Source organism: Streptopelia decaocto (assembly GCF_964273445.1).
Source record: "Streptopelia decaocto genome assembly, chromosome: 18".
Taxonomy (NCBI): Eukaryota; Metazoa; Chordata; class Aves; order Columbiformes; family Columbidae; genus Streptopelia; species Streptopelia decaocto.
In genome coordinates, this window is record NC_138673.1 from 9,385,186 (window position 1) to 9,487,798 (window position 102,613).

General features: G+C 42.1%; 2 protein-coding genes across 11 annotated transcripts; one reads left to right on the plus strand and one right to left on the minus strand.

Annotated features, from left to right (window-relative positions):
- The first annotated feature begins 14,687 nt into the window (after positions 1–14,687).
- USP32 (ubiquitin specific peptidase 32) lies at positions 14,688–72,268 on the plus strand. 10 transcript variants are annotated; one of them, XM_082068256.1, is made up of 35 exons: positions 14,688–14,811; positions 15,365–15,479; positions 34,408–34,535; positions 35,595–35,700; positions 36,290–36,408; positions 39,426–39,585; positions 44,337–44,468; positions 45,927–46,034; positions 46,808–46,923; positions 47,302–47,364; positions 48,218–48,301; positions 50,566–50,627; positions 50,749–50,851; positions 51,569–51,761; positions 52,776–52,951; positions 53,082–53,222; positions 55,121–55,280; positions 57,408–57,562; positions 58,251–58,332; positions 58,584–58,658; positions 59,775–59,913; positions 60,199–60,304; positions 61,050–61,223; positions 61,517–61,691; positions 61,969–62,120; positions 62,753–62,864; positions 63,366–63,577; positions 64,980–65,164; positions 65,742–65,828; positions 66,432–66,552; positions 67,181–67,372; positions 67,827–68,115; positions 68,555–68,988; positions 69,321–69,413; positions 69,933–72,268. In XM_082068256.1, the coding sequence occupies exons 2-35, from the start codon at positions 15,419–15,421 to the stop codon at positions 70,104–70,106; spliced, it is 4,869 nt and encodes a 1,622-aa protein (XP_081924382.1). In that variant the 5' UTR covers positions 14,688–14,811; positions 15,365–15,418; the 3' UTR covers positions 70,107–72,268. The 10 variants fall into 10 exon arrangements, with proteins under 10 accessions (XP_081924382.1, XP_081924380.1, XP_081924385.1 ...); XM_082068254.1 differs by lacking the exon at positions 14,688–14,811 and adding an exon at positions 15,080–15,110; XM_082068259.1 differs by lacking the exon at positions 14,688–14,811 and adding an exon at positions 15,080–15,110 and having other exon boundaries at positions 55,121–55,238.
- A 10,597-nt stretch (positions 72,269–82,865) lies between these two features.
- CA4 (carbonic anhydrase 4) lies at positions 82,866–100,785 on the minus strand. Its single transcript, XM_082068202.1, has 8 exons — positions 100,673–100,785; positions 89,801–89,854; positions 89,298–89,468; positions 86,621–86,778; positions 86,295–86,387; positions 85,968–86,031; positions 85,695–85,858; positions 82,866–84,658 (listed from the first exon to the last, which is right to left on the minus strand). Exons 1-8 carry the CDS (start codon positions 100,728–100,730, stop codon positions 84,470–84,472), a joined length of 951 nt encoding a protein of 316 aa, XP_081924328.1. The 5' UTR covers positions 100,731–100,785; the 3' UTR covers positions 82,866–84,469.
- Between the last annotated feature and the right edge of the window lie 1,828 nt (positions 100,786–102,613).

Here is a 102,613-nt window from a genome sequence, read left to right on the forward strand (position 1 = left end):
CTTCAGTTTCTTTTTTCTGAGTCCTGGAGTTTTTTCTGAAGGACAGCATAATTGCTATATAAAAAAAAAATTAAAAAAGCCACTTTTAAAGATATTTATATGAGCAAGCAGCACACATTGACTCATGCTTGGGCAATAACTCTTGCTTAACCATGGTCCTGTCGGGTGGCAGCAGCAATGAGCTGAGAAATGACTGTACCGGCTGCACAAATCCTCACCCTCTGACGTGTTGGCTCCTCACGCTTGAGCTCCGAGGCTCCATCCCACCCAGCAGCGGGTCCCTCCGCCCTCCGCAAAGCCACGTTGTTTTCTGTGCGTTCTCAGTTTCCACGAGTGCACGTCCAACCCAGCTATTTGTGCAGCACAGCCTACCCAAGCACCTACACTCTGTGTTAAAGCCCGAGCCTTTCTTGGTGTACTAGCCACAGGACTGTTGGTTTTCAGGCGCTTCGGGGAGATGGTCAGTGGCCGAGGGTGCTGTTTGGTGGCTGCGTTTGAACCCGGGCTCAAGGGTGTGTGGTGGGACGGGTGCTGTGGACAGGCACACGCTGCCACTGGATGTCACTGTCGCTTTGCGGCACCCTGTGCGCCGGGAGGGTGCTGGGGGTGGCGATGGGTCCCACACTGAACATCCCGAGGTGGTGGGACGGCGCCAGGGAGTGGATGGGCAGCAGCTGCCTGACTGCGCGTCCTTCCAGGCCACCCCAGGGAAGAGCGGTTTTTGTGTTGCCAGTGATCACGCTGTTTCAGTTTTGTGTCTTTTTCTTTTTTTAAATAAACTTCTGGAGTCTCAGCCCAGAAGACTTTATCCCTTTACTCTCTCAGACAGGCGTGGGGCTGGTTCCTGCAGCGTTCAGCAGCGTGCAGGAGCCAGCAGATTGCCAAGGAAAGTGATGCTGTGGTTTAGCTCTAAGCTGAGAAGTGGGTCTGATCTGGCATTTTCAGTAAGTCCAAAACCAGAGTTGGGACTAGTGTTTCAATTCAAATCTGGTGGTTTTTCTAATAATAATTTTTAAAAATCCAAATGTGAGGAAAGGGGACATAGATCCCTGATTTTAAGATGACTGGCGAGCAAGACTAGTGGATGGCTGCTCGTTAGCCTCCCTGCTTTAACAAAACTCAAAAAATAATCAAATTACCATGCTGACAACCTCTGTCACTCACTAATTACATATTGATTCTGTATTTTTACGCTCACTCATCTAAATAACAAGACGCTTCCAAATAATCTATTTCTGTTGCACGGAGTGTGCCGGTCCCCCCCGGATCCACAGCCTGTTGTTTATGCTTTAGCAGGGAGCCAACTGCTGTTCCCTTCCCACAAAGGGCAAAGATGCTTATTTTTCTCCCACTTGTCTTGCATAACAAAAGGCATTTGTCAACCGTTACATAATGGCAGAATTTGTCGCTTCTTCTGGCGGCTTTTTTGGAGGCGGCCGCATCGCCAGCGCGGGGCGGCCGGGCCCTCGCTGCCTGCAGGCTGGTGCGTCCCGACTGCGCACGGCGCAGCGTGACTAATGCTCGTCACCCACCGTTCCTGTGCGTTTGGGCTTTTTTGGTAGATTTTTTTTTTTTTTAGGGTGGTTGGTTTGTTTTGCTGGTTTTGTTGGGGTTTTTTGTTGTCTTTTTTTAATTCTCTCCTTGGAGAGGACGATGTGGAATTTTGTGCTTTGGTTGTGGGTTTTATTTAGGGGAGAAAACCAATGGGAGGGTTTGGGGGATTGTTTGCTTTGTAGTGCTTGTTTTGAGGTGGCGCAGGGAGCTGCCCGCAGGCTGGTGCCCCGTGGGAGCAGCGGGGCTTGTCCTGGGCCCCTGAGAAGGGCCGTGCTGGAAACGGAGCTGGATTCACCCTCGCAGTGCTCAAGAACACCCATCACCTGCCTCTGGGGCTGCCAGTTGCTTGTTTTGTTTGTTTAATATCTCCCAATTAATCTCAGGTGTCTCACGCTAGGAGGAATTTGTGTTAGGGTTTTTCTTTGCAATAAGTCTGATTTCTTTGTTGTTGGAATACTTTTTTTCTAAATAAATGGGTTTGCTTCCCTGTAAACTGAAAACAAAACCCATGTTTGCCCCCTTCTTTTCTAACTGGAAAGGAGAGAACTGTTTACCTGTGGCTTCAAATTTATTTATGGCCTTGTCACTGTCAGCTCTCAGATGACCACAGCTCTCCTTTTAACGTGAAGCAAAGAGTACTCACTGAGATCTTGCCTGCCACTGCTTTCTAATTTATTTGAAACAATTTCCTAGTTTACTCCTGGGGTTTTTTTGTGATATGGGTTGTATTTTTTTCAGGTAGATCTATTTTTAATTTCTTTTTAACAAACTTATTAAAGTATGTGTTTCTTGTGGACCTTTGAACTTCCTGGTGTACTGAGCCTTTGCTCAGGAGATATGGTTGACTGTGTGTTTAAATGGGTCAGCCCTTTGGAGCTGGTGTTCTTAGGACACTTACGATTTCCTTCTGTTGTACAGCTGGTGCTTTGGCAAGCACAGTCTTTACCTGATCTAGTTGCTTGTTTCAAAGCTGAACTCTCATCAAATAGAACTATGAACCAGATTTGGTCTGTAAAGCATGACTGGAAACGTGGGGTCAGCAAACAGCTCCAAAATTGCAAACCGTGGTGCTGGGGACACCAGCTCAGCTTCCCAGAGCTTGCCAGGGAAAGTGCTGGTGGCTGTGGTGGCTCAGCGCCTGCATTATGTAGGAACTGACAATACCTGCAGGATTTGTGGCCTTTTGATAGAGACTTCTCAGTGGCAGGATTCTCCTTTGACATGGGTTAACCCATGTAAGCTGCACGGTATAGTTATTCCTTTAAAGCCAGTGCGGCAGGAACACCTTGTGGGGTATTAACTTCCCTGTTTGCTTACCAGAAACTTGTCCATTTGGTTGTTCTTGATGTACTTATACAGCTTCTGCAGCCGCTTTGCATCCATCTCTGAGAAGAGGGAGACAAACCGCCAGAACATCCTTGGGAAAAGAAAGACACGTGGATTGTGCATGTAAGTACAAACTTCATCCTCTTCTTCGTTCTGCTCCCTAGTTCTGGCTTGGTGAGTGTAACCACTGACATACCCTTTGCACAGCTTTTGTCTTCCCCAAAGCTTATACATTTTGGAAGAAATGCTTTTCCCTGAGCTTGGATTATCTGTTAGCTCAGGGGGCCCACGTAGGACTCCCTTTACTTGCAAAGGGGTGTTGCTGATAGCACATTGAAATTGCCCTTGCTCTGGACAGGACTAGTGCCACACAGCCCCTGCTAAAATTACCTGCAAAATCTGTGAGCATCCAGCAGTTAGAGCAAGCTATACAAATCTCCCCAAGATACCTAACCTGATCTCCAGTGCCTGCAAATGTGGGACGTGTCTAAATGCCCATTGGGAGCAGTGGGGCAGGAGCCCAGCGTGCTGGGGCATCACTGGTGCTGGGTGGGAGGAACCCTTACTTGTGCCAGTGCTTGACTTCCGCGGCTCTGCAGTACCGCTGGAGAAACAGATCGATGCGGCCCCCAATTATGGCCAAACTTCCCTTCAAGTACTTCAGTTTTTTCTCTCTGGGGAGGCGCTGGGGCAAATGCAGTTTCCGAAGTGACTTCTTAAAGGGTCTGAAAAGCTCCTTGCACTGTAAAGAAAAAAAAAAAAGTTAGTGTAAGTATTCAGCACTTTAAATCCGGGTCTCAGGAATTCCTCTTCATTAAATAAACTGATCAAATGGCTGGCTGGGAAAGCTGTGAAGGAGCATTATGGTTTGAGTGTCTCTGTGTGGACACAGGGGAGCTGACATGGCTCTTCAGCATGTTCCAAGGCTGGTGACACACCGGGTAAAGCACGTCAAAAGTGACAGGAAGAGGGAATTGAGAGAATGGTTGCTTTGGAGTTCGGTGGGGTTTTGTTTTGGTTTGGTTTGTTTTAATTTTTTTGTCGTTGTTTTAAAGTGCGATGTCCACATGTCTGGAAAACAGTGGTGAGGTAAAAACTTTCAAGCATGGAAGAAAACTACAGAACAAAGTGTCTTGTCCTGCTTTTTTTGCTCCCGCTGCCAAACTCCTGGGTTTTATTTGCTCCCTCTCCCTTGAGAACCTGAGATGCCACTGACTCTTTTTCACTGCTAAATTCTATTCAGTATCTCACAATTTTAAAGGTGTCCTGGTCCAGGCCGTCTGCGCAGCAGATGAGTGGCTTCTGGCGTGGTGGAGCGCTCTCACTGCCCGTTACAGACGCTGCCTCCCTCGCTGCGCCAGCCGGGTCCTCTGTGCTCTGCAAATTGCCAAAGCCATGGGTTAGTCTTTCAGTTCATGCAAAACTTGCATCCTCTCTTTAAAAAACTGCCACGGATTAACCCTGTCCTAAGGCTCAGAAGCATTTCTCGTCCTGCCAAATCGTTTCAGATTGGGTTTTTAGAGGTGCTTAATGAAGCTAGGTATTCAATTCTAATTAAAAGACTATAAGAATTAGGTGACTACTTGAAGTGCCTTTTGGAAACCCTGCCTCTAATAAATTACAAGGTAAACAGTGGCCACTCATTCCTAATGGCATTAATCAAACAGGGGCTGGCAGTCACTTGTTAAGTGGAAATGTGTGGTTACAATGGGCTCGTTGTAATGCCATGCTGCTCCATCTGCAGCTTTTATGATAGTAAAGGTACCAGGGCTGGCCTACTGCAAAGCCAGATGGAAAACAAAACAAAATCATCTCCCTCGTCCAGGGAGGGGGATATTTTCTCTTGGAAAGGGCAGTGACTGTTTTCCCTGTGTCAACATTTGTGTAGGTAACTCCTCCACTTATCTTTCAGAAAGCAACACTTACATAACTTAAACACAAGCTTATGTTGCCTTTTAAAACTGAAGTGTGTAGGAAGAGATGTCCTTTCCTCTCTGACATGCTCTCCTCTCCTGGAGGATTACTCCTCTGTGAATTTGAACCCAAGTCATATTTCGGAGACAAAACTGAAGCCGGACTCCGCTTTACATTCTCTATGTGCTGCTCACCTGGCCGTGCACGCCGTCCCCGCTGCCATCCATTGCCTTGGCACCATCCATTTAGTCCCCAAAGCCAGTCTCCTCAATGGGGCACAGACCCCCTCCCTTCCTCACTCACGCCAGGTAGGAAGGGAAAACTGCCACGGAGCTGCGTTTGGACCAAAATGTGCCGGGGTGACCAAGGTGACCGGGCTGCCCGGACACCGGTTCTGAGTTCTGCCGGCCATGGAGACCACTGGGGTCCTCCAGCCCCACAACTCTGCAGCCCTCTAGGGCAGAGTCACTTCTCCTGGTCGGTTTTACCATCACTTAGTGGTCCTAAAGAAATAGACAGAAAACCCTGGAACTTCCTCTTGCTGGTAGTGGTCAGGATGTTCAATTCTACCAATGGCTCCTGTGGGCAAAGGGAAGGAAAGGTCCTTCACTTTGTTTGTACCTGTGGGAGTTTGGTGGAATCTTTGGGGCTCTTGGTTGGCACTGGGTTTGCACCTGCAGCAAGTCCAGCAACTCTGACTGCACCAGTTTGGATTATTTTGGCCTCTGAAGGTGGTACAAAGTGCAGCTCTGAGTCACACATGTGTCTGTGTGTGCTGTGTTGCTATCTGCGAGTGTGGGTGCGACTCCTGGCTTGAGCAATCACCATTTTCCTCCGTGGCTTGTGCACCATCAAGTGTGCTGGCCCCAGGCAGGAGCCAGAGAACCTGGCTCACATGGGGCCAGGGATGATCTCCATAACAGGGACAGTCCCATTTGATGGGGAGCAGAGGTGCGACCAGGAAAAGAGACCTTGGGCCGCACCCTTGGTGTTTTTCAGGGAGCTGGTTGGAGTTGAAACCTCAATTCCCATCACAGTGTAATGGAAATTCAAGGTTGCCTTCTTCACAGGTGGTAGTGAAAGCCAAATGCAGTGAGATCTCGCTCTCCTGGGTAACATCTCTTTTAGAGCTCTCCTTTTTAGAAAGAATAAATTGTCCTTGCCAGGAAGAAGTCTGGAAAGGCTTGGAGTTAAAGGGACTTTGTTTCAGTAATTTACTTCAAGGCAAAATGCTTTCGCAGAGAAAAATGTGTCGGGCTCATGTCATGCCCTGACCAGTCAGACAAGTGCAATTGTTTTGTCCCTTGGACAATTAGTGCAATTGCTGCAGCTGTGACTCAGCTGTGCTCCTGTGCCAGGTCGCTGCTGGCACCGGGAGGCCTCTCGAGGGCCGTACAAAGGCCGCTCTCTCTGAGGTCCCCCGGGCACGGCTGTGCACAGACCACCACTGCTCTTGGCACAAGTTTGGATGGTTTTGGTCAGGTGTTTCTCTGCAGACAGCAAAGCTGAGCACCCACCAAGCCAAAATGCCTGGTGCAGGTAGCATCCTTGGGAAAGCACCTATTGATGAGTCTTAAAACAGAAGCATGTTCTTATGTTCAGGCTGTCTTAGGGAAGTTGGGCCTTTATCTGTGATCGAATTCAGTAATGACAAAAATCCATTAAGACAATCCCTCCCCTTAAGATGTTTGCAGCATTTTCCCTCCTGCATCTGTTTTCTGCCTCATGTCTGAAATTTGACTGTCAGCTCTGTGACTCAGGAGCCTTGCACAGGCTGGTGCTGAGCAGATGCAATTTCCTTCTAATGCTTTGCAGTTCGCTTTGCTTTGACCATCTGCGGTACATTATGGCTTGTTTAGCCTATACTAGGATTTTACAGTATGTTATGTATTACTTAACACAAGATGAACTATGCTGAGTGAAGCAGTGGTGATAGCATGGATAATAATACCTGTGCTGCTTCAGCCTGATTGTCGTGAGGACTACGTTAGAGGTGGTTTGGTTGAAGGGAATGTTGAAAACGCAGCTCGTTTCCCAGTGCCTGTTACCAGCTGCCCTCTTGCTGTGTTTTCTGCCTGTAATCGTGACATCCGTCCCTGGTGTGGCAGCCTCCAGAGGCTTAAACAGAGAAGTTACCAGTGTATGCTCTGACCTCTCCAGTCAGGGTATTGAAGGGTAGTGTGTTCTTGGCTAACAGAAGCACAGAGAAATAAAGAGAGTTCAGCACAAGCTTTCGCACGCGTTGGCAGCTAGATTAAAAGCCATTTAGGAGCTCTAGGGACATAGCCAGTTGTTAGCATAGGCATAACCCATATTTGCATGGCCGTATCTGTGTCCTTGTGAGATTACAGCTTCCTCGGAGCATGTGACTGCAGCATGGAGCGGCTCTCCTGGTTTATCATGTGTACACTTCAGTGTTTTGGAGGATGGAGAAGGCCTTGAGTTCCCCTTGAAAATCCCAATCTTTGTTCTTCTCCCTTTTTGTGTACGCTGCACTCGGAGTTCAGCAACAGTCATAAATATACAAGCAGGAGTTATTGATGGACTTCCCTGGCCTGCATTCTTCTGAGGTTCTCATTGTATTTAGGAGTTGTCCATTAACCTGGTTTGCAGTGGAGCAGTGATCTTAGTAGTCTTCTCTGGCATTACTTCGTAAGGTAGCGGAGCAGACTAGACAGCTGAGGCTGCAAAATGCCCTTTTTCACTGTTGAGCTGTATAATAACACTTAAAGCTGTGCTCTGACTACTGAAGCTGCAAGCATTCCCTTTTTTATTTTTTCGGGAGCACTGAGTCAGATCGCGGTTCATCTTGCTCATCATGTGGCTCTTGTGGATGAATCCACTCCTGCCAGATCAGGCATGAGACGTGCCTTTGAGTCCTCAGAAGACTGTGGTTGTATCGCTTCCTTCTGCCCCTTTGGAAGATAACATTACTTTCTACTTTGAAGCCTATCATGTCAGAAGATGGCATAACCCAGACCACATATTATGTAAATCTATCAGATTATATTACCTACTTAAGGGCAGGAATCCATTGAAACAACATTCTAATTGGATGGGGAAAAGTCAGGAGTACAAACAGATTATGCATCTCATATTTCTCCCCGTGAAGGAAAGGGAGCTTGAGTGCCAGTCAAACACGCTGTACTGTAACAGTGCACCTTAGGGAAAGCTTTTCCTTTTCCCTTGACAGCTATTTTGTGGATATTAATTTCTACTATTTGAGTTGTCTTTTAGTCTTCCAGGAGCTGTGCAAGTACAAACATTAACCAACTTCTCTAGTACAGCAGCTCTTCCAGTACAAGAGTAGGCATGTAGCCAAAAAGGAAACAGTTGTGAAGATGCTCTGCTTATGCTGCTGTTTGTTATTTGCTGGTTTAGGCAGATTTAGCATGAAAGACACGTCCGATGTGATGAGTCAGGTTGCATATAATATATGCAGGCATCTGATGCAATATTTATTTACTGGTAGGTCACAGGGAAGGAGAGCTGATAAAGACAGGTATTTTACATTGTACTTAAACCAACAGCATCTACATGTGGTTAGTTAAACATAAAGACCGAACGGCGTTGCCAGATGTATTGCAATGTAATACTAAATAGGAATGGTAATGAGGAATGTTTTTCAGTAACTTGTTCCTACCAGGAGAGTGGTGAACGCTTCATTTGGTAGAGTGATTAATGATACTGAGCACAACTGCTCAGACTGTAGGGGCGGAGGCTTTGCTAATTGGATTTGGAAATTCCTTTCCTGGTGCTTAAGGAAGATGAAAACTTTCACAGCCAACTGGAAACCCATCTTCTCCCTGCAGTTGGATGCCAATAAATACAGCTTAAGTTAATAAATCTTGTACCAAAGGAAGAGATCTGAAAGAGAATTTGGACCTAGTTATTGTTTTGATGTGGCATTATTAGAGGCAACCTCATATACCAGAGGAGTCCCTCTTTGCTAAGTGTTGGGAGTTGCTCATTTAATCACTTGTTTGAACTAATGTGGTAAAGAACACAAATACAATTTGTGAGCTGTGGTGTGTAGAAGCCACAAATACATCTGCATCAATTCCATGCAATTAATCTCTTACAAAATCAGATGTGATCCAAGTATTCCCATACTGAATGACCCAGCTAGCCAAACCTTCCATGATGCTCGAAGCTCCTCGTGACCAGTCTTCTGTGCTGGACACCTCGTTGTCAATAGGTGGATCCTGAGGTGTTTTGACATTATTGTACACTTCAACAGTTTTGTAGGTGTTTGTCTTTTATATTTTCAGCCAGCTGTTAGTGGCTTATTAATGATGTTTTCTAATGTCATATATTTAATCTGCTCAAAGTCCTCAGGAACTGAAACAGCATTATCAGCTTCCTCCATACTTTACAACTTGCAGCCTGGGAGAAACAAGAGAGTTAAGGGCTATCCTTCTTATTGTGCTTCAGAATTTTGCATGCTTTTATGTCAACTGAAATAGGCTGGGAGGGCAAAGTGCCAGCCCCCTTGCTCACAGCGCTGTGCCAGGGAGACGTAGCGAGGAGCTCGCGGGTCTCTTTCTGTTTGTGCCTTGGGCGTGCTGTGAGCCCTCCGCAGCACACAGCTGCTCTCCCAGGAGAGGTTTTTTCCTCTCGTTGCAATGGAGAGCAATAAAATCATTAAAAAATCATAAAATAATAAAAAAATGGAAAGGAATAAAAAGGGATTTTCCTCTCTTTGCGACGGAGAGAAATAAAATAATAAAATAAATCATAAAATAATAAAAACTGAAGAAGAATAAAAAAGGATTTTCCTCTCTTCGCAACACAGAAACAAAATGTCAGGCCACCAGAAGGGGTTCTCCTGTCCTGCTTTTTATTCCCAGCCTTGAGGCTTTTCTCTGAACAGCTCAATGGGGACAAATTTCTGCTGTGTTGTATCTGTGTACATGAACAAGATGGAAAATAACAACTGGTCGGAGCGATTGGGGCTCAAGCCAGGAGACTGTTTGCATCAGGTCTCTCCCCTCTCTGAGTCATGGCAGCCTCCATTCCAAAGCCTCCCTTTATGGCAGGGGCTCTCAAATCTGTATCTGCTCTCGGATTTTGATATCTGCCTCTAGTGGTCTTGTTCTTTGCACGGGAGTGTCAGCACGGCTGCGCTTCCCAGGGCGCTCGGTGCGGCTGGGCTGGCTGCCCGCTGGCACGCGGCGCGCAGAGGCTTCGGGGCGCGTGATGCGTGCCAGGGTTGCAAGAGGTAACGAAGGTCAGGCTGCTGGTAGCATTCACGTCTCATCCCTCTTGTCACCAATGCCCTTTTCATGCATATCCCACCTTGTGTTTCCTGCCTTTCTTCTAGTCCTCTATGTGACCCTGTATGCAAGAAGGGCGGCTGATGCTTGGAGTATTTTTAAATTTCCACTTAACACTTAACTTCGTTTCATGGATTTTTCCAGAGGAAGTCAGGTTTGGGGGTATTTTTATTTTGGTTTTACTTAACAAAAAATAAAAAGGCAAGGAAATTCCCCTCCAGCCTACAGAATGTAGCTATCAAGACAAGTGGTTTATTTTCTTAAAGCATTGAACACCCTGTTATGCTTTAAAATAATAAAACCAAAAAAGGGCAGCCTTCTTTATGTGGTGGGTTTCGGTCTCTTGTATTGATAGTGCAGTGGGGTAGCGGTAGTGAAACGTGGGCTCTGCTGAGATAGGAAGGAAAAAAAAAACCCAGTGCCTGCCATTTAGTTCCTGCAATGTTCTGATTCCCTCCTACCAGCCTGAAAATGCTAAACATGATCCTTTGTCTGGCATATGGGGATTTGGCGAATTGTTGCTAATTAAGGCAGTTGTGCTATCTAGCTTAACTGGCTTAAATAATATATTAAGTGCTTTTATGATCTTCCACAACACGCTGGAACGCAAAGAGGTGCATTTTATGCTGTTTATATTTATGGCAGGCGGAACTTATATAACCTTAATCTGCAGAGAAAAAAATTGGTTTTGATGATTTATTGCTAGTGTAATTCACAGCCAGGGCTGTAGATAAGATCTGCCGTGCAGATGTGGGGCACACACCTCTGTTGGAGAAGGTGGAGTTCAAGCGCAGGGAAAGAGGGTGTGGGTGGCTACAGGGAACGGTGGGGCTGAACAACTCGGGATGCCAGGCAAGGATCTGGGGCAGCACTGGCCAAAGCACTGCGGAGTTTTCGTGGCGCTGATGGCGAAGGCAAAAAGTGCGGGATCTGGAAGGGGAAGGGAAGTCATGATGTAACTTATTTAGGGAATGCATCTATTATTTTAATTAAAACTTACTATGAAATTAGGACCAGGTTACTAAGCATCATGTTTAGATGCGGGAGTATTTGAAGGTCTAGATTAGTGTTTCTCCAGAAAAAAAAGACGAAAGGCATTATGTCCTGCTCACAAATCCTTTTTGACACCCCCCCCCCTTTATTTTTTTAACAGTAATTGTGTTAACCATCTGATTCCATTGAAATTCCAGTGTCTCTTGCCTCTAAGTCTAAATTTTCCTGTTATCTGCTATTGTACTTAATGTTTAAACAAAATGTGAGAAGATCATGCTGTGAATGCCTTGTTGCTGGATCTAGTGTGATAAATAATTATGGAGTGACTGAGCAATGCTAGCCAGAGGTTCAAAGAACCTGGTAAGACACATGTTGGGGGTGGGGGGGCCTAAAACACAAAGGGAATTAGTGATAATAGTGAGAAGATTGGCACATTCTGACCTATAATTTGGTTTAGTTTGACATAGTGGTCTGTAAAATTGCAAGGACTGTTAGAATGTGCTAGTAATTTAGCAGTATTTAACCTATTTGGAAATAAAGCATTGTGCGGGCTCTATAGCTTAGGAAAGGAAAATAGTTTTTTGTCTGGTTTTGCTTGTGAGTAGCTTGAAATAGGGAGGTGAGAAACTTGTGTCGAATTTTGAAGTATAATTTTGCAATTAAAAGACTGAGGAGAAAGTGTGATCTGAAGACCTTCGGTTTCCTAGCTGTGACATAAAATTAACAGCTATCTTCATTCTCATTCTGTTTTAATATTCCTGCAGAGAAGCAAGCAAAAAGAACTCCCTGGGCTGGCTTCAGTGAAATGGAGGAACTGTTACTTAGACAATCACAGGGTATGGGCTGGGAAAGGAGTGATTTTTGTTGGTATTAGCTAGCTAATGTTTGCACAATGCTTTGGATGTTATAAAGTGATATGTATCTAATGCTAAAAATTGAGAGGTGCTCTCTGGGAGACAGGAAACACCGTTTAAAGGTATTTTCTGATTAGCTACGTGGAAAATTTCAAGGTCATACATGCAGCAGCTTGCAGGGATGCACAGCTGGTACCTCATCACTAAAACCAGCAGAATCTCAACTGGAATGCTGTTAGTTAACTGTGTGGGTAAAAATAGAAGGATAAAATGAAACTACCTGAAAGTGGAAGAAAGAGCCAGGAAGTGATAAGAGAAAGAAAAACGAGAGGAGAAACTCTTGCCCATCATCATGGTGTCCAAGTGCTTTATAACAACTTCAAATTGCTCCCTCCCTTGAATGTACCAATTTCCTTTTTCAAGCTGCAACAATTTAGTGACCTTCAGCTACTCTGAACTTCTATTGCTAAGAATCTGCTGAAGAGTCTACTCAATATTCCAGGCCTAATTTTTATTACTGTAGCTGAAAGGAGCTGCCAGGCCAAAAGCCCTTATAGGAGTAGCTGGGCTTCTAACCAAAGGGAGACAGTGCCAAAGGCTTGTATGGATCATTTAACAGTATGTTTTATGTAATAAAACCACATGCAAATACTTAATATAGTAGGAAAAATTTTGGTTAACCTCCAATGTTTTACCTTGGTGCATGGGTGCAGTCAATCCACAAAAATGACAAGGTGTAACGTTGAAGCAGCTATTTGTCCAGCGGCGATATGTCACGTTTGGTTTTGAGAGTCCACCATAAGACATCAACCACTGCTGCGTGTTCAGCTGCAATGACAACTAAACAATCTGGTCATCTGCATCCTGTTGTGGCTTAGCACTGTGTTTGGGGAGCGAGGTGTGATGTGTTGGTTTGAGCAGATGGCCAGCCATCCGACTCTGTTGCCTTCTTGGCTTGATTAGCAGCTCTTCGTTGACTCGGGGCAGATTACAGGCAGGGAACCAACTCAGTGCACTTCGTAAAGAACTTTAATATCCTTAATCACTATCATTAGACCATAAAGGTCTGTCATTGTGACTTTTTTTTTTTTTTTACCCCATCTGTAGAGAGTCTGGAGTGTCTTTGGCTCAAACAAGGGGGTGTAACTTTTGGATTATGATCAATGGTGGTGTGTGTGTACATATTTGTATATGCAGCTGCCCAGAGTTCTTTCACTACCTGTGCTGGGAAAGCACTGGGCTGAGACATCAGTCTGCTGGCAAGGTCATGCAGGCTGACAGGTTTCTGTTTGGTGGTGTCCTTTGTTCAGTGTTGGAATCATGCAAAACCTTAATTAGCAGATAAGATGCTTTGACTTCCTTTTCCAAGATCTGAAACAGAATTAACTAAAGTGCAAGGACGTGCCAAATGACATGATGGTACCGGATCCATGGTTTTGTTTTACTCTGCTGTCCTGCTGTTTTGAGATGTGCTTTCTGTTGTATCAGCTGCTGGCAAAACGTTCATGAAGTTGTTACATGTTTTATGCTTTGGTATTGCTTTTTCTATACACAACAATCAAACAGCTAAGACGTTGGAGGCCCTGTGTGCAGCAGCTGTTTTGCTGAGAAGAAAGCAGCTCTTTCTTTGAAAGGGAAAGTTGCCCCGTTGTGCCACAGTGGTGAGCCGCTGCCTGCTGGGCGCTGGGTTTGCTCTTGCGCTCTGGGGCGACGCGAGCATCCTCTTTCTACAGTGCAATTTGGACTTTTCTGGAATGGGGTAAACATTAGTCACTTCTTGCAAAGCCACTCCTTTCTTTTGATCTTCTGTTATTAATTATTTGCACTTCCTCTTGTCACAACATCTTTTTTTTTTTTTTTTGCTGCTGAGGATAGAACCGCAGCCATTCCAACGACACAGTGGTTTGCTGTCTACAAGAGAGTACAAAATTGCTTTTATCAAACATATTTCTTTTCCCATTGTTTCCTGATGACAGATACTACTCTTAATTTACACAGCGACAACATTTTGAAAGGGGAGATCTATGTTCCCATCAGTTTTTGTTACGCTGATAAATCGTAGCATGTCTCACTTTCTGAATGACATGCTTATGGATTTAGGTCTGCCTTTTTTTTTGGTGACAGTTTTTCAGTGCCAGCAGCAGACTTGCCAAATCTCATCTGTTCCTTCAGCGTTCAGTCCAACAGGCTGATTAATTCTATCACACTTTTCCCTGTGTAAAGCATAATCAAACAGGTTGACAGAAAATTGGGAAGGATGTGATATTTATAAAAATTTCTAATTTGTTACACTTTGTGACTTTCATTAGTTGTGGCACCTTTTTTCTTCTGGGTTGGAGAAACGTCAGCAAAGGCTGCCAGGGGGGGAAAAAAAAGGTTTTTTTTACTGTTCTTTGTGGGCCTCAAGTGTGAGGGAAGGGAAACTTCACTTAAGAGAAGATCAAGACTGGAAGGTGCCTTGTGATGTTTTCTTCTGTGTGTTTCACAGGCAACTGCAGTAAAAGTGGGGGATCAATTACCCACAAATCTTAAAATAGTTACGAGTGTGGGTGACGTCCCTCATTTTCTTTGGTTGTGTAGATAATGCTATTAATAACATGATCTGAAATTACGCATTAAGTAGTAATACGAGCAGCAGCTCTGAGTGGCTATAAACCTGTCATGAACGCTCTGAATGAAAACACCAAGAGGGAAGTGGCTCAGCGAAAGAATGGATCAATTATCTTATAAAGGGGTGGCAAAATTAAGAAGAGGTAGCCCACAGCCCAAATAAGGCCTGTGGGGTGCTTCCAGTTCTCTCGCTGTCTGTTCCTGTGGAGAAGGGGTAACTGCTGCCCAAACCCCTCTTCCTGTTTGAGCTACAACCTGATCCACAGGTGTGGTGTTTGCCACAGGTGGGTGTGGAGCACAGGGCTCCTGGCACTGCTGCCTGTCACCGCCAGGCTGGGCTGTCACTGGAGCTCAGCCCTTTGGGGCAGAGGGACACGCTGTTCTCTCCTGTCTCCCCACGCTGCTCCTATGGCACCGGCTCACCAGGAAAGAGGAAGGTGTGAAGTGTCTGTGCTGCCGGGAAGGGGCAGGGGCCGGTTGTCAGGCCAGGGGTGAAGGGCCTGCCCTCATACTGAAAATAAGGGGGAAAAATACAAATCCTCTCACTCTGAGAGTCCCTCGGCTATATCACACTGCAACCCTGGTGAGTGCTGCATTCATTAACACATCCCTTCAACAAGGGGATGATTACTGGGTTTGCAGAAATCCTGCTTGAGTATTCGTGGTTAAAAAATAAACACAAAATTTATTAAAAATAGGGTGTGCATTCCTAAGAACGTGAAGACTTCATTTTCTTATCTGATGCTGCTAGTTACAATGAGCTTATTAAAAGCCTATTCTGTATGTATTATATGTTTTCTTCTCTTTTTTTTTTTTCTCTTTTTGTTTTAAATTCAGCTTTGATCCTAAAAGCCGCGACCTTTACCCCTGCAATGCTCTGCTACAAAGTTCATGCTGGCAATGGTGTGGGAGTGCTGCTTATATGGTAACAATGTGACACAGGAGGGTCCTGGTAAGAATCCCTTTGTGGTTTTGTTTTGTAACGTTTTGTTTTGGTTTTTTACCTCTAGTTCGAAGAAGTCTGTAGCAAAATGTCATCCTCTGACTACAATTCTAAACTGCTTGTTTCCTAGAAAATGTAGGATGTGATAACAGTTGCAATTTGCATATGTAGTTCTGTTGTTCTTCATGGAAACCTTTTACATTTTCCCCTCTCCCTCACTCTGATAACATCAAAATTAGATTGGCAGATAATGATTCGAGGTATTTTTTTTTCATTTATCAGTTCATTAGAATTAGAAAGATATGAAATAGTTTAGCTCTGAACGCTGCGGCTTGGTATCTCTCCCACCTTCTGCTCTTCTCAAATATTTGAGCTGAGCTCTGCTGCCCTCCGCTCCGGACTGTCTGCGAAGCAGCGAGGGGAAGAGGTGTCTGCTGTTTGTACAGTGCGTGTCGAATCCTCACTGGTGGCAATAAATGCAAATTACAGATGATAATCAGCTCTCAGAGTCCTTCACCAAGTTTCCCTCCAGCCTGGGCGGTGAAGATAGTTCTGTTAGCTGTGTCTGTGGTGGAGATTTGGGATCTACGTTTCAAAAACACATGAATGTCTTCAAAAGAATAAATCCTAGTGCAGTGAGTAGGATTCATCTGACCAGAATCCATTAAATGCAATCACAAATTCTACTCTTATATTTCTGCTCTGCAATCATTTGAGAAAATGAAGTTTTCTACATGCTTCTAGTGTGGGACTGTAGTTTTATTCGGGTTAATGGATTGGTTTGTTTGTTTTTAATAATAATTTAATTTTTTGGGGGCATTAAATGCCTTGGATGGACCTCCCCTCCCTGTCTTCAGTTAGTTAGATTTGCATATATAGCACTTTTCTACTAGAAGAGAGGAGCTCAGTTCATCTAATACAAGTCTAAATTCACTATATCTTAATTTGATTTACCTTTGACATAACATTTAAATAGTAGCAACATCTATAAACTTCTGCTCCCCAATAAGGCTTCATTAAAAACTCACTGCCAGATCTAATCCATGGTTAGCACACAAAGTCTTATCTCTAGGTTGCTGCTTCAATGCCTTTGAGAACATGCTTAATTTAATCTGAACAAAGACACTGCCATCGTTAGCCTCCACTCTGATTTTCCAATCTAGAATATCTTTGTTATTAAATTTGGTGCAAGCCATGGAGCATACAATGCATCAAGTAAATTATTTTAAAGGACTCTTCAAACAAAATTCTACTGCTTGTTAGACATCATTTATATCTCTGGGACATGAAAGAGATGTCAATTTAGTTTGGATTTTTAAAAATGTCATACAAAAATGCAGTATCATTCTAAACAGCTAGCTGTGAAAAGGAGCAAGCTTTAAGGTATTACATATATTTAACCATTTTTGGAAGGAGCATTTTTAAAAATGGGAGTTGTTAACCATCATCATTAACCATCATGAGGAAGGATCTCCTCACTAGATGTTTCTGCTTCCTCATTTGCATCAAACACCAATCAGCTGTTTGTGACTCTACTCTTAAGCTGGGATGGTGGCAGGACCTGACTTGTAATTATAGTTTTTAGGCATTGTTTTTTATGATTTAGCAAGGAAACCAGTTGTCATTACAACCCCTATACCACTGAATAATCTCTGCTGCCTGAGAACAGGGTTTGTTTATGCTACAAGTAGAGATTCTGTCAAGACATAACAGATAAAAATGGAATAGATTTTCAAAGTGTTGGTGAGGCCTTAGCTGAAAATGGAATAACGGCCTGGTTATCCATACTCGAGAAAGTGTTCTGGAACTGGCATAGAGGGATTCTGCTCAGAATTGGTGGAATAATTTGCTTCTTTAGAGTGGGGTATGTGGAAGAGCTTAATTTGTTGAGGTTTTTTTGAAAGCTGAAAAGAAACAGAGGGGTTTCTATAAAATACAGATAGGGATGCTGGTAATTCTTCCATGTTGCAACATGGAATGGAGTAGATGCAGGACAGCAGTTATAAACTGTGGTGGCTGCAATTGCATGAGAGGTTCCTTCACTCCTCTATGTGTAGGTGAAACAGGCCTGGGAGTCTAATGTCAGCTCTGTGGTGAGTCTTGTTATTGGAGTTTTGTTCTTGCTGTTTAATAATATAACTTACTGAAAGTAAGAGACTTAAGGGAGGTGAGTCAAGGATAAACAGACATGGAAAAATTGGTGTGAAAACTAGAAGAAATCAGTGTATAGCAGTCTTACAACACCATCAGCGTTGCTTCCTGCTCTAATTGCTTTTTGTAACTGCTCTGCTAGTTTGGGTCTTGCTGTATCCCAGTGCAGCTTGTTCCAAGCAAAATGGGACTCTCTGTTGTTATCTTTGTAATTCAGAGGAGCAACCAAAACATTTAAAGATTATTACTAGACATAAAGTCACACAGGAATTACCCCAATGAAGTCAGGAATTAAACACGTCTCCTCAGCTGCGAGTTAATACTTCTAAAAAGCGATCCACCGCAAATGGAGCATGCCACAAGGAATGCCATTGTTAGGGGTTGGAACACTTCATTTAATCACAAGGTAAACTGACTTCTCCAGCTGTTTGTTACTGTCAACTTATCTTTTGATCGACATGTTGCTATGTTTGTTGAATTCCTTCAAATATTTTAAAGAGTTTATATTGTATCTAAATTGAAAGCTGTTTGAGTGAGAGACTATATCAAGAGGAGATATGTAAAGGTAGCATGGGAACAAGGGGATATAAGGGAGCTTATCTTCAAAAAGTAAGTATGTAACAAGTGGCTGGTGGGTGAAGTATAGTTCAAACAATTTCGTTTATGTTCTTTTTAAAAAGCACTTAAGATGCCCCTCATCCCCACAGCCTATATTCCAGAGGTAAAAGGTCCTTTGTGGCAATTTTATGCTTGAGTGTAATAGTTATTCTCTTAGATTCATGACAAAGAATATAAGCAATTCAGATGATGGCAGAAAAAAAAACTGTAAGGAGGCTTCACAAAGCTTCATTCTTTTGTAGTGTCTCTGCACTTGAGTAGTGTTAGATGAGGAGAAATCTGTCCTTCAAGCTGCTTCTCTGTAAGCAGCATTCCTAGCTTTACATATTGGAGATGAAATTTGTTTGGAATGTTTGCTATAAAAATACCTACGGGTGAACTTACATCAGTGAGCAAGGAACTTCGGCTTGACCTTTCTCCAGCTCTGATGTGGTAAGATCATTCAGCATGGAAACTGTAACTGAGGGAGTGACTTGCAGCTGGTGTTTTCACAGGCTTTGTCTCTGTACAGGAACAATCCTTGGAACGAGCTGCCCTTGGAAATCAATGTTTTCTTTCAGACTCCTTATTTTCTGCTTGGGAGTGACCCGGGGTATGTTACCAGCCTTCATGTTGTAACAAAAGATGTTTTGGAAATCCTCCCATTCTGTATGAGTATTGGAGCGAATACCAAAAGCAAACATGCCGAGGAACAGTGAAGGGCAGACGTATTTTTGATCCTTTTACAATTCACCCTATGTCTTTCTTCCAGACAAAGCCATTTTAATGGAACGGGAGCTTCCTCCTGTCCCCCATGCCTGCAGTGCTTCTCCTGGGAGGCGTTTCTGAGGAGCCGCGGGCCCTGGAGGTATGAGGGGCTCAAGGGCTGAGCACAGGGTGCTCAGGGAGCACTTCCATAGGGGCAAGAGGCCTTTTTGCCCGGGGAACCGTCGAAGCGTGTCCTCGGTGGATGCGTGTGCACACTTGGAAAGCGTTGAGTGTCGTGAGTGCCGGATTTTGAAGCGTGTGGGCAGGTGGGAGGGAGCTCTTCCTCACAGGCCGTTCCTCCCTGTAGCCGGGCAAGGCCTCGCATCTTTCGAGCCCCAGTGCCCCTCGCTATCCCGGGAGAAAGGCGCCGGTGCTCGGTGTCGGTGTCAGACCCGCTCCCGCCAGCCGCCCCTTCCCCGGCAGCGCCTGAGGGGCGGGAGCGGCCGCGCGCCGGCGCTTTTGGCGGGCCGCCAGGGGGAGGCGGGGCGGGGCCGCGTCATGTGACGCGAGGCGGGAGGGTGGAGACTCCGGCGCGCGCCGTCCGTTAGGAGGCGCCAAGGGCGGTGGCGCCGGCTCGTAACCGCCCCGCCCCCGTCATGTGACGCGGCGGGCGGGTTCCCTCACGTGACCGCCATGGAGGCGGTGGCGGGGACGCTGAGCGGCCGCCTCCTCCCCCCGGCCGGCCCGGCCCGCCCCGCCTCCCCCCGCCCGCGCCCTGTGCTCCGGAGTCGCTAGCGGCGCAGCCCGGGCTCCGCGGCGCCGAGCCGGCCGGCGGGGGAGGCCATGGACTGAGGGGCATCATGGGCGCCAAGGAGTCCCGCATCGGCTTCCTCAGCTACGACGAGGCCCTGCGACGGGGTGAGAGGGGGGGTTGCGGCGGGGGCGGGTGGTGGCGGCGGGCGGGGGGGCCGCGCTCTGCCCCTGTCAGCGTGCGGCGCGGCGAGGCGGCGTCTGGCGGCTCCTCGCACCACCATGACAGACCCCGGCGCGGAGGCACTTGCGCCGTTCGTCTCCCTCAGGCTCCTTCCCCGCCCCCTTCCCCCCCCCCCCTTATTTATTTATTTATCTCCCCTATTTAATAATGGAGCCTGGGCAGCAGCCGCGGGGAGGATCTCCTCTCGCTGGTCTCCTCCCCGCCTTGGCAGCGGCCGCCGGTGGCCCTCAGTGGTGCCGGCCGGCCGGCAGCGCGGCGGGAAGGGCGGGGGAAGGGGCACCCGGCGGGCGCTGCCGCCACCGGAGCCGCCGCTGCCACCGGAGCCGCCGCTGCCCCGCAGCCCCGGCCGAGCCGTTGCCCGGGGCTTTGCCGGCTCTCCTGGCAGCCGATGTGACAGTCCTGGCCGCGCTGCTCCTGTCCCCGCGCTGTCACATCCCCCGGCTCCTCATGTTTACTTGCTGCTGGCCCTGACGGGGAGCACGCATCTGCGGCTCCAGCTTGAAAGATGGATGTAGCTTGCGTGGTTTATTATATATGTCGCTGGTTTAGTCCGTTTCTAGATTCCTTCTGGAGAATTTAAAGAGGAACTAGCGAAGGGAAAACATAAACAAGCTAAGCGCTGAATGCTTGCAGCTGCAGGGCTCCAAGGAGACGGGTGAGCTGCACCCTGCCAGCTACCTTGCTCTAGAACTGATATCCAAGTCCAAGGACAAAGAGGCACAGTAATTTTCAGCAGTAAATGGTTTGCAGGGAGGGTAGTTTTCCTGATTGTTGGTCTGTTGTGGATTCGTGTGATGTAGGACAGACTGTTAAAGCAGTTCACCTGTTTGATATTTAAAGCATTGATAACATTCAGAAGCTCAAAGCAATACACGGCTGCTCTGTTTCTGCTTACATCTGAGAAGCATGTAATGATTGATAAGGGAAAACTGGGAAGAAATATTGAGCGTTAATTGAAGGAGGAACAAATTAACATGAAATTGTATTTTTATTAAATATTTTTTAATTTTTTTTTAATGGTAGAGCCTCTCAGGAATGCCATGTCAGATAAGAAATGGAGCAACGTACTGTCAAGCAGAAGAACCAAACATGTGATTCAAACTCACTTTCGTTAAAAATTTTAAACATAACTGCCTTGAAGAATTTCACTTCTAGTGAAAGTAGAGAAAGTCTTTGAAAGCAACGGTGTTTATTGTTTTAGAAGAGCTGGATCCATACGTGTAACTTGGTAGAGGTGTGAAGTTGCATATAACAGGAAGTATTTAAAATAAGCTCTTTGGTGTAAAATACATTCATCTGGTCAAGATGTATATTCCAAAGTTCATAAATAAGAAGAAACAGATGTTTTGAATTCTGATGTTAGATTCAAACTCATATACAGCTTCAAAATCCAAGAAGTTGATCTGGATGTTTCATAATTTAAAGTTTACTTGACATAAAAATAACAATGATTTTTTAAAAAGTTACTTAAAATTGTTTCTTGCACAGCAAATGTAATATTTTTCTTATTCTATTTGTATGAGGCATTCAATACTGTTTTTCTGTAGGAGAACAGAAAGGTTGTTTTAGGCTTTCTAATATAAATGGATGTTTTGCTAAATAACTACACTGCTTACTTAACCAGTGAAGGATTGTATGTATAAAACAGGCTAGTTATCAAAACATTATTTGTTAGGCCATTCTTACTTGCAGGGAACCATGCTGGTACTCGTGGCATTTCTGTGAACACAAGCAGCGATAATGGATAAACATAAACATTAAAAAAAAAAGCTAAATATATTTATGTCTAGTTAGAGCTGCCTTCTCTAACATTGTGTCATTAGATGCTGAGAAGGTTTTATATTAGGTGATACTGTACATATTCCTCAACTGTGGATTCTTCATATGTAATCAATAGTGGTTATCTGTACTTGTAGAAGTAGTAATCATTCAGAATGTCGTGATCATATTTTTGAAACACTAGTTTTAATTTCAGTTGTTCAGAATATCTAGAAAAATGCAGTGGGCGCTGCTGGTTCTGTAGGCTTCAGAAAAGAAGGGTGACTTTCGAGTTGGGAATGGCTGCAATTTTATTTATTGCAGTTCCATTTTGGGAGTAACCAAAGGTTGGGAAGGTGAGGATAGTTTTTGTGGTTAAGCACTCACAGTATAAATAACTGTAGCTAAAATGTAACTTCTATTCAAGGAGGTGAAAATGCGAGAGCAGTCTTGTGTTAATGGCCTTTTTCACCCAAGAGCATGAGCCAGAAGTGCAATTTTTTAGTGTTTTTTCCCTGCTGGTTGGCACAGCCAGCTGACTGCGCTGGGGATGACGTGGCCCTGTGAACGGGCATGTTGAAATTGTCTGTGTCCACCAGAGCAGGCCACGCTGAGTCTTGTTGATCTCCCTTTTTCCCTCATGCCCTGTAAAACCTGTGTCTGGTTGTGTAGTTTGGGGCTGAAAAGTACGGGATGCTATTTTAGATGTCTCTTATCTCGTTACGAAGATTGCCAAATTATAGCCATCTTATTTATAGTAGCCAGGGGTGCTACTTTGCCTGTTGCCGTGGAGCAGGTTTGGTTCTGAACTTGTGGTGTGAGCTCTCTGTGACCCTGTACTCCTCCTTCTGAGGATGCTGCTTTGAGAGGAGGTGAAATTCATCGGCAGGTCCTTATGGATGAAGTAAAAGAAGCGCTTTATTCCAAACTGGGTATATGATGTCGGTTATTTTGTAAAACTAAGTTTGTGATGGCATAAACTAGCAATGTGGATCTTAAATTCATTGTTTTTTTTCTTACCTTAAGCTCCAAGAGCCTCCTGTACTGTCAGTCTGTCCATCCCGCTGCCTGGCTGCTCTTTCTAAGCGCTGCCCAGGGTTAGGCCTTGCCGTATGCCAAGGCTCTAGAGCCTGCTTTATCTTGTTCTGCTGGCAGCCTTGACACTGACTCCTTAGAGGGCTGTCTTTGGGCCAATAAAACTTCATAAAAGGAGGAACTTTCTATTACTGTTGTATTAGCTCCAGCACAGTAGCTCCTGTGCTATGCTGTGTTGTGTGTAGAATATTTTAATAAGGATTCCCCAGGAAAGAGGTGGCTACGTGGTATTGACAGCCAATTTATTTAGATCCCTAAGGACTGTATTTTCCAGTGATTGTTCATGTGTTCTGCTTAAGTAACTTTTAGAATATAATCACAGACTGAGCATAAATTTATTAAGGTACTTGAAAATGACGAGATTATAGAACCTACAGTCAAAGTTTCTATGAATGCTACTTAGAGCAGGTCATGCTAACTCAGACCATTTTCACCTTATGTGTGCTAAATATTTAGTCAGGTAGCCACTTAAACGAAAGAGGTGTCAGTGAATAATGGATCTGTCCAATTTGTGTGATAGAGGAAGGCGGATTTTTGTCTCTGCTTAAAGCACAGTGAATTTTTGTTACGTGTTTGCTGGGATGGCGGAAGGGGGAACTGCCACAGCATCAGTGTGACCAGCGAGTGTACTGTTTGGAGAAATGAGGGCTGCCGATAGATCCATTTCATTGTGGGTTGTTTTGTGCACAATGATATCTGAGAAAAAGAGGAACAACAAAAATAGTGTATTTTTTTTTAAAAAATGTGCCTGCGATTAAAACACCAGCTAATAATGAGGCAAAACCTGCAGGTGTATCAATTTCACAGGATTTGCCTCTGGAGAGGTCCTGAAATAGTAGTTTTTGAAGACAGTTTTCTGTATATCTCAAAGATGCTACAAATTACAGAACAACAAGCCTGTCAAAGCAATGAAAACCCATTTTAATCCACTAAAAGGTTAGTTAGTATGCTTCCCAGCAAAGACTAATGTGGTGTGATGGACAGGGGATAAATCTTGCTAATGACCTTTTGTGTCTTGATTGAATTTGAAAAATAGCTACATTTGTTTTATTTAAATCAAGGCATATATATTTGATGTCTGATCATTAACATCCTCAAGCGTACAGATGTAATAAATCTGACAAACGGATGATGGAAAACCTGTGCAAATATGCAATCATCTATTTGAGGTTGTCTTGGTCTCTACCTGGTGACAAAATCCATGGGCTCAGCCCTTGAGCCCATACCAGACTACTCTTTATTATGCCAGAATATGAAATTAACTTTTTAAATCCCAGATGCATTTTTAGGAAAAATGATCAGGGAGCCATTTTACTGGTTTATTCTCCTCTTTCTGTATCCCACAAAGGCAGTTGCTCTGCTTTTTTTTCCTCTCATATCTGAGAAACAGTGCTTGAACAACACCATAGGTAGGTGAACGTTCTTCAGTATATGTTGTTTTCTAGAAGTATAAACCCATGCCCTTCTGTTTAAGAAGCTTTGATTTTTGAGACGCATGTGATGAAAATACTTAGATCTCTCTCAGCCTTCCTTTTCTTTTTTTAGCTATCAGAATGAATAGAATCCACTGTTGAGACAGTCTAGATCATACAGCGAGACTTGTTCTGTCAGCCAGTATGTGATGGCTGTAGGGCTCTGCCATATGATGAAAGCAGGTATGAATGCATAGCTTCATACTTCCTGTTTATAGATCCGTAGAGCTGCAAGGAGCCACTCAAACTCACCGAGCAGTAATTATTTCACAACTTTGGCATTCGGTTCTGATGCTTGTTTTGGGAGGATACCTTGGTAGTCTCTGCTGAATGTGTACTGCAATTCACTAGTGGCTTGGGGAATTCTACTACAGCTTCCACAAACTGATGAAAAGAGGCTGCTGATAGAAGAGAGGTTGTTAGCTGTAATTTTTCATGTGCTAAGTTGCAGTGACCACTTTCTCTTCTTGTACTTCAGGTTCCAAGTTTAGAGAAGTGTACTCAGTGGTTTTCAGCCTCTTCTTATAACTGCCCAAGTTATTTCCTATTGGAAATGAGGAACATTTGTATAGTGAACTTGTCAACTAACAGTAAGTTTCCTTTCCTGAGATGCCTTTTGTGGTCTTTCGAAGTTCCTTACAAAATACCAGTTGAAAACGTACAAATTAGAGGAAAACGTTGCCTTCTGCTTAACGCTGTGGTTCTGAGGGAGCTGATCGCATACCTTTTAGTGGATTTTTACTAATTCTTAGATGGTTCCCAAGTCCAAGCATGGCAGTAACTTGGTAAGTAGGTGTTCAGATGTTGGACGTGTTGGTTGTGCTCATGGATGTAAGTGTTAAAAGAGGATTTAAGAATGCAGGCATTTCAGAAACAAGAAACAGTTGAACATCTTAAAGCAAAAAGCCCTCAAAACCTTGAAATATGACTCAGTAAATGTTGGGGGGCCTTCTGGTTTCTCACTTCAGCAGGTGAATTGTGTCTCTAAATAACAGTACTCTCATAATATTAGGTGCATTTTTATCCTGTTGTTGTGTTCCTAGAGACTTAAATCACAGTGGTCAGGAAAGCTGCCAAATGAGTGTAAATAGATAATATCATTCCAGCCTTGTTATATTTCATCAAATTTTTCCCTGCCCAACTCTCCAGCCTGTCCAGGTCTCTGGATGGCAGCACAGCTTCCAGTGTCAGCCACTCCTCCCAGCTTGGTGTCATCAGCCAGCTTGCTGATAGTACACTCTATTTCCTCGTCCAAATCATTGATGAATATATTGAATAATACAGGCCCCAGCACTGCCCCCTGAGGCTCTGCACTAGATCCAGGCCTCAACTGGACTGTGCCCCATTGACCACGACTCTCTGGCTTCTTCCCTTCAGCCAGTTCGCAGTCACCTCACTACCCGCTCATCCAGACCACACTCCCTCAGTTTAGCTGTGAGGATGCTGTGGGAGACTGTGTCAAATGCCTTACTCAAGTGAACATGGCTTGTTCTTGTATTTTAATCAATAAAATCAGTTATTTGCATGGTCAATTCTTTCTAATCAGGTTCTAGTTTTCACTCTGGTAACAGCAGGCCTTTTTTTTTTTTTTTTTTTTGTTTAATATACATGCCCAGAGAAAGTTGTTGAACTTTCATCCTTAGAGGTTTCCAAGACCTGCCTGGACAAAGGGCTCTGCAGGCTGGTTTGAGTGCCATGTTGACCCAGTTCCAAGCACAAGGCTGAACTAGGTGACCTCCTGAGATACTTTCCAACCTGATAGTTCCTGTGAAATATTTCTGTTTGTCTTGAATTTTGTAAAGCCTTGTTTTTGTGAAATATAATATCAGAGTTCTAAATCTACCTGACAGTGTCCTACAGAGAAATTAAAATAAGACAAAAATAGAAACTAGGAAGCTTTTCAAAAGGATATGAAGCATCTCTAATGAAATATGAAAGAAAAGAAAAAAAGAAGGGGCTCCTTGAGTCCTGTTGTACTTGACCTGTAACAGTAGCAGGCTTTCTGGCTGCTGGCACTATGGGAGAAATGAGTAAAATAACTCTTACCCCCTTCCTTCTGCTCAAAGGGACGCCAGCCTCCTGTCCCATTGCATCAAATAAGTACGGTATTCATTTCTTTAGTACTCAAAAAAATGAAATCACATTCAAAAAACTGGGCCTGCGAAGGGATGACAAGATTTGTGAGACTAAAAAAGAGCATTAGCAAGTAATGTGATTAGGTGAGGCCTGATATGTCTATTTAATTCTAGAAATTAAGATTATTGCATAACTGCTGCTTTGTGATAGGACTGATTATGATTTTTCTGTGTTTGAAAAAGCCTGATGTTACTACTGTCTGTCATTTTTAAAATGACAGACTATCTTCTGAAAATTGAGTATATTTTTGGTCAGATTGTGAATACATACAGTAGTTCTAAACAATTCAGTATGTGTGGAGTGCCAGGTAGGTCTAATGAGTTGTGTGTCCTGGAGCTCTTATCCCTGGCATCTGTATGGCTTAGCTACTAATTATTTTTACAATAATCCCGACCTCTTTTGGTCCAAGAAGACATTCCAAATACAAATATTGTTCATAATAGAACTCATGATGTCCTAGTGTAAGTTACTGTACAGGAAAGTTCTGGAGGTTAATTTTAAATAAGACTTTCAATTTTAAAAGCAAGTTATTTCTTAATTTGTTCTATTGCTTGGAGTGATTGCTTTTTCTTTAAGTTATACTTAGTCTGAATGACTGTGAATGCCCATGTGATATTTGCAGTATTGAAGAACTACAAAAAGCAACTTTAACATTTAATTTTCCTATGAAAAGGTCATTTACATAATGACGCAATGAAGCCTTTGGGCAAAGATGAATGTAGAAGAAAAATCCATTAAGGTAGATTTTGCTTAAGAGTTTGAAAGGGCCTAATTCACAAAACTTTGAATACTATATTATTTCTAGCGCTTACTAGAATAAAAAGTACCCTGCTAGCCTAAAGAGTGGCAAAATCCTAATGCACATTCTCTTTTATGATTTCTTCAGGGACATTTTACTTTTGTTAGTGATGACTGTGTCTATATAGCCTTGGCGTTTTCAGCTTAGCTGTGTAATAATGCTTAGCAGAAGTGTGTTTGTGGGGTTTTTTTGGTGAGCTTGTGTTTACAGCTGAGCAGGGTTGACATCCTTCTTATAGGTGGGATCATGTTTGGAATGAGCGCATCTCTTTTAACTGCTGTTTTATTAAGCTGGTGTAAAAGCACTTCTGGACTTCTGACTCTTGATGAGTATAAGCTGGGTTCAGGTCTTGGTTTGAAACACAATGTGTCTGCGTCTTGTTTTTGTAGTGGTTCACCAAACCTCTTTAAAAACTGATGCGAGTTATAATCAATCACAGCATTTTTTCTGTGGGGACCGTTAAGTCATTCATTATAATGACAATGAAAAAAAGTCCTTCATTATCATGAGTGTAATAGTGACATGTGGCTGAGTTCTAGGAGATAGAGATGTGTGTTTCTTGGCTAAATAATCTAATAGTTTAAGAAAATTACTTTAAAAAATACGCTAACATTTGCAACAAGGCCTTTATTTGGTTTTGAGGCAAAATAGGAAATGCCTGAGAGAGGCTTGGATGAACGATAAAGCTGTTTGTAATGACCAGGGTTTCTTTCCCATTATATACATAAAATGGCGAAAGCACTGAAATAGTTACTTGAATCATCCCGTGCACTGAAGTGATTAGCTGTCACAGGTAGGGTGACCTGGCATATCAAGTGACATGCCGTGATCTCTCGGGTGTTTAAATCCTCCTCTCCCTTCTCCTTTTAGCCCATCACAACACGTAACAGCCTCTCCTCTACTCTTGCATGGAGATGTGCTGCTGGGGCTGCCAACATCGTGCTTACCACGGGGTGTACTGGGAGCAAAATCAGGAGCCCTTTTCTGGAGCAGTATTCATAAGGTGCACAGGTGGATGAGCTTACCAGTGCGCTAATGTGGAATGCACCGCAAACCGTCCCGAGGTTCTGCGACAAGGATGCTGTTCGAGCTCACTGGACAATCCTTTGAAGCTCTTTTGCTTAGTTTGAAGTCTCAGTTGGACCCAGAAGTTATGAGAGGCAATGTCAGCAGGCCAAAACAAGAGATAATTGCATTCTGCATAAAAATGTATTCTTCATCCTTTAAAACTAAAACCCATTACAAGCCCTTTTGAATTTTTCCTCATTAGCTGTGTTTTTTATTCACATTGTGTCTATCTTTTTGTTAGCTGATCTTTCAGTTGTCACCTACTCATACAATTTAATTCCATGTAAAGTATTTAATATAGAATGTATACTTACATTCCTTTTGTGTTTTGAATTGATATTCCTTATCTTAATTTGTAGTGATAATGGAAATGCTCAGGTTTTGTCCTCTGGCAGACCTTTGGCAGTGAGTCGTGAACTGAAATACTTTAACAGGTATATGCTACTGTCTCAGTGGAACTCCACAAATGATCATAAGACTCATTAAGTTGGATTTTTTGACACCTGTTTGAAATGATCAATTTTATGCATTAGTTTGGAATGTTGTTCTTTTAAAATTCTGAAACCCTGAAGGAAAAAATAGTGGAAGAAACTCAGAAGTCAGAGCAGAACAGGAAGTGCCCAATTTAATGAGTCCGGGATGCGGAGAAAAAGAACTGAAAGTATCGGGATAGTAATTATGAGAACTTCAGTTTTGCAGATTAGATTTGTTCTAAAAATGAACTTGAATATGGCATCATGAGTCTATTCTGGGCTGAAGAAGCACTTCCTTTCAATCCATGTTTCTGGTTGGTAGGTGTTACCAGAAACTAAATCTTATTCTGCACTGGAAATTTCCTAGTCTTTTCTAGATGGCTTTTACCACGTTTTCCCAGCAATGTGTTGCAGTTAAACCCTAGATTTTAGTTTACAAATTGGAAAAGTGGATTTGCACTCCCCATCGCTGAGGCAGCGTTACCTTAAGAAAAGTCAGCAGCAGCACTTGGCGCAGTCAGAACAGCATGCGCTGTATTCTGGGGAGGGTGGTTACCAGGGTTCTTATCAGTGGAAAAGTCATATAAGAACTTTTTGGTCTTTATTTTCCAATCTTGGACCTAACCACATGATTTTTCTTTTCCCAGACTGTATTTTTTAAATTAAAGAACAATGCACAGTATAGCTGCAAGATGGCTTATGCTCTGTGTTTAAAACCATGTAAACCGTGCACCTCTGCCCTGACCCGGCTGGGCCGCCGAGTGTCTTCTCCAGGGTCCCCAAGAACCGATTCGGAGCATCCAGTGCAGGAACAGCACCTTCTATTGGAAGAAGCTGTAAATGGTCTGACAGGGGCCTGTGACCACAAAGGTGACACCCTGTGATTAATGAGGGCTAGAAATGGCTTTATTGAGTCACTGGGGATGAGTTTACCAGTTCTTGAATTGATAGCAGTAATTACTTCTGTCCCTAATATTGCAGTTTATTGCACTTAAATTCATGGCCGTATGTATGGTAAATGTTACTTTAATTCTTAGGTTCCTGAATTTTCAGTTTCTTCCAGGTTTCTTTGGTAGCTCATAGGTTTGGACTGGTAAGCGTATAAAACCAAGCTCCTTTAATTCCTGAGGATGGAAGATACAGCCAATAACACTGAAGTGCTCAGATGGTGGGAGGATTATTTCCCTGTTGGGGCTATTATGTGGCAGTTCCTGTCCACACTGGGCTTGTGGGGAGGGTTGTCACAGAACCTGTGTTGATGGGCTTTGCTTGGAGCAAACATAATGCAAATAGCGATGTGACAGTGTGCGCCCCGGTGGAGAGACTTTACAGATGGATGAAACAGGCTAATAATGCTTAATGGCATTCTTTTTGAGAGTGGTAACTGCGAGAAGTAAGCTCTTTGAAGATTAAAAGCATCACATAAATGGTAAGTATTCATGTTACAGAAAATTGGCAAATCCTATTGTAATAACTAAATCTTCTTCCGCTCTGCACACACAAGATGTTAAACCTTTGATATGTATTATGGTTGGGTCTAATAGAACCAAGAACAGCTTTATCCCCAGGATGAGCCACTGCTACCAAAAAAAACCCCACAAAGAGTAGGTAGGGGGGAAAAAAATGGATGGAATAATTTGATTTTTAATTTTTTTTTAAACCAGAACTGTGTTGCTGTTATCCTTCCATTCCTTTTATTGGTAAATGTCATGTTAACACTGTTAAGTCTTTAGCGAGATGCACTGTGTCGTTTGAATGGTGCCATTTTTGAGACTATGTTTATGAAAGGTTCCTTAAGAGCGGATTAATTTGTCCATTAGGGGAGGCAGGATTTTTTTATTGTGTTTTAGTGGATCCCTTTTTGGCAGGGATGGCTGGCTGTGGAGCTTGTCTTTTTAGCCATAGCTGGTTCATTTATCTCATTTTGCAGTTTATTCTTCCTATTTGGGATTGTGCCCAAACGTGCTTTACATTCACTTGCACGTTTTACCTCTTTGGAACTTTTTAGCCTTGCTTTGGTTCTTGACAACTTCATAGCTGCAGCCATTAAGTCACAATAAAGACTAATGGAAAAAGTAATAAAATTTCCATGTATAACTAGGATGAAGGTTCCTGGGGGAAATATTGAGCAAGTGATTACAGGCAAGATAATTGTCTGGTTAGAGAATTATATGCCCTGTGAGTTTGATATTGAACCTGTAAAATTATCGCTTAAATATCAAAATATTAGAATTATTAAAACCCAGGCTGGAAGTCAGGAAGAGCCGGAGGTAGGTGAGTTTTGCTTGCTTTCTGCAGGATGATCGAGTTGTCTGTTTTATTAAAATTCAGGCTTGGTTATTTTTAGTAGAGAGTAAATGCAGTGTTATGCTGATGGTTGCAAATTATTGCTTACTTGGTATACTTGAGATCTGCAGGGCTGCGTTGGCTTTGTTTTAATTATTTTTTGAAGTGACATTGGGAATTCAGATTTTTGGACGCGGATTTGTAGAGTACTGCGGGCATTTTGATGCCTAGAGTTCAGGGAAACAGTATCAGCCCTTACTAGATACATTGTAAGATGCTTTAGTCAGATGAGATCAAAGTTTCTTGACCCTTCACCTTAACTGAACTTTTTATCGTCTGTTTTTTTCTTCCTGTTTACGCAGTAATTAGTTTCCTGTTTTGATTTTCACCATTGTCGATACATTGTGGTCTTCTGTCTTGATTTGGCGCTATTTTTTTTCTCCTGGTCACCCGTAAACTAGAATAAATAATTTCTGTTGATATAGCCAAATGAAATGTTTTAGGCTTCTGAGACCTAAAGATTTTATCAGGTTTTTGGTGCTGTTACTGCTGCTCATACTAATGGAAGTGGTGATTTGCACGTTGCTTTTGTGATTCTGCTGTGAACAGAGGTTACCAAATCACTGATGTGTTTTCAGCAGGCTTTACTTTAATTAGATGAAAGAAAACAAACACACGTGCTGTTTGTGTCAAGTTAGTTACAGATGATGTTAATTGGCTCCCAGTTTGTAGCAGCCGTGGCAGATTAACTCCTCCTACCCTCAGTGAAACTATTGGGATTCTGTCCTTGGCACTGATTAAAGCAGCTCCTCAGTAGTAGTTTATTGTACTTTTACAGAGTATCTTAGATCATTTATCAAACATCTGCCTGATGCAGAGTAGAATTTACATTCATTTTAGTGCTGAGACATTTAAGACGTGAAGATTTAAGTGTCTCTTGCCTGAATGTCTTGGGCAGTATTAAATTTCAAATGCTATACCTTTATTCTTTGCTACAGCAGATGAGTGTGTGCTTTTGAAAGCTGCGTTTTGCATCTCACTCTGTATCACCACAGCGTTTTACATGATTGTGCTTGGGTTTTGAAGCGCAGGGGAAGAAGCATTGGAAAGGAAGGTATTTTTTGTGGCTGGTCCAACTTTCCTAATAAATATTAAATAGGAATTTAAAGTGCGTTTATTGTGCTCACTCTCATTGCACATGTCACAGGCAAGGTACATAGTAATTATGTCATATAAGCTGTAATAAATCCATTAAGCCTGACTGACCACTTGTTTTAACCTTCAGAAGAAATGGTTTTTTCTTACAGTGCGTAACGTTGACGTGTGAACAGTTCCATCTTACGGAGCTGTGCTTGCTTGTGAATTTTGGTGCATCTGTAAATCTTTGAGCTTCCTGGCGAGATGGCTGGAGTGCAGCCCCACGCTGGGAGATGGGGAGATAAGCTGCTCGGTTCTTGCTTTTAGGTGCACATCAGTGGCTGGTGCCAAGCAGAGCCTGTGCTGCGTGCCAGTTCTGTTCTTGACTGCAGGAGTGTTCCTAGTGTTGTGTCTTTTGAAAAAATAAAGGTAGATTTTAACTACTTTCTTACAGCCTTTCTTGTCTGCAAAACTGGCCAGAGCTCTGCTGTAAGGATGATTTCCGCCAGCATAGTTTAGTTACACACAACTTAAGGTACATCTAAGGATGTGCTTCACTGTTACACAATGGGTAAGCAAAAAGAACAACATCTGCTGCCTCAAGAGAAATTGTGCTGCATACATTATTTATGTATACTGTTTGGACCACAGTTTTTATACAAAACAGGCTTTAGATTTGAGAGTGGGTGATTGAGCTTCAGGTAGAGTTTTGTTCTAAGAGGAAAACTCCAGGATGACTTGGTGATAAATATGTGGAGTGAAAGCGGTGGAAAGAGGGTGGTTTCTAGCACGGGATTGTTTGGAAGGCATTACACAAATCATTACCTGGACAGATGTGAGGCGAAAAAAAATATTAGGAGTCATAAATCCATATAAACAACATTAAGTTTAAGTAACACTATTAAACTAAAAATATCCTCGGCAGTTGAATGAGCTGAAGGTTTGTTACAATTACTGTAAGTTGTGGTGACGTTTTTAGCTGAGGTTGCATGGTTTCATTTAAACTTTATTAAACAAACTGGAGCTCAAATATTCCCTGGAGAGCTGGAAGCAGCACTAATCTTCTGTTAAACTGTCGTTAACTCCACTGGAAACCATCCAGCCAAGGTAACGTAGAGGAGGTTTGTATTAGTGAAAGTTGCCTAGGAAGAATGACATAGTCTGTGACTTTTTAATGAATGAATGAGTTGAAATGTAGAAGGTTTGGAGACAGTACTGGATTAAACTCAAAGTGTTCGGTTTTCTTTTGGCTGACAAAAAGCTTGACAAGCTTTTAGCCATGCCATTGTTGTTTCTGTCTGGCTTGTTATATCAAGGAAAGGAAAACGCTTTACTATAAATGCAGTGAAGTAGGTACCATGTACGGCAGCATTTCTTCTGGCCTCGAGATGGTCAGTCGCTCTTTCTACACCACACGGTAACCTGCATTGGTCCGGGTCACGGTGTGTTCTCTGATTTCTGACAAAGGACTTGGTTTGTTCAGTGAGATGCTTCACTTCTACACTTTGTTAGAAAGTTGCTGTGTGCTTGTAAAACCCAAACGCAGGGACTGCTTTTCAGGAAGCTCTTGTGCAAGTACGAACGGGACGTCATCGAACTGTTCATGCTTACAGATTGTGAACAAGTTTGAACAGGTTTTAGCTGACAATCAGATTCTGACTGTGCAAGAAGATCTTAGGTGAAGAGTTACATTTATTCCAAAGTTTAACAGTATTATTTCCATTAAATTTATGCTTCATTGTACTGTCTTATCAGCGTGTAAGTGGTGGTATTTTTTTTATATGGAACAATAGACTGGTTGCTAGATGAAGCTACCTGAAGCATGCTGCTGGAACTGCTCTTGATAATAGTCACCACTGTTGGCTACAGATTGTTTCTCTGGCTTATATGCAATATAAAATTGATCATAAAGCAAGCTTATTTGCCTTTTGTGTGACAATAATGGTGCTTAATTTAGAACAAATTATAATACGCTATTGTAGTCAGAGAAAACTTAGGCAGTGAACTGTTGTAATAATTGATGTTAACTTTAGGTCTACCTCACGTCTCTCTTTTTGGGAAGATTAGGTTATTAGATCTCATTTGCTAGTAGTCAGGTTTTCCCACTATGGAGGTGAAATCATGCATTTAATTTCTCTCTATCTTTTCATTGTAAAGGTAAAATATAAGGTGTATAGGATTTGGAGGGTCCTTAAGCCATTACATTTCTGCGACCTTTTTGCTGACCGACTATATGTTTTTCCTCTCTACTTTCTCAACACAGTTACAGACATAGAGCTAAAGCGACTGAAAGATGCTTTCAAGAGAACTTGTGGACTCTCGTATTATATGACTCAACAGTGCTTCATCAGGGAAGTTCTTGGCGATGGAGTTCCTCCAAAAGTTGCTGAGGTAACCCAGGAACTTGCTATTTTTCTGGGCAGGCATACGCAGTTGATAACATACATCTGTAGATGTGCACACCCAAATATGCCTGCACAGATCTACGAGGTAGTTTAATTTCTTTCCCTTTTTCGTACAATACCACAATGTACGTTGAACCCATTACCCCTTGTCCTACCATTGGTTGTCACCGAGAAGAGCCTGGCTCCATCCTCCTGACACTCACCCTTTAGATATCTGTAAACATGAATGAGGTCACCCCTCAGTCTCCTCTTGTCCAGCTCCAGAGCCCCAGCTCCCTCAGCCTTTCCTCACACGGGAGATGCTCCACTCCCTTCAGCATCTTTGTTGCCCTGCGCTGGACCCTCTCCAGCAGTTCCCTGTCCTGCTGGAACTGAGGGGCCACAACTGGACACAATATTCCAGGTGTGGTCTCCCCAGGGCAGAGTAGAGCGGAAGGAGAACCTCTCTGACCTACTGACCACCCCCTTCTAACCCACCCCAGGTACCACTGGCCTTCCTGCACCTCTTCTAGTCGGCTCCTCCGCCCTTTGCATCAGAAAGTTATCTAAAAAAAAATCCATCCTTCACACATGCATGTTTAAAAAATTATTTTCTTTCATAATGTGGCCCCTGTCTTGAGAGAGAAATTAAAATATTGTTAGCAGAGAAGAAAAAGATTAGCCAGACCTTCCCAATGATGTCTTGCTCCATGTCAGTTCTAATCACAGCTTCTATTTCTGGGATCTTCTGTGTTATTGACCTTGCAAGCAGCGTACATGTCTATGTCTTCCAGTTTTGTTTAGATAATGTGAGTAGGGAAGTGTGCATTGCAAAAGGTTTAACACTGTGGTAGATTTACTTTTTTTTCTAAGCTTAACATCACAGAAAAAAAGAACAAAGAAAAGATTATTACTTGCTTCTGTAATATAGTTAACAGTTCAGTTTTTATGTGAGTATTCAAGTGCTTAACAGGAAAAATTGCAATGTATTGTCTCAGTATAAGTTGTTGCTTTTAGTTCTGACAACTCTGTTCTCCGTGTTAACTTGTCTGTTTTATTCTTCTAGGTTATCTACTGTTCATTTGGAGGAATATCCAAAGGGCTGCACTTCAATAACTTGATAGTCGGATTAGTTCTGCTTACAAGAGGCAAAGAGGAAGAGAAAGCAAAATGTAAGTAATGGAACTTACAACATTAACAAAACAGTGGATAGTGAGTGTAAAATACACTTACATAGACCAAACATAAACTGTGTTAGATACTAAGTCCCTGTTTTTATACATAACCAGGGCATACGATTGTCAATATAGTAGGGTTTTTAGAAATGTTTAGCTGTATATTTTGAAATTCAGTGCATTTTAGTTTTCTATACTCAACCAAAATGAGATATTTGATAAGTCATGAATGTAAATGTTAGGATCCTACAGAAAGACTGTTATTCACTGTATGTGGGCAGAGGAAGGAGGATGGCATTGATATTTTTCAAAACAAGTGAAAGCATCTGCCTACTGACTTCTGTTGTTTTGTCTTCATTGTTAATCTGACTTGATAATATTGATTTTCCTTTTGATTAGTGGACAATGGTAAACTAAAAAGGAGACACTTCTTGACCTTAACCTTGTTGAGCTGCAGTGAAATGGAATCAATCTAAGTTTGTAGTGCTTTGGTTGCACAGCTTTTGGCATTCTCAGCCAGTTGTAAGCCTAATATTTGAAGAATGTAACTACCGTAGTTGCTTAAACATAATCTTTACTTCTTCAGACATCTTCAGTCTCTTTTCTAATGAATCTGGGAGTTATGTTGTCCGTGAAGAGATGGAGAAGATGCTGCATGTGGTTGACGGGAAGGTCCCAGAGTCACTCAAGAAATGTTTCTCCGAGGTATTTCCTACAGCTTTTATCCTATTGCTTTTACAAAAAAGTGAAAAATTACATTGGGTAGTTTGTTTTTCTCTGAGATGTGTTTGCTTGTGCATGTCTGGGAACAAATTGACCTTGTTTAAATTGGGTAAAAGCTCGTCGTTTTTTATGTTGTAATATTACAAGTAATTTGTATTGATGCAAATAGCAGCTTGGTATATAAGTGTGGGCATTCTCCGTGCTGCTTTACCTTCTGTGCTAGTTTGATGGATACCGTTCCCCAAGGATAATCATGTTGTCAAGTGAATTTAAATACTAATACTGTTAGTGGAGTTTTATTAATTAGCGCAGACATTTTATTGCAATTGGGGAAGAAATCTAGAACACAGATCTGAGAGGGGAGAGAAAATCTGCATCCCGGATTTAGAAATGCCTGCCAGCACTGGTTGCTTAAAAAATACTAGTTTTATAGCATTACTTTTGTCTCTCTGTGCCTGCCAGGACCTACAACATATATTTATACTTTAGGCTGTTTGAGAGATGCAATCTTTATGAAGCTTGCTGAAGTCCTTCTCTAAACCAGGGTGTCGTTACTTTTAAATATTCACAGGTATTTGTTTGGCACTGGGGATCCTGAAGAACTGTCAAGTTTTTGTGCTTTGTTTGCTTCATTCGGTATCAGAGGACTACAAATCAGCAAAATCTAGTCATTGTTATACATTCCACTGAAACACTGATCGACTAGAAGCTTCATTTGTGGATATTAGATTACTTAATTACCTTAAATTTTATTGTATTCTATTGAAGATGACTTTGATTATGGGCACTGGCTGAGGCAGACGCCTCTAATCTGGCAGGGGTATCATCTTGGCTCTGTGGGCAGTGATTACATTCTTCATTCTTGGCTGGAACCATAAATCATATGTATACTGCAGGCTGGTTTCTGGAGCTGACCCACTTCAGTATTTCCTATTTATAATTTCCCGTCAATATGGCGAGATGAATTATACCCTAAGAGTTAATTGCACGCTGTCCAAGAAATCCAGAAATACTTTATGAAGACTTGCAGGAAGAGAAGTATCAATCTGGCCTCATACCATTTTCCTGCTCAAGAAAATGCTGTATATTGATTTTTCTTTTAAAATGAAAATAGTGTAATAACCCACTTAGCAAAATTTACTGGGCTGTTAATCATAGCCGGTCATGGCTGGAGAGTGAGAAAGTTTAATGTTTCTGCTGCCGTACAGCGGATGAGTTTGTGCTCTCAAGAGTGATGTTTATAGGTACTTCTCAGCAGTTCCCTGTTTAACCACGCAGGTCTCCTGGCTCCCTTCCTTGACTTCCTACGTGTCGGGATGCTCTGATCTTGTGCCCGGTAGAAACAGTCCCTGAACACTAACCAACTCTCTTGGGCCCCTTTACCTTCATGCAGCCTTGCCCACGGGATTTCCCCCAGCAATTGCCTGAAAAGGCCAAAGGCCAAGGAAGTTAAAATCCCCCACCACAACCAGGGCCTGTGACTGTGAGGCTGCTCTCAGCTCTCTGTAGAGGCCTCATCAACTTCCTCACCCTGATCTGGTGGCCTAGAATAGACACCCACAATAGTATCACGCTTGCCATGCTGCCCCTTAACTTTCACCCATAGACTCAACTCGCTCCTCAGCCGTGCCTGGACAATACTCAATACATTGTAGTTGCTCTCTCACATAAAGAGCAACTCCACCAGCACGCCTGGCTGGCCTGTCTTTCCTGAAAAGGACACAGCCATCCATGCCCACATTCCAGCCGTGTGTGCTGTCCCACCTTGTCTCTGTAATTGCCACCAGATCATAATCTCCTGCCCTAACACAGGTTTCTAACTCCTCCTGCTTATTCCCCACGCTGCACGCATTGGTGTGCAGGCATTTCAGAGAGCGAGCTCAGCACTCCGATTTCACCCCAGGGCTATGGGGGTCCTCCCAGCCTTCACGAACTCTAGAGTGATGCCCCACTGATGCAAGCCCAGATACAACCCCATCCCCCTTTGAGTGTAGTTAAAGCTCTCCAAATGAGCCCTGCTAATTCCTGGCCCAGCATCCTTTTGTCCCTGCAAGATAAACCTTTCCCACGTATCACTGTTTGGACGGGTGTCTTGTAAAACCAGCCATTACCAAAGAACCCAAAGCCCTGCCTGTAGCACCAGTCCTGGAGCCAATTGTTTACAGACTGAGATTTTCTATTCCATCCCATATCATCACCCAAAACTGGAAGGAGGGAAGAGAAAATCACTTGAGCCCCAGACTCTTTTACCATCTGTCCCAAGGCCTTGAAATCTTTCTTCATTCCCCTCGGACTGCGGGATGCAGCTTCCTCCCCATCTGTCTGGAAGATCAGCAGTGGGTAGGAGTCAGTTGGGCGCACCAGGTTGGGGAGCGTCCTGGTGATGTCCCTGATCCGGGCTCCAGGTAGACTGTACACTTCCCTACAATGGGGGTCAGCTCTGCAGATCGGGCCCTCCGTCCCTCTCAGAAGGGAATTGCCTACTACAGTTACCCTTCTTTCTTTCTTATTTGAGGTGGTCTTGAGGCATGGGGTCAACTGCCTCTTTCTATGTGACCTCGAAAGTGGGCCTTGCACCACAGCCTCACCTACCTCCTCTTCAAGAATGTCGATGATTTTATAGCACCTGTCATTTGGCACATAAGAGCTTTTATCTATCATAATAAATTTAAGTTCATAAAACCACTGTTATTTCGAGTTCTAAGCAACCATTTTTCTTCTGATGCCCTTAACCTGAGATTCAGAGTAAATGACTTTCCAAAGGCCACATTGAGTAGGTGGCTGAAATGCAGAGAGCGCTGAGGAGTCTGATTTCCCTCCCAGTGCTGTATTTCAGAAAGAAATGGAAAAACAGACATGGCTCCCAAGAAAAAAAAGTTATTTTAGTACTTATTTTTACAGATAGTCCCAATTCTTGTTCATGCAGCTGGATGGTTCCTGTTTACTGGTACTGAGAAAGCAGAGAAAAACAGTTTATATTTTCTTTTTTGTTCTTATAGGGTGAAAAGGTAAACTATGAGAAGTTCAGGGTTTGGCTCTTGCACAACAAAGATGCTTTCACGTTTTCCCGCTGGCTGCTGTCTGGAGGTGTGTATGTGACACTGACCGACGACAGCGATACCCCCACCTTCTACCAAACCCTGGCTGGAGTCACACACTGTGAGTAAAGCTGTCAAATGAAAAGGAACTTGTGAAACTTGCCAGTGCAATTATGAGTTTCTCGACTGGGTCGCAGCGTCGCCCACTCCCGACTGAACCTTCAGACCCTCCTGCCAAGCCTTAGCTCCTCTCGCAGTGTGCTTCCCATCAAACGTCTTGAATAATATGTCAGAGACATGAAAAATAGCGGTGATAAAAATAGTGAAAGTTATTAACATTGATTTAGAAACAGACAGCGAACATTTTATTGCAAAGCATCAGTGACTCCATTTAAATTTGCTTAATGAACCAAGGTAGCAGGGAAAAAGGGAACTCTGATTTTTCATTTGTAAATAAGATTTTTTTTAAACGCAGATGGCTTTAATTATATTTCTCAAAACATAATTAGAAATGAAATTTTGAAGTTCCAGAAAGTCGCACACACTTGCTGCTTTTAATCAAATTTTGTTCCATTTCACTTAAATCATAAATATGAATCATTTCATCTGAAAGCTACCAAAATAACTTAAGTTCCTCTTGGACCTTTGTTCCTAAAAACCAGTTTCAGGAATACAGGTCTGTCCTACACCTGAGTACTGACCAACTAGCAGTAGTTGGGATTTTCTCAGGTGTTGAACAGCACTGTAGTGGAGCATGTAAATTATCCTAAATACTCCCCCAAATCACTATACATCCTTAATAATTATGAATTAAACATTTAATCTTCTCTGGTACTCTAGGTCCAAGTGGGCTTATATACTCAGGTTTTCAGTCCTTTTCTGTGGGGAGAATAGTCCCATTTGTCAGAGGAGTTCCTGGGTTCAAACTGACAGACCACGTAATTTGTGCTGCTTTGTTATCTGGTTCCTTGTTAAATAGCATCCTAATTCTGCTTTGAATTGAAGAGGCTCTCTTCTGTTGCCTGAAAAATGCATCAAAATGCTCCTTTTTCTGACAGCTCTTATGTACTGAGATGCAGTAAGACAGTATGTAATCAGTATGATGATTACATTTTAGAACACACAGTTTTTGCTAATTTAACATAATCAATGAGAGAAGCCCTGGACAACCAGACAGCATGGTTGAAGTGGAAGAGTTTTTGAAACATGATACAACTCAAACTCAGTGGGGTGGAAATAACCTGTCAGAGATGGATTTATAAACCTGTAGGGCTTTATGGTCAGATGAGGATGTGAGTATGTAAAAGGAAAGTGAAATGAAGAGATCCCGTAACTTCACTCACACTAGAAGGCTGTCCGGATGTTAAACGCACGTTCTGTACCTTCCCACTTCAGCTGTGGTACCGCTCTTGAAACATCACCTCTTAGCGATGTATGGAAGGCCGCTAGAAGACACTTCTGAAGATTTTGGATTTATTAAATGTGCCTTTCGGAGCACATTTCATTCTGTGCTCTTTTTCTGCCAAGTGCCTGAACACTTGTGCTTTGAGAGCAACCGTGGTGTCTAATAACTCTTCTGTATGGGTTCCCATCTTTAAGGCACTGATAATCTATATTCTGCTTGGTAAACACCTGGGTAATTGTGTCGGACACACACAAAGGTCTTGGTTGAAGTTACAATATTCCCTTCTCTGTGTGTCTGCTTTTTAATTAGGGAAAAAAAGAAAAAGATGAAAGATTACAGCAGACTAGGCCAATAAGAAGCAGCCTCAGTGTCACTTAATCTGCATCTTGCCACTTCGTTATCCTCTTAGCTCCCAGGCTATTTTATGTCTTGCAACGCAGCCTCTGTGCCCACGTCCCAGAGTCTTCTGCGTGTTGATTCGAAAGCATCCAAAAAGCGTATTTAGTCAGAAATGCCGTTTGGTGTTCGGTCGTTGGGTCTCTGGTTCTGACTCGGCCGCGATGAAGAGCTCTGTGTGCCGCTGGGGACGGGGCTGGCGTGCAGGATGTCATGGTAAACAGCAGAACGAGCCGAGTTCCAGGTAAAATGTTTGGAATATGGTATGCTTCTACTGCTGCGAACCAGACAGGATTGTACCAATAGGTGGGTAAAAATTACATCTCTAAAATATATTGAAATACATAGTTAATTCTGGTGTTGTAAAGAATTTAGTAGATAGTGCCTGAAATGAAAACACTGTTTTTTTTTTTTTCTAAGAAGAAAATTCATGGCTTGCTCCCTATGTAATATTTAAGAAGGGTGTGCATTTCATGAAAATAGCATTAAAATGAAGGATGCTTTTTTTGTAGTGTTTATCACTGCCATGCAGCCTGATGGTCAATCACAGTATGGCAGCTGGTTTAAAATTAACTCATTTTTAGTAGATTTATGGTTTCTCAGTTGCGTATTTTTGCTGAACGTGTTTGTTTACCTGTTCTTCCTTCACTAGATGAAGACTGTGGCTTAAGTGTGCTTGACATTATCAGTCTAATTCTCAGAGAACTGGACTATGAAACATGACTCATAATTATTTGTATCTGAAAGGTTTTCATATTTGTAATGGACAAGTGATGAGGGAGACATAAAATAGCAGATGGTAGTAAACTGGTAGTATATGCTTAAATTTCACAGGTGCGTAATATCTCCATGTGACCTTGAATAATCGTTTGATATATTTAATTGTCAAAATGAACATGTACTTGGCCTAGAAAGCCGGTCCGTTTTGATGGTTTGGACTCTATTGTATACAGTCATCTGAAGTTATTTGAAATTTGAACTACAGAATGAAAGCCCAGTTCTCAGTTCCTGTCATGATCTGAACAGGCATTAGTAGTAAAGTTTTAAGGTAAAATACTTTGTCCATATAAAACCTCTTTAGAAGATGGCGTTTTCATAAATGTTACTATATATTTGGATAATAAGTACAGTCTGCTTTTATCAAGCTTGATTTAAACTTCATCAACAAATATTGTTGTGTGTATATATCATAAATTGCAAGTTTCCTTTTAGTTTACATTTACTGAGGAATAGATGGTGCACTACATATACCGAGGTTGATTTACGAGATTCACAGACTGTTAGGGATTGGAAGGGACCTCGATGGGATTGGATGACCTCATGGTCACCCTGCTGTCCCCAGGACCCCCAGGTCCCTTTCCCTTACGCTGCTCTCTAATAGGTCATTCCCCAACTTACACTGGAACCTGGGGTTGTTCCTACCCAGATACAAGACTCTACACTCGCCCTTGTTATATTTCATTAATACGTGCAGAACAATCACTCTGGAGAAATCAAATGACGTAACAGTTGGCTTTTCAGCTGCAGGGTTAAACTTTCACGTGTGCTGTAATCCCATAAGTCTTTCTCTGTTTTATGTAAGTGAAACTATTGCAGTGGGCTACAATTCCTTGTTATTGTGAATAGAAAACAGCCTTTTGTCACATTTTGTCACTGTTACCAGTGTAGCACTTATACCAATACTTATGAGCTATTCTTTTGAAGATTATTTGAAAATCCTTTGGTTTTTAAATGACCACGTAATTGCAACCACTGCTTGGCAGAAAGGCACATAAGTTGCTTTCTGATAACCCGTCTTTTCTGAGATTAACGTAAATGCTTTGCCATCTTAGTGCTGTACAAACTACCTGTGAAGTACAATTTAAAAAGCACAGTACGACTGGCTTCTGCTGGAGATATTTGAGAATGTTTTATTTTGCCAGAGAACATTTCCATTCTTAATTACTGAAGATAAATAACGCACCTGCCAGTAAGAGCAGGTTTCTGCAGATCTGCTCCTCACGAAGCCAATGGGAGCTTCCTTCCGCGTTTAGAATATTCTCAGTGTTGCGTCAGTTCAAGAATGAAGCGCAACTGGCACATTTGTTGTTCTTCCTAGTCACAAGGGTAGATTACAAGGAAACAAAGTGATTTACATGCTCATGCTCAGGAGAGTTTGCATAATGCTTTTGTATTTGCTAATCAGAACAATAATGTATATGTGCGATTCTTGTAAATGTCAGTACAAACATGCCCCTTATGTGCAGTTGTTTAGGTGCTATAATGCTACTGGGATTCTCTTCCTGTACTTAAGGTGCTGTCTCATAAAGTGGCTTTTACCTTTCATTCGTTATTTTACTTTTTGTTTATTTCTGTTCTTGGAACTCCCCGAGTGCACTTTGATTTCCTGCAGAATGCTGGTACTTCAGTCCCATGTTGTGTCCCACAGGACGCGTTTTCACTCTTTCTTTGCTAGTTAGACTGTCTAAAAATGTTTTGCAGGAAGATGCAAACCCCTCTCACTCCTCTAACTACTTCAAATATTAATATGTCGTAATTTTTTTTCCAAACTTTCTCCTTATGAGGGTATCATATAGTTTGTGGTGCACTGCGTGATGTGTCTGCTGGGTAGTTACAAGTAGTAAATGCTTATTGTAGGTTACTTAAGTTACTATTCTGATTGAATTACTACTCCTGACGACAGAAGTAGGAAAACAAATAAATAGCATTTCAGTTTGACATGTAACTTTTTTTGGGTCTCTGCTGTTCTTAAGACTTATAGGATTATTATTGTTTCTGTAGACTAAACCAGGCCAAATAGCTCAAGTTAAACCTATTAGAAAGCTGGCGTGGATTTAAAGGCTCAGAACCATCTGGGAATGGGATCACACTTAGTGGTTCTTAATATAGACAGCTTTGTCATTACATATCTATTTGAGAACCAATTAATTTGCACTGACCTAAAGCACTGTTGTGGCACACTTGCATATGTAAAAAGGTTAAAAGCATTGTGGGAGAAGTTCATTTCTGTGTTTTCTAAACGCTTGTTGATGACGTGTTATTGAACTCCTTTCATTTTGTTGATTATACAGTGGAAGAATCCGACATCATCGATCTCGAAAAACGATACTGGCTGCTAAAAGCTCAATCAAGAACTGGACGTTTTGATTTGGAAACATTTGCCCCCTTAGTTTCCCCTCCCATCCACCCGTCTCTGAGTGAAGGTACGGAGCGTTTGGCACCTGCGCGAGGAGCTGGCGGTGGCGTTCGGTACCCGATGGCCACTGACACCCACATTGCAGAGGTTTAAAAGTGGGCCTGGTTTAAAATGTCTTTTAAGCTTTAGTTACAGAGATTCATTCCATTCGTTTGGAATGTTCAAAAATGAGAAAAGATGCCTGATAAGTCTCTATTTGCTGGGGAATCGGGGATGATGAAGGAAGCGATGCTTCTGTGTCTCGCATTCTTAGTAGTTGTCAGGAAATACGACAAACGTTCTGTATAATTTGACTTGTCGTTGCTTAAAATTTTTAACTGTGTTTCTTAAGATTCTGTAATGACAAAATATACTGATATCCCTGAACAAGATAACATAGGAGACCATTTTTTAAATGACATATGTGAGTTTGATCTGTTAAATGACCATTCAGCATGCAATCAGAACGTTTGTCATGCAGTCAATGGAACTGTCTTCCCTTACAGTGTAAGTTAAGGCAGATTTTCTTCAGAAGGCTTGGTCAGGAGATTTATTTGTTGCAATACAGATGCATTAATAACCAAACTGGTCAAGTTGAAGCCACTCTGGTAGTAACTGGAGGTTGCAATTGTCTAACTGCCCTTTGCTGCACAACATAAGGACATTAAGTAACATTCGATTTACATGCTAGTTTTTGTCTGCAGTCCTGGAGTGACAGTTTTTTGTCACCAGAGGCTCAACTTTACTGACAAGTAAGTAGAAGATGGGAAATTTATCTGCAGTGGGTGCAGGCTGTTAGGACACCAGAACTTGTGTTCGATTCAATAGGGATGTATCCCCACATCCTTTTGCTCATAAATGTGTTTTGTCTACTTAGTGATATAAATCTACTGTTGTGGGGAAACTCAAATGGTTTCTGGCCATTCTGTATGTCTTCTGTGGGCAGCGCAACTGAGTCACCGTCACAAAAAAGAATTTATGGGGTAAAAAAAAGTTACATGTGCTGAATGAAGAGAACTCTTAAATCTTCCGAAGGCTGGTAACTAAAACTCCTGACTCACTGAAGGCCAAATTTGCAGTGGTACTCAATGATTTTCATAGGAGTTTCTATCAGGTGCTTTGGAAAAGCCAAATTATTTGGCATCTGAGTTACCTTTATGAGTTTGGTCCTTTAGCTTTTGTGAAATTGCTTGTCCTGACCACACTGGTTTACACTCTATAAATCAGTCATAACGAGGAAGGTTAGAATCCTTGTTTCCCTCCCCACTCTGCCCCTGCCTTTGCCGACCCGAACACCAGCGAGCTATTTCACCTTTAAAATTATCTTAGTAGTGCTTAACAGTCTTTATTGCACTTAGTAAGAATTAGTGATAAGTGTTTGTACTTTTCCTTGCAAGGGTGAACCGTTACCCTTCCTGTCATGCTAAGTGTGATTGTCAGCTGTTCCAGCAGATGCTGTAACAGGAGATGCTTTTGTGGTTTGCAGGTTTGTTTAATGCTTTTGATGAAAACCGAGACAATCACATAGATTTTAAAGAAATTTCCTGTGGGCTCTCAGCATGTTGCCGGGGACCCCTGGCAGAAAGACAGAAGTGTAAGTATGCGAAATGTTAACTCTTCATTTTAGAGAAGTTTTTCAGTTTGAGCAATGAAGTTTAGTTGTTTCCACATTTTGGAAATTGTTTCCACTGAACAAGTGTGTGTCTGTGAAAGGCAACAGACTTCAAAAGTTAAGAAACTAAAGGAATTTTAAATATCTAGGCTGCCTTTTATACAGGATGATTAAACGTAATTCTGTATATTTTATAACTGATCCACAGCTTCGTATACATTATCAACCTGTTCGGAAAAAAATACATTTCAGAATTTATATCACAGCGTTCTGCGTTATGATGCAGAAGCATGTATCAATATAGAAAGTGCAAGCACTTATCTATTCATTATATATAATATAAAACAAATGTCCTATTTGATTGTCTTGTGGTAAATAGCATGTTCTGCCTTGTTTTACTGTCCAGTTTGCAGCTGGTTCCCTGCAAGGTTCTTATGTTTCAAATACCTCTGTTCCGTACTTTTCCAAAGCCATATTGCTGCAACTCAGGAGCTCTCGTTCACTGGAAATTTCCGGATGCACATATGTTCCCTGCTATGTCACATCAGAAAACACAGCACAGAATTGCAGGAATCTACATTTCAGTTTATTAAACACAGCTGCTCCGTTTCCTCACTACCACACATGCATCCTGCCTCATCAAAACTGTCAGCACTAAATCATCTTCCTGTGACTCTGCAGACTTACATTCTACAAGAAAAAAAAAGAGTTGTCGAGTAGTTTTAACACAGAAAAGTAATTTCCTTTTCTCTCAGTTTGCTTCAAGGTTTTTGACATCGACCGGGATGGTGTGTTGTCTCGCACCGAACTTAAAGAAATGGTGGTTGCACTTTTAGAGGTCTGGAAAGATAACCGTACTGATAAAATACCTGTAAGTTGTAGTTGGTTCTTTATGAATTTGCTCCTGTTTCTTAAAGTCATACTTCAAAAGTAGGAGTCTGAATGTTGGTTGAACGTGGTGTGTGTGCAACACAAGCTTCCTCAAACTGCCATAGCGGAGCAGTATTGATGTAACTTACCTTGCGTAACCGAGACTTCCCTTAACCAAAGCGCAATGGCCGACTCTGGTGTCTGCTGTTGCATATAAAGAAACCTCAGGTACAAAAGCGCAACTGTCTGGAAGGACTCGGGTGCGAATTACGCAGAGGTATCAGCAGCATTGCTGTAGTTACATTTGTATTCTGAACACATGCTGCTCCAGCGAGTGCTATGAGAATTTAACTGTTTTCTAATCCTTTTGTTTGTTAAGGAATTGGACATGGATTTGTCGGAAATTGTGGACGATATTTTGAATATGCATGATACCACAAAGGTAGGAATTTCATGTTCTTTCCTTGTCATTTTTATACCCTAGTATCTTCACTTGATTTATGAGAAAGTAAAATCTTGTGCTTTTATTAAAGCAGAGATGTGTCAATAATAGAATCTCTTTCAAGAAATGTCAGTTTTTCCATTAAAATTTTCCACATTGTTCTGTGAGAGAAAGAATCACAGAATCACAGCATGTTAAGGAGTGGAAGGGACCTCAGAAGGTCATCCAGTCCAATCCCCCTGCCGGAGCAGGGATGCAAGACTCTGCACTCCAACTGGAACACAGGAGGTTCCACTTAAATTTGACAAGAAACTTCTTCTCAGTGAGGGTGACAGACACTGGCCCAGGCTGCCCAGGGGGGTTGTGGAGTCTCCTTCTCTGCAGACATTCCAACCCGCCTGGACACCTTCCTGTGTAACCTCATCTGGGTGTTCCTGCTACATGGGGGGATTGCACTGGATGAGCTTTCCAGGTCCCTTCCAGTCCCTGACATTCTGTGATTCTGTGTGATTCTGTTTTGTGTGGTTGCCCTGACCAGTCAAATTCTGCTTCTGCTGCTTTCATGGTTTGAAAAAGTCCAACTATGCAGTTGAGCATGAATCCGAAATCTGAATGATGGAGAGCACGAGCAAATGTCACCTGCTCTGCATAGTCGTCCTCTGTCCTCAAAGCTTTTTGCTTCTTCAGGTTGCATATGTTATGCTAAAACCAGATTTTTCTTCTTTCATTGGATCAATTTTTATTATCAGAGCGGTAGGTGCTAATTTTTGTCGAGCTACTGGCTTTATCATTTTAACAGAAATAGGTTAATGGTTTATGTTTTCCTTCCCCTTGCCTTCTCCCTTTGACTCAGCTGGGACACCTCACTCTGGAGGACTACCAGATATGGAGCGTGAAGAGCGCACTTGCCAACGAGTTTTTAAATCTACTTTTTCAGGTATGTTTAGAGGAAATTTAAACTTGAAAATTATGGTAATTAACTCCTGAGCTTTTTGCATGGCCGGGAAGTGCAGCATCAGCATTTGTGTCACCATGCCTACAGTTTTGGCTCTTGCAGTAAATTACATGGTTTTGCAATTCCACATTACCTTGACAGAATGATGCTGTATTTGATTATGTTCATATAGTGTTTGGGCATGCCTAAAGCCTTATTTGTTAAAGTGAACATAGTGTACTGTTTATAAAATGAAAAGGAATTTCGAGTGTATCAGCAGTTATATTTTCCATTAGAAAAAGACTGTGTTCTTAAACAGTTGTTCTTGCAAATCTTTGCCAAGAAAGGGACACCAGAAATAAGAAAAGGTATTTCTAACTCTTTACTACCACTTTCCCTTTACATTTTCTATTAAGGCCGTCTAAGGAACCTTTCATGGCTTTCTTAGTGGAGCAGCCCTTGAAAGCTGGGATATCATATCACTATTGTGTTGCAGAAGCTGAGGATTAAGTGTGTACTGAATTTGGTTTTAATTGAGCTTGAACTGGATTTTTATAAATCCTTAAACCAGTTATATTTTAGCTGTGTCTCACTTCGTGCAGAAAATAACCCCTGAAGAGTATTTGCCTTCACTGCAGTTTGTTCCTTACCCATTTTCTGTAGAGGCTGATACTTTGAATTTAAATAATAATCATCCTAATGGAGCCTTGAAGATTTGCCCTAAATTAGTATTCAACTCCAGCCCTGTATACCAGTCTCAGTTCTTCCAGGGAGGGCTGGGGAGAACCCCTGGGATCCATTCTCATCTTACCAGTGAAGCTTCATCAGTTACAGGGTCAGGTTGTAGCAGAAAAATGTTTCATCAGAAAGAAGCTGTGTAGTTTTTTTTAAAAAAGAAATTGTTATGAGAGCATACTGAATACCAAATTTCTTTTTTCTTTCTGCTAGATGTTTAATTTTATTTCCTTTGATAACTTTCTCAAACGAAGCCCCCACGTCCCGTGCTGTGCAGGACAGTCTGCCTGTGATTTGTCTGGACGTTGGTTTGAACTGTCGTGAGCTTGTGTGTCTCCTGTGCAGACAGAAAAGCTGAGCGGTCCGAGCGGGGCACCTTGGAATGCTTGGCAAGAAATTGGTTTGTTTGCAGTGGCATTAGTTTGTATGAAGAACCTGATATTAGGACAGTGTTACATGAGTTTTGAAAGAAACACCGGAGCCAGCTGTGTTATGCGTGCTAGAAAATCTGTTGCTTCCCAGCAGCTAATGGCTTTTGTTTTATTCAGAATATGAAATGGTCTCTCACACTGTAATATAAATTTAAATAAGATATCTCGCCAGTCATTAGAAATCTCCAGCTGAGATGCAAATTGATAGCCTCAAAAGAGACGTAAGGAAAAGCCTGTAGATCATGTTAGGAGTAGCAGCCAATTTGAGACGCGTGTGGGTGAGGAGGCGGCTGAGCCTCCTCCTACCATGGGAGGGGGTCTGATCCCGGCTTAGCAAACCCTGCCCTGGGATGGACCAGCCGGACACAGGACACCGCGCTGCGGCCACGGCCAGCTGGTTGTGTTGGGAGGAGTAGAACAGGAGCCCTCTGGGACTGCTGCCTTGTACTCGGGATAAACCCCACCCAATCGAGTAGCTGTCTGGGGAGTGGTGCCTTTTTCTTCTCTATTTCTTTCAAAATGAAAAAAAAGAGGAAAAAAAAAAAAAAGCATCAGACATTCAGAGAACGTTCTGCAATTTCGAGAGCGTTTTCGGTGGTGACTGGTTGGTTGGACTGCTCTGAATTTCATGTGCTCGTTTTCCTTTCAGTCCTTTATGTAACCACTTCTCCCTGTTTTTCCCCTTTCCTTTTTTTTTTTTTTTAAACCGTTAGCTTCCACCCGCTTGCCTTCTCCCAATTCCTCATTCCCTCTCTCCAGTACCTATAGACATGTTAATGTATATCTGATCCATGTCATTACTGTGATCTTTCATAGCATGTCCTCCAGATGTGCAAATAATGAAAAATCATTTTCTGTTGACCTTAATTTGCCTTGGAGCATTTGACAGTCTTGGTATCTTTGTCTTAACAGTGGAAACAGGTTGCGAACCTCATAGCTCAAAATACTTATTTTTTAGTGATTGCTTCCATTTTAGGTAATCTTTGCTATGTAATTAAGAAGAATTTTCTCATGAGTCCCACTACAATTGTTCTCTTCTTTCATTTACCTAACGCTTGTTTCATAGTGGTGTAGTTAATAAGAATAACTTTCTTTTTCCAGGTATGTCATATAGTTTTGGGGCTACGACCAGCCACCCCAGAAGAGGAAGGACAGATTATTAGGTGCGTGTTTTGCTCCAAATCTTAAGTGGGCTTCAGAATCACCTTTTTGGTATTTTCAAAAGAAGGACTGTGATTTCTCCGTTTCAACTGATGCTTCGTGCTGTTCATTCTTCACATGCAGGGGCTGGTTAGAAAGAGAAAGCAGGTACGGCCTTCAGCCGGGGCACAACTGGTTTCTTATTGCGATGCCATGGTGGCACCAGTGGAAAGAATATGTCAAATATGTAAGTAGATTAATAATTTATATTGAATAAGTGATTTATTTGTATTTGTGAATGTATTGAAGAGAAAAGAGTGGGGAGCAAATGACTACATAGCCAATAATGCTTGAAATTAAGCGTCTTCTGTCTCTTAGTGGAAAATAATTGTTGTGCTGAATCACTGTTACATGATGAGCTTTCCGCTATAATTTTGTTAAACTATCAGCTCCTTCTGGACTTTTTCATCATTCCTGTGTGCCAAAATACTTTTTTGAATAAAAACATGCTCTCACAGTAGTATTCCACTTAAGTATATCGATCCATTTGATGATAAAGCTACCTGTTTTGGCTTTAACTTTGCTTGGGCCACAAATAAACACTGTGCCTTTTCTGCACAAAGAAAGGAGGGAATTGATATAATGTGATTTATAGGGAATGATGAGAAGTAGTCCAGTCCAGGCTGATCAAAGGAGTCCTACTAAAACCTTGTAGTTACAGGGTGCCCTTTAATACCCTTAAACTAAAATATTCAGGTAAAAGCAGCGCTATGAATTTTACAAAATAAGGCATATTTAATAAAATTAAATTTAAGAAAATGTATGTGAGTTGGTTTTTTTTTAAAGCTCATTGTCACATGCAAAAGTGGTCACACAGCTGTGAATCTTGATGATTGGTTGGGCTGCTGCTAAGAGTCTTTGATATTGGCTATAATTAACTTTTCTACTTGCCTACCAATTTTAGGATGCAGACCCTGTTGTGATAGAGCCTTCATCTGTCTTGAGTGGAGGTAAGAACTCGCTCGTAGCTGCCGCAGCCAATACTTCAGAACAGGGAGAAGACAAAATGGGAGGTCTTAATTACTTCAGTGCAACAGAAGAAAAGTGTTCAGATAATATTTCTACTGCATCAGAAGCCTCAGAGTCTACTAGCAGCAGTAAGCATAACATCTTATTTCCTTGGAGGTTTAACGTAGAACAGGTTTTGAGAAAACTTAGACACTGCATGGATTCCTCCAGGCAAAAAGATAACACGGTTTAGATTGCAGAAGTGGCCTACGTGTGGACGTCAGTGAATTACTGGGGTTTCTTAGTCTGTGGTGGGTAAACAAGAAAGAGTCTTGTTTAAATAGCAATTCATCTTTTATGCTATGATTAGTTTTCAGAATTTTTTCCACACCGTTTTTGTCCTATCACTTATTTTCTGAGTGTGTTTTCCGCCCCCCTTCACAATGAGCGGTTTCTAGCTCACACCTAGTTGGTATTGTACTGTGTCTTGCAATGGGGTGACCTCAGATAATACAAAGAGGGAAGAAGCAGAATAAAAATAGGACAAATGTACTTACAGTTTTACAGGGCATGTGATTTAATTGAGTTTGTGCAGATTCTAGGAGACTATGGAAGAAGATATTTTAGTGATGATTTTCAGTCAGTTCTTGTGAGAATTTGTGATGATGTGTTTTTTCTTATAAGACAGCTGAGTGTTGCATCTGGCATTTTAAATCTGTACCTTAAAACTGTAAGTTCAATATAAAGTAGATAAATTACGGTGGTCGTTCTTTGGGGTGGGGGTTGGGGAATAGCGGAAGGCCAGGAAGGGAGACAAGTTGTATGTAGGATTTTCGAGAGTTTGATATTTGAACATCCAGACAGCAAGCAAACGTTTGCTCACGCAAACCTAGTTAGGATGGTTTAAACCAGTATTTGTCTAAGTATCTGCTTTGGTATTTGGATCTCATATATCCACTTCTTTATCTTTTCTGGGAGATCTGGTATATTTGTCTCTCTGTAGTTTGGTAGAGTTGCATGTTTTCCTGAGGTGTGAAGTACAGCAAATTTCTTCAACAACGATTTTTAAAAACAACAACAAATACAACAGTTTAACTGATTTATTTCTGTTACAGACTCATGAACTGAAATAGAGATTTATTTTTTCCTTGTATTCTTTTCAGATACTCTGTACCCTGGCACACCAGGGACTGATGTGTGTTTTGCTAAGCAGCATAATACTTCGGACAATAATAACCAGTGTTTCCTTGGAACCAATGGGAGTAATTTGCTACAACTTAATCCTCAGAAACCGGGAGCTATTGATAACCAACCCCTCGTAACACAAGAACCAGTGAAGGTAAATGCATCTCAGTCATGCGAATACAGGAAAAGTATCTTTTAGCATATTTTAATCACAGCTTTGAATCTGTTGGGTTTTTTCAGCTAGTGGCCTAATTCTGAATTGACAAATCCCGTTTTGTTTCAAGGCTGCATCGTTAACAATGGAGGGCGGAAGATTAAAGCGATCTCCACAGCTCGTTGAAGGAAAGGACTACGTAATGGTACCAGAACCCGTCTGGAGAGCACTTTACCATTGGTACGGAGCGAATCTGTCCCTGCCCAGGCCGGTACGTTGTGATTATAGACACTGTTGTCTTGCTGTAACCACTGAGAATAATAAGAACAACCTCATGTGTTCCCTCCTACCCGGGTCCGTTCCTAAGGCGGCATTTTCCCAGCTCGCTCTTCGAGACTTTTCATGTAGGCCGTTGGTTTTGGATGAAGCGGGAGATGACCATAGAAGATTTACCTTCTGCAGCCAACAGAAGTTTTGTTAAAAGAGGAAAAAAAACCCTTGAAGAATTGAAATTCACTTTCTGTAACTAACACTAGTATTTTCTATATTAAAGCTGTAATGTCTTTAATTAAAATAATTTTGAGCACAATGCAGAATGTATTGCAGGATATAACTTTCACATGTGAAAGTGCTATAAATTAAATTGAATTGACTAAGTGGACTAATAATTAGCCTGTGTTATCCCAACGAGATTTTTTTTTTGTTGCAGTTAAAGCAGCAACAGTATTTCTGAAAGAGAAGCGGTAATTATATAGCAATAGTCATTGTTAAATCATATAATTTACTCACAATTTATTGAGCTATCTCTCTTTCTCTGTGTAATACTGCAAAACGATTAACAGGTCATAATGATTTGGAGCTGGAGCTGGCATGCCTTGAATTATTAATGTTGAATTTATAAAAAAGTAGGCTGAGCTTAGAAGCAAGAAATATTGAAGTAATTTGCTCTGTTCACTTAGACGCTTTGGAAACTTCCTTTAATTTCTGTTGGGTGTATTTATTCTATATAGTGGTTGGTTTACTCTATGTTGGGTGTTCTGCTATAGGAGCTACACTTAAAAAAGGTACTGAGGGGATTGGGTTTTTTTATGGTAGCAATAGAGATTCGGTGGTTGGTGTCACAAATATTCAGTGTCACAAATGAAAGAGAATTAGTGGTATGATTTTTGATGATTTGGTCTGTTAGCCACAGAACTGACGATTATTTTACAGTGAAAAATCACTGGCTTCTGTTCCCCTCCTCCCACACATTCTCCATGGAAACAAACACCTTTCATGATCCAGAAAAGGCCACATCTCTTTATGCACAGCACAAACTCATGTGCTTGAGATCTTTGCCACGGGGCCATTAGGAAAGAGACTTCTATCCAGAATGAGTTTGAGTATCCTGTCTGCAAAGGAAATATAACATATATATCAACTTTAGCTTTTCAATCCATAATGAAGGGATGTTTTGACACTTGGTTACCTGAACACTTGAATCTGTGGATACAGGCACTTACAGTCCCAGTCTCACACCTGCAGTGGGAACTGTTGTGTTGGTTTTTTCCAGGACATGTCATCACTATTGTTTTTGTTGTAACTGAAGTTTGATACTGTGATACTTCAGTGCGTTATATTGCTTCTCACCGCTTCAGTTGGGTGTTTTCTTCTGCTTCATGTGGTCACAAAAACAGTGGACGTTCCTGCCATTTATACGTGTCTGTGTTTGGGAGGATCTGGACAGAAAAATATTTGTAGAAATGGTGACTGAAAAGCTGCAGGTTGTATTCTGGGGTAATTTCAGCTTTTTTGGTCAACATATCAAAATGTCATATTGAAGTATACACTGAGTAGAATTAATGAGGTTCATTGTAGATTCACATATATTTCAGGAATTATAAAAATGTTCTTTCCGTGGTGTTGTACAGGAAGCTGTGCTCCACTAAATAAGGTGTTTGCTTTTGACAGTCTGCAACTAATGAGCTTCAAAAAGTGCTTAGAAATCAGTCAGTTGTTATTCCTGTGGATATTTGCGTAAGACCCCATAAGAAGTTCAGAAGATTTCTTGTCTCCTAGTAAAACATAGTTCGCTTTTTTAACCATTAATCATTACTTCTTGTTCTTATTGGGATTTTCTACGTATTTGGCACAGCTGTGTCTCAAATGTGCTTTAAACACCTTTCCTAGGTGATCAAAAACAGCAAAACAAATGTGCCCGAACTGGAGTTATTTCCTCGGTACCTGCTCTTCCTGCGACAGCAGCCGGCCGCTCGCACGCAGCAGTCCAACATCTGGGTCAATATGGGTATGATGAGCCTGAGAATGTTTCCTCAGCATTTACCTAGAGGTAACTTAAGAATGCAGCAAGAACGCGAGCACGCAGTTTGGAAGCTGTAGGAGCTTGCTGCCGCTGTGCTTGTGCACCAGCTAATCACCCATCAGGCACAATCAGCCTTTGGGAGACATTTCGAGGCTTTGCTCCGATTTTTCTCTTGAAAGGAAGAGGCGTGAGGGAGCGTTTGCAGTGAAGTCAGTTAAGACGCATAGTTATTGCAAATAGATCGAGTTGACAGTGAGAAAGGAGGGTTGAAAGTTAGTTCCAGTTCAGGGCTGTGGGCAACCCCACCTCCCTACCTGCTTTGCAGGACAATGGAGGAGTTTGCCTGGGTTGATGAGGACTGGGTTAGGGAGCAGTCAGGCAATCTGGACACCCATAAATCCATGGGTCCGGATGGGATGCACCTGCGGGTGCTGAGGGAGCTGCCTGAAGTCATTGCTGGGCCGCTCTCCATCATCTTGGCCAAGTCTTGGGAAACGGGAGAGGTGCCTGAGGACTGGAGGAAAGCAAATGTCACTGCAGTCTTCACAAAGGGCAGGAAGGAGGACCCGGGTAACTCTAGACCGGTCAGCCTCACCTCCATCCCTGGGAAGCTGATGGAACGACTTCTCCTTGGTGCCATGTCAAGGCGTATCAGGGAGAAGAGGGTCACTAGAGGCAGTCAACATGGCTTCACCAAGGGGAAGTCGTGCTTGACCAACCTCATTGACTTTTGGTCTGAAGAAATACCTGCAGTTCACGTGCGTGTGTGTTTGGATACACACAGATATACATCCACAGTAACGTGTGTCCAGAAATGGGTGCACCTGACTACTGAAAATTAAATCCTTTAGTGTCGCGGGTGCCAGCCTGTGTTTCAAAATGCAGATGCTCCATTTTTCACTGCTTCGGTAGACTCTAAAACTTCGTGTGTAGATAGCGGCTCCCTGCTTGATCAAGTTCTGCTACAGAAACTGCCTGCTGCCCAAATTAATTTTTCCTACTTGACCTAATGAAATGGAAACCGCTTTGTTTGGACATCCGAAAATGCCCAAATTCAGATAAAGAGAATCTTCTGATGTGCCAAATTTGATCTTGATTTGGAATTATTTTGCTCTGCACTAATTTATTTGTCCAATCAGTTATTAATCTTTCTGAGTTTTCAAATATGCTTTCTTGCTGTAATCTTACAACTAATCCTCTGATCCCTAATCTCAGAAAATGCTTTTTTGTTTTCTTTAAAAAAAATGAGTACTTTGCTTGGTATAGTGAAGCAAAAGTGATGCTTTGCTGACTTAGAAGATGATTACAGTATAGTTTGACTCTCTTGTCAAATTGCATGTAATGTTGCGTCTTTTCATATGGTGCTATTTATTTTATTTTAGTCTTTTGACAGTGAAAGTAGAACAATGTCACTTCTTTGGTTACTTAAGTAATGCAGTTGTGCAAATGGGTTTGGCTGTATAATAAAAGCTTCTCATGAATATGTTACAGACCTGTCTGTGAAAAGTGGGAAACTTGCTAAGTTTAAACTGAAGAAGCTCAAAGACTAAAGCCTGTAAAGCTGGTCTCATCTCTTTCAACCTGAGCTTGCGCCAATGTTTTATTTAAAGATGAGTTCATAGTATAGAGAAGAGGAACAAGCTCAACTGATGGAATTAGTTTGTGTTGCAAACATGAAGATTATTGAAAAATTGTGGTGAAAATCCTCAGCATCTTCACAGAATGTGTTATGAGGAATTTAGTTTTGAAGAATACTTTGATTGTGAAGCTGCCAGGCTGATTTCATCTGCACAGATCAGCATTCATCTCCATAGAAGAGCTGGAGCAAAGTCACGCTGCTTCCAGGAGCAGCCAGCCTGGGGTTTTTGACCTTATTTTTTACTTACAATGTGCTCTCAAAAAGAAATTCCTCATGACATTTTCAAGTCCTTTACTTTGAGAATCACCATTGTCTCTCATACTGTGTCTTTAAGAGCAAACAAGAATAGTCCAGTCCTTTAAAACTACTTTGAAATTATTTATTTCCTATTAGAAAATTGCTCCCCAAAGATTCTTAGAAGTTTTGGTAAGACGGGAGGTAAATTTATTCTGGTTTCAGTTGGCCTGTGGGTATATACATTATCTTTTACCCCTTTCTTGTGATTGTGAATCCAGGGAATGTACCTTCACCGAATGCTCCGTTAAAAAGGGTGTTGGCTTACACAGGCTGCTTCAGTCGGATGCAGACTATTAAAGAGATACACGAATATCTCTCCCAGAGGCTACGGATAAAAGAAGAAGATATGCGCCTCTGGTTATACAATAGTGAGGTAATGTCGGGCTTATTTATTAGTTTTATTAATCAGGTATTGGATGTTTATCTTACTCTTTTCTAGAAACTATTAAATACACACACACACACACAGGAAAAAGTGGACTTAAGTTTCCTTTGCCATTTAAGCACCCAGGTAGGAAAACTCCTGCCACTTATTTTCTAGCAGTGAAATTTAGATTTTGGTGTTACTGACCCGGAAAACTTATATTCTGTTTTCTTAGTAGCTTGACAAACATTAAATTATCCTGTGGTGTATTTAAAATTGGTTGACCTATTAAAAGACTTGATAGGAAGTGTCACAGAAACTGTTTTAAATAGAAACCAAAATAGATTCTCTGGCTGCCACGCGTGATGCTGCAGGCTCTGCTGGCACAGAAACCAGCAGCCGTCCGGGGGCTTTTCCAAGTGCGTATGTGAACAAGCAGGATGTGTTCCTCCAAATCATTAAGTGCATATAATTCTCCCATTCTAAAGGAACACCACGTAAACTTAGAGTGTTGAACTCGATGCTCCTGGAGGTCAGTGTACTACTGTATTTAATTAACATAGGTAGGAAACCAGTACTCTCATTATTGTGGAGAAATTGTTGATGCTGTTTTAATTTCATTGCTTTGAGATTAAAATGTCCTCAGAGAATTTTAAATCTAAAAGTAATAACTACATGAAGTATTTTTCCCCCGCAGAACTATCTTACTTTGCTGGATGATGAAGATCACAGACTGGAGTATCTTAAAATCCAAGATGAGCAGCATTTAGTAATAGAAGGTATAAAGATGGCCTAGAATTGGTTTACACACTAGAAACAAATATTTTTGTATGAGTAGATACACGGTTAATTGTGTGTGGTACCCATTTCTGCAATTGCCCAAATTACACAAATATACAGGTCTACTGCCTAAACATTTTATTTTTGAAATTAAATATAGAAAATGATAATTAAACCTCTTGAGCTGTGTAAGCTCTCTGGAGAAAGGAACAAACAATTTAAAAAAATCCTATACCGTATCTCTTTCTAGTTCGAAACAAAGACATGAGCTGGCCAGAAGAGATGTCTTTTATAGCAAACAGCAGTAAAATAGACCGACATAAAGGTGAGTGTTTCCGTGTAGCAGTTGTACTGTGATGAGAAGCAAAATCCAAGAGACTATATTATGTTAAAACAATTATTTTAATATTAGTGCTCTTAACTTAACAGAGGCAATGCAGGCCCACTGATGAACGAGGTGGGTGCCCTGGTGACAGAAGATACAGAGAAGGCAGAGTTACTGAACGCCTTCTTTGTCTCTGTCTGCCCTGCCGGGGCTGTCCTGAGGATCCCGCACCGCTGGGGCCCCAGAGGAAGGCAGGACAGTGGAGGAGTTTGCCTGGGTTGCTGAGGACTGGGTTAGGGAGCAGTCAGGCAATCTGGACATCCATAAATCCATGGGTCCGGATGGGATGCACCCGCGGGTGCTGAGGGATCTGCCTGAGGTCATTGCTGGACCGCTCTCCATCATCTTGGCCAGGTCTTGGGAAATGGGAGAGGTTCCTGAGGACTGGAGGAAAGCAAATGTCACTGCAGTCTTCAAAAAGGGCAGGAAGGAGGACCCGGGTAACTCTAGACCGGTCAGCCTCACCTCCACCCCTGGGAAACTGATGGAACGACTTCTCCTTGCTGCCATCTCGAGGCGTATCAGGGATAAGAGGGTCATTAGGGGCAGTCAACAGGGCTTCACCAGCACAGGTGATGATGGAGTGGAGCATCTCCCGTGTGAGGAAAGGCTGAGGGAGCTGGGGCGCTTCGGCTTGGAGAAGAGGAGACTGAGGGGTGACCTCATTAATGTTTACAGATATCTAAAAGGTGTCAGGAGGATGGAGCCAGGCTCTTCTCGGTGACAACCAATGACAGGACAAGGGGTAATGGGTACAAACTGGAACACAAGAGGTTCCACTTAAATTTGAGAAGAAACCTGAAAATAGTTTGTATGGGTTATACTGATATCCAAAGTCAATCGGATCTACTGAAATGCCTCTGTTTCTGTTAACTTGAGTTGAGAACACAGGTTTTTTAACAGGCTGGGCCTGTTGCATCTGTGGTAGCTGTAGTCTTGTAACTGGGAGCAGGATAAACTGAACTGGTTACTGTGAAAAGGTCGTGTTCTTTACTGATACACTATTCTGAATTCTTCACATTGGCACAACTGTTATAATTGTTTTCTTTGTCTCAGTTCCTACTGAAAAGGGTGCTACTGGATTAAGCAACCTGGGGAACACGTGTTTCATGAACTCCAGTATCCAGTGCGTCAGTAACACCCAACCGCTCACTCGGTATTTCATCTCAGGAAGACATCTTTATGAACTTAACAGGTAATCTTCTGTCTGAGACCGTTGGCATTTTAAATGCTGTAACATTTCTTTAAAATGAGCTCCAGCTTTCAGAAGTAGACAGGGCGAATAAATCCTTTGAAGTTCAGTGTTACCAACCATCATTTATACAGCAGATACTAGATTAGATACACAAAAGTATAAACCGCTTTTGTTCCTGAGAGAGCTAAAACAGTTCAGCAAGAAGCCTTTGCACATCCCTGCATATCCCCATGCTTGAACTTTATTTAAATTTCAGTATGGTATTAATTACTTTGTGATTTCTAGGACAAATCCAATAGGAATGAAAGGACACATGGCCAAGTGCTATGGGGATTTGGTGCAGGAGCTGTGGAGTGGAACTCAGAAGAATATAGCACCGTTAAAGCTGCGGGTAGGTTACTTAGAGGTGGAAAGCAAGAATTTCTTTGGATAACAGAAATCTTTTAATGCACTTTTTCCTGATTTTACCTGCATTGTGGTGGTTCTGGGACTCAGTACCTCCTGCAGAGAAAGAGGGGAAACTTTGGACATACATTTCAAGTGTTAGAAGTTGGCTGAGAGGCCAGTGACCATATCCTGGGCATCAGTCATCACCTGCCGTACTCCTGACTGGTCACAGAATTTGCTTTTTGCCTGCAAGGAATGTCGGGGAGTGCTCAGGAAAGGGCCGTGCAGGGACAAGAGGCACATCCATGGGGGGGACAAGAGGCACATCCATGGGGGGGACAAGAGGCACATCCATGGGGGAGGACAAGAGGCACATCTATGGGGGGGGGACAAGAGGCACATCTTGGGGGAACAAGAGGCACATCTGGAGGAGGCCAGAGCTCAGCAGGGCTGGTGCTCAGGACCTGAGCAGCTTTCTGGGGAATATAATAATGGTTCAGTGCTTGTAAGGTCAAAGGAGTTACTGATATGAATCAGGGATTATGATATAAAATGTGGCTTTTATAGCCCTGTTAGGGACAGAAGATCATGGATTTGCCTGCAAATCGTCTTTTGTTCTGAAAGAATCAGGGGTTTAGCAATTGAATTTGTGCTCGTTGACAGCATGAGTCTTGGCTACAATATTTTGATTTATTGTTATGACTTTTGTTACATGATGTAAAATTAACTTTCTGGCTTTTTTTTTATAGTGGACAATAGCAAAATATGCTCCAAGATTTAATGGCTTTCAACAGCAAGACTCCCAGGAGCTTCTGGCTTTTCTTTTGGATGGTCTCCACGAAGATTTGAACAGAGTTCATGACAAGCCGTATGTTGAACTGAAAGACAGCGATGGTCGACCAGACTGGGAGGTGGCAGCAGAGGTATGGCTTAACAGTTCTGAGTTTGGGGTTGGTTTGTTTGCTGATGGGTCCTTTCAGAAGTACTTTAAATTGTGTCATACCTTGATTATTGTGTAAATTGAAATTTTCTTTACTCATGTTGAAATGAAATACTTCCGATTTATTAGAAACTGGTAAGCAACTTCTATGGAAATAACTTGACTTCCTTGGGTTGATGAAGCTTTGGAGGTCTCGCAGCATATCCTCCTTCTGTGGTTTCAGCAAGTAGCCTTCAGTTTCTAACTTTGCGTTGTGCTTTTTGTACTTTATTTTAGGCCTGGGAAAACCATTTGAGAAGAAATAGATCCATTGTCGTAGATTTATTTCATGGGCAGCTGAAGTCACAAGTCAAATGTAAAACTTGCGGACATATAAGCGTTAGATTTGACCCTTTTAATTTTTTATCCTTGCCTTTGCCAATGGACAGCTACATGCACCTAGAAATTACTGGTGAGTAGGAGTGTTTAACTCTGTAACTTGTCAGGGCTAAAATAATTGTGTATGTAGAACAGATCTTCAACAAGTATAAAAATCCAGATTTTGTGTTAGCAGTTACACTTAAAAATAGTATAACTGTTTTAATATAATGCAGTATAGGATTTTTCATTGGAATGCAGTTAAATGAAAATAAACCCTTTAAAAACAGAGCATAGATGGCCCATTTTCAGTCTTGACCGAAGGACTTTCCTGGCCTGCTGACCCGTGTGTTTCTTTTCCCCGTTTAAAGTAATTAAATTAGATGGTACCACTCCTGTTCGGTATGGCCTGAGATTGAACATGGATGAAAAGTATACGGGTTTGAAAAAACAGTTAAGCGAACTCTGTGGGCTAAAACCAGAACAGATTCTACTTGCAGAAGTGCATAGCTCCAACATAAAGGTAAGAAGAAAGATTAATCATTACTGCAACATACTTTTCATGTTTTTGTTTGTCAACCAAGTTGTATCTCTGTAGGAACTTTTATTTCATTCTTAAACTGTAGTAAAGCTTGCTTTAAATAGATATAAAATCAAAGTAAACAACCAAAATAGACCACTTATAAACAAAATTAATAGTGATGTAGAAGCGTGCAGAAGTTTAAATGAATTGAGTACTAATGATATTTTTAGGAAGAAAAAGGCAAAAATCATCTTGAGGTAATAAATCTCAAGTTAGAGTGCTCTGAGTTGAAACACTGTCAGGATGTTGCAGGCGTAAGTAATGACCAATGTCAGTGTGTGCGTATATGTGTATGAAATTATTTTTGCTGTCATTGACTAGGATTAAAACTGCTTGTAAGCGGGTGTTCTCAGTCTGCTTAGAGAACCAGCAATAACGCTGAGGTCTGGCCGCAGAGATCTGCAGGGGCTGTGCGTGCTGCTTCCCTTTTTTCTCCTAGAAAGGCATAAGAAAGTGAATGGGAGGGGAGAGGTGATGAGCTGATAGACACGCTGTTTTCAAAAGAACAAAACGTTCGGAGTCACAGACAGAAGTATGTACATGACTCACTAGCTTTCCCTTTTTTATTGAAGAACTTTCCTCAAGACAACCAGAAAGTCCGGTTATCAGTGAGTGGGTTTTTGTGTGCGTTTGAAATTCCAATTCCAGGATCCCCTACGTCAGCTTCAAGTCCCGTGCAGACAGGTAAAACAAGAATGTATTTATTTTCTTATTCATTTAAAATGCTTAGATACTGGGGAACGTCAAGAGAAAACCTAAATTCTTAGTAGTGAGTATCCGTGAGGATTAAAGAAAAAACAAATAAGTTATAGTTCTTATCCACAGAGAATCTGCGAGCAGTCTCAGTGTCTGCTGATGGTCTGTGATTGCTGGATAATTATTTTAGTTAAAGACTCAAGAAACACGCAAAGTCTTTTATTACTTGTGGATTGGCTCTAAGGCAGGACATGTAAAACGTTGAAAGCATGGTTTTGGTTTTATTGTTTGTGGTTTCATATATGGGCTGTAAACACCTGCTATTCTTTGCTTTTGCGTGATCTGATTTTACAAGGTTGCGGGCAAATAAAAGGTTAGATCTTGGTCTTGAGGAGAGTAGAAGTATTTCATGAAGTGCATAGAACAGAACGGAAAGGATAAATCAGTTCTGGTTACTGTAGATAATTGAGAATGTAACTGTGTCTACAGATGTCTCAACTGAGCCATCAGCTAATGGAGCACCCAACATCATCATGAACGGGGACCTTCCCAAACCAACCCTGATTCCCAACGGGATGCCAAATACTGTAGTGCCATGTGGGACAGAGCGTAACGTCGCCGGCTGGGCTCTCAACGGCCACGTGCCATCGCTCGCTGACAGCCCGTGTACGGGCTATATCATTGCAGTCCACAGGAAAATGGTTGGTAGTTTGCATTTCTTATAAATTGTTTGCATAACGTGCTTTGAGAGAACATCAGTGAGGATTTTTCTATGTCCATATGATAAATTAATCTTTAATTCTTAAGAAGAGGGATCATAAATACATTTCCCTCCTAAGCGAGTGCCAAATTCTACAGAAACACAGCTCGTGTAACTTTAAATCATAATGTCTAATGTTGGTGTATTTTTCTTCCCCTAGTACTGGCGTGCTTCCCAGTTCTTTAATGCCGAGATGCATACTTGGGCGTTCACGAACTCCCTGATTAAATGTTCCAGATTCTTTGAGCAGAAAAAAAATCTGAGCTACGAGAAACGCATTTTTTTCCCATTATGTGGAAAAGCTTTATTTCTTACACGGGAACAGAGTGAAGATACAGTGTACATTCTTGGGTCATTCTCTTGGCATGAACTACTCTTTGTAAAAGCATCTGTAGTGAGGCTGAACTCTAAATGTCAAAGCGGGGGGACCGAACACCTCAAATAGCCTCGTGCTCTGTGTGCGCTGTGTCCAGACTTGGTTCTGTCGGCATGTAGAGCCCGGTGGATGTGGGCCAGGAGGCCATTCGACTCCCATCTTTACTGTCTGGTTTGTGAGGCTTTTTTGCTTTATTCTCTCAAGCAGTGGCCACTCACCACTGTTAGCGCCGTTCTCTTGATTCAAGGTTTGCAGCATCTCTTAGGTGATTGGCATAATGCTGCTAAGCCATTACAAGCTGCTGGTTGTACGGCAAGTTGTTTGTGGAAGCAATTGCAGGAATCCGCGCTCGTCATTGTCAAAAATCCCATTTATGGAAAGGGTTAATTGTGTAAAGCCTATGCAAGGCGGTAGCCGTTTGCTGTACCTAGGCGTCATTAAGTCGACGTGTTAAATCTATCTTATCAATGGGAGTTGTGGCATGAAGGTCAGTTGGTTGGCTTGGAATAAGTTGTGTGCAAGTCTGTTGTGCCTCCTTTGACGTAAAGGTTTTCTTTCTCTAGCAAGCATGCACTTCCCTGGTGTAGAGGTCGTTTGGGGACAGGGATCAGCTTCGTTAGGTGCATGTCACTATTACAATGTGGTGGAAAACGTAAGAAATACACATTATAAGAAATACAAATGTTATTGTACATGGTTGGAATACAGGTTTGTGTTTGTGGTCTAATGCCTAAATCACATTGCCATAACATCATATAACATGAAAAAGTTTTCAAGTCAATGATAAAAATTTACAGTATTTAATATTGGGGAAAAAATGCTGAAGTAGAGTACTTTTAGTAGAATTAATGGTTTATTTTAATTGCCAAAGTTTGAAATAAGTAACAAGGTCAGCATCCTAGTAATCATGGTAACATGCGTTAACGCACACTTACATCTGAGTCATTCTTTTATTTCACACATGCAGATGCGGACAGAGCTGTATTTCCTTTCATCTCAGAAGAACCGGCCCAGTCTCTTTGGAATGCCGCTGATCGTCCCGTGCACGGTTCACACACGCAAGAAGGATCTATACGATGCCGTGTGGATCCAGGTGTCGCGGCTCGCCAGCCCCCTCCCGCCACAGGAGGCCAGTAACCACGCACAGGACTGGTGAGCGCGGCGCCTCCGCCTCCGGCCTTCGCACAGCGGCCTTTGCTTGCCTACGAGATTTCAAACTACATTCACCTTTATCAGGCTTGACTCCTTGTAGTACCTCTGTTTAATGAACCTGTGCTTTTTAGTGTATAATTAAGCTTTGAATGTCAACAACTTTAGGAATGATTGTGTGCGCTTGTACCCCAAATGCTTTCTGCCTGCGGATTCCATTTAGTGGGTTATTTTTGGAAGAAGTCATTTCAGAGTCCTGCAATTTAATAATGGCAATAATTAAAAATAACTTCTAATCCTTTTAAGTGCACTTAAATATAGTATAGCTTCTAGCTGTACTTAAAGGTTGGCTTTACACAAATTGGCTGACTCATTCTCATCCAGTGACTGATAATGGAGTATATCTGGCAAATTTCGGTGATACAAAGGCAGGTGTTGTTTTAGTAGCTTAATCCCATCAAAATTACAATTTGGAGAGGGTTTTCGGTGTTTTTTTGAAGTGAACGTAGCAAACATAGTGAAGGAAGGTAATTGGCAGTCTGAGTGTTCATGTCTCATGTTGCGTTCTCTTCTGTTTCAGTGACGACAGCATGGGGTACCAGTATCCCTTCACCCTCAGGGTTGTCCAGAAGGATGGAAATTCTTGTGCTTGGTGTCCATGGTACAGGTAAATAGTGCTTTTTAGACTTAAGGAGAGGAATCAGTGCAGCAGAAAGGTGATTTATGGTAATGGCTTTGTGCTGCGTTTCAGATTTCTGAGGTAATATCAAACAAAAAGAATCTAGAATCTAATTTAAGCAAAGCTCTCACGTGGCAGATTTTCACTGCAGTGTGGCTTTCCTGACCTGGAGAGCTGAAAGCTCTGCTGACACAGAAACTTGAGATTTGGAGACAGACGTGAGATTATCAAAAACCCTCTTAACCTGCCACAACGTTCTGTGTGCATGTGTGTGTATATGTATATGCAGGCACATACATGTCCATAGTTGGATGATGTAAATCATCTACCCTTGATAGTTCCCGTGACATTTGAGGAGTGACAATTAAAATGGACGGTAAGAAATCCACCCTGGAAGCATGCTTGGAATTTTCCCTAAACAAAGATATACTATGGAAAATTCCAGATCCTTGCTGGAAGGAACTCACTGAAGACAAGACCTGGACTTTGAGGGTGCATATGTTATGAAATAAGGAGCAGAGCTGGAGTGTGAAGTAATGTCAGACTTACTTATTAGACAGTTTACTCACCACGCATCATGTTTTTATGTAGATTTTGCCGTGGCTGTAAGATCGAGTGCACAGAAGATCGAGCTTGTGTTGGGAACGCGTACATTGCTGTGGACTGGGACCCAACTGCGCTCCATCTGCGCTACCAGACGTCGCAAGAACGGGTACAATTTCAGCGTAAACCTTCTGTTGTTTGTTAATAGCTCTGAAGCAAAACCCATTTCACCACTTTTTCTTAATTGAATGCTTCTTTTGTCCATTTTCTGTTAAACTGAACTCAGTAGTCATCGAACAGTATATTCTAGATAAATTAATGTCTTAATGTTAGACCTCTGGCCTGACCATGAAGTGGAAGGGAAGCTTTTAAGAAACCACAGCAGTGTATTTTCTGTCTGTTGTGAGTTGTTTTTGATCGAGCTTCCACAATATATTACAAAATATGTTAATTTGATAAATATTTCTAAGCACACCAGTGCTATAAACGGTTATGTGCATCAAAAAACATATCTAAAGGTAAAGCTATAGCTGAGTTAAGCTAGAATAACTGTTCAAACTTGTGAGTTGAATCTATAAGTCTGTTTTGTAATCAGAACCCAAGAATAGGGCCAGTGCATGATTTGTATGGCTGCCTCTTCGTAATTGAAGTAAAATTTCTACTAGAACTTAGTGCATCTAGTTTTTATCTATAGTCCTAAAAAACTATGTGATGCTATTTGTACGACACTGAACAGAGCCTTCCTCCGAGCAGTTCGTATATGTTTCCAAGTCAGATACAGTTTTATTTCCCTTCAGATTGTAGAGGAACACGAAAGTGTTGAGCAAAGCCGCCGAGCGCAAGCAGAGCCCATCAATCTGGACAGTTGTCTCAGAGCCTTCACCAGTGAGGAGGAGCTGGGCGAGGATGAGATGTATTACTGCTCCAAGTGCAAGACCCACTGTCTGGCCACCAAAAAACTGGATCTTTGGAGACTTCCCCCTATTTTGGTATGACCTTGTGTAATTTACAGCAACAAAACTAAAGTACATTGATCACAGGTGTGAATTGCTGTGTATGTCTCCTTGTTCTGAATAAGAAAATCTGCTTTTGTTCACAATCTCGGGAGCGGCATTGCCTTAGTTTGCCACGTGCATTTCTGTGCATTTCTGCAGGTCTTTTGTCTGGTTGTATCACACCTGCATTTGTCGCTTTCCCAGTTTGGTAGGTTATTCAAAACACAGATCGCTGAGCTGAAGCAACCTTTTCTATCGGTTCCCCATCAGAATATTAGTTCCTGTTTGATTCCAAAATCTAAATTGTCACATACAGCATTGTTACAGGGTTTTTTATTAGCATATGATAGAACTTGTTTGCTTTGTGTAAAACTATTTCTAAACAGTGGAATTATTCACTGTGATGTAATTGTCCTCCTTTAATTTTCTTTGACATCTCTCTCCTTAGATCATTCACCTGAAAAGATTTCAGTTCGTAAATGGCCGCTGGATAAAATCTCAGAAAATTGTTAAATTCCCCAGAGAAAATTTTGACCCAAGTGCCTTTTTGGTACAAAGGGACCCAAGTCATTTGCAAAGAAAGCAGCTCCTGCTCCCGGCTGAGAGTCCTGAACCACGGGCTCCCGCAGGGGAGCCGAGGAAAACAGACCTGCAGGTCACATACGCAGCAGGAGAGGGAGACACGCTGAACAGGAGCCCGTCCTCCCTCAGCACTACTGTCCTGAATAATATGAAAGGTAGGTCACAATGAGGGAAAATTCCAGTCAATACTGACATGTGGAAGGGGAAAAAAAATCTGTTATGAGCAACATTTTAATGTTTCTTCAGCTAAAGAGCTAGACTTATTTTGAAACACTCTTTTCTGGTGTGTTTGCCCTGGAAATCTTAGTGAAGATATAACAAAAGTTAAGAAGAAAAGGTACTCAGTGACGACAGGTATTGGCACTGTCTGCTTGTGTAAGTGGCTGCGTTAAGAGTGAGGATCGTGCTTCTGCATACAAGGGTTAAGTTTCAGTTTATAGGTGTATGTATACATGTGCACAAAGATATCGATACATACTACCCATAGTGAAACAGTGGGTTTTAATGTTTGGTTATTCAAAAAAGCACTTTTAAAGAAAGAAATCTAGACTGCATATTCACTTATCTTAGTAGTCCATGTGTTTTCTGTTTTAGCATCTCCGTCTCTGGGGAGGAAGAGTGGAGCCAGCTGTCCTTCAAGTAAAACCAGTAGCCCAAATAGTAGCCCAAGGACTTTAGGAAGAGGTAAAGGGCGTCTGCGGCTGCCCCAGCTGGGTAAAAACAAACTGTCCAGTAGCAAAGAAAATTTGGATGCAAGTAAAGAGAACGGTACAGACCAGGAGCAGAGGTTTTCCTCTGAGCAGGGTGATGCTCTGAGCAGAGGGCAGAGCTTGGGCGGGAGCCAGAGTGAACTGTTCACCGCTCAGGACAGCGAGGTGACCCTGGCCAACGGATACATCTGTGAGCAGAACACCTACAGCAACGGCAGCATCAACGGGCAGGTCGAGAACCACAGCGAGGACGATATCGCCGATGACCAAAGAGACGACTTGTGTGTTAACCCTATTTACAATCTATATGCAATTTCGGTAAGTTCATTTTTTGTATCAGTGAGCTATGTGGCATTGTTTGGACTACATGCATTCACTCTGTTGTTTTCATTACAAAAAGTATGAATCTATTGAGAAGGAGAACAAAGTAGAGCCATTGTCAGCAAAATACAACTGAGTACAGCTGAAAAGTGTATCTCCACGTAATGTCTTTTCTGCTTGAGTATATAAGCTTAGTCAGCTCCCAATGTATAGATTGTCATGAACCATTGTCACTCACTTGAAGATCCTGAATTTGTGAATCATTCATTCTTTGAATTCTGAGTTTTGATATTTGATCCAGAATTTATTTTCTTCTTTGTTTTCTTCAGTGCCATTCAGGAATTATGGGAGGGGGTCATTATGTCACTTATGCCAAAAACCCGAACAACAAGTGGTACTGCTACAATGACAGTAGCTGTAAGGTAAAGCATTTGCTTTTGTGGCAAATAATTTTCATCTTTGTTACCTAGAGCCAAAGAAATGAGAACCATTCTTTGAAATCCTGAGCATCTCAAATGTTGCATCCGATAAATATTAAATTTCTTAACTGAAACTGTAGATGAGTTTATTTTCCAGTTAACATCTGTTCATCAGCTGCTACCATGGCTAAGGAAAGATGCTTATTTTGTACAAAGATAGAAAAATTACTAAAAATGGAAGCCTGAGAGTATTGTTTCATGATGCTGGCGGTTTTGCGTTCAATTCCCAAATAATTAAGTTCCGACATTTCTAAGTGTGCGTGTTTATCACTATAAAATGTGTACTTTTCAAGTAAATAATGGAGGCTGTTAACTGTAATAAGGGAGACAAGAAATGGGATTCTTCTTGTAAACAGCCAGTTAAAAACACTGTTTCTAGGGCAATTGTGTGTATTTTAAGCTCAGAGACAGCAACACAATTGTCCCGTTGGGTATTTCAGACGGTGGTTTTCTCTGTTGCAGGAATTGCATCCCGATGAAATTGACACCGACTCTGCCTACATTCTTTTCTACGAGCAGCAGGGGGTAGACTATGCACAATTTCTGCCAAAGATCGACGGCAAGAAGATGGCAGACACGAGCAGCATGGACGAGGATTTCGAGTCGGACTATAAGAAATACTGCGTTTTGCAGTGAGCAGATAACCTTCCGGGGGCTGTTCTGGGAGTGTGAGGGATGATATCCTGCAACTTGCTTTTGGCGAAAATGTTCTTGAAACAGATAACTTAAGTGTAGTTATTGTACCCGGCGATCTGAAAGCACAAAAGGAAAACCCTAATTAAATAGAAGTTAATATAAAGATAGTATTGTTTTGTTCTGTTATCTCACTACATGCTCTAAACGTTTCTGATGTCAGACATCAGGCTGAGACTGCCATTGGCCTTTAAACAAAATGGTTTGAGAAAAGCCGACTAGGACCAAATAAGAGCTAAATTAAATAGTCCAAATAAGAGCTAAACGAAGTAGTGTAGAGTTTACCAACTGTTCTAACAAACCCCCAAGGTTCTCTTTAGGTTTAAGATAACGGGGAAAATAAAAATTGTAGTGTTGTCTTTGGACAACATGATATTGCTACCTCCTTTTTCCTGCAGTTTTATTGCATTTTATTGGCAAAACAGGGAAAGAAAGAGAATGAGAAGTGCACAAATGGAAAGAATTATCATCAAGAGTAGAAGTTTCCAGTTTTGCCACCACTAATGTGTGTCGGTTGCTTTCTTTCTGTATGTTGGGAGCACAACCAAATCATCATTTGAGGAGAGATTAATTTCTATACTTGAGTGGCTTATGATAATGGTTTTCTCCATGTGTTGGCTGTGCGGATCAACATATTTCAGGAACGGCTTTTCTGCCTGGAGAGAGTCGTCTCAGCCTTCTGAGACGCCTCACAGAGAAACTTCAGGTTGAAGAGAGCGGTTGTGGTTACACGAGCGGTATCTTAAATGTGCACATTGCACAAGGTGTTCCCAGCTTTTGGAAGGAAAGATGCTTGAGCTGATGTTTCATGACTGGTGTTGCTTTTGAATTTGCACTTTTAAAAAGTCGTATAATTGAATTCAAAACCATAGTTTGTTTTTTGTTGTTGTAAGGGCTCTGGAGTGAATGGCTGTGAATTATCCACTGTGTATTTCAAGCGAATACGAAGCCGTGGCTGTCGGGTAGCTGTCGTAGCATTCATGGATGGTTTGTTTAGCGGTTTCATAATTTAATGGAGTTGCTTTTTTTTCAGAATTTGGTTGCCTTTTCAAATTCTCTTTTTCTGCAGCAGGTTATTTCTATACTTGCAATTAAACCGGAGTTGCTTTCCCTGCCCTCGCAACGTGCTCTTTGAAGTCGATGGGCTCATTGCATGAAGGAAAGCATGGCCGAGTCTTGGCAGACACTGGAAAAAAGATTCCTTTAAATCTTTTCCATGTTAAATTGTTTGTATATCTGAATGACGATACAAGTTTCATTCTTCCGGACATTTGTTCTTCAGCTGAGTCTAAGGAGCTCACTAATTTTGCCATATGTCATCTTCCAAATTCTTTAGATGTGTTTATCTTCACTAACAAAATCGATGCTTACGTGGTTGCTCTCTGAAACAGAAGTTTGGATTCATTTTAATGTGGTTTACGAGAATGCCAAACCTACCGATAGGTTGATAATTTCCAGTTTATCCATTGGGGAAGTTCTCCCAGCTGCTCTCGCTGCCTTTGCTGGGGCAGGTCCCCCCGTGCCCCTGGTGGGGGCCGCGCCGCAGCAGATCAGCTCCAGAACAAGTGGTGTCCCACTGCGGAAGTGTCGCTCCCATCTACATGGGCTTTTATCTTTAAAATGGTCTAAACATTGACACTGAAGCGAAGCAAACCTGACTCGTGGATTTCTAGGTTAGAAGCTTTTTCAATACCCGTTTGTCTACTCCTCCCTACGCAAACTCCATGAAAAGTGAAAGATTTTCAACTGATTTACTTTAAAATGTTTTATTTAAGCAGGTAGCACAATCTACTAATGTTATTTGATCTTCTGTGTTTGTTATATTGGTTGTAATTAATTTTTTAAATTAAATTAATTCATGAATTAGTAGTAAATTTATTAAGTTAACTATTAACTACATTCACTTTGTAAATTATTGTATAAAACTTATTGACAATGCACTGACTTTAGAAAGATGTTAATGTACATAAATACCTTGTAAATAAAATAGTGTTGATGTACTGGAATATGAGCTGTATTAAAAAAAAGGTATCGGTAATTGTATATGGAGTGAACCTGTTTATCTGTAACTATATTATTCAAACAAATTAAATACTGTGGATGCAGATGAAGTGTCACTTCTTGTCAGTTAATTTTTATTAGCTGGTTTCCTGCTTTGCAGGTTCTGTACTGTTTTCATGAAGCTTGAATGGATTCGTCAGTCCTAATGATGGAACGTGTGAGCAAGCAATGGCAGTTTGTCCAGCACAGCACTTGTTCTAAGTGCCGACATATTGCAACTCTTTAAAGTTTTGGGTTTAAGTTATTTTAGTTTTCTTCTAGAATGTTTTCCATTCATGGTGTATGTCTGTTGATATTATTTTAATGTATGGCTCGGTTAATGAGGACTGTGTTAGGGAGCAGTCAGGCAATCTGGACATCCATAAATCCACGGGTCCGGATGGGATGCACCCATGGGGTTGTGGAGTCTCCTTCTCTGCAGACATTCCAACCCCCCCGGACACCTTCCTGTGTAACCTCATCTGGGTGTTCCTGCTCCATGGGGGGACTGCACTGGATGAGCTTCCCAGGTCCCTTCCAGTCCCTGACACTCTGTGATCCTGTGGTTTCAGATGTATCCTGCTGGGTTCTAGTTGATGCCAGACTTAAGGTTGACAAAGTGCAAAGTCAAAGGCAAAAATCCCTCATTTAGTCACTGGAGAGATAACAACTCTGAGACAGTCTACAGGAACAAGGTCAAAATTGATCTTGCTGTTGCTTGGACATGTGCACTTACAGATCAATTGCAATTCAGAAGTAAAATCAAACTTCAGAGAGTGAATCCAGTTGTTGGTTTGTGGGATTTCTGAGAAGAAGGGAAACTGTGACTCCAGGAGCTCTGTTCAGCAGCCACTACCAGAACGGTATTTACGTCTGAAACTCTTCTGCTGTTTACAAAAGATAGGTTTGATATTTTTGCAGTTGAATCCCTGGTTCAGTCCTGCTGTTCATAGTCATGACACTTGGAAAACAATCCATTTCCAAAGCAAGTGAATCATCATCCCTTAGGGATGCGAAGGTTCAGCTCTCGGAAGCGATGTCTTTGGAACATGATCTGAAGGTACTTTCTGTACAGGCTGGTGTGCTGCTGATCTTCACGTATTCCATTCTTGATTGTATATGGTGCTGAGACATTTCCTCTGAGCAGACGCTGCCTATATGAGACTACAATTGTAGTCGTGCTTTTTTCCAAAAAGGAAGTAAATCTGGTTGAGTTGGCAACTGGACCAAAGTCCATGGTGAGCTGGTTTATTAGCAGTCACATAGCACTTGGGGTTGTTTGGTTTTTGAATGTTTCCAAAAACAATGTGGTTATATTTAGCTGGAAATGAATTACTGTTCTTATTTTATGGCCCTCAAAGATGCTAAATGGATACTTAACCGAGGATGATCAGAGAAGCTGGTGTCTCTCGCTGTGTTTATCAGCTGTAACCGGAGTGTTCGTGCAGCGGTAAATGACGACACTTGCTCCGTGCAGCCATCGCTGCTGCCTGGTGAGAAGTTTTCAGAGCATTCACAGTGGTTGTTCTTCACAAGGGTGATAATTCCACAGTGTTGTTTGAGTCATTGGTGCCTTTTCCAATTGAAAATTTAATTTGAATCAAGGAATATGATCTTCTGTTGCTCCTGTAAGGAATTTCCCCTGTTAAGGCTTTTTAGGTATTGAACAATGTTCATACGTGCTGTTTTCAGTAGTGAAGATTTTATCAATTCCTGCGGTCGGCACGGGAGATTGTGTCGCTGATTTTTCTCTATATCATCAATTATCCATTATCTACAGGTCGGGGCCATTAAGTGTCCTGAGAAAGCACCGAGCGCCCATAGGAGCAGCCCAGGGATTAACTGCAGCTTTTGTTAATGTTTTTGCCCCTTAGGTCCAGTAAATTGAAGCAAGAAGTTAGTGAAATGCGGTCATCCGTGCGTGCTGATTTATCGTTTCAGGAATATAACAACCTGACAGAAGTTTGGTAGATCGAGCCTTTTGTTTGGGCCCAGCCTCTGACTTCCTTGTTCGTGTGTAAAAGATTTCCTGTTTGTGAAAATTAAAAGCAATGGTTGATAAGGTCCCGTTAGCAAAATCAGCCGCCTGTTCGAAAATATGTTAAGGACACTTAATAGAAATCGAACTTTTCTGAGCATGTTTGTGGAATCAAGCAATGTTGCTCTTGAGAAGGGTTGTTCGTAAGTCTCAGTAGCTCAGAAAGAAACGACACCACCATCCATTTGAGAGCGTTTTGGTCAAACTGAGGTAGAAGAAAGGAACAAAATGGACACATACATTGGGAAGGTGGTTGGTTACCTGCTGGCTGTGGTGGGACTCAAAGGAACAGTTTGCGGTAACAGGCTTAACTCAGTCTTGACACCAGAGAGAAGCCTGGCCAGGTATTTCAGCAGCTCTGAGTACGTGGGTAATCCTGTTTAAAATTTGCTGAAATATGATACAGAAAGTGCCGTATGGATCTGAATCTTACGTTTAGCATACAACGGCTGAGATGGTTTGCAAATGAAAATTTGTCCCTTCGTTAATGAAGCATTTTGATGCAGCAAATCCTGATCTGTTTTATAGATAAACCTCAGTCTCCCGATGAGAAACCGCGGGAAAAGTGGAGAGTGCGCGTGAGCTGGGAACTGGATGACAACCAAGGACAGCTGCTGCTTCGGAGCCAGGACAGGATCCAGCACCACCAGTGGCAAATTAAAAAAGCCTTCAAAATGATGTTTGTGTTACGGTGTTTGGAGTAACGAGACAATGCAAGGAACAATGTGATTACAGGAGGTGGGACTGGAGACCTCGCAGGGGCCTCTCAGGCCAAATTCTGTGCCATGAACTCATTTCCAAATTCACAAAGGTAGAACAGGCTGAATTTTTAAGCTCTGATGTTGGGGTGTTCAGGCAGCAATTTAAATCGTAGCTCAACGCCTCATCTAGATACTGGAGGTTTTCTGTTGTGATCCACCAGCAAACAGAACAGAAAGATTAATTTTGGTTAACGATGTTTTCCTTTTGATATGGAACAAAACCGCTTTGGAGTCTTTTTAATCAAAATCAATCACATCGTTATCAACGTGCTTCGTCAAGGGGCAGGAAGGGTTTCCACACAGGAAGACCCAAACCATGCACATGGACCATTAGCAGATGCTCATGTTGATGACCTTGCTCACGACCAAGTGAACGCTAAATGTTTGCTTGCCTTTTTATCTTCAGTTTTGATTATAAAAATGTTCCTGTTTAACAGACACACTCAAGGGAATGGATCTTTGGGCCTGCAGGCTCAGAGCACAGGCAGCCCCAGCATCGCACTGGTAACAATGAGAATTTTAGTGGAGGCTTTTTGATAAGAAGTTGGCAGCATATCAGAGGACCAGTTTGCCCATGAGATGTGAGCAATGATGTCACACTGGGTGTTTAAACTTTTTTACCTTTCCCTCTAATTATATTTCTTTAGATGATTATGACCCAAATATAAGCTATAATGATTGCCTTCAGTGTACACGATATTTTCAAATAGCAACTCAATTAAAGAAGTCATTAAATTTTGCTTTTAGCATAATCCAGAGGTTTGACTGCTCAACAAGGCGTGAGGCAAAGCAGCAGCAGTTTGAAGTAGGAAGAATGAAGAGTGACCTGAAGAATGATCAGCTCTAGCACAAAATCCAGAGGGGTAAGAAGCTTGGACTGTTGTTTAACTTCTTTAATTGAACTGGGAGCAAAGCGCTGGCTGTGTTTGAAAGCTGCCCTCTCTGCTGTGACAGCAGGCAATGACAGGTTGAGTGTGAAGAACGGTAGAGTTCGAATAAATAAAATATATCAAGAGTTGATTAAAGGGAGGTAGGGGGCAGAACACAGGTGTCAATATCCCCTCCTAATACATTTCACTCTTAACTAGATTTGGTCTCGCTGCTTTTAACTGCCGGGCTTTGATGTTTCAGGGTAGAAAGCAGACGCCACCTTCACCGCAGCTTTTCTGTTGGAGGCACCATTGACCCTTTTCTAACAAGTGCCCGGGCAGGTTATAAATCTGTAACATTGCACTTCACCTTTTGTGTCTTGCTCAACGACCTTTTAAAAATAAATGCAGAATAGCTGAAGGAAACAGTAGCGGCGATGGAAAAGCTGACACGTACGCAACCTGAGCTCTGATTTTTCGGATTGCTCCAGTCTGTTAAACAAAACTGCTTTTTCTTTGCTCCGTGGTTAAAAAAAAAAGGTGGAAAACGGGGACAGGGGAGTGTTTTCTTAGCTGGGTTCTCTGTCTTATAATTCAGGTTACTGAAAGCAAGCTGCTTACTGGAAAAATGCCGCGCAGAGTTACTAAGCCTACAGAAAGCGGCTACATTCACTCAAATTTCATATATACCTACACTTGATATGAAAAAATGTATGATATATTTTATCTGAGTCCATGAAAATGTAGATGATCCCAGAGAAACATCTTGCTCTAAAATGTTTTCCATCCGAATGAGAGGAAAACGGAGGTTTCCCACGCTTTCAAACCAGCACAATAATTTATTTTGGTGATGATTATAACGGATATTTTGGATTCGTGTGTACAATAGTAAAACACTGACATGATTTTCTTTTGTTTATGTGTTTTGCTTAAAATAAAAGCTCACTCCAAAGGAAGGCATTGGAGGAAGGGCAGTTGCAGAGAGAGGCCGGGTTGATCTTGGCTGCTGCTCTGGTCTGTCAGTGAGAGAACAACCTGCCCGCTTTACAGAGACCTTCAACCCGCTTACAGCCTTCACCACAATTACTTTGGGTGGAGAACACCCACCCTAGCTGAGCTGACTCATGTTGACAATTTCTTGCAGGCTGTACCAAATATTTTCCAGTAATTTTACTACTTAGATCCCCTAAATAATTGGAGTACCAACAGCAAAAATGGAGCGTGTTATGGGCGGTCACTTGTGCTGTTTGTAGTTTTTCCACGTCCAGGGCCGTACACCCTGGCTCTCAGTGAATAGATTCCCAGTGAACCAGTTTCCAAGTGTCTGCACAGCCTCTGTTTTTGCCAGGATTCTTTCAATGGTTGGCGCTGTCTGTCCTCAGAGTTTCACTGAAAGCCTTGCGATTCGCCTGTGTTTTTCCCCAAAGCCACAGCTCTCCAATAAGCGTTATTATGGTCAGTCTGAAAAATGGATTAGATACTTTACCTTGTCGCAGCACACGATGCAGTTGCTGTCAGTGACTAAAGCTCTGCTCTCTGCTCTCTGCTCTGCAGGAGTCCATGCCCTTGTTGTGCTACGCGGCTGGGTTAATGTTGATGTGCTGTGCTGTACCCCAAATGGGACTTCGTTTCTTTTGTCAGGGCCCTAATTGATGATTATTCTTTTTAATATGAGTATTTTCATGCGGTCTTTGCAGCTCTGTTGGAGCGCCCCTCCTATGGCAGGCTATTCCCTGGCTGTGCGCTTCAGTCTATCAGCTTTGGAACCTTTGGCCTTTACACAGATGATCCTGCCTGGGTTACAGATTCACATCATAAATCATTTCGATTTAACGTGTAAAAACCAGCCTGCTTTAACAGTGTTCCACATTGATTTGCGTTGAAGTGCTGTTGGTGCCTTGAGCCCCAAGGTCTGACCCTGGAAACACAAACGGTGGGCAGCAGCACAGCTGGTTTGCTCCTATGAAAGGCTGGTAATGGTGCATTTTCTGTGTGCCAGTTGTAATACTGGGATGGATTTTTAAAAAAGGGAGGAAAAGGAGCAAGGGGTGGAAGGAGAGGAAGCTACTGTCCCTCCAGAATTAGAGATAATGCCACTGATGGCAGAGTACTCTTAGATACCAGCAGTGACAATCAAATCCCTCTTAAAAAGAACAAACAGCACTGCTGATTGAGAACGTGCTGCAAGGAGCTGCCTGTAAAAATTGCTAAATATAAATTGAACCCCAGGAGCGTTAAGAGCATTGGCAGAACAGCACTGCCTGTCCTCGCATTCCCTTCCAGGTAAGTCTGAAGACAAGAAAACAAGCGAGCGAAGGCCTGGGCTGCGCTGTGGTGCGGAGCGGCCCGGCTCTCCCGGCGTGCGGTGCGGAGCGCGGGGCCGCAGCCGGGCTGGAAATGATCTATTTGCCACAGAGTGTTCTGAGATAATTGAATGCGCTATAATGAGGGTGCAGGATGTGTTAATCACTCCGTTCCAGCTGTCTTGACAGGAACTTGGCAGTGAGGTACAGCCAAGGAGGCACTGATAGTGAAGCTTTTATTACCCCTGCCCATGCGACCGGCAGATTTTATGATTGTGCTGTTCTTCCTGATTTTCTAAATGGAGAAGCAAGTTGTGCTCTCACTTCTATAGGCTCTGCTGGAGGCAACTGTTGCAAAAACTTCCTCTACTTTCTCATATGTTACGGTCTTTTTTACCCTTATCTCTGTCTTCATTATTTTTTTAGCCTCTCCATTCTGTTTAGCCAAGAAGCTGAAAACCCGAGGCAGCTCTGACTTTTGGCAAAGTTAAGACTTCCTTAGCCATATATGTCTTACTCAAAGGGGGGGAAATGAGCTATTGGGAGGTTTATATTTTATATTGCTTACTGTGTGTGCTCATTTCGTTTTGTAAATGAATTTTGACCATCAGAGGTCCTTCTGTGTGTGCATCTGGAGGAAGAGTTCAGCACCTCGGTGGTTGACTTTGTGTCTTCGTCCTCTTTCCTTTACCTGAGGGAGTTCACTTGGTTTTTTCTCAGGATTGTTCATTGGTTCAGCAGTGGCTGTTGGGTTTCAGGACATAGAACATTATGTATAACTGCACGTAAGAAAGCGTTTTGTATAATGCCGAGAGTTTCACGTACAATAAAACCAAGTTATTCTAGGCTTTCAAAGGCATAGCATTCTCAATAGAAAATTGCTATGATTTATTTAGGGCTTAATCTCAGCATCAGCACAATCAGCAAAATGTTAAACTTCTGCCTCCCTTTCTCTCTCATAAATTCTTCATAACCACACATATCTGTAAAGTAATAAATCAAGATCTTTCTCCTACGTGCTGGGAACAACGAGCAGCCTTAGTAATGTGGGAAGTGGATGGATGTTGACATTACAAAGGTAATTTCAGTAGATGGAAATGAATAGTTTTTTGCGAGGTTTTCTTCATACGATGAAAAGAAAGGGCATGGAGAAGTTGAGCCAGGAGGAGATAGATTGTAAGAAAACAAAAACCATAGTTAGTGACATAGTGTAAACTGTTGGGATTTTTTAAAATCAGAACTGTGTTTGAGTTCTAGATGTCTAAAGCATTTCAGAAAATATTCATAGGTAAAAGATAATAACCCAAATTTATTACAATCGTATACCATTTGTAATATAACTTTAACTGCAAATTGTATCCAACTGCAAGAAGGGAAATAATATCCCAAAGGCATTTCAATTAATTGCTGTAGTTAATTGGACTCATAATTTTACTTGTGTGACTAATTATAATCAGGTTTTATGGGTATATATGGATTTATTTCTGATACTAAAAGCTGCAAACAGCGGGTTAATTTTAGGAAACATATTTAAACTTCGCAATGAAAAGTGCATGATCCTGTTCTCCGCAGTTGTCCTGAATGAGTCGTGTCTGTTCAGAAAGAGTTTGGAGGGCGCTGAGAACACAAACCGCCCCGGTTTACCCAGCCCGGCGTGGAGCTCAGTGTGGCCCTCACGATACTGCTCCGGTGCTCACGCTCCCCAGTTCTGGGGTTGCTTTTTTATCCTGCGATGGGCACATTGTTTGCACCGGTGGCCCCGAGGTGTCGGCAGATCTGGAGATGTCCCCCCGGTCACCAGAGCTGCCGGAGCGGCACTTCACGGGGTCTCCCCGCCAGCCCCAGGCAATGCTGCGCTGGGGGTTTATCACACAGCGGTTGTTGCTGTGTCCCTGCCACCCGAAACCCCAGAGCTACAGCACCTGAAACGTGGTGGGGAAGGCAGCACGGGGCTGTTTTATCTCCCCAGGAGACACCGGCAGCGAGGAGATCGCCCAGCTTGTTGTGCTCCCTCAGCCTGACAGAACGCGCCCTCAGAACATGGCGCCCAGAGCAGGTGAGGTCTGTGGGTACACAACCCTTGCTTGCCACCCCTGCCACGCCGAGAGGGCCCTTTTCTCCTTTCTCCCTTTTGTTTTTCTTTTTTTCCCCCCTTCCTTTTTTCCTTTCAGATCAGTTTTTAAGCAGCAGGGCTGTCCCACCTGCTGTTTGAACCCGGCTTTGGCAATGGCGGGTGCTGCAGCCGCCTCTCCCACCATGGCGGCCTCAGAGGGGCCCCAGCCCGGCCGCGCTGCCGCTTCTCACAGCCGGGAACAGCGAAGCCGTGGGTCCGTCCTGTCTGCAAAAGGGATTTCAAATGGGGAAAAAACAGAGAAAAACAATGGACACAAAGACTGAGCACAGCCCCGGGGTACAGGATGCCTCAGATGGGCATCCTGGCTGCCTTGGCTTCTTCCTGGTGTGTGCATCGCCTCGTGTGGAAACAGATGCTTTTGTAAGGCTTTTTAAGCGGCAAGTGAGAGACACGTTTATGACTGAGGTGGGTTTTAGGTGCTTTTTGTAGAAGAAGCGGAGGGGATTGTGGTGGGCCATGCCACCCCGTGTCTGTGGGGAGCACTGGACAGGGTGGCAGGAGGCTCCCGCCTCGGTTTCCTCATGTGTATTTTTCTCAGTGCATCTCAGCTGGAGTTTTGTTGGCTTTTCCACAGATAGACATTAATGTATAAGTAAATCTTACATTCCCCTTTTTTTTTTTTTTAATAATTTGTATATGGTTTGCCTCCTATATGATACACTTCCCATAGCCACCTCTGGCTGCACAGAGCTACCATGACATTTGTTTCTCTCTCATTGAAACATCTCTAGATCTTATGTCATTTGCAGTGTGTAGTGGAAGAAAATCACCCAGTCCGCTTTTAACTTTGCTGAAAAGAGCTGCGTGTCTCCAAGCATAATTGTTTTTGTGGTGCAATGGGATCTCTTTTGCAAGGGGCAGTGTAGGGAATGGGCCTCCCCGTCTCTGGATCGGGGGTGGCTGAAGTTACACCTGGTACTAACAATTTATTAAACTTCAAAAACAACCTGGGAAGCTAGGTGGACTTCTGCATATCCTTTTTGTGACTGCAGGTGGATAGAGAAATGTTTATGATGGTTCCCAAGGTGACATCTGTTTAATGGGGAGGCTGCTGGCTGTGCCAGCAAATGCTGTCTTCCCTATGAAATCCACCTCTGGATGGGCAAAGGAGATAAAGAAAAAGCAAAAAGCTTTATCCTTTTCTCCAAGGAGTCATGGAAAAATAATTCTGTGCAGAGGAAAAGTATATTTTGAGCTCAAGTTTGTCAGCAGGAGGAGCTGACCATACAATGAAGCTGGCAAGTTTGTTGAAATTCTTTGTGGATAATGTAAATACATTTCTTGTGAGTAATGGCTACGTTTCCTTGTCTCTTTCTGCTTCCTGAGAAAATGTTTTGCTGAAAACATATTTTATTATTTTTTGTGTGTGCCTGACCCTTCTGTCATCCCTCCCTGTTCCCCCGGTGATTGTCAGACAGGAGCTGGGCCTGTGTTCACATGGCAGATCTGCTCCTGCAGCTCTCGGACCTCTGAAGGCCGGCACTCAAACCGAGGTCTGACCCAGAACTGGGAAAGGATTGCTCTTTGGATGCGTTATACAACACCATGTAATCTCAGCTTGGTATATTTGTAGAAATGGGAAGGACCTGCTGAAGTCTGGTGAGCCCCCAGATGCTGCTCAGCCTCATGGTGAATGGACTCTGCCGTGAGAGCCACGAGCCCTAAACCAAACACAACCTGCTGCCGTAGGACAGAGTCTTCAACTCTGGCTCCAACATATGTGAAATGTGTTAGCAAAATTCTGTGTTAACTTTTCTGTACATAGGAAAACACTGTTCTTTCTGGGTCTTTCTAAATATCCCTGTTCTTTCCTCCTCCCTTTCCTGTATTGTCACAGCTTGGCTATTAGTTCTTCAGGAGTTACCGTCGCTTCCTAGCGTCTTCGCAATACAAGAAGTTTCGTGCCAAATGTAGCATAGACAAAATTCTTGAAAATCAGTGCCTGAAGCTACCTGTGGAACAGCAGATTACTTTTCCATAACTACCTTTACAAAAGAAAACCAAATGTTCTACTTCAAGCCTTCCTGTCTTTTACCGGTTTTTAAATTGAATGGCTTTTGCTGTCGATTTGTGTTGATTTACTGCATTGATACTAGTTCTGTAATTGTCACGTCCTGCACAAGAACAGAATGTGTCTGCCTGGTTGCAAGAGGTGCCTCTGACAAAGAACAAATTGAGCTAAATCATTGACACAAGCAGATTGTAGCATTTCCCTTTTCCTCATTGGCATAACATTCAGATTCACCCAGTAAAAATGGTCATACTTGTCTATTCAGATTTTATTCATGCCAAGGCTTGACCAGAAGAGTACTTACAGAGGACTAGCCATCTTCTCAGAAGATTTTGTTTGTTTCCTCCTCTTAGTTATGTTTTAATATATTTCATAGTAACTCAGGTCCTCCTCCAGACACAGATCATCCCATATGACCCATGTGAAGCAGAATCTCCAGAGCCTCCTGACACCAGAAACATCCCAAGGTGCTGCGAATCCCTCCCCCCCAGCAAATGCAAACCCAACCCTGAACGTTGTGAAGAAAGTGGGGAAAGAAGTCGCATTCCTTTTCTGAATGAGTGTTGTGTGGATTCACCTTCAGCAAGGACGGAAGAAACAAAAACTCAAGGCAATGAAACTATAGGTCTCTGTTCAACTTTAATATTTATGTCCATTCCCCAAAAGTTTTTCAGTTAGCTAAAAATACAGTCAAAGTCTTAATCATCCCTCTAAACTTCAAAAGGTGAATTTGCTTTCCCATGTGGTTTTCTGAAGCTTATATAATTGATTGTTAAATCCAAAAATAAGTTTTCACCCTGCTTTTTTTTTCCTTTGGTGAGCTGTGGTTAGTCTCACTGACATGATTTTCCTGAAAATGGCCATATAGCTGTAGCATAAAGGCACCTCCGCGAACATTGCCCTAGAGAACAAAATACAATCTGCTAATACGAAATCCTATTTTGGTGTGGCCAGAATCTAAAATTCTAAAAGTAGCTGTAACATGTTACATGGCAATAGCCAAAGAAAACTGTTATGTCTGTCTTTGGAAAGAGAACTGGAATAATATAAGCAAATCCCATTTCCCAATATACTGAGCTTTTCTGTGAGTAAATAGGGTAAGATCTGAAGAATCTGAAGTTCAAATCACAATCTTCTTGGACAAACTGTGAATCTTCGTCATATGGGAATATTGCAGGTATGTTATGATTAAAAAAAGAAGATACATTCAAACCAACATTTAAAAACTTCTGAAATGTGATACGGGAAAGAGCCATTTCTTGAACTGTCCCATTTTATTAGGCGAATGAAAACTGTAAAGGATCATCAAAGTCTCATGCTTCAAACGCAGCCCTCCAAAGAGAGGGAATTTCCACGGATGTGCAAAGGGTACATGTGGTTGAGTTTCCCTTCTTCATTCTAGCACATCATATCCCTGGGCATCCCAGAGCAGGATTCCATACTAGGATGAATAAATAGGCTCAATAAAGAAACCTGAAGTCCAGAATCCATAGATTAGATGAAAGGAATCCAGCATCCTTACCAAAAAATTAACTGTGGATATTCTGAAGCAAGAAGGGGGAAAGCAGTGTTAGTACAGATGTCACACACCCTTCACTCGCTAGGACCACCCAGACATTTCTCAATTGCGTGTGAGCAATTTTTCTTGGTCTTGTACTTTCGTGTAGGACAACGCAGGGATGATAATGACTCCACGTGTTACTGTCTTTCTGATTTACAGTGTTGAATGTAAACATACTGCAAACAAAACTCTTCATAGGCACTTAAGAGCAAATTCCCCTTCAAGGTCCTCTGTATAGCTTGTAGACTGTCCTTCCAGTGCTGTGTTAAAACTACAGGCTTGCAGATAAACCATCCTAATGTTTTCTTTAAGTATGGTGTGTGTGTGTTTGTTTTAATTTGAATCTTCGTAGCTTTATCTTACCATTCTTTTGAATTCTTGTGATTTAGTGCAATGGGTTTCAATTTTTATAGGAGAGCCAAGAGAAGTCCTTGGTCAGTGTCTGGCGGAGGGCAAGGTGAAATCTTGTACTGAGATATGATTCATGAGCTGGCAGTTAGAGAGACTACTTGGTACAAAGAACCAACAACAGCAACAACAATAAAAAACCCTCCAAAAAGGCCAGAACCTTGAATGAGGTGAGAAGTGTTCATTGGCAAAGAGAACTCAGGATGTACGTGAGCATCAGGAGCAACAGCAAAAGCTTAGCGGTAGGCAGGAGGATGCTGGCACCGGACCAGTACACCTCTCGTTCATTCAGAAACTGAGCAGGACGGAAATTTTCAGCCATGGGGGTTGAGTTCTTCCCATCAAAGTGGACTGTTGAAAACTGAGTTATCTGCAGGCATCGAAATAAAAAACAGTTCGTTAAACCCTTTTTCCGTGGAACACTGGAAATTGTGATATAAATCTGCAGTGCCTTACTCAGCGGCATTGTTTTCAACTGTATGGATGCATTAAACCTCGCAGGAAACAGCATGATGGAGGCTACTGCCAGAGGTCACCAGCAGATGACTTGTGTTAGCCTTGCACATCACGAGGACTTCCTTTCTGCGCGAGCCAAATGCTTTGTCCAGCCCGAGGGCCTGGTTACACCAGTCCTCTTGACGCACACAGTCCATCACGTCACAGTGACACAAAGTACGGGGACTCGGATTTCTTTCCTCGCTTCAGGTTTCTGATTGCTTCAGCAAGAAGCCGGCCCAGAGCAGCAGCCGCTCGCTCTGGTGCCCTGCGCTGTGCTGCCGTGCTGGGGCTGAGCGTTGCGCTGTGCCTGGAGCGATGGCGAGCAGACCGCGGCTCAGGAACTGAAATACAGACGCTGGCCCTTGGCCAGGCTGTGCTGGCTGGTGGTAGCACCGACAGTCCGCTCCAGGACAGCGGAATTGTTTTAATCATGCACTCTGCCAGCTGAACAATCTGTATTTTAGAGGCGGTCATGATTAACCTCATGTTCCTCTCCGTAGGACAAAAATGGTCTGCTTAAAGCTAGACTTAAAGTTTGGATTTTGAAGTATTCTGTTCTGCTATCCTGATACTTGTGACAGCAGGAGAAATGCAGTGAAATTTGTGGCTGAGCAGGTGACTGCGGTGGAAGGCCTAGGGGTTCACCTGTGGAGGGGTTTGGGCTTGCTTTCCACATCGTCATTTCCCCTTCCTTCCCCTTTCCTGCCAGTTTTTGATAGACAATTTAATAGTGCCAAAAAAATGGCACTAGGGACTGTGTTTAGGCTAATGCCAAGCAAGTGGGTGTGTGATAGGAACAAAGCAGTGGAACAACTAATAAATTGTTTTAAATTGTGGGATTGAGCAGGCAGCTGAAGGGGCAAAATGACCGTAAGCAGACCTATGTGCACTGCCCCTCTGCGACTCACCTGAGAAAGACTGAGTTCAATTGGCTTCTCAAAGATTGTCCAGATGACACCCTCGTAGCAGTCGGGAGTGGTGAGGGAGCCCTCGTACCGATAGTACCTTCCAAGGTCTTTCTCAGGTGGGATTAGAGAACTCAGTGGCAGAGGCTCCATCTGTGCTGTTTGCCCTGGAAAACCATGGGAAATATTGCTTGGAACAAGCACGGCTGCAGAAGTTGGTTATAACACTGCTCAAAATAAATATATGTTGTGTTTTGACCAACACAAGTGTCTTACCTTTGTATTTAATATTCTCTAATTCACTTATTAGAGTTGCATAGTTTCTATTTTCTTCTTCAATCTGAAATGGAAATATTTTTATTCCAAATCATACGTTTCTCAACAACTGGTTGCTTTAAATTAATTGTAAATAAAATAGAAAAGAACCACAGGGTAAAAGATAACAGCAAGCACAATATAAAAAGGGTAAAGGAACTAAGTGCTGGCACTGAATGCCTGAGAGGACAGGGAGGCTCAGGTCTCAGACTGCTGTAGCATCAACACAACCACTCCACCAAAGTGCTGGGAGATTTGAGATGGGCAATTAAAAATTTGGCTGCTTACCTTGATGAAGAATGCTAACACAGCCACTCCATTTGCATATTTCTTTGCTTCTTCTATACCTGAAGCATCTTCTCTTATGTGGACAATATGAAGCTGTAACACAATAGTCAAGGCCAATTATTTGTTCAGTTTGCTCTGCGGTTTGTTGCTGTAAGTGCAGCCCGGCTGCCCTGCAGTGTGGCCGGAGCTGCTTTGTTTTGTCCTCAGTTCTTTGTTCCCTCTGTTGGGGTTTCATAGGAGAACCAGCCAATAGTTTGTGTGCAACAGTATCTTAAAAAGCCAGAGTTCTTGAGTAAAAGCCACAATCCACAAACGGTCTCACCTACCTCCATGGCTTGTTTTTCTCCATCTATGCTGTGCTCTGACCCGGGAAGGTATTGCTGCTCGACTCGGACTCCCCAGTGCAAATGAAATTCTATTGCCTTGTATTTTCTTCCCAGACCTCCGCCTCCAATTTTAGGGGATGTATCTAATGTTACTTTAACTGGGGAAAACAAATAAGTTGTTAAAAAACCAAACCAAACCAAACAGATCATACATTAATAGTATGAGAGTAGAGAGATGCATGTTCTTGAGATTAAAATTTATTCTGGAGTTCTGGCTTTGTTTTTCATACTGGACAATGCAGAAATTCAACTTTGCAGAAGCTGGACTCTTACAAAATGCTGGCTGAGGCTGGTTTGAGATGAAAGGGAGGAATCTCATAGCCCACTTCCCAGCACCACGCAACAGCATTTGGGCATCTCTCTATGGCACAGCCCTTGGAGCTTCCGCTCCCACTTCTACCTTGGATTTGCTCGGTGATCTTCAGTGACTCACGTAGAGCTGAGCTGAGCTACCCGTTACTTCAGCTGAATGAATAATAAAAAAGCAAAATCAATCTGATGATACTTGTTTCCCTTTGTAAAAGGGAGGAAAAGGACAGAGTGCTGCTTTGGATTGTTCTGGGGTAAGGGTTTTATAGATTTATGGCATCCATTGATGTGTCATTCGGAGCATCATGGGCTAATTGCATTTTGAAGAAAACAGGGAAATAGACGGTATTTCCCTGAGTGCACTGAGGGGATTGGTAGGGATTTGTTCACGGCTATTAAAACCCCATGACTCAGAGCTACTTTTATACCTTTCAGAAGATACTATATTCCTTCATTTTTTTGTCTAGGAGAACAACCTCTATCAAAGTTTTCATAAAAGTAAACTCGATCACCGTTTATTTGGGTTTTAAACGTTCTTTTTGTTTCCTATTTTCTGCACTGTAACGTTTGCTTTAGGCTGGGTTTGAAGGTATTCTGTTTTAATTTAGTGTTGCAACTTAAGCCTAAGCATCTAAGTTGTCATATCTATTTAATGTGATGTTTGATCTGTTGTTAACGGCAAAGCAGAATTTTCTTAGGAGATACATTTCTACGTGTCTATCACCATCGCTTCCTGTGCTTGAGGCATTTGGGATATATTTTAAAAATTTACTTATTAAGACTTCTACATTAAGCACCGTACTTTTCTCTACAGGAAAAATTGTTTTGACCTAGATTGAAGCCCCAGAGATTTCATTTCTGTTCTGAATTCCAAATGAACTGGAAGTTCACTCGAGTCATTTAGTCACTTTGCTTTCTTATCTGTAAATGGATGAGTAACATATCTTTGTCGACTTTGTTTATTTAGATTGTAGGACCTTTGAGACACTGACCTTTACTATCTGCACATCAAACATAATGATAGTCTAATTGCATGCAGAGCTTCTAATTGCAGCTGTGATTTAAGCAGTAACAGCTCCAGTACTGTGCTCACTGTAGCACAGAAACTGATTGTCCTTAGAAGCAAGAAGAAGCAATTTAAAAATCCCAGATTGAAAACTTTTGGATGGCTGGGAAAGATGAGAGTTCTGTCCAATCTGTATGAATATTAATTCTTGTGTAAAAGGTATTTCTATGCCCAGTGACTGTAATGTGGAGATTCCAGAATATCATTCTGTAACGGGAAAGTCATTAACCCATAGACTAGTGAAAAATCAAAACGTATCTTTTTCTTATGGCCTGTCAAAATACTGATGTTTTAAACTAGAATCTCTGGCTGTGAAAATCTACCCAGCTGTCGACCTTCCCACCTTTCCTTTTTAAGTTAGGAAAATATTTGGCACTTGCAACTTTTCATTTTAGGACTTTAGTAGTTAAAACAATCCATCTAAAGCTTCTAAGAACACCTATAGATTTAAAAAAAAAACCAAAAAACACAACAGAACTATTTTGAAAGTTACTGTAATTTAGCAAAATATTGTTGAAGCATCACCATTGCTATCACTTTTAGTGAAGCAAAGTGGAGGAAGTGAAACGGAATTACTGCTCACTGACTCATTCACTGTTTACTGATCTGCTGTTCATTGATTCACTGTTTATTGAATCAGTAAGTAGGTGACCAACAAGCTCACATTTGATTACTTCTGTGTGCAGAGGAAACAGGTTGAAATTCGGGAAGATTTCAGCTCATTATTTAAAGAATTAGTAAGAAACACTCCCAGCAAGCCATTCGTGGAATGACTTTCCCAGATGACGTTCTCTTCAGGAGAATTATTCTTTGTGCAGAAGCAAGAGCAAGAAAAGGCAAGGCCAGAAATAAAGGGTACAGGGGCATTCAGCAGAAGTGATTTACCTCTGCCAAAAGTGGTGTCTTCACCCTCTGTATTCACCTCCCTCCTGGTCCCAGTGGTTCCCTGCACATCTCAAGTTCTCTTTCTGCGTATGCACAGAACCAATTTCTGCTGAGACATTCAAGGACCATGTCCAGGATATAAAACCTAGATCATTCCCACAGGGGTCCCAGGAGGCCTTGGTTCAGACCGTTTCACTTCAGAAATACAGGGCTGCTATCTTATTTTTGCTTGCTTGCTTTGAAGAAGCAGTAGTGATATCTAACACCTTGCCTAGGACATGGAAGAAGCAAATGGACGGTTCCAAGTGAAGGCACCAGTAAATCTCATAATAACAGTAAGAATTTCACAGTACTTGCCTGTATGTCCATTATTTTCTATGTCCCATGCAGAAGATCCCTTCACGTCATATCCCTCAAAGTTCAGTGGATTAAGGCTCCTGTCCAGAACGACCTTTTTGGTGACAATATTGATAGGTGACTGTTTTTTCCCTTTGCAGGTGGCATATATTTGGTACCATTCTCGAGGATCTATTTAAGAATGAAGAAAATAATTTCTTTCTTTAGACTGCAAATCCTTGATAAAGCTGAACTACCAAACAGTCAACAGATTCTTGCTTGGGAAACTGGAGACATGTTTGAAGAAAAGATCTTTGCATGGTAGAATCTAATACAGGAACTTCGTAACATATAATTTTTTGTATATTTATAAATATTACAATTTGCCAAGGATGTTCTGTTAAGCTTAATAGGAAAATAGGCACATGTAAATGGCTGTAAAATAGAAAGTGAACTACTGACACTATAAAAACTCGGAAACTATAACAAAACAATACCAAAAGAAAGTGGTGGTGGTGCAATACCTTGACAGTGTGGGTCTTCATACTTCTGTGACTGATAGCACCAATGGCTTACAACTAAAAAAAAAAATCAGATATTAAAAATTAGGTGAATGAAAAGCTGTACAAGTTGTCCCCCAAAAAGCAGATGTGAAATAGATTCACAACTTGTGATGCTCAGAGAGTGATAACTGGGCATACTGTTTCGACAACTTCTTGGTTTTGTCTGCCCAATGTTATTAGAGTAAGATATTTCCTTTCTTAAATATATTAACAACAGAAGTTGATAAGAGGTGAGTGCTTCTGCTGTGAAGTGTGGAGCACATCATCCAGCGAGTCCAGCTGGCTTTAATATCAAATCACTCAGAAGAAACCATAAAAATCCTGCAGTAGGCAGCCTTGCCTCTCTGGATCTCCTCCTGGTCCTGAATGAATCCGTTTATACCTGGTACTATTCCCTCCAAAAACTGCGTTAGCATGGAATAGTAGAACTCTGGATGGGAACTCTGGGCAGGGAAAAATGTAATGAAATATAACAAGGGCGAGTGTAGAGTCTTGTATCTGGGTAGGAACAACCCCAGGTTCCAGTATCAGTTGGGGAACGACCTATTAGAGAGCAGCGTAGGGGAAAGGGACCTGGGGGTCCTGGGGACAGCAGGATGACCATGAGCCAGCACTGGGCCCTTGTGGCCAGGAAGCCAATGGTACCTGGGGTGGGTTAGAAGGGGGTGGTCAGTAGGTCAGAGAGGTTCTCCTGCCCCTCTGCTCTGCCCTGGGGAGACTACACCTGGAATATTGTGTCCAGTTCCAGCCCCTCAGTTTCAGCAGGACAGGGAACTGCTGGAGAGAGTCCAGCGCAGGGCAGCAAAGATGCTGAAGGGAGTGGAGCATCTCCCGTGTGAGGAAAGGCTGAGGGAGCTGGGGCTCTGGAGCTGGACAAGAGGAGACTGAGGGGTGACCTCATTCATGTTTCCAGATATCTAAAGGGGGAGTGTCAGGAGGATGGAGCCAGGCTCTTCTTGGTGACAACCAGTGATAGCACAAGGGGTAATGGGTTCAAACTGGAACACAAAAGGTTCCACTTAAATTTGAGAAGAAACTTCTTCTCAGTGAGGGTGACAGACACTGGCCCAGGCTGCCCAGGGGGTTGTGGAGTCTCCTTCTCTGCAGACATTCCAACCCGCCTGGACACCTTCCTGTGTAACCTCACCTGGGTGTTCCTGCTCCATGGGGGGATTGCACTGGATGAGCTTTCGAGGTCCCTTCCAGTCCCTGACATTCTGGGATTCTGTGGTTGCAGTTCTGAATAATTTAGTTTTGAAACTTTGGCTTCAGCAACATCTTGAGGCAAAAGTTCCACATCTGAATATATGTAGTGTTAAAATAAATTTCCTTTTGTTGGTTCTATACTTTTGTATGCTTGTAAATTCACTTGCGCAAGATGACTTATCTCAGTCCATTCCAGGAACTATTTTAAAGATTACTTGGTGCAATAAGGAATTTTAAGAAATAAAATATTTCCTGTAAGACATGAAGAATCTTTATTCTAACTCAACTGTGATCCCACACAGATGGTTGCAAAGTTTTTCAACAGAACATCGGCATCTTACTTTTTCATCGTCAGAAGAAATGCAACATTCAGAGGAAGATGGCTGGTTTAACTTCACTGTGTGTTGATCTGGTTGGAAAGCAAGCACCGCTCTGCTTATCGCAGCATGCTGCAGTGCCTCTTTATGGCAGTTATAAAGCCTAAATTGACTTTCACAGGAATAGTTCTATTTGCCTACTTAATCAATAACAATTCAAAAGCTCTTATAAGCTTGATTAATACTACAATGGGTTTTTTGTCTATGATTAGTAAATTATAGGCTTTTAACAAATAGCTAGTCAGTTTTTAATAACTGTTATGGAGGGGTCCTGTCATTAGATTGCTAATTACCATAATTTGTGATATTTTATGAGCCATCTGCTGGAAGGCTCAAAACCGCTTTTAACACCTTTACCTTCAGATCCATAGCATAGCAATGCTATCCATATATTAAGTATTTAGAATACATAGAATCTTAATATAGCTATAATGACAGAGAGAGACTTGGATGAGCTTGTGGCAATTAATAAAATCTTGAAAAAACTAAATTTATGCTGAAAACTAGAAATAATGTTGACTCACTTTCTGGTTTAGCAAATGTTTAGTAATATTGAGAAGAAAATTAAACAACGTCGCTACATTTGTATGGTAAGAACTGTAGCGATTTCTACGTTGTTGCTCCACTAATATTTTGTAATTATTAAAAAAATTGGTTCAACAAAGTTTTATTTTGACACACCTCTAAACATTCGCAAACCTTAGCTTTAGGATTTGCCATTTCTAAAACTGGTCCTTGCATTTTTTCAGGCCTGTGCACACAAGACAATGGCCAGACCTGCAGGAGCACCGAGCCATTTCTCATCTCCATGGGCAAACTGCAGAACCACAAGTTCCAAGTGCCTTAATCAATATTTTAATCCATAAATGCCTCGCAAATACCAGGTAAGCCAGTCTTCACAATGTTATGTTTCGTATGTGTTAGTGTTTGAATGGATGAATGGCTGCAGATGTATTTTTGGCAAGAGCTCTAGCGCAGTGTTCAGGATCTGCTTTAACAGCCGCTGCACCAGCACCCCGTGACTGGGGTGGCCTTTCTGTGGAAGTTAAATGTGCATGAACCTCCAGAACAAAACATGCTGCACTGCAGGAATAGCCTGGACACAAATGTTTAAAGGTGGCAGCATCTATGCAGCATGAGAGGACAGTGACCTGCAAAGATTTAATCTCAAGTTCTTTGGGATGTGAGTTAAAACAGAGAGGAACGTTGTCAGGTGAGAAATCAAGGTCGGTGGAGGTATTCCGGTCTGTTTACTGTAAACTCTTGGAACAAGGTCTGCTGTTCTGGGTTTGTATAGTGACTTGCACAATGGGACCGTGATCGTGACTTAGACCTCAAGGCATTACTGTAATGCAAATCAAATTTTACGGTCAATATGATTCACAATTAGTAGTAAGTGCAAGTTCATTGGGTTGAAAGGCCATGGAGCTTTCAGAGCGTGACCATATAACAGTGAGAGTCAGGGACAACCACAGGAAACACTGAGGGAAGGGAAATATCACCAAATCACATTGTCAGTGGTTCTGATCCAGGGTCTCTGTACCAGAGGAGTGAAATGGAAGTGGGTTACAGAGCCTTTCATGCTGAGTCTGGATCCAGCCCTTCTCAAACAAAGCAACCACTGGCGTTTTTCCAGCTGGTAGGCGTTTGGGAGGTTCTCTCTGATAAACTTGTGGGTTTCAATCACGTCTTAGTAGATCAACACATGAGCGCACTGAAAATCTTTCAGCCTGTACATCAAGATTATGGGCAGAAAAAGTTGTGATTCCTCCCTACGTATAGGGAGCTTGCATTTGTAATGGTCCTTTTCCCCCCTGGGCTTTATGGCTCTATTTCTGAAGCAAGAAGGAAAGACACTTGTCACATCCAGTCAGTTGTCTGTGGTCTTAGGCATGATTGTGCCCTAAGATATGTTGTCTAGTCTAGTTTTAATTGTCTGAGTGTCTCCTGCCGCTTCCCTTAGGAGTCTTTTCCACAGTCTATTTGCCTTCACTGTCAGGAAATGTTTCCTGTTTAATAGCTTATATTTTCCATTTGCTTATCTGTGTCCCATCACTCCTAGAAATATCACTGAACCACCCTAAACTATTCTTTTCCCTCCCTGGTGTCTACAGCATTCAGATAGTTCTTTCTTTATCTGTAATTCCTGTTCCTGCTTCATCCATCCTTCATCCCATCTCCTGACAGTGTCCCCTTCACCTTTCCACTGTTTCCACCTCAAAGATTTTCATCTCACTTTCTCTGAAGCCCCTTTCTTGCAGGGACCCAGTACATATCAGATCCCATCCTGCAGTCCTCTCACTTGACTGCTCTTTCGATCAAACCTCAGCTCCCCCATTCTCTTTTCTGTTGTTTATTGCCCAAGAAAATGCAGCAGAAAGTCTTTTTTTTTGGTGTTTGGGAGGTTTTCTGTTTATTTTTGTAGTGAAGGTGCTGAAACCATTGCTGTGATATGAGCTGCTATGGAGGATTTCATGGCTTACTCCCACATCTTGCTGGTACACGAGTTAAACCATGAGCATCCACACTTCTCTCAGGATAGTATAAGGTGCCAGCCAGGATTTCCAAAAACTTCTTGCCTAATTGACATTAAATAGAGACATTCCTGTTGTTATCACCATTGGAAGTAATATAATTCAGTAAGCATATACATTCAGGATACATATACACCCAGACTTACGATTGCTATATTATCAATTTTATCTAGCTCTTACGTTGTAGTGTAGATTCTTGATTTACGTGGCAATGCACCATATCCTAGGTGTCACCTTGACCTTACTGGGTGTAATGCAGAGTGTGGCTGAACTGGGCTGGAGACCTCCTCTTCCTTCACAGAGCTCAAGACAGTGAACTTTAGGGAGTCTCTCTTGGCAAGTGAGCGCTCCTACTTATCTCTGTTTCTTCCTTGTCAAATTTACAACTGGTTTCCTGACCAAAGCTGTTTCTTGGCACCAGAAGATCTAGAAAACAATACAATTACGTATTGTTTTCATTTTATTGTAAATGTTTTCAATTGTTTTAGCTATCAAACCAAGCATGGAAACTTGAGGAAAAATCCCTTCAGTTGAGTACTCCCTCTTCTGTTCACTTACACAGCTGGAGGGAGGATGGGGCTGCTGGCTGGGAGCCCGGGTGTTTGCAGTTTGCCGATGTGCTATTGTATGATTTAGGAAAAGACCCTTAAGCTCTTTGGACCATGGCCAGATTCCCTGCATTCCATAAAAGTTCCGAAATCTACTTTGTCCTACTTGTTCCCCACTTGCTGCCCTACTGCGACCTGCTGAGCTGCCGCTGGGAAGGCCACAGCTCCTCTGAGTGCTGGGAGACAGGTGTTGCTCAGGCTGGCTCAAAACCACCCTTTTCATTCATCCATCTGCACACAACAGTCGCTAAAACAGGTTTTGTCCTTCTGGATAAAGTGGTTAGAAATCTATTAATTTTATGTGCTGACAGGTATTTTTAGTAACCATATATAATCTCTTGAAGTGTGAATGACCTTTACACCACAAATATCACGAAGTAATGAGACAGTGAGAGTATCTTCTGTTGCTTTTTAGTTAAAATCCCTTCTCTTTCACTGACTGACTCCTTTGCTTGTCCCTCTCCATGTCTTGTCACCCTCTTTCAGCCATGTCCTCGCTGACAATTTGTTGTTTGATGGGGCTCCCTCCGCTCTGCTGCTTTTCAGAGCCCAGCCTGCCCTGGATGCCAGAGTTCTCATTGCTGCTCTGTCGTCCACTGGTTTCAAACCCATCCCTACAATCGGTTGTGACCGCTGGCTTTGCAGCAGGGCGAAGCTAGTTTTGCATGCAGTATATTTTTAGCTTTGGTTTGTATTGGGCTTGTTCTATTTTTAGCTTGTTTTGTGAAACTTATTATCTTTAGTACAAAAGACAAAGCAACTTAAAAGAAAATGGAATCTAAGCCTGTCTTTCTAATTAATGAGATCGCTGAACACAAACTGAGCTATATACATAAGTCTATTTATACGTTCTTAAGTACTACACATCCTCAGGAAGTCCTGATCCACTATTTTGACAGGCAAAATCAGTTCCAAATGTTTACTTGCAGATTTGTGTATCTCTAAGCATGTAAACCCAAATGTTTGTGATCATTTATCTCTCTCCTATTCACTTTCACCTGACAATTTTGTTTTCACGAAGATATACATACATCTGTATGTATATAAATCCCAAGATATTGTGGGGGGTTAGCCTTGAAAACAAGCTTTATTGTAGTAGTGAAGCTTTACAAGTAACCACATCTGATTTGAGCAGAGTGTTTATAATTTGCACATGTATACATAAATCACGCGCTCAATGAGGCCTTTGTCTGTAGCACATATAAACTAAAGGAAAAATCCAAAGAGGTTTGAGGATTCTAGATATGCCCTATGAACACTTGCAAACTACTTCCTTTGTGACAGAGAGTGAGGAAAATATTTTTAGCTGTGACCTGTGATACTATTTTAACCTCTGTCACATGTGTCCTCATAAATGTGCTGTATTGAAGGAAACTGGCCTTTAACAAAAAAGGAATATCCAGGGCTAAGGTGATTTGCTTCAGTGGAGTATTTTGCTTTGTTTCGTTTACAACAGAGGGAGTGTCAAATAAAATTCACAAGTCCTTTTTTTAGTACTTCAAAAATTTAATTCAAATTTGTGGCTTTACTGTCTTTTCGTAGTCTTTCATGCTGGGTTTATGACGACTGGTGCTGTGGCTAGAAATGTATCTGAAAGTCTAATAACAGGCTGTTAGATATATTCTGTAACATAACAAAGCACCTCCTGCAATGCCACAAACAGGGAAAAAAGCCTGTTTGCATGAAGAAGGACGAGGTGATGCAACACCTTGCAGTTCTGCATGAGGTCAGCTCAACAGCGGCTTAATACAAATTGATGATGATGTAGTGTACTCAGGCTAGTCAGGCTGATCCTTAAATGGAGCATTAATAATGTAATTGGGTCCACTGTGTACACGGAAAAGTGTCCACTCACTGTATGTTGCCAGAAACAGGCTGCAAACTAGTGAATGATGATTTTTGAACTTGTAGCTGTGATGCCCTTGGATGCATCAGCCTTGTAAAAAGCCTGTCTGCTCAAGAACCTCGATGCCTGTCAAGGCATCACGTAGATGGATGCTGCCTTGGGCACAGGACACGTTAAAAAAGGCAGGAGTCATGTCATTGGGGACATCGGTCATCCATCTCTACACGCTGTATGCACTCGCTGCTCAGCAGTTAGTTCACAAGTCACACATGGGGATGGGGGACGTTGTTGAACTCGTAAGTGATGGAGACAGCAAAGGTATCTCACAAAAAAATTACACATAATTCCTTGAGAGGAAGTTGGGATCTGCAGATGAATGTAGATTACAGCAAGGTGTGACTGCCCAGTACATATTCTTGAATAACTTCACACACAGACTAATTTGAAGAGAATCAAGGTGTTCCTGTTCTGAGACAAATTATCCATTTGTGCAACACAGATATTTCTGAAAGCCACACCTGGCAGGCTACAGAAATGTAAGAAATTAAAAACATTTCAAAGTTTATTCCATATGTGACTCGAATACGGTCTAGTAGCTGCCTTTTGGGAGTTTTCCAGTAGCGCCCAGTGTTGGTTCTTTGCCTGCTGGGCTTGGTTCCCTGCTCCCCCAAATGAAACAGGCTGTGACAGATAACCGAGGAGCTGCTCCGTGGCTCCGCTGTCTTATCTGCTGCTCTGCCGTGAGCGTTTTTCTGCCTTTTGCTGAATTTTTGTGTCAAAGAGAGTGAGAATGAAATTATTACAATACCTCACCACTTTGTGCCTTTATCATAAGCTGTTGAAGGAAACAAGTGTACTCTGAGATCACAGGATCTGCACTCTAAGATGTCCTGGTCAAGCAGTCTGTGTCCATCCTTCTCTCAGCCCTAAACCCCCTCCAATTGTAATGTGACAGTGGCTAAACCCCTGTTCACCATAACAGTCCCTCTTATAGAGTTCGTTTGTTAAAATTTAACTGTAGGATCCATGTGTAATGGATAAGTTCATTAGTTATTAAAAAAATATTCAGGGTTTCAGAGGTATTAAATACGAAATACTGCTACTGGTACAGCACAGACGATGGAGCTGGGACAGCTGCCTGAATCCCGCTCGTGCAGCCCGTGTAGCTGTACGGAGAGGGAACAGTACAGCCGTGTCACTGGTGTCCCCTGCTCTCGGCTCACACTCAGCAGCCTGGCACATGTGAGCTCTTGTTCCATCTTGCACGCGGTGGATCTGACAAGATCCCCGATCGGTAGGAATGATGGGAGGCAGGCTCAGATAAGCCTTTAATCGGTTTTGGCAGCTGGAATGACTACAATGAGGAAAGAGAAGGAAGCCCTAAGCAATGTATTCTGCATAAAGATCACAAGTTGAGATCAAAAGTCTGTCTGCACTGAGATGGTTGAGGTAACTATTTTGAGATAAAGGCAGTGATTGCTTGGGAGTTAGACTTATCACATGTTGGATTGGGTGGGTGGAGAGAGGGAAATACAGACAATCCACACCTCTGAAAGCACCTAGGACTTACTACCTAAAGCAGCTACAGCTTATTGCCTTTTCTGTGTGTTTTAGGTCTCATATTGTCCCTATTATTCTTTCTTAGACAACTGAAAATGCAACTTTTCATCCCAGAGTGTATCAAAGTGAACCAGCATCCCAACTTTGCCAGCCCTAAACTGGATTCGAAACACAAATATGTGTGTATTCTATACCATTAGAAGTAGAAATGGAAGAAGTTAAACTGTTTATTTTTATGCTGCTTATAGAGATATCAGGTATACCTCGAATAACCCTGAGGAAGCATCAGACCGAGAATTAATGCTGACGACGTCAGTGCCAGCATGGTTATGTAAATTTTATGTTTGTGGAAGTTAAAAGTATGTAAGTAGAAATAGAGAAAATTAGAGGAATCATGTTCTATCATGTATCGATCTTTTGGAGCACTAGAGCATGGACTGTGGGAGAATGTCTTATGGCTGAGTCCTGCTCTGTCATAAAGAAAAAGGATGAAAAAGGCTGGGGTTCATTCCCTTCTTCTTAAAGAAAATTACTTTTCAGTAACACATGGAGCTTGCTGCAAGCCCTCTACAAAGCTCCCAGACAGACAGATTCTACTGTTCTCTACAATTGTTCTCTGCATGGCACCAGATTGAACCTGCCACTAATAAAACTTCTCTCTCCAAAGATTTGGAATATTCCTGTTGGAACATTGCAGATGTTTTTCCTGTCTAACAGCAGCACCAGAGGGTCACTGATCTCTCAAAGGACTCAAGCAAGCCAAGGTGCAGCAGTGCAGACGTTAATGCAAAATGAGATCTGTAGGAGCTGGTGGGTGAGATGCTGGACACATTCAAGCTTAGATGGTTTATCTTCCTGGTGCTGGTTGATCTCTGGGCAGGCGGCTGCACCGATGTGCCTCAGTTTCCCTTTTGTAGAATGGGGCTAATGAAGCTTGTTTCTCTATAAAGCCCTTTAAGGACTCCTAGTAATACTTAAAAAATATATGTGCTATGATATTAAGACAGGTCGAGGCTGAAAGGAATTTGAAAGATTAGCAATCAGGTTTATTGGCTATTTAAGTGCAATGAATTATGAGGCTGCCCAGATTAGAAAAACAGCCCTGGTGGAGGTATGTTAAATGAGCCGATAAGTGGATATCGCTCAAGCTAGTTCTGAAAAGTGATAAAATATAAATGAAATGCTTGTTTAAAATTACCTTCCAAATATGACAAAAAATAATTTAGGCTGATTATCAAAAGTTGAGGTTTCTTGAAATGTTCAGCCTTTAATGTATCAGAATGTATCCTGTGAAGCTTCTACCCCTGGAAAAAGTCTGGAAAAGAAGTTGGGGGGTTTCTCATACATTAGTGACTGTGCAGTTTGCCTCTGCACTGAGGGAATAAAGTGGAAATCATCAATGCTGGGAAAAAAGCAATACAAAATATGATATGCATTGCCTTTCTTATTTCCATCTGCTAAAGCACTAATTACTAATGGTAATCTAATAAAGCCCATAGGGGTTTTCTAAATAGTCTCTCAAGACCCTATAGTAAATCCCTTAATAGAGCAGCACATTTAGCGAAGTGTTAACCAGTTGGTAATCGATATAGAGCAAACATTTGTAGACTTTGGAAGAGCAAAGGTTCTTTGTGTTTCGGCTGTAGCAGGTGTGGGAAGCTCTCCAGAGAGAGAATACAAAATACACAAAATACAGACTAAACAAGAGGAAAGGTATTTGACCTGTCAGGGAAGAATCTAGAAAAGGTAAGCTGCTGAGGCATGGATAAGGAGAATTCATAAAGAACAGATAAATAAAATGTGGGAAGCCCCCCGTGCGTCCCCAGCACTCGGGTTGTGCTCCTTGCGGCCCCCCCGGAGCTCCTCAGACCCGTGTCACTGCGAGTCTGGCAACCCAAACCCTGTCCCTTTAACTGCTCGTGCTGCAGCGCTTCCCTCTGATACCTCTGATAATATTGTAGCTCTTTTTTTTTTCCCTTAATGCAGTCCAGTCTATTTTAGTGCAAACAATAGACCCTTCATCACTATTAAGAACTGCAGTGTTTATCTTTAATTTTGAGGCTGTGTGCTGATATTTACATTGGAAAGGTGGTTTATTCAACGTTATAGCATTGCTGGTCTAATAGAAGCAAAAAATACCTTATGCATTTTTGATATTAATTATAGATTGATATTGAATCTACTCATCGTAAGTGCATAGTGTACTTATGTACATAGTGCACAGAGTGCAAAAATAGATGGATCTGCTGAGCTAATGCAGCAAAAGACATATTGTTCTTTCTCAGCAGGGAACCACAAGAATTTAATCATATCATAAACAGCAAAGCAAAATGAGAAGAAAACAAAACCAAGCTATTTGAAATTTTAAGAAGTTTACAGGTAAATAAATATACATTTTGATTTTTAAAAATTTATGTATGTAGTTAACTATAGAGATCAAGTCAAACCTCATTGATTTTTCTTGGAGGAGGAAGGCAACTAAAATCTCTAAAGGTGGAAAAAATTCCACTCATTCATTCATGAGAAAAGTCTATACTTCATCTTTTAGCACAAATCATAAAATGCAGAGAAATAAATAAAACATTCTTCGTTTGTCATATAGAAGAATTAGAGTCTGTACTGTGTGCACCGGTATTCAGAAACAGATCACAAACAGGAGTAACCTTGGTACATGGGGTTAGAAAGAGCAGGCAAGGACTTACCTAGTGCCTCTGTCTTGAGAATGTGCAGAGCGAACAGAAGAAGGAACAGCAATTCCATTCTCTATTTTAAATAGGCTCAGTGTTGAAACCAGAATTGATTAGACTTCTTAGGATGTGATCATATTTCTGCTCTCAGTTTTATACTGGAGTAAGAAGTCCTGGACAGACCTGAAAGCCATAGCCAGGAAGGTGAACTCCTCCCCTTTGTAATTTCTCCAGATTTACCCTACTCCTGATTTGCCTAAATTTATTCATTTCTCCAAAGCGAATGGCAAAAGGAATAAGGCTTTCTAGCACTAAGCAAGCAGTGCATAACTGGTACATTGCAACCTATGCACATTTAGTAACCTAGTACTAAAATGCTACATTTTTATTTACTGGTAGCTTTTTTTTCTTCTCCTGACAGCCCACATGACGTTCAGTTAACGTGAGTATTAAGGTTAGTGTTTTGCCTCAAAAAACCTCCATGAAACAAGCAAAACTCCAGCTCAGTCACCCCCACAACCCTCCGAACAGCTGCTCAGGACTGGAAAACGGGACTTCTGTGGCAGTAACAGGAAATGTTTATTAGGTGGCATATCAACACCTTACTTATATATGCTTTTGCACTTTGTGAGTTAACTCAGAGCACACCTGTTGTTTGTTTGGGGGGATGGTTTGGTCCTTTCTCCTTTTTTTTAATAATACCCTTTTTAAAAAAAAAACCTTCCTGATTCTAGTACTATAGTACAATATATACAGATTTTTTTTCGTCCCCTTTTGCTTTCCTATCTGAATGCTTTAATTGCATGTGTCTGATTCAGTGGCACTTCAGGCTTTATGTTCAACAAACAAAGGTGTGTACAGAGAAGTGGCACTACTACTTTTTGCCCTATTATAGACAAATTTTCATATTTTCATTTGAGGTTGGATTTTGATACAGCTGAGGAAAACAAGAGAGGTGTTGGGGGGGCTGCAACTTCTTCCTCCCCTTCCCCAAGTCCTCTCTGTCCATGGAGATTGCTCCCTGTCCATGGGGATTGCTCCCTGTCCACGGGGATTCCTCCCTGTCCATGGGGATTGCTCCCTGGCCATGGGGATTGCTCCCTGTCCATGGGGATTCCTCCCTGTCCATGGGGATGCTGCCTCACGCGGGGCTCGTTGCAAGGAGAGCGGGATGCTTGACCCAGGGCTCCTCGTTAAGGGGTGGCCAAAATCAAGCGGTGCTGTGCTGTCAGCGTTGAGCCAGCCCAGTCATCAGCAAGGGCTGAATTGAAAAGAAGGGAACCAAGAAAGCGCTTCTTGCTTTTACCGGTTGAAGAACGTGGCCATTCTGCTCTTGTAGTAGGGTCACACAGGATCGGGACCTGTAGTAACAATGGGAAATCTGACAGCTGACTTATGAGGAGGGCTTTTATTCATAAAAAGGCTGGCTATAAATAACATTCCAACAATGAGGGTTTGCTGGGTAGTGTTTTTCCATCCTGGATTAGGTAGATTAAAGCATGAACAGACGATGATTTGCCTAGCACATGGTGCTAAGATAAACAGTTACTGCAGTGACAAGAACAATAAGGGAATTTGTTGCATTTTTGCACTTCCCAGTCTGGCGGTCTCGGAGGAGCCATCTAAGCACGGTGCATGCAGAGCACGTAGAGAGAAACAGGGGCGTGAACGGCGTGGGGGGGTGTCGTGTCAGCCTTCAAGGGCATCTACAAGATATTTTACTCTTGGGCTTATTTTTTCTTTTCTGGGAAAGGTCTGCAGTGGGGCAGCTGAATTCTTTTTGCTCTATTTGTGCTCTATATTTCTCTTGATTTCTCTGAAGAGCCTGCAAGAAACTCTCCGTTCAGGACTAGAAAAATCTGAGAGTTAGAAATTTTGATCTTGAGATTCAGGATTCACTCTTATTTTGTTGGTTTTCCTTTTGTCAACCTCCTAGCCTGCCAGTATTAAAGTGAT

What these genes read in the sequence shown, in the direction of transcription:
- USP32 (XM_082068256.1), top strand. Translation starts at nt 15,419, where the DNA reads ATGCTGGCAATGGTGTGGGAGTGCTGCTTATATGGTAACAATGTGACA. An exon ending in TCAAGAAATGTTTCTCCGAG is followed by an intron (nt 36,409 to 39,425) that starts GTATTTCCTACA and finishes TTGTTCTTATAG; the next exon opens with GGTGAAAAGGTAAACTATGA. An exon ending in CCACCCGTCTCTGAGTGAAG is followed by an intron (nt 44,469 to 45,926) that starts GTACGGAGCGTT and finishes TGTGGTTTGCAG; the next exon opens with GTTTGTTTAATGCTTTTGAT.
- CA4 (XM_082068202.1), bottom strand. Translation starts at nt 100,730, where the DNA reads ATGGAATTGCTGTTCCTTCTTCTGTTCGCTCTGCACATTCTCAAGACA. An exon ending in TCTCAAGACAGAGGCACTAG is followed by an intron (nt 89,855 to 100,672) that starts GTAAGTCCTTGC and finishes TTTTTTTTTTAG; the next exon opens with TTGTAAGCCATTGGTGCTAT. An exon ending in AGAAAATAATGGACATACAG is followed by an intron (nt 86,779 to 89,297) that starts GCAAGTACTGTG and finishes TGTTTTCCCCAG; the next exon opens with TTAAAGTAACATTAGATACA.